The sequence below is a fragment of the Vigna angularis genome, chromosome 4, assembly GCF_016808095.1.
Source record: "Vigna angularis cultivar LongXiaoDou No.4 chromosome 4, ASM1680809v1, whole genome shotgun sequence".
In the NCBI taxonomy this organism is placed as follows: Eukaryota; Viridiplantae; Streptophyta; class Magnoliopsida; order Fabales; family Fabaceae; genus Vigna; species Vigna angularis.
Window position 1 is genome coordinate 11501190 of NC_068973.1, and position 122573 is coordinate 11623762.

The 122573-nt window shown below is 35.4% G+C and overlaps 3 protein-coding genes across 11 annotated transcripts; all 3 read right to left on the reverse strand.

Moving 5' to 3' along the window:
* Window positions 1-3622: 3622 nt before the first annotated feature.
* LOC108330840 (uncharacterized) lies at window positions 3623-5159 on the reverse strand. Its single transcript, XM_017565415.2, has one exon. The coding sequence runs from the start codon at window positions 4624-4626 to the stop codon at window positions 3742-3744; it is 885 nt and encodes a 294-aa protein (XP_017420904.1). The 5' UTR covers window positions 4627-5159; the 3' UTR covers window positions 3623-3741.
* Window positions 5160-11752: 6593 nt separating this feature from the next.
* LOC108331084 (probable inactive poly [ADP-ribose] polymerase SRO2) lies at window positions 11753-14216 on the reverse strand. The gene is made up of 5 exons (XM_017565703.2): window positions 13703-14216; window positions 13156-13394; window positions 12918-13054; window positions 12740-12835; window positions 11753-12061 (listed from the first exon to the last, which is right to left on the reverse strand). The coding sequence occupies exons 1-5, from the start codon at window positions 14128-14130 to the stop codon at window positions 12017-12019; spliced, it is 945 nt and encodes a 314-aa protein (XP_017421192.1). The 5' UTR covers window positions 14131-14216; the 3' UTR covers window positions 11753-12016.
* A 7978-nt stretch (window positions 14217-22194) lies between these two features.
* Window positions 22195-115241, reverse strand: LOC108331474 (serine/threonine-protein kinase ATM). Of its 9 annotated transcripts, none has more exons than XM_052875821.1 (78): window positions 114853-115241; window positions 114233-114341; window positions 113964-114107; window positions 113091-113252; window positions 112800-112992; window positions 112559-112715; window positions 112325-112464; window positions 112117-112204; window positions 110852-110955; window positions 103356-103454; window positions 102785-102841; window positions 102507-102591; window positions 101217-101291; window positions 92650-92691; window positions 92513-92583; window positions 90434-90482; window positions 86412-86483; window positions 86096-86251; window positions 85915-86004; window positions 85652-85839; window positions 73699-74296; window positions 73506-73577; window positions 73265-73426; window positions 71756-71878; window positions 71234-71361; window positions 70855-71011; window positions 70616-70662; window positions 70483-70546; window positions 68975-69049; window positions 66940-67059; window positions 66308-66493; window positions 65850-65971; window positions 65688-65757; window positions 65448-65575; window positions 65172-65313; window positions 64952-65089; window positions 64766-64864; window positions 64623-64669; window positions 63978-64170; window positions 63656-63877; window positions 63142-63213; window positions 57141-57210; window positions 56141-56258; window positions 55878-56001; window positions 55502-55639; window positions 45758-45868; window positions 45601-45648; window positions 45409-45513; window positions 45112-45198; window positions 43984-44414; window positions 42533-42599; window positions 42385-42459; window positions 41559-41681; window positions 41268-41393; window positions 40632-40730; window positions 39509-39660; window positions 39208-39409; window positions 37767-37814; window positions 37619-37702; window positions 34802-34885; window positions 30602-30682; window positions 30400-30489; window positions 30254-30316; window positions 29901-30041; window positions 29759-29815; window positions 29233-29292; window positions 27921-28015; window positions 27721-27829; window positions 25917-26006; window positions 25558-25637; window positions 25175-25253; window positions 24475-24521; window positions 24298-24397; window positions 23803-23934; window positions 23587-23721; window positions 23435-23500; window positions 22978-23121; window positions 22195-22630 (listed from the first exon to the last, which is right to left on the reverse strand). In XM_052875821.1, the coding sequence occupies exons 1-78, from the start codon at window positions 114925-114927 to the stop codon at window positions 22553-22555; spliced, it is 9060 nt and encodes a 3019-aa protein (XP_052731781.1). In that variant the 5' UTR covers window positions 114928-115241; the 3' UTR covers window positions 22195-22552. The 9 variants fall into 9 exon arrangements, with proteins under 9 accessions (XP_052731781.1, XP_017421663.1, XP_052731783.1 ...); XM_017566174.2 differs by having other exon boundaries at window positions 41268-41432; XM_052875823.1 differs by lacking the exon at window positions 113091-113252 and having other exon boundaries at window positions 41268-41432.
* Between the last annotated feature and the right edge of the window lie 7332 nt (window positions 115242-122573).

Here is a 122573-nt window from a genome sequence, read left to right on the forward strand (position 1 = left end):
CTTTCTGATTAAGCCTTAATGAAATAATAAAATAATAGGTTCATTAAAAAAATTGCATGTGTTAAAACTTGGGGAGAAAATTATAGCGTACACGGATCCAATAACCTATTTCTCTTACTATTCTTCGCGTCTTCGACTATTACTCTTAATTGGAGCACATTCTTCTAATCAGGGTTTAAAGCGCGTTAAACAACCCACAAAACTGCAAAAATTACAATATGGTCAACTTATGCCTTCACATATATAATTCCAATTTTCAAATAAAGGCACAAAACCAGTGGCATACGTTTCATCCCTTTTTATTTCAAATATTTATCCTCTTCCTACATTTTATTTACAATTCTTCTAATTAAAATAATCCTATTTCATTGCAAATATATATATATTTATTCAAATCTCGCAATTTGTTGCTTTTAATATTTTTCTAATTGCAACAGTAACAAATAAAGAGACTAATATTTTCATTTGTAATAAATTGAGCTCCCGCAAAAGATTGAACAACAGGTTTTTACTTGATACCTATATGAGAGGTGTAACAAGAACGAAATATTCTATTTAGTAATAAACATCTTAAACCCTAATTAATTATATATGTGTGATTCATCGTTTCGAATAATTGGTATGTCTTAATTACGATACATATTCTAATAATATCCACGGTTTGCTATTTTTTTTTAGTTTTTAAAGTTTTATTATTTTAATTAATTCATTACAAGAAAATGATTTTCAACATTAATTTCTAGTCATTCCTAAAATATTTGATAATTAGTTAATAATGTCAAATTTGTGTGGCAATGAGTCTTAAAACTATAAACATTAATTCATTAACTTTTCAATGTCAACTCTGTGTACTGTGAAGTTAGATGCTATCTTTTCTTTCATTAAAGAAGCTTCTCATCTTGTTATTATTTTTCATCAAATAATATGATAATGAAAATTTATCGCAATTTTATAAAATTAATTTATAAGATAAAATTTATATCTATTTATATATTATAAATTAATATTATTTTTAATTGATATAGAATTTAAATGTCTACTTTTAATTTTTATCATTCTCTTCTTATTAGTATGTTTTTCTAATAGAATACAAATAAAAAAAGAGAAGATATGGAAGAAATATGATACGTAGATTCTCATGTGTTATCGGAATCAACTTAGTGCTTTTTCTTTCTTCTCTCAAATTTGTAAATTAAATATATGTAGCTCAATCAAAAATGGAGATGAAGATGACACTAAATTATAATACATAAAATATAGTTTTATATCCGTTCAAATATGCATGTGCGAGATCAATGCCTCTACTTTAATATTACGACTTAAGTTCTTTATTTTAAGTTAGGAAAACGTGCAAATTATAAAATCAGTATTAATAAGTGAAGGTAAACTTACATTAAAAATTAAAAATTAAAAAATATGATAACATTATTTAGATCTATACTAATTTAAACAAAAAGTAAAAAAAAAAAGACAAATGCTATATTGATTTAACTAAATATAAATAATAAATTTAATATTGAAGTCAATTAAATTAACAATATTGTTACTATGAGCTTATATCGACCGATCGGATACGGTGACGAACTAGATGAAAAGAATTGAACGGTCGACATGCGAGAAAGCGTCACACAGCCGCTCGACAACAGTTGAGCGGAGTTAAAGCGCAATTAATGCTTCAAGGACTATTGTTCAATGGTTAAGGTTTGCATTGATGATCATTAAAAGGTAAATTAATTGGTCAGATTCTTATAAACCCACTTTGATTCATAATTGAATTACTATAAACCTATAGAGAAAAAGATTTTGACTTGAGCGTTGTGTATTCTGCAGGTCACCCCCATACACCGATAGATTACACAGGGTAAGGAACGGAACGGACGTTCAGCGGAGACAAGAACTTCATACAAGCATCATCCTCATCCCATTTCAGTAGAAACAAATACATTTAATAAATGTTAAAAATAAATTACATTAGTGTCATTTAAGTAAATAATTTTAAAATTAACTTTAAATTATAAATATGAAATTTAAGTAAAATTAGTGTAAACTTAATTAATATTAAATAAATTATATTAACTTTGATTTAGTTCATATTAACTTAAATAAATGTTAAAAATAAATTAAAATAACATCTAATTAATCTATAATGACTTATATAAATATAAATTTAAAATTAAATAAAATTAATGTTATTTTGAAACACATTAAATACTTATAAACATTAAAATTAAATAAAAGTAGTGTCAACCTAATTAACAATATTTTTATATTAAATAAATGATATTAACCTTGACTTAATTCATATTAACTTAAATAAATGTTAAAAATAATTTAAACTAACATCTAATTAATCTATAATAACTTATATTAATATAAATTTAAAATTAAATAAAGTTAGTGTTGTCTTGAAATACTCTATCTTATGTTCAATTTTATTATATTTAAGTTTGGTTTCAACCTAACAAAGTTGACTTAACCTGAATCTATTTTCTGTAGACTATATATAATTAATGTCATAATGTAGTATCTAATTGAGAATAATATTATTATAGTGATTCCTTCCGTTAAATGTATATGCTTTTGACGTAGTTAATGAAAAAAAGTAAGTTAAATGTTATATTAGCCACTAATAATTAATAGCATAACAAAATTTCATAATATCGAATATATATATTTATATATTATATCATTGATAAAGATTGTGTGTAAATGATTTCTTTTGTGGAAAATTAATGATAGTCACTAAAATCTATTATTGATGGTATATATGATTCCTGAGACAAGCATGAGAACGGTTCTAAAGAATTATGTAACACGTTATCTTACTCTTTTTGAAACAGTCATTACAACCTTCACCTTTACACACCAGTTCTACCTATAATCTTATTATTATGCTAAAGACCAACTTAATCAAATTTACTAGTATGGATAGGGTATAACCTTATAAAGATACTCCAATTTTTTATATAATAAGAAGTCTTCAAAAAACATAGCACCAATTTTTTTATTTTATTTTATCATATATAAAATATAAAATTGAGAACGACAAATTTAATTTTAACTTTATTATTTAAATAATAAAAAAAATATCCCTTTGACAAGATATCCTTTAACATTTAAAGTAACCAACCAAACCCTAAACTTAGTTAGTCTTTCTAAATCCTCCTTGGCAGAAAATGATATTTTCAGGTATACCAACATAATACTACCCACTCTCTTTCATTAGAAGAAGACCCATTTTTATATGCTCTTAAATAAATGAAACCGGGACAAAATAATACAAAAAGCAAAGACCATATAATATAATTTGATTAAACTTGCAAAGCAATTCACCCTTTATATTTATTTATATAGATTGTAGACTTAAAAAATTCATCTACTAATTAATTAGGAGTCCCAAAAGCAACCCAATCTATACAAATCCCACTACCACACCATTTCATACAGAAACCAGCTAGCCCCACCACAAACTCAAAACTCATTACCACTTCAAGAAAGCAAAACCGTGGAGAAAAAAACCTTATAATTTCCACAGAATATACATCATAAAAAGAATAAACACTACAACAATCTCGTCCTCTTTAATTACAAATCTACCCGCCCCAAAACTACCAGAACATCATGCAAACAAACCAAAGATGAAGAACATCAAGTACCAATAAAACAAGGAATATAATAATAATGAGGAAATATTAAATGGATTAATAATTAACAACTAATAATAATATTGCGCTGAAAAAATCAAAAGGGACGCAAATTCCGACCAAGCCCATTGACATTGGTGAAAAGTCCAACCAATTCTGGTCTGTAAGGCATGAAAGACTTCCTCTTGTTCTCTTCCGCATGATGCTCCGTAACGACTGTTCCGTTCTGAGGTTTCACTTTGTTCGTCGGAATCTGAAACACCATTTGCTTCTGTTGTTGTTTTTGTTGTTGTTTATCTTTCCCTTCACTGTGGCTCCTCAGAAGCAAATCCCGAAGCTTCCACCGTTTCGATGCGGACCCCGTCGAGTTGCTCTTTTTCCGTTCCCTTCCGACGGAGTTCGGAGTCCACACACAGTACGCGCCTTCCGCCACCCCCTCCAAGTCAACGCTCTCGTCCGTTGACGACGAGCACGACGCCGTTTCACCCTCCTCGAACATTAGCTTCCTCAGAGGGAGACGACGCCGTCTCACTGTCCCCTCTGCAGTTGTAGCGGTACTACCAGTAGTGTTCGGAACACTCAAAACGTCGTCGTGAGAGGGAACGCCGAAGATTGGGTACATGGGCTTGATCTGGCCGTTGTAGAAAATGTCGTCCGCTGAAACCGGAGAAGCCAAGTCGTGGGAAACAAAGGCGAACTCGAAACTGTTGTCATCGTCGTCGTTTTGAGCCGTGGACTCGTCGTTTTGTACGGAGAAGTCGTTGTTTTGCGCGGTGAAGTGGTTGTCGTCGTCGTTTTCCCACGCCGGAAAGAGCGCGTCGTCGTCGGAATGAGAGTCGCGGCGGAGCTCCTGAATTACCCTGGCGGCGATCTCCGCGAGTGTCTCCGAGGAGTAGCTGCTGAAACTGGGAGACGGGGATGCCTTTTCGTGATGAAAAGAAGCTTCTTCCACCTCCACCTGCGGCCACTGCTGATGCTGCATCGTTTTGAAATTTGGAAATGCGATTCCGTTCGCACCAATTGGGAAAAAAGAAAAAGACAAAGCGATATATGGAGAGAAAGAGAAAAGGGCTTGGTTTAGGTGAAATGAAGGAAAGTGTGGTGGGTGGTTCGGGTGTGGGATATATAGGACGCTATCGGTTGTGGTGGTGGTGCAGACAAGATTTTTCTTTTTCTTTTTCTGAATATAGCTTTTATTGATTTTGATTGATTATTCAATTCGTATTATCTACAAATTTCTTCTACCTTTATCTAGTCTACGATTTCGTGTATACGTTTATTATTTGTTTTACTTTCCAATAAATATAAATACAAATACGCGCATAAAGGAAAGGGAAAGGAGGAATTTGAGGACTTGGGCAAGGTAAAGTTTGGTACGTGTGAGCCCAATAAATCGGCTACTTGTATGAGTAAACTTGTTGTTTGAGTGACACGTAAGAGGTGTTGAGATGGTGACGCGTGTAGTGTGACACGTGTAGGCATGTGGGTAAGGTGCAGCGATGGAAACGGCGGTGGATGAAATAATGAGGTGGTTGATGAAGATTGATTAAGGATTGAGGATTGAGGAAGGAGATGATTGGGTTGATTTAGGATTTATGTAACGTAGCCACAGAGAAGGAAAGCAAAGGAAGCAAAAGGCATTGTCGTCACGGATTTTGAGCAGCAGAGGAAGGGAAGCTAGACGTGTGATGAAGAGGTTCGTTTTGAGTCACTGTTTTGGTGATGTGATGATATAAAGATGAACGTGTGTGGAAGGTAAAACACCACCACCAATCCTATATCCTCATCAGACAAATTGCAACTAAACCACCATCACATTCACAATCAATTTTTTCCTCTTCCAGGGAAAAAGACAACTCATATGCTCACCGTCACAACCTCCACCTTCACTTTTCTATACTCATTAATATACCTGAAAACGATCACATACATTATTTTTTTCCTATGCGACACCGTTAAACATTTTTGGACCTTTAATTTTAAAATGTCTAAAACTAAATTTGACATTTTAATTATGACGTTATTTTGGTGGCAGTTCTTGCATAGATTGACAATGGAACGTTCCTTGGTGAAAAAGGTTGTCTGAGAGGTTAATATTTTGGAGCTTGGGGAAGGCTAAAGTCAGAGTCTTTACACCGAAATCAGAAATTTTATATTTTTTGAACTAATAATACATGACATGTTTTTATTGGATAGACGTAGAAGAACATCAAAATCTTTTCTTTTGAAAGTAACGTCCTTTAATTATATGCAATTAGTTTGGTAGCTTGTTCCACAAACAAAACAAAGTCAACTAATAGAGACTGGAGTGAGATTTCCAAACAAAATAAAAAAAAGAAAAAAATAACACAACAGTGGACTATGTTTGTGAAAGAAATTTAGAAGTAATAATATATTTTGATTTTTTGCAGAATCAAGAGGAAGCAATGGAGGACGAAGTTGACAAATACAAGCGTTTTGTTCACATGTAATTTGATAGGAATCATTGAAAAGCATGATAGTTCTCTTGTTTAAGCGTCCAGTTAGCGTGTGAAGGACAAACCAAGGAAAGTGGCTACTTAGCCCAGAATCAAAAAGATTACCAAAAGATCATTACTTGTGTGATCGCGGTGGATGCCACAAACCAATGTTGTGTGATGTTCAACACCCACATGGCTAGATTCTCACTTGACGATGTGGCACGACTTCATTGGCTGACCATTTCCATCATTTTCTATGTGATGTCATTTCTACTGTCAGGGTGATATAAACCTTTTAAGCATTCCAACAGTATCTATACCTATGATATTTGATAGAAAAATCACATTTTACCCAGAGCATTCAAGATATAAATAAAGAAAATTCTCTCCTACTTACACTATTTCTTAATGTATATATTCAACATCTCTCTTTTGTCATAATCATATAGATATATATGATTCTCTAAATGAGATACTAAACATATCTAATATGTATATTCTAGTTTATCAACAATGACTATAAAGTTATGCTCTTAAATTGATCTAGTTCATATAATGATTGCATCCAAGCTCGGATGGTTATAACTCTAGAAGCAACATAACTTTTTTTTATTACTTGCACTAGCCGAGCTTATGCGGGTAGAATAGTCTCAAACTCTAACTATGTCAAAACTTCCCTTTTAAAGTAGAGTTTGTGTTTTATGATTTAGAAAACTGAAATTTTATATTATTATTTATGTATATAAGTTGTATATAAGTTGTTGGAAGTCTTAATTTTCAATATATAAATCAGTATAAATTTTATTTTATAATTCAGTTTTATAAAATTAATTTAAATTTAAAATTTACTTTTTAATTTAATATTAAAGTCATATATTAAAATTTATTTTAATAAAATTTGTTATTTATTAGATTTATTATTATATACTTAAATTCACTTCTTCTTGACATAACAAAAAAAAGGTGATAATAAAAAACAACTGTTATTAATATTATCTTAAAAGAACAACTCATTAATATCTATCTCATATTTAAAGTCTCTTTTTTAAAATAAGATAAATCATAATAATAAAAATTTATTAATATTATCTTAAAATCAGCAAAGAATGGACTCTAAGCATATAGAATAACAAAAAAAAATCTCCACACAAATTAGGTAACAAAAAACCTTCATTCCCAGAAGTACTCTTTATTAAATCCCACATCTAAAGCCATAGTTCACGAGTGTCAAGGTTTTAAAAGCTGAATGAGTTAGAAAGAGAAAGAGCAAAATGGTATTTAGAAAAATAAGGGGTGTAGGAACAAAATTGTGGAGGTGTAGAAAGGAAAAACTTATATTATTGAATTCGAAATAGAAGAAAAGGATTGATTTTAAGCTGATGGAGAAGGATGGTACCGAATGAACTATGATTGAAGCGATTAATAAATGTGGTTGAGAAAAGAACGGGGCAAAATATATGCTTGTTTATTTGAATGGGTAAGGGTTATGATCAATCAATCAGAAGATTTCGTAACAACTTGCGTAAAATAGATCCTTGATGTAATGAATAATAAAAACTCTTATTCATTCTTGATCATTTATTGCATTTTTTATTACTTTATTTATTATATGATGGCATGGCATGGATTAAACTTTGTGAGTAAGCAAAAGGGCACCGCGAGAATTAATGTCAAACAACAAATAGCGTGATCTGTTTTACTAGTTTCCTATCATTCCAAATAATTTTTACTATTTTCGTGTAATTTCATACCTCTTCATCATTTTGAGAATCATCTCATTTCAATTGATTTTTCGATAAAAGTTATTAATATAGATCGAACTCGGATGAAATTGCAGGAATCAAATATTTGAGATTTCAAAGTTTACGTTCAAGAGATCTTAATCGAAGTTCCGACGATTTGTTCTAAATCTTCTAAATCAAGAACAACTAATTATCCATTGAAGAGCTCAATCAAACTCTATTATGTTTGATGATCGAAAGTTTGAGTAGACTCTATTATAAACAGTCTAGTAGTGCCATAATTAATACATACTCTAGTCGACATTTATTAGATGTGTTTCTCTTAACATTTTTTTATTTTTTGTTATTTCTAAGATTTAAGTTCTATATAGTGAGACTCTTGTAGATTAAGATGGTGACAATAATTGGTGTAAGATTCTCTCTGTATATAATCTTCTAAAATCAATAAAGTTTTTTTTATTATTACTAAGAACTCCACAGTTGGTACTTTATGCGTGAGAACAAGAAAACATATTAAAAAAGTTGAATAAATGACCACTAAGTTTAATATTAATAAGTTTTTTGATGATAATAACTTTGGCCTTATATAACAAGATTGTAATGGGAAGATTGTAATGGGAATATAAGGGTGAGGCAAACATATCAACGAACGAGAAGACTAACATGATCAACACAGTTAAAAATGTCATAATTTTATATCTTGATGATTAGGCACTAAGAAAAGTCTGCACATCTCAAACATCTATAAAAACATCCCAAGCATCCACATAATCTATTAACATTTTGCATTTAATTTTAATATTCTTATTAATGTGGAACCAACATAGGAGGTTGGATGCGTCAAGAAAAAAAAATGCTAATTTCATTTACTAAGGTAAGACTTTTATCAATGACAATGATTTGAGAGGATATATCCGATCGTAAAAATAACCCTATAAGTTTTTGAAGGGCTCACATGAAGTTATTTTCTCGTTCACTTCCTAATAACACAAAGGTACCTGAGAAAGTCAATCCTGTGGATGTCACACCTACAGTTTCAAGCAAAGACAATATATATATATATATATATATATATATATATATATATATATATATATATATATATATATATATATATATATATATATATATATATATATTGTTGGTTTTGTAAGTGTTGTTTATCAAGAATACAATACTAAAAGCATATTGCAATTTTACTAAATTAGGGTGTGTCAAAAAAAGATTGGTCACAATGTATGGAGACTGATTAAACCTACTTTAATGAATATAATTATCATACAACAACAACATTAATTGTTGCCTTTCAGTTCTACATCCTATTTGTGATTTCTTGTGTGAATACCGAGCATTATATAATTGTTTGATCATTGGGACATTCTTCTCATTGTTCTCTTTTAACATAAGTAATATGTTAGCCAACTTCGTTAAACTTTTGGTCATGTCAATAAGCATGGAATGTTCATTTGATTTCAATATGCTAACATAGGAGTAACCAATTGATTTATTATCAAATTCATGATGATGACTACCACATAATACCTTCAAAACTCAACATTCTCTAAATTTACCCCTTAATTTAAAGGGACAGTCATACTATCTTGTGCTAATTACAGTGACGTCCAACCCTTGCTTGTATTTCATGTATTTACCGCCCCTTTCACAATCTATTGTTCATTTGTTATGTCAAACCTTAATATGACTATTACAAAATGAAGACTAAAGACCATCGACAAAAGGTTGTCCCCTCTAACGAATTCATCTTCATTTTCCAAATATCTAATTATATTGGATTCTTCCATCTTCAATTATTGATCTACCTCATTGGATATTTTACTTAAATATTCCATCTATCTAAAGTGATTGCAAAACAACATATAACTTTTAGTCTAACCACACATTCAAACATTCAAACAACAATATAACACTTCAAATTGTACAATTTGTAATACAATTTTATATTATAGATCATAGAATTCGAAATGAAATTTTACGTTCTACTTATACAATCTATAATTTAAATTGCATTACGAATTGTACAATCTATAATTTAAATATGCATTTCGGATTGCATAATCCAAATTGCAAGTATATATACTGCATTGTGTAAACTGAATTACAACTTACCTTCTAGATTATCTTCTAGATTTATATTCAAATTTATATAATCTAAAACGTAATTCTATGTCATACTATAAATTTATATTTCAAATTATATAATCTAAAATGTGTAAAATTGATATTTCGGATTGTGTAATCTAAAATATCTATGAATTGCACAATCTGAAACTATAGTTCAAACACAAAAGAAAACTTACACATAGGGAATCAGAATGAATTGAACAATCTCATCCTACCACCACCAACTATTACCACACCTACCAACCACCACCCACATGCACTCACCACCAAGTAGCACCACTAGCCACCAAAGAGACACAAAATGCAAACAAAACAACATACCTAAACCATCCGACACTCTCTCCTTTTCTATTAATTTAAGTACGTGTATGGCTGAAATTTTAAAAAATGTGGTGTAGGAAGAAATTTATAAGTTGGAGATGTAAGTGAATAACTAACCACACAATTAAATTTGGGCTTTTTTCAGCATATAATCTATGGTTTCGTCCTGCACCTCATTGTTTTCTTTCTGTACCCTAACTTTTATTACAATTCCTATTTTACTCCTACAAAATATATATAAATAAATAAATAAATAATTTGAGATTTAAACGAATGTTAAAATTTGGTGAACAACAAAAATTCCACACATAACTTAATTTTAAAATTTAATAAACAAAATAAATTTCACGTATAATCAGATTTCAAAATTTGATAAATAAAAAGATTTATATTTTCAAAATCTGTACAAAAAGATTTAAACATTTAACCAAATTTCAAAATCTAATAAAGAAAAACTCGTCTTTCATCTCCTTGGCCTTATTACAATGAAGGATAAGCAGCAGTCCAAAACCATGTGCTTATTGGGGAGGCTGAGCTCGAACGAGCATGGATTTGATACACAGTTTTCTTCACAATTTTATAACGTTTCATCTCTAAATCCTATCCAAACAAACCGACAACGGATAGAAATGGAACCAATCCAAAACATGTCACCATACATGTAAGTGATTGGTTAATATGAATTCATTATATAGTTTTAATTAATTGATGATTGATTATCTAATAATCATTAATTATATAGTTATAATTTTTCTTGGTTTTGCTCTATTTACCCTTTTTTTCTTTGGGGGCTAAAACAGAGGGAGAAAACCACCTTCTCTAAACACTAGACAAGAGTAACAGATCATAACAAGGAAACCATGGTCTGTAGAATCCACGGGAACGTTGACCTGACAAAATTTAATTTTTAGTCAAAAGAAAAAGAAAAAAAAAATTGTGAAAGAACATTGAGCACACAGACATCACAAGGAAAGAGTGAAAGATTTTTTTTTTTTTTTATGTTTTTGTTTTTTAAGAAAGAGGATAAGGGAACTTACACTTTACATTAGCAATATGAGAAGGATTTGAAAATTGAAACCTATAATGTGAAGTGAACCGTGGGACTTGTCATGTACCATTTAATCAAAAGCTAATAATTATGACAACCCGACATAATACAAGTAATTCACATTTGTTATTTTTCTTTTACAAGTATAAAAACTTGTTTGTAATAACTATATTATTAAAGGAATGTTTTTTATGTAAAAGGAAATCATTTTCAAAGAGATTCACAATCAAAAACCTAAAATAACTTTAAAATAATAAGTTTATAGATTCTTATTCCTTAAATTTCTTATTTTTACTTGCTGGAACTAAATTCATATTTATATTTCCAACAGTTATAAGGGTTAACATACCTTATAATAAATTATAATAATATCTTAAAAATTTGAAAAATTATATATGTGATAATGAAGAAATAATATATTCGAAGAGAAAAAAGAAGCAAAAGAAAATTAGTCTGTACAATATGAAGGACAGTGGGTCAATGAGACCATCATAACCTATTTGTATTCATGGATGACATCAGAGTAGAAAACTAGAAATTACAAAACAAGAGAAAACAGGGTCAGATATGCTTTCAAAGCAGTTTCGTGTGTCATCTGTGTAAGTTTGGTTATGAAGTTTAGGGTTGTGTCAACCCAGCATTAGAACTCATGTGTCGTTGCTAAGCCATTCTTTGACCTTGTTTGTGTAGAAACCTTTGTTTCTTCTGAAAGAAAGAACAACTTTACCCAGTTAGATTATTGTAATAGAATACAAAATAAAAGTACAAAATTGACACAACAAAACAAAAAAAATAAAATTCTAGTGTATAATATAATGGAAAAAAGTATTTTCACAATCGCCCACTTACTTTTAACAATACAATATTCAATCAAAGTATTTAATAAAAAAATAAGAAAAAATATTGTAATTTGGCTGTATAAAATGGAAGGGTTATGAACATCGGTTAGCACTTCTTAACGTTATTTCACAGAGTTATTATTACACACAAAGGAGAGACATCATAATCATGCGTACCAGGTCTAAACAGTCGAGGATGGTTGCTAAATTCTTAAATTGACGATGACACTAAAATTTTTTAATTGTTAAATTCAGTTGCCACTTTTCCCATAGGGTTGGAGCTACAGGTAAATTAATACTATTTTGGCATCTACTTCTTTGACAATAATGTTCCAACTACTTAAATTAATACTAATGACATCTCTGTTGCCCACAGAAACTAATTCCATTTTGGGAATTTCCAGAATAATTAATCCAGAAGGGGAAAAAACAATTATTAGCTGTAGACTATTCATCCGTTTTAGATCTGGATCAAACTTAGAAACATCTAGTAATTAGAATAGGGGAGAAAAAACTGATTGTGTTAAGAAGGGAATAATCCTACCTTTTCTCTGAAAGATTTGATGACTGCAAACAGCAACTTGTCACCTGCTATTTGTCTCACTCTTTTTATAAGTTCCTGTCGTGAAATCTTCTTCTCCTGCAAGATGAAGCAACCCATAATGAGAAAAACAAACAGGAAACACACTCAAACACAGATTCAAACAAGAAAAAGCACTTACTCTTTTATCTTTGTAGAACTTAGAGATTAGAGCAATATCACGAGCAGCCAAAACCTTTGAAAGCGCAGAAATCAGAGTTGGGAATGGCATCCAAGGGGAAGTAGGTCTCAAAAATTCTTCTTCACTCTTCTCAAAGCCTGCAATCCAAAATACACCCATCATCTTAAACATTACCAAACACCATAGGAAAATAAAAACGCACAAACATCAATGTTTTCTATTCAAAATGGAAACTCACCTTTGAAAGGAGGAACCCTGAAGCTTACAACATATGCAGGCAAGACATGAGTGTTCATGCGATTACTCCAAATCATGTACTTGCTGGGAGCTGAAAAACTATCCACCCCAGAATCATACTTCTCGGAACTTGGATAACATTGTTCTGTGCCATCGTCAACAAGCTCCAATCTCCCTAGAATAACGCGGCACAGTAGTGCGTGCCTCACACCGTCTTTCCCAACCACACACTCTCTAACACTGTCATAAACAAAAAGCCATGTTTTATTCAATTCAGAATTACATAACAAATTCTGCGTTTGAATCACGAAATTGTTTTTCAATCAGATTAACTATATAAAAAGCTAACTATGATGAGATCAAGGTTTAGATGCTTTAAAATTTACAATACAAGAGTTAAAATCTATTAATCATCTCAAATTGTCTCAACTCCTTATGCAATCCGAATCTACTTAATCAGAATCAATTCCTCAACCTCAAAAAATTTAGTCTGAATTATTTTAAGATGAATCTTGAAAATATGAACGTGAAAGAATTAAAAGACGAACCTTTGGAGAGGAGCGTCATCGGGGGAGAGAAGTAGTTGAGGACCGTGGGCGTGGGAAAACCCGTGAGAAACGATGTCGTTTACGTCGTCTTCGCCGCGAGTTCCGTACCAAGCGTACCTGACGTTGGCATTCCCTTCACGCAGCTCCGCCACGGCCCTAGCGAGAAGCAGAAACGAGTGGAGCCGCGCCTGGGAAACGACGCCGGAACAAGCGTTTCGGTGAACGGAAAGAACCTCCGTTTTGGGCCCGAGCAGGCCCAGCCCACGAATGAAGCGTGTCTTGATAAGGTCGTGAAGCACATGAGCTTCCGGAAGCCTAACGAAAGAAGAGTGTTCTGGCGGCACCATTCCCGAGCCGGAAACAGTGCTCTCGCAATCTGAAAAAAGAGAATCTTGGTGGTGACGTTGAGAGAGTGTAATTTGTTCCATAGATGAAAGTAGAAGAAAAAGAGTGAGTGATGAGGAAAAGTGAGTTTGGTATTTATACGTTGGTGGTTTTGTTGGGTTTGCGATGGGCGGTGCAAAGAGAGAGTGTTGGCGCTGCTTGTTTTGGAGAAAAGCCAATAGTATTTATGTTGTATCCACGTGTCTATTATTGACGTTGGTGCTCTAGTTTTAACCCACTTTCCCTTTCAGACATTCTATTTATTTACACTTACTTTCTCTAAAACTAATGCAATCGAACACACACTACATAAATAAATGCAACTTATCCAATAAACAAAGTTTTCGTCTCAGTGTTTACCATTTTTTAACGTCAGATGCAAAAAATTAAAATAAATTTTTTAACTTATCCAATATCAAATTTTATTATTTGTAATATATTTCATTTGTTTGGCAAATATAATTGATCAACTTTTAAGACTAAATTTGAAACTAAACATATATTACCATTACCGATTGTGGTTAGATTAATCTGAGATATAAGATGTTGTTATAGAACTGTTTTCACTGAAAATAAATTCGTAAATTTATTCTAACTTTAAAACAAAAACAATTATAGGGATTATGTTTAGATTTGTAATCTTAAAATGTTCAAATGAATGAATATGTATTTAGACAGTTGCAATAGAAAATAATACTTTCATGTTGATTTTAACAAATAACCGATTATTATCTTTTAATATGAAGATAAGTTTTATATACATTAGTCATTTTACTGATTTATTTTCAAATAATTACTTAAATACTTTTTTAACTTTCTGTCGATAACTAAAAGTTATGTTATATCAACTGTTTAACAAATAATATATTCAGTTGCTTATAAGCCTCAATTAAACCAATCCACTCATTCAAGTGTTTACTAGCACCTTACAAGAAAAACAAAAAAGTATAACTATGAAAATAAGAAAAAAAAAACATAAGAAATGATGGTTGAGTTGTGTTTTGAAGCACTTTTGCAAATACCGTTTGATAAGTGATATTCAGACTATAATTTTATATGACAAGTAATCAATTAATGAATTTTGCATATGATGAAATATAAATGGGAAAGGATACTTTAACAACAGGTTTTGACAACATTTTGACACGGGACAGGTGTCAAAATGTTACTGGTCCACGTGGATAATTAATTGAAAATGTTAAATGACGTGGAAATGGAGTGCAGAAGGGGTTTCAAGTTTGTCGGTTTCAATTTCACTTTTTAGAATTTGAAATTGGGAGATTCGTAGAGAGAGAAGAGAAGCTTGAGATAGAAAGTCGAACCCTAGATAGAGAGGTCCGATAGAGAGCCGCTGGAGTGCCGCCGGAGTTCCGACGTTCGGTAGGCTTACGGACAACGTTGAACACTGTCGTATTTCTTCCACCCAACCAGTTCCCATTGAAGGTCGCCGCAGCTCCGGCGTTCACAGACGAAACGAAGACGACATCGTCTTCCCTCCGACCCAGCCAACTAAGGGCGCGTTTTGAGTCTCGATTCCCCCCACTCGCTTCCTTCCCTGTGCCGGACCCTTGCGGTGGCCGCCGAAGCATCGCTAGAATGTCGCTGGAGTGTCGCCGGACCCTTTCAAGGTATGGTTTAGTGTGGGTTGAAGTTGTGTAGAAGATTTAGTGGTTGATGGCGTTTTTGGGTGGAAAGTATGAAGTTTTTTTCTAAATTTTTTGACCATTTACTGGTTTAGTTCTTTTGACACAATTATTATGCCATTTATATACAATTCCATGTCCAAGGAACCATTTTTTGTAAAACTCATGGTGAAGAAATTGCAGTGGTAGCAAAGACAAAATAAGTGAGGACTTCAGACAAATGTTTTGCACAACCAGGTCAACTACGTTGCAGGTACAACACTTGCACACTCCAATCCAACCAAACTTGTAAGGTTTTAATGCTTATTTCTGTAAATAAAAAATTTTATTGTTTCATTGATATGTTAAATAACATTATTTGTATTTTGGACTTTGTTTGTTGTCGGTATGATTGTGGAGTTATTGTTTTGAGATTTATGGAGTTGTGGGATGTCGCTGAGGAATACGAAAGCAACACAATGCCCACCTACAGAAATGTAAGGTATAAAAATTTTCATTTTTGGGAGCTTTGATAGAAGATGTTGCATTTTATTGATATATTGTGCATTTATCTCTTTGCATGAGGAACTGCAACAGGTTAGGGAGAAATATGTTTGTGATTGGATCTTGGATGTGGACAATGTGCGGAGGGATGAAGTGTTGCAAGATTTAGGCATTATGTAGATGTTGTTGAATAGGGATTTTTGCAATATGATTGATGTTTTGTTTACAATCTTTTGAATATGTATTGATGAGGTCTGAATGTACATATTTTTTGCTAGAAATGTTCAAAGAAATGTATTGGTTACATTTATTGATAATCAAATTTGAAGATGAGAATGATCATTGTGTACGATGTATGTACTGTAGTCCCCACGAAATTCGGATGTCATTATTTAGGAAATCTTGTATGTATAGGGTTCTATGTAGAATAAAAAATGAAAGGTGCAAAATATTTGGCTTAAGTCTCATTGAATGCGTCAACATGAATTGTATGTGCACTAAGTATGAACAAAAGAGTTGTGCACTTTAAAATGAATGTCATTTTCATAGTTAACCTGGATGTGCAAAACCTTTGTCTGAAATCCCCACTTATTTTGCCTTTGCTACCAAAGCAATTTCTGCACCATGAGTTTTACAAATATTGTTTCCTTGGACATGAAATTGTATATAAATGTCATAACAATTGTTTGGACATCACTTTTATGTTCAAATATTGTTAAGGAAAAAATTGAAACTTCAAAATGAATGTCATTTTAATAGTTGATCTGCCTGGGCAAAACTTTTTTCTGAAGTCCCCACTTATTTTGACTTTGCTACCAAAGTTGTTTCTGCATCAATATGATGAATTGTACAAAATATTTGGCTTAAGTATCAATGAATGCATCAATATAACTTGTATGTCCATTAAGTATGAACAAAAGAATTGTGCAAAGGAAACAATATTTGTAAAACTCATGGTGCAGAAACACTTTGGTAACAAAGGAAAAATAAGTGGGCACTTCAGATAAAGGTTTTGCACAGCGAGATCAACTATGACAATGACATTCATTTTGAAGTTTCAATTTCTTCCTTAGCAATATTTAAACATAAAAGTGTTGTTGAGACCATTATTATGACATTTATATACAATTCCATGTCCAAGGAAACAATATTTGTAAAACTCATGTGTAGAAACAACTTTGGTAGCAAAGGCAAAATAACTGGGGATTTCAGGCAAAGGTTTTACACAGCAAGGTTAACTATGAAAATGATATTCATTTTCAAGTTTCAATTTTTTTTTAACAATATTTGAACATAAAAGTGATGTTGAGACCTTTATTCTGACATTTATATACAATTTCATGTCCAAGAAAACAATATTTGTAAAACTCATGTGCAGAAACAACTTTGGTAGCAAAGGCAAAATAACTGGGGATTTCAGGCAAAGGTTTTACACAGCAAGGTTAACTATGAAAATGATATTCATTTTCAAGTTTCAATTTCTTTCTTAACAATATTTGAACATAAAAGTGATGTTGAGACCTTTATTCTGACATTTATATACAATTTCATGTCCAAGAAAACAATATTTGTAAAACTCATGGTGCAGAAACAACAATGGTAGCAAAGGAAAAATAAGTAGAGAGTTCAGGCAAAGGTTTTGCATAGTGAGGTCAGCTATGAAAATGACATTCATTTTGAAGTTTCAATTTCTTCATTAACAATATTTGAACATACAAGTGATGTCCAGACAATTTTTATGACATTTATATACAATTCCATATCCAAGGAAACAATATTTGTAAGACTTATGATGCAAAAACAACTTTGGTAGCAAAGGAAAAATAAGTAGAGACTTCAGGCAAAGGTTTTGCATAGTGAGGTCAACTATGAAAATGACATTCATTTTGAAGTTTCAATTTTTTCCTTAACAATATTTGAACATAAAAGTGATGTCCAAACAATTGTTATGACATTTATATACAATTTCATGTCCAAGGAAACAATATTTGTAAAAATCATGGTGCAGAAATTGCTTTGGTAGCAAAGGCAAAATAAGTGGGGATTTCAGACAAAGGTTTTGCACATCCAGGTTAACTATGAAAATGACATTCATTTTAAAGTGCACAACTCTTTTGTTCATACTTAGTGCACATACAATTCATGTTGACGCATTCAATGAGACTTAAGCCAAATATTTTGCACCTTTCATTTTTTATTCTACATAGAACCCTATACATACAAGATTTCCTAAATAATGACATCCGAATTTCGTGGGGACTACAGTACATACATCGTACACAATGATCATTCTCATCTTCAAATTTGATTATCAATAAATGTAACCAATACATTTCTTTGAACATTTCTAGCAAAAAATATGTACATTCAGACCTCATCAATACATATTCAAAAGATTGTAAACAAAACATCAATCATATTGCAAAAATCCCTATTCAACAACATCTACATAATGCCTAAATCTTGCAACACTTCATCCCTCCGCACATTGTCCACATCCAAGATCCAATCACAAACATATTTCTCCCTAACCTGTTGCAGTTCCTCATGCAAAGAGATAAATGCACAATATATCAATAAAATGCAACATCTTCTATCAAAGCTCCCAAAAATGAAAATTTTTATACCTTACATTTCTGTAGGTGGGCATTGTGTTGCTTTCGTATTCCTCAGCGACATCCCACAACTCCATAAATCTCAAAACAATAACTCCACAATCATACCGACAACAAACAAAGTCCAAAATACAAATAATGTTATTTAACATATCAATGAAACAATAAAATTTTTTATTTGCAGAAATAAGCATTAAAACCTTACAAGTTTGGTTGGCTTGGAGTGTGCAAGTGTTGTACCTGCAACGTAGTTGACCTGGTTGTGCAAAACATTTGTCTGAAGTCCTCACTTATTTTGTCTTTGCTACCACTGCAGTTTCTTCACCATGAGTTTTACAAAAAAAATGATTCCTTGGACATGGAATTGTATATAAATGGCATAATAATTGTGTCAAAAGAACTAAACCAGTAAATGGTCAAAAAAATTAGAAAAAAAACTTCATACTTTCCACCCAAAAACGCCATCAACCACTAAATCTTCTACACAACTTCAACCCACACTAAACCATACCTTGAAAGGGTTCGGCGACACTCCGGCGATGCTCCGGCGGCCACCGCAAGGGTCCGACACAGGGAAGGAAGCGGGTGGGAGGAATCGAGACTCAAAATGCGCCCTTAGTTGGCTGGGTTGGAGGGAAGACGATGCCGTCTTCGTTTCGTCTGCGAACGCCGGAGCTGCGGCGACCCTCAATCGAAACTGGCTGGCTGGGTGGAAGAAATACGACAGTGTTCAAAGTTGTCCGTAAGCCTACCGAACGTCGGAACTCCGGCGACACTCCATTGGCTCTCCGTTGGACCTCTCTATCTAGGGTTCGACTCTCTCTCTCAAGCTTCTCTTCTCTCTCTACGAATCTCCCAATTTCAAATTCTGAAAAGTGAAATTGAAACCGGCAAACTTGAAACCCCTTCTGCACTCCCTTTCCACGTAATTTAACATTTTCAATTAATTATCCACGTGGACCAGTAACATTTTGACACCTGTCCCGTGTCAAAATGTTGTCAAAACCTGTTGTTAAAGTACATTTCCCAATATAAATAGGTGCAACTTTAGAGTTTTACAAATTTACTTGTTTAAAAACATTTATAATTATACATATTCTTACATTAACTCTTTTTTTTTTAGAGCAGAGAATGATGACGTGAAATGTAAAAATAATAGAGAGAAAGAGAAAGAATAAACACTATAATTTTATACAAAATTCTAACCATATAGACTTATAATTCTTCTATGGTCTCTTCAGGTCTCCTCTACGATAGGAATTATAGACTCTTTTGGTAACCTCATTTTCCTTAGCTTCTTTTTTATAATTTTTAAAGGATTATATTGTCTTTTATGTCTAGGCCCTATATTGGATCTACATGAAAAATGTTTGATCTTGGAGGAAAGAGGATTTGTAGTTTTAGTGCTCTCAACAAAACTTTTAAAAAAATATTACCCCATGATGTAAATTCATCTTGTAAATTTTAAAATGCAATGTGTTTGTGTTTAAATGGATTAAGAAAGTCTAATGAAAATTTCCATTGAACATTAAGATAACTAAATTATCTAGATGTAAATGTTCACTTCAAAATACTCTAGAAGGAAGAAGACGAGATGGATTCAGATAATGGAAAAGTAACCTAAGAAAACAAGAACATAAAAAGTAAAGAACATAAGCTAAAAAATAAACCAATAAATAGAATAAAAGATGGAAAGACAATAAGGGGAAGGAGAATGGAAGCAAGGTGGTCAGGCCACTTGAGAAACAAAGCCACCTAAGATAAGTGGTGGTGCTGCCACTTAAATCTAGGTTCAAGATAACACAATGAAGCTTCAAGAACACTCTTTAGAGCACTCTTTCATTCACTCTTGAGCATAATAACTCTATTTCATTAAATGATCAACCTTTACAATTGGTGGAGAGACTTTCTTAATAAATACCAAAGAGGGAAAATGGTAACCTAGCAAAAGATAAGGTATTGTCTAATAAATACAAAAAATAATCTTCTAGAAATAGTAATGATGAGGTAGGGGTGTGTTAAGAACACTCCTTCGGCTAGATTCCTTCTTGGCCCTTCATTCTTTTATAAAGGTGACAACCTCAAAAGGAAAAGTGTCACTAGCAATCTTATAAAATACAAAACACAAACATGAATCCTAGATTTATTTAGAACTAAACTAAGTAAACTAAGTAAGGTGAATAAACTTCTAAATATGTTTATTTTCCCTAAGCACTTTTCTTCATCTTTGGTAGGGATTAGAGAATCATTACCCCACTTGATATTTTCCTTAAAGAAACTCAAACTTTTTTTTGATCTCATGGTATAATTTGATCCAAAATGTACATCTCATTATCAAATGAAGGTTTGTATTGGAAAAAAATTTTCATTTTCAAGAAGCATATAATTAAAATTTCTTTAAGACTTAAAAATATCCTTATATGTGGTGTAGCACTTTATATGAGATTCCTTTATGGGAGTATCACTTTCATCTTCATCATTGAATGATAAGGGATTAACAATCAAGGCAGACTTAGAGATGGACTTCAAATTTACATCTTTGTCTATGATAAACATTTGACAATGACTAATCTTCTCTTTGTCTGATTTAGAGTTGGAGCTTGAGTCAAGCTTTTCCTTTGTGATTTCTTTATATTTGCATTCTAAGGAGTCTCATATCTCCTTGGCTGATCTAATCAAGAAATTTTTGTTAAAATTTTGCTTGAGATCTTTTAATGTTTTTTGTCCTTTGACCAACGAATCTCTTTGAAAAATGAAAGAGATAGACATTCCATGCGGTACAAAATAGAAATTTATATTCTCTTTATGCAACCTAAGGTTAGCTTACTTATATGTGCTTTATAATTTGAAAGCCTTCATTCTTTATCTTATATATCTTTAGACTACATAATGTTTTATCATCTGTTAAACGAAACACTTATGTATTACTTGACATGTTCATTCCAAACATCGTCTTTTAAATAAAGCATGATGATGTTGTTACATTTAGTTAGTTTAAACACTTAAGCAAAATTATAAGGTATTGAATTTTTTCTTTAACAATAACACACCATAATATCTTGATTCCTACAAGATCTTTTACAACCTCTTGGGAAACCCTATCATTAAAAGCCCATTAACAACCCTAATAAAGAACAAAACAACTCAAAAGAAAAAGTTTATCATACAATACCACTTGTGATATGATCTTGGGGTAAATGCAATTTTGACTTTTATTTGTACTTTATATCTTTTTAATTAAATATAGAAAATTATGATCCATATAATAGGAATTAAAGACATCATTAATGAGTATTAAATATTACTTATTGAGAATTAATGTGAAAATAAAAGGATCTTGTTTAATATTACGGTAATTTAGGACAGGTTTGAGATAGCAACAATTTAATTGCGTAATATGCAAATGTAGTTTGAAGTTATATTTTAACGGGTTCTTACACAACCATATGATAAAAATTGTATTGAGAAACAACGCCAACTAATCTGTTCCATTTTCAACCAACAATTAACAAATTTCATCAGAAATAAAAACTAAGACACCACCACTTATTATACGAGATATTTTCTTGCAGTCATTTTACAACTCACCATCAAAATTTAACAACAAAAGAATAGGGACAGAAACTGGTCCCACTTTACAAATCGAGGAGAAATCCAACGAAGTAGATTAACGGCTCCTAAAGATCATTGAGTGTCAAGCTTGAATGAGTCAATGGCATTACCAATTACAACCAAGCTCCCCAACCAGGAAACATTTGACATAATCGCTCAGAGTCAATGGCATCTTGAATGAGTTGTTGCACCTGCAAGTAAAGGTACCAAGCATATTTTACTTTAAATAATGGGATATTAGAACATGTACATTACCGTACAAGTAGCCAGATGGTTTTTACAAATTGATGGAAATTGAAGAACTAAATTCTCCAGTTAGATGGATGAATGCCCAATGCACATAACAGGTTAAACTCTTAAAGCGTAACACCAGTTATTTTGACATGTTTATCTTCCAACTTCAAATTTTACCATTTGCATCAGTAAAAATTGAATATACATCAGTCCACTTTATCAGCTAATTTGGATGAAGAAAAAAAAGAAGGAAAAGGAAATAGTCCTTATATAGTCATTTGGCAGAGATATGCCAACAAAATACCTGCCCATGGATGCTACGCATTTCACCATCTTCATACCCATCTAGCTTTTGCTTGACACGTAGAAGGGCACGTGTAGCATCCTTATTTCCTTGGTAATCATTTTGTGGTTCCTCCAAACTTGTATCAAAATCATCATCCAAATCCTGTGGAGAAAAGGGAAAAGGTAATCATCCTTATTTCCATGGTAATCTTATTATGTAAATCAAGTAATACAAGTTGAACATATTTACAACCAAACCAAAATCGACAACCAGGAACATTATTGAGAACCCAAAAAAGGATATCTACTTCATTATGCTAAGTGCTAATTTACGTTAGCAGTCCTGTTATAGACTTATTTCGACAATTTATGATAAGTGCTAATTTATGCATGTCAACGAACACTCATGAGATGCTGAACATTTATTAAATAAAGAAAATAACATAAGAGAGTCTAAAAACCTGCAGACACCGTACCTTTTGACGCTGCAAAGCTTTCAGAGGGGATAAAGCCCACTTATAAAGAGGATCGTGTATAAAAACCTGCAGAGGACACTCATCTTTTAGGAAGAGATTATAGAAATGGAAGTTCGATTCACACAACAAAAAATTGACAGAAGTGTGATTACTTCCACAATCGTCAGCAGTGCTTCTTTGTTTGTCCGCATGACAGACAGTGTTTCCTCACAACATCTTCGGAAAACCCCCTCTACTCCAGTTACACCCATTCCATCAATTATGTCTCTTGTAAGCCTAAAGGGAACCTGCCAGCAGTTACAGGTGATAACAACAATCCAGATTTAGTATGGAATAAGTGCATAATTGAAGGACTATCAAGTACGCACCCGTTCCGGGGTTTTAAGCATCAAGCCTTGTTCAAAAGCAACACCAAGATCTATGTGAACAACCTCTGCAGTCGCCTGATCAATCAAAATATTCATCGAGTGTCGATCTCCAAGGCCCACAATATAGCCAACCTGAATATGAATCAACTACTAAATGTACCAAGGATTGTAATACATTGATGTAGATGAGAGTTTGCTGATCTTCCAGACAATAAAAAGAATATTAAAAGGCTATTTTAAAATAAAACTGAAATCATATATGATGGTGGATCATATCATATGAATGGGCAACATATGAAAGGCTAGTTCAGAAGTCAGTAGTATTCATTTCAAAATGGTTGCACTATCCCAGAACAGTAGATATATTCCTTCAAAATTGGGGAAAAAAGTATAAAACCTTCAACAGGCGCACTTGATACCTTTGGCCATATTCAGGTCTGACAGAATCCTTATATTGAAAAAATAAGCATGCATGGAAAAGTAGAATGCTATTACCATAGAACTAGCAGCAACACTTCGAGAATACGCAAGTCTCTTTTCAAACCACTCAGCTGGCTGTAAAAATCTCTCCAAGAAAAAGTAATGCATAACAGGCCTGCATGACAAAATGATTAAGCAATGAAGCGGATGACGTGACCTGAGTCCTCTAAAAGATAAGGACAGGAAAGACACCTGAAATTATTGCAAACTTCCTGGAATGCTTTGCGCTTGTCCCTCTCCTATCAAGCAAACATCAAACGTAGTATTAATCTATTTGACATCATAAAATAAAAGGTATAAAATAAATAGTTTTATTTTATATATTTATGCTATCAGTCTGTATTTTCAATATTTTTGGTTTGCATTCAATTTGTCAATGCATAGTTTAATAGTTGAATAAGTAAAACGATTGTGAAGAATTTGAAAATGAACTTCACTTGATAATGCATAAGCACTAGAAGATCCCGAACATTATTACCTATAGTACAGCTTCACCAATTTCAATACAAACTATAATTGTAGCCTAAGTCAAAGCTATTTTGATGATGATGACATGATATAAATATTTGATATTGTTTGAAGATTGCCTTAATTGCAATCACCCTTGGCTGGGCTGACTTAATGAAAACTTAAAGGGGGAGTGTGTTTAGTCCTACATTAACTATAGACATTGTTTAAATAGAAATTATGAAGTTCGGATATTCCAAACCATACAGCCCAGGTATGTAGGATTCAAATTTAGGTCCTAATCCAAACTCTAAGACATTTTATATTTTATAACGACCTAAATCTTTTTCAAATATAAATTAAGATTGTCATCACTTAGAAAACTATGAAACAAACAATATAAGATTACTAAGCTCACATAAGTGCTTAAATATTATTTTCTTACATTTGCCATGTGCTCTCGGCATTTAAGGAATGACCAATCTCCCATTCCATAGCGACCATGAGCACCTCCATTTCTCATGCTGAAAGTTGAAGAAAGACTGTTAGATATAAAGCCATTCATGGCATAGTAGTATTAGTCTATGACAATATGCTTGATATTGATCCATGTTTTCTAATAAATGTCATACTTTAGCCAAGGTAGGATAAATAGTCATTGTCCATCTTTCAAGCCCAAAGGGGTTTTGGTAGAAGGGGAAATATAAAACCATTCATATACTTCCATGAAATAGCTTTTGGGATAGTTGGTTCACAACATGAATCAGTTACTTCAAAGATGAAAAGAGCAAGAAATTGTTTAGCAAAACTTGTCTTTCTTTGACTGACCTCCCTATAAGGTATTCACCCAGAGGAAGAGTTCCATTAACCCACTCAAGAACACCAGCGCTTGGAGTAAAAGGAACAACCTGTTTCATAAAAAAGTGAAAACTCAACCATTTTATTTTTCAGGCCAAGAAAATTCCTACACACAGTTGGAAGCATATCATAAATTTTTAGAAAGTAGCTTTTCTAGCGCAAGAGAAAGAGTTATACGAAAAAATTGTCATGAGAACAAGATCATTCTGCAAAAGAATTTTATGTACAGTAAACATGCAATTCTAAGTCACGAGTAATGAAAAACTAATGAAATTCACCAGCCAATCACCAGCACCAAAGACCAAAAACTTTAAAACAGCAGAATATACCTTGTAGGTCCGTACTCCTAGCCTTCTTTTCCGTGTATCTTGATGGTTCCTGAGGAATGTGTTGACTAAACCAAAGAATTGCTCCATTACCTACAAGAAATCAACAGTGTAATGTAACCATCAATTAAGATTCCTTAGAAGGTGCAGATTCCCTTGTAGAAAAATGTAAATAAAGGAAGTGATAACATTTCTTAAGTTATGACTAATAATATATACCGAAATAGATAGACATCTAAAACTTTCATTTTATAGACAGACCAAAAGGGTTTGCCAGAGAGATAGACATCTAAAACTTTCATTCTATGAAAATTGCTACATGGTTAGTTGCCTATGGATGATCTACTTGGGAAATGTGGATGTGATATCATTTTCTCCTCATTGGTACAATGATTTTGAAACTACCAATCATTTATTTTTAACTTCTTTTGCAGTTAGATTATGGACCTGACTCCAAAGCATCTATTAACCACAGCAGCTGGACACATGAACAATTAAGACAGATATACATCCCAATTGGAATTAGAGTAAATTTGGTGGCAGCCTGTGATGCTATCCGCTTTTACTCATAGTAGCAGAAATTTGGAATAGCATAAACGATATTAAATTTGAGAGGTTTTAAATACATTATCAACGTGTTAGGAATATAATTTTCACTGCTTTAAATCTTTCTGGATCAGTAACAACAATTAACAAGAAATCTAACATGGTTTAGTTTAAAATTCTTATGGCTTTTGCCATTACTTTCTCGTCAAGTAAAGCATAAATATTGTTCAAGTGGACTCCATTCCTCCATATGTAGGTTGGATCAAATGTATGCAGATGGAGCTTACATTAGTCATGGCAACAAAACAACACGTGGGGCAAATTTGTAAGAAGTCAAGAGGTGAGAACATGGTGTGTTTTATGAGTGAAATTTATGTAAGCATATTTAGCTTTTGAAGCTAAACAGCTGGGTGTTACTTATGCTATTAATATCACTGTTAGACAGCTCTTTGGTTGAAGATGTATTCTTTGGTTACTATAAAATTTTTTTCTCAGTTCTTTAGATCCTTGGAAGTTAATGAATAGATGGAATAATGTTTTGGAGTATATGAAGGGTATGCAGTGTAGATTTTTACACATGTTTTTTTAGAAGGAATTAAGTCTGCGGATAGTTTAGCTGCTTATGATATTAGAACATTAATTTTTTACTGGCTGGAATAGAGTGTTTCCTTGTATTGTCCCCGAATTTTGTAGAGATTGATGTGATTACCCACATCTCAGATTCTCTTAATGGGTTTTCGTTTGTTTGCCCCACCTTAGTATTTCTTTTTTCTATTAAATGTATTAAGAAGGCTCCATATGATTGGTACATGTTGTAGTCCGTAGTCCTATCGTGATTAGGATTACAACCTGTAGAGTACCATTCTTTCTTTTTTATTAAAAAAATTGAATCAGTTTCTAAAATAGGATGTATGACTTTGGTATTGGTTTATCTATCTAAAATTTGTTGTAGACTTTATAATTTTTAAATTTTGGTTTTAATCAGTACTGGAAGCAATATGCCAAAACACTTCCCCTCCAAAGGCAAAATTAGGGCTGTTTGATATATATCACATGACTACACCAGAACAAAAAATGTATTTAAAGCTTTAATTTAACATTACAATTAACAAAAAGTAGTGTTTTGATACAAAAATTTGTCTAATAAACTTCAGATGTGAATTTTATTCTAAATATGGACAAAGAAATAATTTGGCACAACTTCAGTAATAGATGCAAGAAAGATTACAAATGATAAGGCCTAAGTTAAAAGAATTCATACAGCATCCTGTCTTAGGTCATCATTTCCAGATTTTGCTAGTTGTCGATATCTGCAGCCATCCGAACCAAAGCATTCAACCACTTTTGGAGCATTTATACCATTCATTATCCTGAACACAAACCAGCACAAAGTAGATTGATGCATCAAATTTTGCATACTAAAAAAATTCTGTCTATATGCTATAAATGTTTGATACTTACATAACTGAATCTGCTAGTCCTTTGAAGTAAGGAAAAGTGCCTTCATGATACTGACAACTATGATCAATTGATATTGTAGCTGTCACTACAGGTACCTAAACGTCCGAAGTACATGCAACTTTAAAAGTTTAGCTGTTGACAATGTATGCACAATTGCGCATGTAAATATATACAACTAAAATTTAACAGGAAGTGTATACACAGGCAGACACAAATTCTTCCAAAGACAAATATAAATAAAAATCTTCTGCACTATGACTTTTTAAGAGACCGTTCTGGTCTTCCTAATTTTAGATTTTTTTATTGGGTTTGGTTTGACCGCCAACTTTGTTTTGTTTCTTTATATATTTTTTTAAATAATATTTAGATATGCTGCATTGTTACATACCAGAGTGCCAACCTTGTTGGGCTTGTAGTTAGTATAGTGATGCCTGAGCATATCTGTTTTCATTTTAAAATATAGCTTCATATTTGAAGTTTCTAAATATTCTTTGAGTTTATGCCTTCGAATCTTTTTCATATGTCGGACACTTGCTGAAAGTCGTCCAGTAAATTGAAGATGTTTTCTGATATTTCTTTAAAGTTACTTAGGAATTACTTATTGTGTCAACTATCTCTGCAGATTCGTTGTATAAAAGGGTTCTTGTGTCACTAACTAGTATACAAGAAGTTTGTAATTCATAGTGTTTGTTGCAATTCTCTAAGTGAATCTTTCATATTTTTTTTCTGTTGACAGGCAATTCCGTAGTCATCCAGCAGACTCGTCCAGTATAAAGAGAAGGCTTTTCTCGAACTATTTTTCTGTTCTTTCTTTCATGTGTATTTTGTGTTTGTTTACTCCTGCGCACTTGATACCCCAATCAGCAACATTATCAAATATACCATAATACAAAATCTTAGAACAGTTCAGTTTTTCAATCAACACATGTTTGTGATTTACATTACAAAGCAATATGTAAATATATTCACCAGAATATTACACATGTTTCAAGCTTTATACTTATTTTTTTCACCACCTCTTATATCCAATTAATATTTTGGTTTGACAAAATATTTATAATTTGCTATGTAAAGTATATATGTTGTTTACCCTCCAATACACGTCACAGCATTTATGTTATTTTTCAATGTAATAGAATTTTAATTTTATGTAAAAGATAGAACTTCAGTATTTTTGGAAATATTTTTTTTAAAATCCCAAAAGTAACATAATGAGCAGCATGGTTCTGACAGTTGTCCCCAAAAAACCACCATTTAGTAATTTCATCAACCAAAAAGCTTCATTAGCACATAAATTTAGCAAGCTACTTACAAGTTCTAGCATCGGGAGACTACGCAAGTCCCTAGGTAGTGTCACCTTTTTATTGGTATCCTGCATAAATAATCCAATCAGAAGGCTGTAAAACTTAATATTTTCAGGTTACTAAGCAAGCCAATGATAGAAGTAGCTTCAAATGCATTCATGGTCATAAGAAAGACTGGATACGTGATCGACACAATTAGTATTACAGAAAAACTCCAAGACAACTTGTTAGTAAACTTTATTAGGAACAATGTTTCTACCAATGTAGTAGAATCTGGAAGAACACACTTGAGGGAGTTTCGAGAGGTCTTCACTCTCCATCAATATCCTATTTTCCTTAGAATACCCAACAGCCCCTTTTCCTCCCAACCCTTGACTATTTATAATAGTCAGTTACAGGAAAAGTAAAAAAGAAAACATCTACAGGAGGTTATATTTGTCATTTTTCAGTTATTATTTTTATCCTTCTCTTATACACAATGCCAAACCTGTCTTGACCCAACCTATCAATATAAAATATATAAAAATATCTCACCTCTCTCTTTGTTTCCATCTCAGCAAGTCTGATATAAATCTCCACCATTTGTTTCGTCTACATATGTAACAAATAATTTGAAGGTAATTGATTGCTAATTCGAACTATAAAGGAAAATATATAATACAAAAAGTGATGTTACTTGTAGAATGATAGCTCCATGATAAGATGCCAACTCATTTAGAAGATTTTCTGCTGCAAGCTTTTTGTCGATATCAACCACAAATGAACTTTTACTACGCTGTTTGTCCTTGATACGGTCACCGTTTGCCAGAGCCAAAAGCTAAATAGAGAATAGATATGAAAATATTTTTCATCAGACAGTAACTGTTACAAGCATGTAATGCTAGTAAAACACATTCAAAAATTGCCAGCAAAAGAATTTCATATGATTGTTAATGTTTTTAATCTAAAAATTTTTACTTTTGAAAATAATCAAAAAGTTCGTATCAGCATGTAAATCATTGCCTAATAACGGATAAAGGTACTACTTACTTGAAGTATCGTATGATATGGATGATCAATGGCCATTTTCTTCACAAGAGAAACCAATGCAAACTGTATATTCCATGTCCTTATTAATAAATAAGAAAATATACATGAGCAATAATTAATGCATATAGATTTGGAGAAGCCAGAACCTGGAAATTGAGATGTCCGTGACCATCCTTTGTGTTACCCATTCTAGAGGCAATTTGATATACTAAAGGTATAAATTTGAAAGATTGAACCTACGAATAGATTCAAATGGAATAAACGTAGAAAGCCAACAAAAATAATCTTAAGATTTGGGTAAATGCCATATAAATCAGTACGATTTATTGAAAAGGTTTTACTATATACCTCATCAATTGTGCTAATCATGCTATTTACAACTTCTTTTTGTGAGGAGAGACTGAACCACAAGGAAACAATGCGAAACACCTGAAAGCAAATAAAGACATTATTAAAGGAAATCATATTGGCAATGACAGATATTAGGAATGGCTTGAAAAATGAGAGGGAATAAAAGAAACATATTATTAAATAACAATCATGCTAATTACATATTCTACTCCTCTATTAGTAACAATCTTTTAGGAACCTAGATACAGTGATGAAAGGACAAGACAGAAAAATAAGTACAGATAAAGTCTTGCATTGTATTATTCACTTCCATAAAAACCAAAGCTTAACTAGAAAGAATTAATATAAAAGAAAGAATATTTTTATTCAATTGATTCGGTACATTACATCCACTTCTATATATAGAGAACTCAAACCCTAAAATAATAATTATAAGAGATCTCTAGAATCTTCTAACAACTTTCCGTACTATATTTAGTATCCAACTAACAACAACTTCCAAAGGACAATTTCTTTCCTTTCTCACAGAGTTCTCCCTGTCACAAACATCAACTCCAAAAAAGTGGCCCCCAACATCCCACAAGATAAGAATATATAGAATTTCCTTGAAAGTCTCCCCCTATAACAACTAATAATTTTATTTTTAAATTTCTTCCTGACCCTCTCATTACTTCTGATAGGACTCCTAATAAGAATCATAAGGTGGAAAGTGCACATGGGCCTGTTATTCAGCAAGGAAAAATTATAGAAGGAACAGATAGGCCCAAAATATAGAATGTTTATGTAAGAAGAAAGAAAGTGGGGTTAGGAAAAGAAATAGTGAGAAGTTAGTTAGGATGGGGAATAACGTGTCAAGAATCAAGGAATGGGGAAATTCTATTATAGGAGAGAGAAGGGAGAGTGTGGAGGGGGTACTGGAGTATGAGGTTGTGAGTTGGTTAGGAGGAGAGTAATCCTCTGGAGGAGTCTAGTACTCTGGGGTTTCCTTGTGGCTGTAGAGCTTTCAGCTCAATCATCTTTTTTACTGCATAATACTCTGAATAATACAACTTTGATATTCAGTAATTGTTTGGTTTCTATCAACTTCCATGCCTAAGATTACTCTCCCCTGTTGGAATAACCTTGTCCTCAAGGTTGAACTTTGCAACTTTAAGCTACTGGAGGTCTTCATTCGTTTCCATGAGATCTAGTGCCGCCGCTTCCACATATGTTTACTCTGATATAAAAACTGGCCAAAGGTGGTAGAACTTGTTCATGCAATCTCAAAAGGAGTGCTTCCACATGTTTCCTTATGAAATTAACCCGTGTTTTTTGTTGCTCTGCAGTAAAGCACCGTAAACATGTTTCCGTGTCCTATTTAGCACCTCAGTAACATCAGGAGTGCTGTGTCCTTGCTTCAATCTGTTCTGGTTTAGCTTCCTTCAATTCTTCTTCTTGGAGCTCACCAGCTGAACTACAAATTGTCTCTAGCTCAAGAACTCCACCAAAACCTATTAGACCTGTATTTAGTTGGTCTCTTTTTCTGTTATGTAATGTACTGATTATATTTTAAATTCTTAATTGTTTTTTAGGCAGTTTCTCCTTTTTGTTCAGAGTCTACTTAAAATAGACTCAAGTGTTTCTGTTTGTGTTGTATAATAATTATAAAAACATCAGATTCACATTTTCCTAAAGTGTTACTTTTTTTCTTGTTTCCTACAATTCTCAAATCGTAACATGGTGTCTAGGGCAGGTTACTGATCCTTTCTCCTTTTTGTTTAGAGTCTACTTTAAGTAGACTCAAGTGTTTCTGTTTGTGTTGTATAATAATTATAAAAACATCAGATTCACATTTTCCTACACTGTTACTTTTTTTCCTGTTTCCTACAATTCTCAAAACCTAATATGGTGTCTAGAGCAGGTTACTGATCCAGGTTACTCGCTTAAGATATCTAATTCTTCCCACCCATCCCCTAATCCCTTCTTTTCACACTTAGTTGTTGACAAACTTGATTACACCAATTATCTCCTTTGGAAGGAGGGTAAACCTGTCATTGAATATTATACTTGTACTTAATAGGTTTCTTTTTATGCAATGTAATGTAAAGACTAAGTTTATTTTCTGTTTTAGGTAGTTTCTGAGGTGCTTTGTAAGTTACGGCAGTTTCTTTGTTTAGGTAACTGTCCATAACTGCTGCGTTTCTCTTTCTGGTTCAGAGTTTATTTAATATAGACTCATGTGCTTCTGTTTTATGTTGAACAATTGTACTCAGCATTTTTCTGCAATACAGATCAATACTTTACTGTACTTCTATTTCTAATATGGTATCAAGAGTAGGTTCTTGATCTGGTTATGTGTTTATGATGTCTTCTTCCCATTCATCCCCTAACCCCTTTTTCTCACATTCAGTTGAGGAGTAACTTGATGACACCAATTATGTTCTTTGGAAGCAGCAGGTTGAACCTACCATTAAATCTCGCAAACTTCATAGGTTTGTGGTTAATCCTGTCATCCTCCCATGCTTTCTCTCTGAAGCAGATCGTGACAATGATGTTCTTAATCCTGCTTACGAAGAATGGGATGTTTAGGATCAACTTTTACTCATGTGGCTTCAATCTACTTTGTCCAAGAGAATTCTATCTCGAGTACTTGGTGCAGTTCATTCCTATCAAGTTTGGGATGAAATTCATGAACACTTTTACACTCAAATGAAATCTTGTGCATGGCAGTTGTCTACTGATCTTCGTGCCCAAACCCATGAAAACAAAACCATGAAAGAATACTTGGGTCATATTAAATCTATCGTTGATGACCTCACAGCCACCGTTTGCCTTATTAAACCTGATGAACATGTTGATGCTATCCTTGAAGGCCTTCCTCTTGATTATGCTGCTATCATCTTTGTCAATAAAAAGTTGACAAGATCAGGTATGACTAGATTTGTCACAGCTTATTTAACTCTTGCTTGTCTTCATGAATTGAAGGCATCATCGTTGACCATGTTTAGCATTGAGGAAAGGAAGACAAGTTTGGAACTTCACAAGAGGGGAGAAGAGTAGAACACATGGTATTAGATAGTCGGTTTTGGAAGAATGTCTTCACATGCCTGGAAGTTGGTGCCCCTCTTATAGTGGTCTTAAGATTGGTGAACTCAAATGTAATAAGAAGATTGTATATATGCATGACAAGATTGGTACTGGATTGGTGGAAAGAAGAAATAATAATTTGCAAATTGTTGAATTTCATTTTGCTAGAGGACTTTTTGGAATGTAAGATTCAAAGGAATGCAATAAGGCATTAAATCCTCGGGAATGGTGGGAGATGTTTGGGGATGAAACTCTGAAGTTGAAGAGGTTTGCTATTCGAATTCTAAGCTTGACTTGAGATCTTTGGAATGTGAGCCTAATTGGAGTTCATTTGAAATGGTAAATTTAAATTATTTCTAAGTTCTCATTTTCTTTATTAGGTTTATATCTTTACTAAAAATTTGATATTTCATTTTAGGTTCATACAAAAAGAAGAAATCGTTTGCATCGGAAAAAGACGAATGATTTAGTTTATGTGACGTATAACTTGAAGTTGAAAAGTATCCAAATTCAAAAAACTGTTGCTCTTCCATTTCATGACATTGAATCAGATGATGAATGGATAACTGAAGAGGTAGATGATGTTGTTGAGATTGAGCAAGCTGTAGGTGAAAATGATGGTGAAAATTATCACTTAGATGGAGCAACAATAGATCCCGCTCTAGATGCTCTTGGGGATGCACAACTTTCATCAACTTTCATCAGGGGAAGAGTTGGATGAAAGTGATGGTGCCATTAGAGGATTAGACATAGACATTTATTTATTTCTATGAACAATATTTCTATGAACTTATTTATTTGAGGTTTTATAATTTTGTGGACTGACTTTAATTAGGATGTTATTCATAATTTTTTTTCATGTAAAGTAAACTCTTTTGAATTTATTGGGCTCTCACGAGTTTATGTAAACTCTTGAGTTTAACAACTTTAGTCTAGTTATTACAGGTAATATGAAAAGGCAAGGAAACTAATTATTTAGAAATAATTTAAAATATGTTATCAGAAATAAAGATATCAACATATGTTACAATAAGGATAGATACAAATGTAAGATGACAAGTTCAATAAAAGCTTTTAAGGATACATTCAACAAATGCTTAGTAGTGAAGGAAACTAAGAGGAATTACATACCACTCTCACATCATACTTGTCACCAATGACTAAACACTGTTTGTATCCCTCCAATGCGAGGCTAAGAAAATTGTCCCGGTCATCCTGACATTGTGAAAGGTAAAAATAAAGATTTACATTTATAACATTGAAAATAAAGGGTTGACATAAGTATAAGGAAAAGTAGAATTATTTATCAAAAGGAAACTATTAATTCTATTAATTAAAACGAGGATTTAATATAACATTTCACAAGAGAAGTTTATTCAAGACATCATTTTAACTCTATTTATCGAATATTTTTATTAAGTTGCACACATAATCATATAGATGTTCGTTCCTAACACTTGAGAAGAGTCTAGATATGTGTGAACAAAGGATTCTTATCATATTAATTCAATTGTAAACAAGTAAAAGAGGGTTTACGTAGAGCTCTACAACCCTAGAATAATGATTAAAATATCTCTTTTAGTATCGTACCGTATACTTAAATGTAGTAATTACAAAGATCGATAATATCTCCTGAAAGCCCAAAAATATCTTTGTGAAAAAATGTGTAGCCGGTAAGAAATAATTGTGGAATTACTTTTCTTGATCTCGAAAGTAAAAACGAAATCTTAATAAAATGAAAAAATATCTTGAAATAAAACAATATAAATTTCCAAACATGAAGACTATAAATCTAGAGCAAATCTACCAAATAATCTCCAAATCCTAATCCCTTAATTTTAGGGATTCCTTACAAACAAATCTATATTTATTAGTCGACCACTTCAAGGGGAGAAAGCACATGAAGTGGATGAACTCTCCTTTTCATTACCATGTTTGTCGTTGCAGGATGCCCAAGATCTGAGCAATGAAGCTACCCATAGTCCACAATGAGGAAGAAGAGGAAGAAGACAAATTTTTGGCAAAAAATATGAAAGAAGAAAACAACCTACTTCGACTCTCGAGCAAGAAAAATTGTAAAATTTGGAGGTGAGGATCCCTGATGATAACAATGTGGAGGTAAGTATTACTGATGATTTACCTATTGCATTTTGAAAGAAAATATCCTATTTCTTAGTATGTTTGCACTAATAATCTCTATGATAAGCACTGAAGCTGTCTTGTTGCCACTGATGCCACAAAAATTCCTACCCCAATCTAAGAAGCCATGAAACTTGAACATTGGAATCAAGGCATGAAAGAAGAGATGAATGCATTAGAACGAAATTAAAATTGGGAGATTGTTGATAAGCCAAGAGACAAGAAGGCAATAGGGTGTAAATGGATATTCACAGTGAAACATAAGGCAGATGGGACAATTGAAAGATATAAAACTAGATTGGTGGCAAAAGCATATATCCAAACTTATGGGATTGACTACGAGGAGATGTTTGCCCTAGTGGCAAAGATGAATACAGTTCGAGTTGTTCCCACTTTGGCTGCTCATTTTGGATGAGACTTACACCAGTTGGATGGGAAGAATGTCTTTCTTCATGGAAATATAAAAGAGGAAGTACATGGAGATTCCTCAGGTCTTAACGTGAAAAATGAAAGAAACAAAGTATGACTTCTAAAAAAAGCATTTTATGGTCTTAAACAATCCCCTAAAGCATGGTTTGGAATATTTATAAAAGCAATGGTTTCCTTGGGATAGAGACAAAGCCAAGGAGATCATACTTTATTCATAAAGCACTCTTCTAAAACCTAGGAAAATTCCAATATTTTCTTGGAATAGAAGTTGCTTACTCTAAGAACAAAAAGTTGGGATGTAGAACCTCAATAGTTTGTATAAAACAAAATCACAAAATTGGATGTAAGGAAAGTGCTCTTGTAGAGAAGGCACAATATCAAATATTGGTAGGAAAATTGATTTATCTATCAAATACAAGACCAGACATTGCTCATGCAGTTAGTGTAGTGAGCCAATTTATACATGATCTAAGAGAGAGACACATTCAAACAGTTGTAAAAATTCCCCAATACTTGAAATCAAGTCTAGGAAAGGGCTATTATTCAAAAGAGAAGACACAATGACTATGAAAATATATACTCATGCTGACTATGCAAGTTATATTATTGATAGAAAATCTACTTCTGAGTACTGTGTTTCTTGGAGATAGTCTGGTAACATGAAGGAGCAAAAAGCAAGATAAAGTATCTCGTTCTAGTGTAGAAACTAAATTCCGAGTTCTTGCTCAAGGAATGTGTGAAGGACTCTGGATGAAAAAAGTTTTGGATGACTTTAAAGTCAAGGTGGACAACCCTGTGCAACACTGTGACAATAAGTCTGCCATGAGCATTGCCCATAATCTAGTACAATATGAAAGGACCAAACACATTGAGATTGACAGATATTTCATCAAAGATAATCTAGAGAGAGGCTTTTGGATTACAACTCATGTTCTTATAAGACTTCCAATAACAACTATTTTTACAAAAGAGCTCCCTCCAAGTAGATTTCAAGATATTGTAGGCAAGTTGGGAATGATTAATATTCATTTACCAACTTGAGGGCAAGTATTGTAATTAGAGGAAATTTCTATAGAATTTTCCTAATTAGAGAAAATATATGTAGGATCTTCTAGATTATTTTTATTTTCCTTTTTTAGAAGATTAGATTGTTATAAATAAAGGTAAGGACAATGTAATAGACATGAATGAAAACAATAAAAGTTATTCTCTTTTTCAAGATTATGTAAACCCCTACACTGGTAGAATAATGATTATAATATCTCTTCTAGTAACCTAAAGTATCTTAGAGGTATTAGTTACATAGATTGATCATATCTCTTTGTAACTCAACAATAATTTTTCATAACACAACAATTACTCGCCAAACCAAATAAATACCAGCAATTTCTGGGCTTCTTCCTTGTCCATTGCTACTTGCTTTTGCAATTCTTGGATTTTAATTGAGTAGTCAATTTTCTCCCCCTAAATTATATACTGAGTTAGAGCATCAGAGAATGAAGAAGTAAAAGAAAAATATTTTAATTACCTTTGTTGAACTCCTTAACCTTTTTATGAGTGCTTCCAACTCTATTGTCTGCAGAATCAAAGATACACATTTCGTGAGGAATTAGATTGCATGTTTTTAATTTGTATTTACTTCATTGCATACCTGAATCCCAATATTTCACCTTTCAGAGTTTATGATGAACTATTCACATTACAAATTACAAGTACTCCATTGCACATTTGAATCCCAATATTCCAGGGATTAGATGAATATATAGAAACTACTCACAATTCGTTTTCACGGATATAGACACACAACAGACCAGATCATAGTGTACAAATAAGAATCTTGCAGAAAAGAAACTACAGAACCCTCAACAAACAGTTCTCATAACTTCCATTATCTTGTTGTAGCCACATTATTAGACTTGCATTAAGTTTCCCTCATTTTACGTTATGTACTGTATTAGGCTTGAATTAGGTTTGTCTTAATGTACGTATGACTTGTACTAATTATGACAGTTTATTTACTGTTCTTAGGTAGTTACAGTTTTTGGCAAGTTATGGCAGTTCCTTTGTCTTGGTAACTATTAGGTTTCTATGTCTGAAACCTAACCAAACACACTCTCACACAACAGAATACAAAGATGAATGAAAGAATTCTCTTATTTCAGAACAAATAGGTACTGTACAAAGAATGAGTTGGGAGCATAACCTCCCTGGTTGAGAGCATAACCTCTTTCTACATGCTAAAGACCTGACTTTACACAAAATACACTTGATGCCCCATACAGAGTTTACATGAGTCTATTTATAGCTTTAACAACTCTGACCCACTCTTCCTTACAATAGAACCCTTCCCAAACTGAGACCAAACAGTTTTTTGTTAAACCCGTTCGGCATGCCCCTGTTACCGTTTGACTATTACTGTTCGGCTTCAAACCTAAACCCTGTTACCGTTCGGCTTCAAACCTAAACCCCATCTATCCTATCCTATGTCCTAACAGTAACAGTCAATAACTATTGCCTTCTCTTTCTTTTTCAGAGTCTATTTAAAAAGACTCCGAACACTCTGTATTGTATGACTAATTTATGTTTTGAATATAAAAAAAATTCATCAAATTTACACTGTTACATTGCCTTTTCTTTTCTTATTTTCCTTGAAATTTAATACACATATTAAAATCAATCAATTAGGTACTTTATGCTTTCTTAAACACATTTGAATCTGAATATTCCAGCATTAGTCGAATACACAACAACTACTCACAATTCCATTTCATATGGATATACATAAGCAGCGAATGTTATCACTGTACAAGGATATAAGAATCTAGAAAAATAGAAAATGCAGAAACCTCAGCAAACATTAATGAAAATTCCTAAAAAACAAAATACAAAATAAAGGAACCCCAACAAATGTCATCCATAATCCCTATTATCTCATGCTTGCCACATGTTCAAACCAATCAATTACGTACCTTATGCTTTCTTAAACGCATTGCTGCTTGCCATTCATTCGAGTTAAGTCTTTCTTCATGGCTTCTAAATAGAGCATCAGCATAGTGTGCAAGATGAAAATGAGTCTGACATTTCCTTTTCATGGCATTCTTAGCTGTAGCATTCACATTCTCAGCAATAGAGACTGCAGGTTTCAAATACTTCTCCAAAATTGTTCTTGAGCTGCAATTTCACAGCAAAACAGGGAAATAACAACAAAGTGAGCATAAAGAGAGAGCATATTATTAAAATATTGGAAAGAATTCAGTTTTCTTCTATAACTTGCTAGATCTGGTTTCTGCCAGCCACTTCCCAACCAACCGAAATGCATCAGAAGCCTCCTCATTAGAGCGATAATTCTGTGATATATACATTGCAAGGTTGATAGCTATCACATTTTGACCTTGAGCACGGAAAAGCTTTGCTTCTTCAAGCTGCAACCGAAATGGTAAATTACTCGGCTAGGTTGATGACAATAATACTACAACTTTGTGAGTGTTAGAATTCATGGTAATAAGAGGGCAAACAGTTATTATTAATGTGACACCTAACAGAATTCCTTACAATCTGAATAGACTGACTATCTAGAAACGTTTGGGCCAATGTGGGCCAACTCCAAAAAAAAGAGACAGGCCATCAACTAGATACCCTAATCACTACATATATATATATATATATATATATATATATATACACACACACACACACAAATATAGTGATTAGTGGTGAGAATCAGCAAAGCAAGAAGCAGAAGCAAACATGCATATGTTAATGCCAACCAATTCAATTGTGCCAAGCCAATCAAGTGTTATGAAGAACATAGCACAACAATAAGTATAAAAGAGAACTAGAGTAGAGAATGTAATACTTTAGTTGAATTGTATAGATGATTTGCAACCAAAACAGGGTATTTTGATAACAGTAAAATGGGTGAAATCCTCCCAACTCTTCCTTACGTGTGCCATCTCAGCAGCCCACTCTGCTGCACTAATCCCTCCTTTTCCAAATTCACAGTTCTCCCTGTCTTATTCTATTTTATCATACATGCAGACATGATGCACTATCGGCCAACTTGCCTCTTACATTAACTCCTATAATCACTAAAGTTCATCTTCGCATCTTGTTACAGCTAATGAGTACCAACATCATTTTGCTATAAAGAATTTGAATTTCTGCAATGGTATCCCTCTACATTTTAAATTCACCTGTATTTTATATACTACTGGATTAATGTATAATCATATTTTTAACTTGGTCTTCATTTCCTTATGGAAGGTGGTTCATTGAATTTGACCGTTAGTCTAGGGAAAACACTCAATTATTGCTTTGAAAATTGACATTGAGGAAAGCATCAGTACTGTCTATCTCCAGATATGGACACACAACATTGTAGCAGCCCCCTTACCCGTCCAAGCCAATATAAGGATGAGCTTTGCCCTTTGGCTTCAACAGAAAGGAGTTTAAACTCATGCAGAGCAGAAGCTGCTTGAGAGAACCTACATCCCTGAAATATAGAAATAACATATAATAAATTAAAAATAAATTAGGTCATGGTTTCTAGAAAATTATAAAGGACCAAGTTTCCTAAAAGTTTAGGTTGTTAGAATGAGATCCAATAATAATTTTACATCAACATATCCTCATACCCGAAAGGTCTGAACCTTGAGGTGTAAATAATTTCAGTTACGATGGTTGTGCCAAGGATTGAATCCCTTACCACTTTGTAAAGAGGTTCTATGTTTTTAATAACATGTCCAGTACCAAATCTCCTTAAAGCTTTAAGTGTTTGAAACATCCTAAGGAATAGATTTTATTTTTCTATCTCCAACTCATAGAGTTCATGGAAAGATGAGATAGCAGAATGGAAAGAGAGAATTGAAAACTATATTATTAACTTAATAACTATGAAATGTCTATCTAAATAAATACATAGAATACAAGAGATCACGAGCCCAAGGCACAGACCCTTGCACTTAAGAAAGGTTATTTACAAGAGAAGGGAAAATCTATATATCTATATCTAGTAACAGTAACGACATACCTTGCGAAGTGTGGTGGCAGACTGTAGAAGATGTTGCATTACACAGTCTCTAGAGCTTAAAATTTGAAGTAGAACTCGTCGAAATGCTATAAATGGTTCTAGCAAGTTCATATGCAATTGCGTCCTCTGCAAAATTGAACACCACTCCATATCCAGCCATGACAACTAGTAGACATTAAAAACAGTTCTAGGCTTCAATGCTGATAATAATCACTGTCTGAATTCATTATATATTTTGCATAGTGAAGAAAACAAAGGTTCTTCCATGAAGGACAGAGGTACACTATACACCTGCTCAATGGAAGGAATCACAGGCTCAGAAGAATTGTTTGGCTTCAGCAGGAAAAACTTTGTGGAATTATCTTCACAAGTTCTCCAGCGTAAAACCCAAGCCATGTCAAGATGATAAAGCATCTGTTGAAGATAAGAGGGAGGCTTCACAAATTTTATTCAGTTAAATAAATACTTATAATATGTATAATATATTCTTTGTCAAAAGCCTCATCAAGACGGAATTCTACAAATTGCCAGTACATACGTGCATATGTTCCATGGAACATTTTTAAAAAAAATTATATATAATTTATAACAGTATTACTTAATGTGGAGGATAAGATATCCTCACTGTTAGTGTATATACTATAGTCAACTATCGTGAACTTGTATTATTAGTCAAACATGTACGGCTGCAGGTTTCTTTCAATGTATATATTATTTTCTATGTACAGCTGTTAGTTTATAATAACTTCTCAAACATCTATGTCTATATATATATCTCTTGTACATAAGATTCAAGTGTGAGATCAGTTAATAAAAATATTCTATTCAATTTCAGATTTTCTTGCTCTTTTCTCTGTTCATGTTATTCAACACTCACTAGGAAAGGACTTGGGCCTAACTTAATTCAAAAGATACCTCAGGGCACCAAAGCATTACAAAAAATAGTTTGGTTACATTCATAACCAATGTGGGATAACAGATCCCTTATAAGGACTACTTTGGCCATACTCCATGACAATGTGATCTTAAGCAAATGGGTTTACATGCAGTAATAAGAAATATGATGTAGTGGCAATAGATATCATGTTAAGGATCTACAGATTAGACAAGTGGGTACCTGTAGCTTGATGATAGTCATGTAAATGTACTCAGTGCTCTCTTCACTTGCATGAGAAACAGATAACACAAGCTCCTAAAACACATAAAACATTTATACATGCATAAAGTCCTCAAGTGCATCAAGACAATTAGGAAAGAAATATTACCTGCTTTGAATCTCTTAGTTTTCTCTGGAAATCAGTTAGATCACCCTCCTCAAGTGCCCTTAAACAACTGAATACAAGAACAATTAAACTCACATTTCATGAAAAGTTTCATTTCTAGTAGCAAAGAGGAACTGCACATCATTGATCACGAAACACCAAGTACAAGAAAAAATATATGATGTGATAGAAGGATGGGATAGGATACAGATGTGATAGGATAAAAGCAATATGGATATTAATCTTATTCGATGTTTAGTACACGCCATGATAAGGACCAGAATATATATAAGTTGTGATGGTAGTGACAATATCGATAATAATTAGAGGCATAAAATTGGGTCTATCTTGATGGGTTAGCCCAAAAAGCACATAAAACTTAGTCGAGCCAAGAGAAATTGTGGGTTAAATTGAGCAGGAACACTTTTACCCTTTCCCAGTTAGCCCATAAGCAAATTGGCCTTTGCCTGGTAGATCTATAAATTTATGGACCAGCCCTCTTTTTAAAAGAATACTAATTTAAAAAACATATACATGCATTATAACCTATATATCAAGTAACTATACCAAAAAATGAAAATTAATTTCAATAATGTAACTTCAATTTCAAAAAATTAATATTGTACCTTTTAATACATTAGATTTAATTTTTTCTCATTTTTTAAAAAGAGTCAAAATGGTAGATTGGCAAGACAAATAGTTGGGTCTAAAACTAAAAATTAGTTGGGCACATGGGTTGGGTCAGCAGGTTGCTCTGAGCCATCCATTTTGACAACTCTAACAAATAATCAAATAGTAGTAGTGATGGTAATAATGACAATGGTGATAATGGTAATAGTGAGATAATGGTGGCGATGGCAATGGGTAGAAAGGTATCAATAATTGGGGAAGTTCTTGTGTTAATGATGACATTCAAAGTGGTGTTTTAGTAGTGGTGGTGATGATGTAGTGATAGTAGAGGAAACAGTGATGGTTGTGAATTTTATAGCAACTGTGGGTGGTGGTGGCCCTAATGATGATGGTTAAAGTTGCTACAATGGAAATGACAAAAATTGTGGAGACAATATATGTGGGGCTGGATACAATATATATAGAGAAGAGAAAAGAGCATATGGTAAACAACTATTAGAAAAACCAACTACACAAGATGTAATACAACACTCTTATGGTTAGTTAGTTAAAGTATTAATATCTGTATATAGTGTGCCATTTCCACCATAACCTGTTGTGACTTCCCATTTATTTTCCTAAAGGATTATTGGGTCTCGATATTTTCCAATATCAATAACAATGCTGCCAACCAGAAAAAAATTAGTTCATTCTCTCTCTAAAACTATTAATTTCAGAGCGCATACTGAATATATTTTAGCATACCTTTATGAGCAAAGAATATAACAATTGAACAAACGAGGTGTAAATTAAAATCAGCCCAACAATAAATAAAGACATATTACCTGTGCAAATTTCCATTGAAATGATCACATTTGATATTTGCAATTAAAGGAAAATTAGTTCCAACATATGGTAAAGAGAAATCCCACTTCCCAGTGCGCCAGGCAGATTCATATTGCAACTCAGCAAACTCCAAATCATGCTGATGCAGATCCTTGGTTGAAGTCAAGCCTCGGCAATACATGTCAAGCAGGTGTGCACAGGCAATCTGCTGCAAGGATCTAATCAACCCTTTGTAAGGTCTACTCTGCCTCATCCCATCTGTCTTGGATGCAAAGGATGAAGGATGTTCTGATCCTGTTTGTTTCAATGCCAGACCTCTAGAACTGCCATCGTTCTGTACTGAGGTATGTGACTGCACTTGCAAGTCATAATACTCTAGGGCCTTTCCCCAGTTTCCCTCATGCTCAAATGTGATTATTTGAGAAGTCAACTATCATTTTTATCAACCAATATAAAATAAAATGAAAAAAAGAAAATCAAAAGAAAAGAAAAAGAAGATGAAACGGGTGAAAATCAAAAGAAACATGAGTCCAAAACCACATAGCAATTATGCATGACCTATCTTACATGGATACAAACATGGTACCAGGAAAAGGCATACGGGTTTTTGATAGACCTAAGGGTAAACAGGGGTGGATTGTATATGAGAAGAGAAATAGGAGGGCGAGTTAGAGGGGTTAGTCAGTTAAGGGAGCTGAGGAGGTGTTAGTATAAATAGGAGTTGGTTAGTGGCAGAGGAGAGATTATGTTTTGACAGTTAGTTGGTTATCAGGTTAAGTCCTGTGGAGGAGGGTTAAGCCTCTTGTATCATTGATGCATATTCAATTCTTTGTGAATAAGATACAATACTATTCTTTTTCTCTTCTGCGTTTCTCTGTTGCTTGTGTGAGAAGAGTTCTTGATTAGGTTCCCAAATCAGGAACCTAACAGTTTTCAATATAAAACAAATGCAAATATAACTAATTTTCTGCTTCTGTATTGCTCTGCATTAGCCTCTGTTTAGGGCTCACAGTTTGTTGGTCCCATGTGTATCATTTAGTTAATGAGTAGTCTAGTAGTCTTGACAGAACTCACAATCGTTCAGTTCTGTGATAAAAGTATTAGAAAGAAAAATCAGGCTCACTAACCTCGGGAGACTGTAGAATTCCATATAAGCTATCTGGTTCATTGATTCCAGTGACTGCCGAAACAAGAATTTCAATATGATCTGGCAACTGATAGGAAGCCAACAAAACGATCAGTCATAAATAAGAAACCGACATGATTACGGAGCAAAACAATCTCAATAAATATTTTACAAATTATGCATAGCCAAGAAACAAGTTAATTGCACAAAAAATAATTTTAAACAGTGTAATATAGTATATAGTCCAACTAAAACAAAATAGCATGCATAAAATGTAAACATATTCAGTAGAACTTACCATTTCATTATGAGGGAAATCTGGACCTCCAATTGTTAACGTTTTAAATTGCTCTTCACACCAATATTCCACATACATAACTGAAGTAAAATATGACCCACAACTCTGTAATAAAAAAAAGAAGCACATGTAACAAAAATTTATATAAAAACACACGAACAAAAAGAGAAGTGCATAGAATCTGCCACTTACAGCTGCCAACTTGGCAACAAGAAGATAGTCAATGGAGAGCCAATAAACCTTGGAAGATTAAAGCAAAGAATAAGTTCCGTTAACTTTTGCATTCAATAAATTATTCTCTTTTAGAAAATAATTGATGTTTGAAGGTAAGAAGCCAGGAAGATAATACTTTCTCCCATGAGGATGGTGACTTTGCCAAGGAATTTGAAACAACTGCAGATTCTCTTGCCTTTGCAGAAGTGGACCGAGTTTTAGAACTATAACTTGAAGGCCTTGAATTCTGCAAATTAACAAAGTAAACTAGGGTTTCGTTAACATCAACCCTTGGAATTGATTTTAAGAAACATTTGAACTACACAACACTGTGCATTTTATATAAGTACAATATAGTGAAGATTCAGGGAACAGAAACATTTGAATTTAATATGACGGGTGTCTCAAATAGCAAATTATTGTGATAAAAACATTCAGAATATTTCTATAGAAATAAAAAAAAATATCTTCAAAATATTCCTATGCATTTCAACATATTTTTATTACCTTATTTTAAAGGATTTGATTATTACAAATAAAGATGATGAGAATGTAATTTGTGTGACTGTTATCTGTAAAATAATTCTTTATTTCAATACATAGTTCAGCTACCATGAAAAATTGATTTGGTTGTCCGCAGAATGTCTATGTATCAGTAGTATAGGGCATGAGTGTAGAATATTTTGCAATCAACCAATCAAGCTTTGCCAGGTATGTTTGCATATCCACCTTCTCCAAACTGAAACCTATGCTCATCAAAATGGAGTTATTGAACGTAACCATAGACACATTGTTAAATCATGCGTCCCTTCCCTTACAGATTTTGGATTCTGCTTTTGTCACTGCCATGTATCTTATTAATAGATTACCTACAACTTCCTTATACTTTGTTATTACATATTTTATTTTGTTTAATAAAGATTCGGATTTTCATTTTCACAACTTGTGGATGCTCTTGCTTTCTCCTTTTACGACCATTAAGTCTCAAACTTGATTTTAGGTCTAAAGAATGTCTTTTCTTAGGATATTCTCAGCTACACAAAGGTTATATATGCCTATCTTCCCGTGGTCGTATATTTATTTCAAAAGATGTCTTATTTGATGAACATAAGTTTCCTTATTCTGTGTTCTCAAAAATCACCAAATTCAATTAAAGATGTTGGTCAATCGTACTTCACCTTAAGTCCAAATTTGTCACCACCTCAACAAAAATACAGCGTCTAGTACTTCCATACAATCTTGACTATGATTCAACACCTGAAGCTTCTCCTTCTACTTCCAATCCTTCTTTCAACTTCTTTTATGTCACAATCTCCTCCTGCACCTCTTCTTAATACTCATCCCATCCAAACCAGGTCTAAATTTGGCATTATTCAACAGAGTTTATCCTTCTCTGTTATTATCTCATTCGAAATCTACTAGTCTCAAACAAACTTTTAAAGTTAAACATTGGCAGGATGAAATGTAGCAAGAATATGAGGCATCATTAAATCAAAAGACTAGGAATCTAGTTCCTAATGCTCTTAAAAGAAAAGATGTTGGTATTAAATGGGTTTTTAGAGTCAAGGAAACTACAGATGATTCAATCAATAAACATAAAGCTTGTCTTGTAGCAAAAGGTTTTCATCAGGTTCATGATTTTGATTTTCATGAAACCTTTTCTCTAGTGGTTAAACCTATTAGAGATCGACTTATTCTTACTGTTGCTCTCTTTTATGAATGGAAATTGTATCAGCTTGATGTTAATAATGCTTTCTTGAACGGTTTTATAGAAGAAACTGTGCATATAGAACAACCATGTGGTCTTGAGCTGTCTGATAAATCCCTTTTGTGCAAGTAAAGTATGATTCTTTATGGCTTGAAACAAAATAGTCTTCATCAGTTTGGGTTTGTTATTAGTAGTTGGGATACTTACCTGTTCATATACAAAAAAGGAATAAGAGATTATGTATTTCTTGGTTTCTGTTGATGATATCATCATAACTAGAAGCTCTATTAGTCTGATTCAGAATGTCACAGCCACACTTAATGCAACCATTTCCTTAAAACATCTTGGTCAATTGGATTGTTTTCCTGGACTTGAGATCAAACATTTACCTAATCAATATGTTCTTATGGCTCAGAAAATATGAGATTTTCATAAAACTCAAATTGCTGAAGTTCATTCCTTTCTTCTCCTATGATTTCAAATTGCAAATTATCTAAACATGGTGTTGATCTATTCTCAGATATCAGTAGTTGGTGCATTGCACTATGCTACTCCTACTAGGCCAGAAATTAGTTTTGCTATCAAAAATGTTTCTTGGTTTACATTTTCAGATAGGATTGCTACATAGTCCAGTTTCTTTGCAAGCTTTTAGGGATGTTGACTGGGCTTTTGATGTTGATGCTAGAAAATCTACTTCAGGTATATAGGAGTTTAGCACAAACTTCTGCTGAATTGTCCTGGATATCCAAATTACTTACAGAACTTCAAGTCTCTTCTAGCACTCCAACTCTTCTTTGTGACAATCAAAGTGTTGTTTCCATTACTCACAATCCTGTTTTTCATAATCACACAATTATGCATTTCTCACATTCCAGCTCTTGATTAATGGGTAGATGTTTTAACCAAGTCAATGTCTTTAGCTTGCTTTGTTTTTTGTCGTGGCAAAAATGTGAAGAGTTTTTCTTCTAAAAAATCTTCTCAATGAGTTTGTGGGGGCTGTTAGTATACATACTACAATTTACTATAGTTGACTTGTATAGTTTACAATGGCTTTGTACAAATGTAGGTTTACTTATAATTGTACAACTTCCTTTTCTCTTTGTAATTGTACAACTGTCAGTTTCTATAACAGTAGTAGTAGACTACATCTATAAATACACATGGTACCTATGACTCTAAGCAAGTCACAATAATAAAAACATTCAGTTCAATCTTGTTTTTCTCTCTCCTTTCTCTGTTAAGTATCTCTAAGAGTTTGTGTGTGACAGGATATAATGTGATGGGATATAATGGGTGCAGGAGAGAAGGAAACAAATTAGGAATTAGTTGTTAGTTGGTTAGTTGGTTGGGGGGCCTTTATAAGAAGGCAGGGAGGTCTGGTGTCAAGGGTAGCTTTTGATATTCATTGTATTGACAGGAGGTTGTTCCTGTGGAGGGAGAGTGTTCCCTTGAGAGTCCCTTGAGAGTTGGGTGTTGTACAGTGTATTCTTGATTACCAAAATAATATACTATTTTTGTCCAGTATTCTCTGTGTGTGTGTGCGCGCTGTTGAGTGATAGATAGATTTCTTAACCAAAGAAGTCTATCAAATTGATCTGACCTGCCGAGTTCTTGGCGTATACCACGTGTCTTTGCTTTTAATTCCTCCAACGTTGTCTCCAGCGAATCCATCCAATGATAGGACATAATGTGATAGGATATAATAGGTGTAGGAGAGAAGGAAACAGATTAGGAATTAGTTGTTAGTTGGTTAGTTGGTTGGGGGACCTTTATAAGAAGGCACGGAGGTTGTTAGGTATTCAAGATGAAATCCCTAACGAGCTCTCTAACTCTCACTCACTTTCACCAACACAGAACAAAATAGAATGAGAAAGAATAGAATTGCATTCACACCAACAAATCAAGAATACAATGTACCCAGGAGCTTAACCTCCTTCACCAGGTTCTAAGACCAGTCAACTACATACAAGTCACTAACTAACTTTCAGAAACAAATACAGGGTCCTTATATAGACCCTGTTCCCGCCCTCTTAACTGTTATTCTGTTAGATAACAGTTAGGTATTATTCCTCACCCTTTTCCTCTCATAAACCCTCCAAGGCCTAACATTACTCCCCCCTTGAAAATCAACCTTGTCCCCAAGGTTGAATTCTGGGAACTGTTCTTGCATCATCACACGATCTTCCCAAGTGGCGCTTTCCTCCCCACTGTTTTGCCATTCAATGAGTAATTGCTCTCCTTGGTCCCCTCCTTGCTGCCGGACCCGCCTATCTAACACTCTGCTAGGCAAACAGGTTGGGCCACTTTCCTGCAGATCTTTTGGCAGCTCCTTCTCTACCTGCTTCGTTCCAATAGCTAACTTCAACTGGGACGCATGGAAGACTGGATGAATCCTTGCGTTCTCAGGTAACTGCAACTTGAATGCTACTTCCCCTATCTGCTGAATCACCCTAAACGGTCCATAATACCTAGCTGTTAATTTCGGGTGCAACCTCACTGGCTTTGTAACTTGTCGGTGCGGTCTGATTTTGAGAAATACCCAGTCATCCACCTTAATCGTAACTGGCTTCCTCCCTCGGTTAGCTTGTTTGACCATCGCATCCTGAGCCCTTGCCAAATGGAAACGGAGTTGCTGCAGTGCCTCATCACGTGTCTGCAATTCCTGGGCTACAGCTTCTACCATCGTTTCTCCCGGTACAAACCTGGTCAAAGTAGGGGGTGATCTTCCATAGACAACTTCAAAAGGGGTACTCTTCGCTGCTCCCTGATAGCTGGTATTATACCAGTATTCGGCCCAAGGGAGAATCATGTTCCAGCCTTTAGGCTGTTCAGAGCAAAAACATCTGAGATAGCCTTCTAAAATTCTGTTGAGCACTTCCGTTTGTCCATCAGTCTCTGGATGGTAGGAGGTGCTCATCTGAAGCTGAGTACCCTGTAACTTGAATAATTCCCTCCAAAACAAACTGAGAAAGAGTGGGTCTCGGTCACTGACTATAGTTTTGGGTATCCCGTGCAACTTCACAATCTCCTTTACAAATGCTTCAGCCACTGTCTTTGCGGTATAAGGATGTTTGAGAGGAATGAAATGTGCGTACTTGCTCAGACGATCCACAACTACAAGTATCGCGTCGTACCCCTTGGATTTCGGCAACCTTACTATGAAATCCATGCTGATATCTTCCCACACAGCCTGGGGTATTGGTAGGGGTTGCAACAATCCTTGGGGAGAGGCTGCTAAATATTTATGTTGCTGACATACCAGGCACTGAGTTACGAATTCTGTTACAGCCTTCTTCATTCCGATCCAGTACAAGGACTGTGCAATCCGGCGGTAGGTGCGGTATACTCCCGAATGACCTCCCGTCGGTGTAGTATGATGCTCAACCAGCAGCTTCGGAATCCAACTTGACTTGGCCGAGAGAACCAGTCTCCCCTTGTAGTGCAACCTCCCATTCTCCATCGTGAACGCTGGATGTTTGTCAGGATCTTGGTTTATGGCGGTTATGATTTTTCTAAGCTCTTCATCCTCATCAACTTCTTTTACCACTTCCTGGAAGTCTTTCCAGTATGGTCTTACTACAATATTCAGCTCCTTCTCCATTCCTGGAATACCCTCCTCGGTTTCCTCCTCCGATTCATCTCTTTCCTTTCTAGATAAAGCGTCAGCCACCTTATTAGTTTGCCCAGTCTTGTAAACAATTTCGAAATCGTAGCCCAGTAGCTTGGCTATCCAGTGTTGTTGAGCTGGGGTGGTTATTCTCTGTTCCAGCAAAAACCGCAAGCTTTTCTGATCAGTGTGCACAACGAATTTCTGACCCATCAGATATGGCCACCAGTGCTGAACCGCCAACGCCACCGCCATGAGCTCCTTCTCGTAGATCGACTTCCCCAACGTCCCCTCCGACAACGCCTTACTAAAGTAAGCTATGGGTCTTTTTCTCTGTGTCAATACAGCCCCGATACCCACCCCCGAGGCGTCACACTCCACTTGAAACTGCTGTGTGAAATCTGGTAGCGCAAGCACTGGGGCCGTCGTCACCGCCTCCTTTAATCGACCCATTGCTCCTCTAGCAGCTTCAGTCCAGACAAAGCTCCCCCTTTTTAGCATCTCCGTTAATGGTCGCGCTATCTTGCCGTAATCTCGGACGAATCTCCGGTAATACCCGGTGAGTCCCAAAAATCCCCTCAGCGCTTTTATCGTTCTCGGTTCTTCCCAGGCTAGAACCGCCTCCACTTTCTCCTTGTCCATTTCGACACCTCTCCCTGTTATTACATGGCCCAAATACCTTATCGATGTTCTTCCAAACTCACTCTTCTTTCGGTTGACAACCCATTGTTGTTCCTGTAGTCGCCCCATCACGAGATTCACCTGCTGCATATGCTCCGTCCAAGTCGGACTGTACACGAGTATATCGTCAAAAAAGACGAGAACGAACTTCCGCAGGTAGGGTCGGAACAGCTCGTTCATGGCACTTTGGAAGGTGGCCGGAGCATTGGTGAGGCCGAAAGGCATCACTAGAAATTCGTAGTGGCCCAAGTGCGTTCTGAACGCCGTTTTTGGAACATCCTCTTCTTCCATCCTTATTTGATGGTACCCGGATTTGAGGTCCACTTTCGAAAAGTACGTCGCTCCCCCTAGTTCATCCAGAAGCTCTTCAATCACCGGGATGGGAAACTTGTTTGGAACAGTCACCCTGTTGAGAGCCCAGTAGTCGATGCAAAATCTCCAACTTCCGTCCTTCTTCTTAACGAGGATCACCGGACTGGAGAATGGACTTATACTGGGTTGGATAACCCCTGCATGTAACATCTCCGCCACCTGTCGCTCGATCTCCGATTTCATGACATGTGGGTAACGATAAGGATGCACATTTACAGGATCGGCCCCTTCTTTTAAAACAATTTGATGTTTCGCCATTTTATTAGGTGGCAGTCCTGGAAATTCCTGGAATACCCCCACGTACTGTTCCAAAAGTTTCTTCATATCCTCCTTTTGTTCTCTCGTCAACTCACTTTCTTCCTCCGTCTCCCAACTTGCCTCTTTACCCTCCAGACTCCAAACCAACGCACACGACTCTACCTCGCTGAGTTTCATCAGTTGTTCGGGTTCTATCACCCTCCTCTCCAACCTCGGGTCTCCGGTTATGGTGCGTTTCTTCTCCCCTTGCCAGAACGACATGGTGGATTTTCCCTAGTCTACCGTGATCTCACCCAACTTAGCCAACCACTCCACTCCGAGAATCATGTCTACGCCCCCCAGTTCGAACAAATAAAATTTCTCCGTGATCTCGACGTCCCCCATGCAAACCACCACTCTCGGACAACACCCCCGCGTCTTCTTCCGTTGACCATCCCCCAAACTGACGTGATATGGGGATGTGTCTTCCTGCTCGAGTTTCAGCTCCCTCACCAATTCTTGACTAACGAAGTTGTGGCTCGCGCCACTGTCCACTAGTATCAGCACCTTTCTCTCTCCCACTCTCCCCTGCAGCTTCAAGGTTTTTGGTTGAGTCAGCCCTCCGGCTGAGAAAGCCGACAACTCCATGCATGGCGGTTCTGTCTCCGCCCCTGTCTCTCCTTCATCTCCTTCTTCGTCCTCGGCCAACAACACCACCCTCAAGCTCTTCTCAGGACATTGGTGCCCGGGACTAAAGGGCCCCCCACAGCGAAAACATCTACCCTCCTCCCGGCGCTTCAAGTACTCAGGATACGGCAAATTTCTTGAGCTCCGGTTCCGACTGTCCCCGCCGCCGTAACCTCCGCTCCTCACGGGTTCACTCCCTGGCGCCGTGTCGCGCTTCACCGATCCCACACTCTCTATCGGTGTCGCTCGAACCATGCTTCCCTTTGGTTGCTCTGTCCTCGTCACCACCGCTCCTCCTCCTGACGGTCGTCCCCACGCGGGGGTAGTCTTCGCTGCCGTCCATCCCGTCAACCCTAGACCGCGAAGAGCTTCCTCTACGTCACGCGCAATCTTCATCGCCGTCATCAAATCGCGGGGATCATGTGGTCTCATCTGACACCGCAGCTCCTCGCGTAACCCCGCAATGAAATAACCTAACAATTGGTTATCGGAAAACTCCTTTGTCTGCCCCGCCAATGCTTCGAATTCTTTCACGTACTCCTCCACGGTAGTGGTCTGCCTAATCGCCGCCATTCTTTCGTAAATTCCCCCATGGTGGCGACTCTCGAATCGGATCAGCAATGCTTCCTTCAACCCCTCCCAGGTTCGATCAGTTGCCTTGTCTTTCCAGAACTTGAACCAGTAAGCAGCGCTTCCCTCCATGCTGATATGAGCCAATTCGACTTTCTCCGCTTCCGCTACCTTCTGAATCTCAAAGAACTTCTCCGCTCTGTTAATCCAATACAGAGGATCAGGTCCTTCGAATATGGGTAACTCCACCCGTCGTCTCCAATTAAAGCCGTTGTCTGATCGCTCGCCCTCTTTTCCCCCTCCTTCGTTCCCGCGCCGGTTCCCTCCATTATGGTTCACTGAATCCTGACTTTCATCCGAGCCTGATTCCCCTTGGCTGTTACGTTTTCCCATCAACCGTAACAATTCTTGAATGTCTTTGCGCATCGCGATCGATTCTTGGCGATTCGCCGCCGTCTCTGCCTTCAAACCGTCGACCAACACAGAACTCTAACTCTCACTCACTTTCACCAAGACAGAACAAAATAGAATGAGAAAGAATAGAATTGCATTCACACCAACAAATCAAGAATACAATGTACCCAGGAGCTTAACCTCCTTCACCAGGTTCTAAGACCAGTCAACTACATACAAGTCACTAACTAACTTTCAGAAACAAATACAGGGTCCTTATATAGACCCTGTTCCCGCCCTCTTAACTGTTATTCTGTTAGATAACAGTTAGGTATTATTCCTCACCCTTTTCCTCTCATAAACCCTCCAAGGCCTAACAGAGGTCTTGTGCAAGGGTAGCTTTTGATATTCATTGTATTGACAGGAGGTTGTTCTTGTGGAGAGAGAGTGCTCCCTTGAGAGTTGGGTGCTATACAGTGTATTCTTGATTACCAGAATAATATACTGTTTTTGCCCAGTATTATGTGTGTGTGTGCTGCTTTGCGTGTCAATGTTCTCCAACTTGATGTTCATAAAGCCGGTGAGTACAATATAGAAACAGTGAACACTTTATGAATAAAATTTCTTGGCCTTTGTCCATACATCATAGCAAGGTGTAAGGACCCAATATTGTGCCTGCATATTGGGGGATAGAGAGAGAATCAAAGCATACTAAATTTGCTTAGTGGAGGCAATAACAAAGGTTGGAGTTGTGAAATGACAAGGTCTGCCTTGCCCTTGAAACCATAACTAGATAGCAAAGTGTTCTAATTTGCTATCCCTATGAGTCTTTTGCATGGGATCATTGGTATGTTGGTGAAAGTCAGAGTAAATTGAGCAGAAGGTGTTTGTTGGAGATGGAGAAGAAAGGTGGGGATGTCACAAGAGGATGGGTGGCCAAAACACAGCATTGGATGCTAATATGAGGCTAGCACATGAGACAAACATGTCTTATATTTTAGAGGTATGGAGTTAGGTGGAAATTCTTACACGATGATGATCCGAGGGTGGCTTTTGCTCGTGAGAGAAAGGTGGTGGATTCAAATATGGTTAATAGAGGATTGTGGCAATGCATGAGCCAATTTATCCGAACAGTGGAGTGGCAAAAGAGGAGAGGAATGGAAGGGACAAAAGGAAAACCAAGCTCTATGACACCATAAAGTCCTTCTCTTTTATTTTCAATTGTGTTTATTAAAACATGTAAATTCTTTATTTATAATCATTCAACCCATAATATAGGGATACGTAATAATGGAGAATATCCATAACTATCAACTGCACACATTTCCATAATTACAAAGATCAAATCATATCTTTTACAATGTTTATCATCTTTATACCTCTAAAAGTAGATTTTAGGGCATTTTCCAGTAGATAACTTTTAGCTTCCTATCAGAAATATATTAAAAGATATATTTGAAACTTTGAATTATATTTTTCCTCTCATTCATGATTGTATTTATTCAATACATAACTCAAATTGAAGACTTTTTTTTATTCCTTTCATTAATAATATGTTGTAATATTCATTGCCTCAAGCATGTCAAAATGTATTATAAAAAATAGGACAGTTGAATTATATTCACCTTAGAAACTTCTCGCTTCAATGGCACAAATGAACATCTTTCCATGACATAACGAATACGAAGTTCATTAAGACTATTCAAAACCACTTGAATCGATTTCATCAACTTATTTGACTCTGTAAATACATGCTCTGTCAACTGCAAAATTCAACGACACTTCAACTTAACAAGCAAAAAAAAGTGTAATTGAACTTTATGTACAGAAGCCATACATTCACAGCATTTTAAATAACAATCTTATTAACTCTAAGCCAAACAGGCGGTAATACAATCAATGTCATATCATTATCATTATGAACGAAAAAATGAATGACTAAGTAAGCTCTCTGAAAAAAATAAGAAAGGGAAGAGGTGCCTTCCATTAGTAGAGTACAACCTGCATACTGATCAATTTGTGAAGATCGATCTCTAGATCCTTCCTTGCAGTGATATTGACAAAAATGCTTGGCAAAAGAAACTCAGCAATTTCCCCTTTAAACATTATAATATCTTGACAAAGTCTGAATTACAATAGGGTAGGAAAATGAGAGGGGCAAAACAAATAAAAAAGAGCCTGATAAAGGCCTGCAAGTTGATAATGCTAACAACTAATCACCATTTAATTGTCAACAATTAAGTAATTAGATATGTTCACAATACCTTAGTATCGCATCACTGCAGTAAGCAATAAGTGAATACACCAATGGGCAAATCCACATTTCAAAAGTTTTACCATCTGTCACCCACACAGTTGACTTCTCCAATGAAGTTGCTTCACCTGAAAAAATTAAACATTAACACAAAAAATAGTTAATATTTTAGTTACAAAGAAAGGGCTAATAACAATTAAAAAAAAAAACTCAGAAAGAAATAGAGGCCGGAATGAGAGAAAACTCACTGACTAAATGTTACTAATAAGCTTTAGTATGAATTCCCTTAAAGAAAGAACTTTCCCGTACCAGTGGAGGTGTCAACTATGATTTTGATTTCAAAGTACCAAATATGTAAAGCATCTTCTCAAATGTAATGTATCTAAATTGCTACTTAGACTACATTATTAGACTTATTTGACTCTTAAAAGCATGCCAATTTTTGTCAATATCACTGCACAAGTATAAGAGTGTTTCTCTTAATGTCTCAAACCATTCCAGGCCAAGTATAAGATCAACATGCATAAAACTACAAAAATGGGCATGTACTTGTAACTTAATTCCCCCAATCAGATCACCACCAATTACACTTGCCTGGGTAGAAAGAAAAGCATTCACTGCCACCCTAGAACGGACCCCAAACACCATTTGAAGTGATTGGTTAGCCCAGAAATTCACCTTGGAGACAGTTGTGCTTGCCCCACTAACAATAAGAAGCAATGTACCGCTTCTCAAGCTTTGTATGTTTTGGAAAAACTAAACCTTGAAAAAAACTAAACCTCAAAGACTCAACTTCATAAAGACAACAACTTATCAAAACATTTTCCACCATTTGTAGTCAATTGCAAGAATATAAAGACTGGAATAAAAATCGATGAATATAAAATCCAATGCTATCACAATGTCTAATTAAACTACTAGATTAATAGTGGCCAAGAACATTAACTCTGATCAGATCAATTTTGCCGGAATTCATGATAACATGGTTGTGCACACACCAACCGATATACCTTTTGACTTCCTATCTAGGTCCAAAAGGAGATTTTCCACAAGTTCAGCATTGACACCTTTGGAATGCACCTGCAGTAGAAGACAATAAATCCACAATAAGAAACACTCCTTCAAACAATAAACAGTGTCTCCCATGCTTACAATTCTGCTCAACTTACATGTTAAACCATAACATCAAACCAAAAAAATGTGTGGCACTTCAGTACCTAACCATGCATTTGAAAGGGTTATCGGTCATCACTATATCATCTAAGTTTCTTAGCCACCCAACCTTTTAGCACCCCATCACTTTTGCATTATTAGATGTCGTAAACAAAGTAGCATGATTACCACACAAAGCATAGAAATTGGGACAAAAATTTGGTCATTTAATTTTAATTTATTCTATTCATAATAATATATTTGAATATAATTTTTTATTTATGTTAAGAGATGGACTTTAAGTCCAACTCAACCTTAAAAAATTGATTTTAAGGTGAAATATGCATCCACTTATATATTGTAACCTAGCCTTATTTCCTAGTCGATATGAGATTTTCAACACACCCCCTCTCACTGAATCATGTACTTCTCAAGGGTAGGACTAGACATTAATGGATGGTCCAATAGTGGCTCGACAGTGGGTAACTCAACATACATCAAACTTCGCTAGGATTGGCTCTAACCCAATGTTCTAATAATAGGTTAAGAAAGGACTTTAAGCCTAACTCAACATCATAAAACCAGTTTTCAAGGTGAGGTATGCATCCACTTATATATTGTAACCTAACATTATTTCAGTATCAAACACAAAAACATTAACATCACATTGAAGAACACATTCATGTTTTATAAGTTTATTTTTATTTTTTACACATATCTAAACAAAAAAAATTATATTATTATAATTTTATAATCACTTTCAAATTTAGAAAGAATAATATATTTCTTCTATATTTAAATAATGAGGAGATTGGCTGTACAAAAACATGAGCCTGCTTTTTATTTTAGGAAATATAGAGCTAATTTTAAGGAAACAAATTGTAATTATGAGATTGTTTTAAAATACATAATCCCAATTTTAATAGCAAGATCCACCTGTAATAAAGATTTATATTACAGCAAGAACAAAATAAACAACTTCCTAAATGCACAATGACAAGCATGGTTTTATTTATTTTTAATCCATTTGACCAAAATTCTTAAAAATTAATGGATAAGATTAGCATACTAGTACCTTTGAAACATCATCTCAGTGAAAAGTTAAGATAGAGACCAAAGATAAAAACAGAATAACGAAAATGTCACAAATAGCAAACCAAACAAAGAGGAATATTGTGCCGTTGTGATGGAATGATAAAAAAAAAAACATACTTTCACATTCTTTTATAACTAACTAATTTTGTGAAGTGTACAGATTTATCCATATTATAAAAATAATCAAGTAAAGAAAGGGTTAAAATTTAGGAAACCTTTTAGATTAAACCATTTGAATCTTCTTAGCTCATTAAACTTTTGAATTTCTTCTCTTGTCACAAAGATATTGTGTCATTATAAAGGCAAGGATTCAAATTCTAAAGGAATTTCAAATTACAAGACATATAAAAGTTAACATTCAGTTATTCAACTGGATGTTAGTTAGTAATCTGCTTTTTATATTTCCTGTATTTCTGCAATGGTTAGTTTACTACTGTTCTAACCTCTTCTTGAGCCTATATATGCTCAACTTGCATATTCTTTCTCATTTGGTGAAATAATAATCCACTCTCTCTGTCATTCTTTTCTCTGTTTTCTTTCATACCTAAAATTTTGACATGGCATCGTGAGCCAAGGATTGTTCTGCAATGGCCAATTCAAATTCCCTCACTTCCGCATCCCAATATTTTTCCAGTTCTACAGCTCAAAAACTTGGTTTCAATTATCTTCACTGAAACAACTAGTTGAACCTATCATAAAGTCACGTAGACTCTATCAATTTGTTGTAAACCCAATGATTCCTCTGCACTTTCTTTTGAATGATGACTGAGTTTTTTGAAAAATAAACCTAGCCTATGAAGAATGGGAAGTGAAACACACACAAGATTTACTACAATCCTTCTCAGTTTCTATGGTTTCAAATATGGACGATTTCATTTCGGTCCCCCATGTTTTTTGTATCCCTTTTTCTTGGTTTTCATTGTGGATTTTCATGTAATTGTTAGAATAATTACTAAGTCTACTTGTTAGTGTAGTCAGTAGGACTAAAATAGGGGGTAGTGTGTTGGGTTATCTCTAATCATTGTACCTAGCAGTCTAGGATAGTGACTTGACCTTCTATCTCTCTATTGTATCAACTCTTTATCTATATAAATAACAGAACATGAGAGGTGTCTTTCAAGCCCTCAAGAACATATTTTTATCTCAAGTTGGTATCAGAGCAGGTTCGCTCTGGTTTCTGTCCTAAAGTGGTCCACCAGCATTGTCATTGCTGTTTGCATCTGTTCGGTGCCCATTGTCGTCGTCCGCGCGGTTGTCTTGCCACTGTCTGCAGCTGTCAACTGCAGTTTGAAGCTCTTCAACTTGGTTCTCTGCCATCTCGCATCTGTCCGCCACCGTCCACTTCCGTCTGCTGCCGTCACTGTTTCGTCTGGCGACCACTGGATCTGGTTCGCCTCTTCATGCGACGACCAACCCCACCGGTGCCGGCGTTTGATTCTTCCCCACGCTCCACCACGCGCCGCTTCTTTGTGCGCTGCGAACAGGCGCGTGCAGCTCACGTGCCACCCTCTGGCCGCCGAAAAGTCACCGAGACACCTCCATAGCCGTCGCCTGGACCTCCTCTCTCTGCTCTGCCCCTAAAAACCCTGCTTCAGTGAGGTCCACGGGTATCCTGTGTTGCAGCTCTTCCCCCTAAAGTGTTACATGACCGATTTGGCCATCCTCACTTGTCAAAGTTAAAAAAGATGTGTCCTGAACTTAGTGGTCTTCAGACTTTAGAATGTGAGTCTTGTCAACTAGGAAAACATGTTAGATTTGTCTTTCCTAAAAAGTCTCAATCAATGTGTAATTCTAGTTTTTCTATTATTCATTCTGATGTCTGGGGACCTAGTCGCGTCTCTTCTTTTGGTTTTAGGTACTTTGTTACCTTTATTGATGAGTATTCTAGATGTACTTGGGTTTAACTAATGAAATATCGCTCTGAATTATTACCCATCTTCACATCTTTTTTGAATGAAATCAAGAACCAATTTGGTCAAGTGATTAAAATCTTAAGAAGTGATAATACTAAAGAGTATTTCTCATCCAATTTTTCTGCAATCCTTAGCTCCCATGGTATTTTGCATCAGTCCACTTGTCCTCATACACCCCAGCAAAATGGTATAGCCGAAAGAAAAAATAGACACTTAGTTGAAACTGCTCGTACCCTTTTGCTTGGTGCCGATATACTTGTCCATCACTGGGGGATGCCATCTTAACCGCCAGTTTTCTTATTAATAAGATGCCCTCCTCCTCTCTCAATAATAAAGTCCCTTTCTCCATTCTGTTTCCCAATGATCCTCTCTTTCACACCCCTCCTCGAGTTTTTGGTTGTGTATGTTTTGTTCACGACATGTCTCTAGGGATAGACAAGCTCTCCGCTCGTGCGATCAAATGTGTCTTTTTGGGCTATTCTCGGCTTCAAAAAGGGTACCGGTGTTACTCTCCTGAAACCAAGAAGTACTACATGTCTGCCAATGTTACATTCTTTGAACAGACACCTTTCTTCTCTCCATCTGTTCAAGATGTCCATATCCTCTAACAGGTCCTTCCTCTTCCAGTAGTTGAGTCCAATATCTCTAATGTCACTGTCAATCCAAGTCATGCTCAAGGTCCTCCCGAACATTCCTCTCCACATATTGATATCTTCCGACACAGTATCCCGATGGGTAGTCCTCTTCTACAAAATGGTGGATCTCCTCCTTCAGATTCTTCTCCCTCATCGCCTCCTGCCACGCCTCCTGGTGAAGATGATTCGGGTTGGCCCATTGCTCTCAGAAAAGGTACTCGTTCCACTCGAAACCCTCATCCCATTTATAGTTTTCTTAGCTATCACAGATTGTCGCCCTCCTTTTATTCCCTTTTATCCTCAGTGTTCTCTATGGTTATACCCAAAAATGTGAAAGAAGCACTTGATCATCCTGGATGGCGACAAGCCATGATTGCTGAAATGCAGGCTCTTGACCACAGTAATACTTGGGAGCTTGTGCCACTTCCCCCGGGCAAAAAGGCTGTTGGTTGTCGATGGGTCTTTGCAATTAAAGTTGGCCCTAATGGTGACTTTGATCGGCTCAAAGCCCGGCTAGTTGCAAAAGGGTACACTCAGGTGTATGGCCTTGATTATTGTGACACATTTTCTCCCGTGGCCAAGATGACTACCATTCGTCTATTCTTTGCAATGGCAGCAATTCGTCATTGGCCACTTCATCAATTGGATATCAAGAATGCCTTTCTCCAAGGTGATCTTGAGGAGGAAGTTTATATGGAGCAACCTCCTAGGTTTGTTGCTCAAGGGGAGTCTGGTATGGTTTGCAAATTGCACCAATCTCTATATGGGCTCAGGCAATCACCACGTGCTTGGTTTGGAAAATTCAGCTCCATTGTTCAGAAATTTGGGCTAAAACACAGTGAAGCAGATCATTCAGTCTTTTATTATCACTCGTCTATCGAGAAATGTGTTTACTTAATTGTATATGTTGATGATATCGTTATTACAGGGAAAGATACTGCTGGAATATCTCAATTGAAGGAGTACTTGTGTAGACATTTCCAAACCAAGGATCTTGGAAGATTCAAATACTTCTTAGGCATTGAAATAGCTCAGTCAAAAGATGGAGTTGTAATCTCCCAAAGAAAGTATGCTCTGGATATTTTGCAAGAAATAGGCATGATTGATTGTAGACCGGTTGAGCGTCCCATGGACCCAAATCAAAAATTAACAACAGAAGAAGGTGAGTTATTCTCCGACCCGAAGAGATATAGGAGACTAGTTGGAAAACTAATCTATCTCGTTATTACAAGGGCAGATCTATCTTTTGCTGTTGGGGTGGTTAGTCAGTTCATGCAAGCTCCATGTGTTGGCTATTGGAATGCTATCATTCGCATTCTAAGGTATCTGAAAAAGGCTCCCGGGCAAGGGCTATTATATGAAGAAAAAGGAAGCCTTCAGGTATCAGGATATTGTGATGCCGATTGGGCAGGTTCTCCTATTGATAGACGATTTACTACTGGATATTGTGTTTTCCTTGGAGGAAACATTATCTCATGGAAAAGTAAGAAACAGAATGTAGTGGCTCGATCAACAGCGGAAGCTAAATATAGGGCAATGGCGTCACTAACATGTGAACTTATATGGGTGAAACAGTTCCTTCAAGAGCTTAGCTTCTGTGACATCCAGAGTATGAAGATGTATTGTGATAACCAAGCTGCTCTTCACATTGCATCAAATCCAGTGTTTCACGAGAGGACTAAGCATATAGAAATTGATTGTCATTTTGTTCGGGAAAAGTTATTGTCAAAAGAAATATGTACCGAGTTTGTTGGATCAAATGACCAACTCGTAGATGTGTTGACTAAGTCATTAAGGGGACCTCGGATTGAGTTTATTTGTTCCAAGCTTGGTACATACAATCTGTATGCTTCAGCTTGAGGGGGGAGTATTAGAATAATTACTATGTCTACTTGTTAGTGTAGTCAGTAGGACTAAAATAGGGGGTAGTGTGTTGGGTTATCTCTAATCATTGTACCTAGCAGTCTAGGAAGTGACTTGACCTTCTATCTCTCTATTGTATCAACTCTTTATCTATATAAATAGCAGAACATGAGAACTATCTTTCAAGCCCTCAAGAACATATTTTTATCTCAAGTGTAATAATGAATGATTGTTAAGCTTTTAACTGTAACGTGTTTTATCACTATTGTTTTGTCCTCGAAGTTCAATTAAAAAATTTTAAAATGAAATTTATAAAGAAAACTAATCTTTTGATGCCAAAATTTAGATATTACCTCAATCAGAGACTTCTGGTACGAATCGAATGACTGTAAAGCATGTTGACCTCTTTTAGTTGAAAGTATTCCCTGCAAATCCAAACCAAATGAAATTATTAAATTGTAATAGATTTTGAAAAACCAAAGAAAACAGTTGTGACTATGTAAAAGCAATGCTTATACTAGTTTGTATTCTCTGTTATCATCAAGTGATATAATATGCAAGTCCTATATAATAGTCATCTAGGATGTTTGGATGCACAAGTTGAAGCAGCGCTAAGGATTTGAACGCTCTAATACCATCTCAAATATTAGGATGGAATAAAATGATTTTATTGTTAAGTGTACATCATATATATATATATATATATATATATATATATATATATATATATATATATATATATATATATAAGTCCCTATGATTCGAGGATATTTCCATTATACCATATTAATTATAATATGCTAGATATAGAATAGTAAAATATGATTGCTGACTGATCACAAGACTATTTCTATTAGGAAGACTTACACGAAGGGTTTGTGATGCCATATCAACAATTTTCACAGAGTCATCCATCACATATTTCATTAGAATTTTCATAAGGACAACCAAATGTTCTTCAGATAAGCATGCATCCATGTCAGAACTGATTTCTATTGCACTGCTGGTATCAATAGATTTACCAAGACTAATATGACTAGTCTTGTCATGAAGATGGAATACAACAGAGTATGGGTCTCCAGTGCCAACCTGAAGAAGCACAACAACAATGAAGGAGCTAAATTTCTGTAAGTGAGAGAAAGTTTGACTGCAGTATGTCAGAAAAGTCTAAAACTAATAAAAATAATACCCTAGAAATGAAATCTGAAACTAATTCTCGAACTTCACTTGCATCACTAGAACGACACATGTGAACAAGTTTCCAAACTGCATGCACAATTTCTTCATCACCCTGCCAACATCCATCCCCAGAAAAACCCCCTGCTTTCCCTCTTCTTTGAAGTGTTTCTTCATTCAGTAACTTCTTGTGGAATGCCTGGAGACTGAGAAAAAACTAAATCAGGAATGAAGCATCACCAGAAACTATAATGCTGTCCATTTAATATTTTAATCAATATATTCATTGTGATATTTTAGGAAGTTTTAGGTTTTGTTCTATCAATATACTTTAGGATGCTTTAGATTTTATTCTGTTAAAGTATTTTAGGAAGTCTCAGATTTTATTCTTATTGGTTTTAATTTTGTAAATTGGTTGCATCTTAGTTTTATTACTAGCAGATCAATCCCCCAATCTCAGAGATTTGTTTCATTGAATAGGCTGTTCCTGTTTCCTAAACTATCCAATCAATGTATGTATATAACATATGTATGCAATGAGACTGAATAAGAGAGACTATTTTCTTCTAAACTCGAGAATGTTCAAATAAATAAGGCCATAATCATTGAAAACTAGGAATGTAATAGCATAGGAATGACTACTGGAAAAGGAAGCCACCTTGATAAAAGCAACCGTGGTGGAAGGTAGGAAGACTTCTCCACAAACTGAAAATAAAAATGTACCACATAACAAGATAAAATTATCTTGAAACTTGATATTGTACAGCCATAAAAACACAATGGAAAATTATATTTATTTACCTTTGTTAAGTGGTCACGTATAGAATAAGTGTGGCATAATTCCTTGTGGAACTTTCTTATCTCATCAAATATTTTTAGTTCAGGGAATGGCTCCAATTCCTGTAAGAAATTATTTTATTTTATCTCCAAGTTGTAATAGACCAGAACCTTAATACAACATATACCAGCTGAATATCAGATACTCACTTTAACATAATCATACATAGATGAATCAGAGTCCACGGTTAACATATGGAGCAGAGATAAAGCTTGTGATGCAGAGCTATCACACAATTCCTGGGTTTTAGAAGGAGTGCAACATGCCACCAACTTCGAAACAATAAACTGGATAGAACACGTTATACAAAACATAAGTTTAAATAGTCACCAAGTGTTGAAAAACATGCAAAAATGCAAAAGAATATACCTGGAGCTGTTCTCCAAGCATACTGGTCACATCTGTAGAAATATTCCTCTTGAGCTGTACCAACAATGCATTGAGTAATTGATAACATTGGTCTTGTAAAGGGCGACATTCAATTAATGACCCGGTCAAGTTGAGAAGGTAACTACATTTACACAACATGGAAGCCCATGATCAGTACTAGGGTCAGAAATCAAAGCCATAATCACTATAGATACAACAGATTTTGAGTACCAGTAACTTAAAAGCCGTAAATAAATTTCAGTCCATAGAACTTACTTGGAAGTGCTTAAAACAGCAGCTCTCTGACCGAGAATAGTCACAAGCACCTCAATTCCTGCCAATCGGTGGCACTTATGCCTGTAATGAGCTGCTGCTACAATTTTATAATGAACTTCTACCAAAAACTTCAATTACAAAATAATTTAATTTATTAGAAACCCTTGGAATGGAAAGGAAATGGTAAGCAAGTAAAAGGATAACAAAATGGTGTTGCAAAGATTTATGTCATGAAATTACCATGAAAACCCTATCTGGGCGAAAAATGTTGATCTTGTCCACAACAGAAGCACTTGCATGATTATCATCTCTACATCTCAAAATAATTATATATTTCATTATAAGAACAAACTCAAATTAAAAAAAAAAAAGATGAATACCAAGGAATAAAAGATAACTCACAAGTCCAAAAATCCATCAACAATTGTTCGAATTTCAAGGGACACTATATCCTTTGAAAAATATGGGACTATGGCATTCAATGAACAAGAGCACAAAGATAAGATACAGCTGACAATAGAGACCTAAAAGTACAAAGTTCAAGAATATAATATTACATAGTGAAGAAATGTATCTTTAAACAAATTCAGTTAATAATAATACAAAAGATATTACTATTAGTCATGCCAAAAGCTGGTATCTTAATTGCAACACTACACATATATGATGGCAGAGTGCATATGGTTGAACTGAAGGAAAGAACAAAATTAAGGGCACAAAACTTTTCATATAAAATAGCAGAAAAAAATGTTTAAAGAACTTTGAACTGAAAGAAGATTGAATTGTAGTCAACACATAACCAAGCACAAAGAAAGATTATCTTTTTTAAAACAAAAATCGTAGAATGCTTTCAAGAATACCATATGTCTCTTTATGAGCTTGTCACGATCTTTCTCAGATATCTGACCAAAATGCAAAATGGAACTCTGAAGTACCAGTGTTCCCTTCTCTGATCCCGGTTTCTTACTGCAATGCAAAGCCATGGAAATTGAAAATATTGAAGTGAAGTGATTTTTTATAAGGACTGTCAAAGGTTGACAAGCGACCTGCATAAAGGAAGTTTGTTAGATCCAGAATAAACAAAAATAATGTCAGTTTTTGGACAAATTTCTCCACAAGTACTTCTAGGAGAAAAAACTAAAGAAAAAAAAATTAATTTCTCCATAATCTAAAATTAACCCATATAGAAGCTAATTTGTAGAAGTTATTTCATATTAGGAGCTTCAGAAAAACATGGTTTTACTCATGCATAGGTTAGTTATAGCTAATGATACTGATTTCACTTTTCCTTATTTTTCTCTCTCCTTACGAAAAAGTTTCTTCCAGACAAACCCATAAACAAGTATTAGAATGCCAGTATCAAAACATGCAATATATAAGGCAGTGCAAATACTTGTATCACTTTTCATGGTAAAGCCATCTTACTTATTTTCTAACGATAGAAATTTCATTAATAGTACCAAAGATCTCATCACTAAGAAACTGATCATACCTTGGCAACCCAATTCAGATCAGAACTGTTTTCATTGATAAGAAGAGCAGGAAGTAGCCATGGGCAGCAATATTGGAGGAAATGACCAGGATCTACATCAGGTAAGAAAAGCTGTCTTGTCTGCAAAGCAGAAACTTTTTTATTTATGGCAAAGAAATATTTCATCACAGTACAGCAAAAGAATACCACTATCAAAGTAAAAACATAGAAATAGAATTTTAGATTTGCAAACTTTATCAAGAAGAAGCTTATCTCTATCCAGGGAACAAAATAAGGGGGTAGAAAAATTATGTTTGGAATGAAATAAATCAGATGAAGTGTACATGGAGATTCCTCTTCGGTTTGATACTCAGTGGAAGAAATAAACTATGCCTCCTAAACAACGAATCATACAATCTTAAACAACCTCCAAGAGTATGGTTTGGGAGATTTACAAAACCAATGGTTTCTATAGGATGTAAGAAAAGCCAAGTACATGATACTTTATTCATAAAGCACTCCTTTATGGGCAAACTTACACTATTGATGGTCAATGTGGATGTCATGTGATTGTTCCAAAAGATAATGAAACTAAGAAAGTGGCTTCCATTAAAAAAATTGGGAGCACAATTTGAGGGAAAACTTATGTATTTATTTTTAATATAGGCTGTTTATTCAAAAAAGGGTATAATCTTCTTCCAAAGAAAATATGTACTTGATCTCTATAGAGAAAGAGGTAACTTGAGATGTAGAACCTCAAAAATTTTAAATGCCCTCTTGTGTTAAAAACCCAACATCATAGATTGGTATCAAAACTAATATATTTATCACACACGAGGCCAAACATTACTTGTGCAAATAGTGTGATAAGTTAGTTTATAGGTAATTGAAGCAAGAGTTACAAAATTCTTCTATACTTGAAGTCAAGGCTAGAGAAGCAAAATGATGCAGGTTCTATTGCTGACAAAATTTGGTGAACTAGAGAAGCAAATGACAAGATAAAGTATCTCGTTCTAGTACAAAAGATGGATTTCAAGCCCTTGCTCAAAGTGTGTGAAGAAATCTAGACGGTCATTAAAATGAAACTATGAAAAGAAGAAACCTCCAATAGCTCCTACAACAAAAATTCACATCATCTCCCCTCTCTCCCCCCTCAACTTCATGAGACTAAATAAATTATTCTCTCACATCTAACAACCTCCCCGCTACGCTAGCTTCATTCTCTAACAACCTATCGACCTACCCATGGCACCTCAGCTTGAGGATTTCAACCCTACAATCCTATAAAACCAACTTGTAAGGTGAGGTTTGTACCCATTTATATACTGTAAACTCGCCTTATCTCTAGTCATTGTGGAATTTCCAACATATTGAAATTGACAAGCACTAGGCCTAATGATTACATCCTATTTTCCTATAGGATTTCAATTAGAAAGCATTTTCAGTGACAGGATTCCTCGGTAGATTCTAGGATCTTGTAGGAAAGTTGTGAATGATTGACATTCATGTAATAACTTAAGGGAAAGTATTAATTTCAGCATACTTCTATACAAAAAGAAATTATTAGGATAAAAAATATTCTCAATATCTCCATAATAATTAGGAAAAAATATCTTAAGAATCTTCTAATTCGTTTTAGCATACTTTCATTTCCCTTTTGAAAGGTTTTGATTATTGTAATAGAGATGATGAGAATGTAATCAGTGTAATTGTTATCAATTAAAATTACTCTTTATTTTCTTAAATAGTTGAAGTACTTCACCTGTTAGAAAATGAACTTTAAATTTAACTCAAACTTACAAATTGAATTCGAAGGATTACACTCTCTTACATATTATCATTTAACCATATCTCTAGTTAATATAAGATCTCTAACAAACTCTTTGAAGATTTAGTATAATTTTCTGTGGAGTAAACCTAAGAAGAATACATTACCTTGTTGATGTTAAATACATATACGTGACACAACTGGCCTTCCACTGACAGGCTGTGACAGTGTACATAAATTAAAAAAGTAAAAACAAGGTGTTACCTTGAACTTCACCTCATATATTACCTCAATAAGTGCAGCTAAACTTACACCACATTCTACCCAACAAAAGAGAATTGATCCCAAAAGCTCTTCTAAGTACTGCATCAAAGAAATTTGAATTCAAAGAAACAATTACTTATTCGTAAGGGTTTTAATCTTTGAATGCATAACTAAATAATTTATTGAAAAACCATTATCACAACTAGAATGTGGTGTCGCATCTATACTGTAAGGCTTTTTGCATACCCAGCATTCATAAGAAAGAGAAAAAAAAAGCTAAAATGTTGCTATAATGCAAGTCAACTAAAGGTTGAAGACCATATTGCAGTGATAGAAACCGAATCAGATTATAGAATCCATTTGGCAATTAGGATATGATACAATAGAATAGGATAACTATACCATGTTATTGTAATTTAAAATCTGTGGCACCCACATTATGTTATATAACATTACCTTATCACTTATATTACTGTGTCACAGTGATGTACCTCTTATCCTAAAGGGACATATAGATTAGGTTCGACATGATAGGTTAAAATTTCTTACTCTATGTGATCTAAATAACATTGACTCCTAAATTTAAATTATAATAGCAACTAAAATACTTTTCAAGAAAAAGGTGTGAATCATAATACTAATTTCCGAAAACTTATATAATTTGTTTACAATTTCAAGAAAAAGTAACTATATAAATAAAATATAATTTTGCTAACATTAATAGATATGAGAAATTAATTTATATAATACGTACCGTAATTTTTATTTAACATATCATCTTATATCAATTAACATTTATATTAATATAATATATTAAATAACTATTATTATAATATTAATTATAATTTTAATATCTTATATAGAGTTTTAAGATACAAAAAATAGTTATATAAATAAATATAATATTCTATAGTTTAGCTAAAACTATGTTTTTCACAATCTCCATAATGTTTAAAATATAAATTAAAAGTCAACCTTTAGAAAATGATATGTAATTGTAATGAAAATTTATCATTTTAACATAATTTATATCCTGGCATATTATGTAGTTTGTTATCCTTTGCCACTAGATAGGGTAAGATTAACTTATCCTGGTGTTATCCTATCATGTCAATAATTTATCATACGTTATTCTCTTATCCTATCATATCATGTTCAACAAATCAATCATTGAATATTTACTAAAGAAAAGCCTTTATTTACTCTAAATTCAAGAATGCCCACACACTTTATGTTCATTTATTGTCTCTCATTAGCGTTTAGCTCATGACAATGCTTCCATCCTTGATTATTTATTTGTACTTCTTTTCTCCTTTACCATTTTGGAGCACATACATTATGTGCTGTACTCATTTAAAATTTTTGTTCATGAAAAATACTATAACCAAAATTCTGTGTAACAATCAATTTTTTCTCTTGTACAAAAATGCCTTTGGATCTCAAGCACATTCAAAAAATACCAAGCTGTAGACATACAGGCAAAGGATATGTAACTAAAATCTCAACTAGAGAAATAGCATAGCATTAATTACCTTCCTTCTAGTCAGATACTGAAGCTCTCTAGACAGATTGTCGAGTACTGCATAGACTAATTCCCTAAAAGAAACTGCACAATATAAGAACCTACAGTGAAAGCTTTATAATGGAAAGGAAAAATACCTTTACCTATGAGAAGGATCAATGGCCGAAACCACACATATCATGAAAACAGCCTGCATAATGGTAACAAGGGTCACCAAATACTCACAGGGCTTTGTATAATTCATATGAATGTGTATACAAATATAGTAAAATAAAAGGAAATCCAGAACATGTATCATATACATCAGAATAACATTTCCCAGGGACAGGTGGTACAGAACAATACAAGAAGATAAAAACAAAATCCATAATCAATAGTTTACCTCTAACTCAATTTTCTCACTGTGTAAAGCAAGATGCATGAGAGTAATCACAACAGTTTCCATTATAGCTTGAGGCTGAGGACCAGCACCTAGCACCTCCTTTGCATGGATGACTTTTCCTTTGGAGTAGACAACCATCTGAACACCGAAATTCAAACTGGAAAAACAACAAAAAAAACATAAATTGAAGGTTTAATGACTAACAACAACCTATGCTCACATGAAAACACAAATAGCTTTTAACTACTATTTAATTAATAGCAGAAACTAATACCCAAAACCTCCCAAAAAACCCCTTGCAAAGGAAGGTATTATATTAAAAATGACTAAACTGTCCTAGATAAATAAACTACATGCAACCATTTAAAATGCAACCCACCAAATGTCCTGAAAGAGCTCTTCATGACCATCCCATGTCTGGAAAAGAATACTGATCCTCCTTGCCAAGAATAACCGAACTCGATAGTCCATATCCTTAAGCATAAGAAGTAAGCGTTCTATCATAGTCTGTCAAAACAGAAGTAATGGAATCACAAGCATTGAACTAAAAAGAAATAAAGCTAGTTCTAAAAGTTATTAGTAGAGAGAAATATAGAGGTAGAACGAAACAACATCTCACAAAATTCTCATCCATGAAGTGTACAAGATTAAAGAGTTAGCCGGGAAAGGGATCTTCCTTAAAGAAACGGAAAAGATGATCAACACTCTCTTGAGTTCAATTAACCAGCCTTTGGTTATCTTGAGCACGTCAATGCATGGCATTGCCAATATTATCTACTTCACATCAATCCAAGTTATCTATTTATTCGATATGTTTATTCTCTCTATCATGCCATTAAGACCACTGCACTAGGCCCAGTAGGACCATGGAAATTCTAGGCAAGAAAAATCTAAAAGTCACCTGACCAATTTGAGGATCGAGCAAAACAAGATTGCAAATGGAATCAATAAGCTTCACCCGTCCAAACCAATCAAGATCAACCTCGGAAAGTTTATGCACAACATTTCCTAGTGACAGAAAGCACTGCAAGAACAAATTAATTGATATGTCAGTTTGCGTAAGAGATTTAAAATTTCTTTCGTTACTTTTCTAACCAAAAGCCATGTTTACTTAGATATTAAGTCTGGAATGAAAAGAGAAGTAGGTTAGAGTAATAGACTAGACAGCTCCATTATGACAATGTAAAGACATTATATGTAGTAATGGAAAAATCCAGTTATCACACAATAAAACAACATTTGTTTTGTTTTGTACATGTCCCTTTACCGATGACTCTAGATATGACTACTTGATTTTTACTCTTCCCTCTACTAATTGTATCTGAGAACTATCATTGTTAATACAAATATGAGAACTTAAAGACAGGAGAATTAAGCTCTCTAAAATAATATTTTCTCTTTTTATCTATCTGAAGTGTATCTCTCTTGGAAGGGGAGGACTAGAAATAGACGAGGGTGTGGTGATCAAAGACATACTTAAAAGTCTAATTGTAAAAGAATGATTCATACTCAAGAAAATTGTTTCTCACCTAAACCTTCTGCATTTCACAATACACACATAGTCAAATATCATGGATAATGCAATCAGATCCTTGAGATCCTATTTCTCGTAATACCTCATCGCTATTTCTTCTCCTAAATTTCCTAACCCAAAACTTAGCCTATGGAACCAAAGTTGTTTACCTTGGAGTTAGTAAATCCCTTTCTCCTTCTTTAACCTTATCTCTTTAAGTCAATTAACTAAATCAATAAATTGTTTTGTAACCTTTGATGTCAAATCAATTGTAACATAGTGTTTCCTAAAAGGACAACACATAGAATTGAGTATCATTTTGTTAATGTATTTTTTTTGTCCAAGAAAATTTGCACCAACTTTAAAGACATTTTAACAACAACGTTTGAGACGACCTCAAATTCAATTTATACGCTCCAAGCTTGAAACATACAATTTGTATGCTCCATTTTGAGGAGAAATCTTAGAATTGTAGGGTTAAACTCTATTATATTTTTCTTTCTCTTTCCTTTAGCCTCTATTGTAAGCCATTGATCCTTATATATATACATATATATATATATATATGTGTGTGTGTGCGCGCGCGCGAGCGTGCGCATGTAAATGAATCTGAGTCAGCATAGAGACCCAAGTTAAGATCTCTCAAGTTCTTTCTCTCATTTGTACTCTTTCAAGTATACACTTGAGATCAAAATAGCAGACATCCTACTACCACTACCCCACTAAAGGGCCCCTCTACTATCTGCTGTTGACTACTACACTATTATAGAATCCTATGCCTAAAATTCTCTTTTTCAATTCATATTTATTTTGTATACACGATCAAAGAAAATGAATAGACTTGTGTCCCTAGAAGCCAATCGAGACCAAAATCCATAAACAAAAATTCATAGGTACCTGTTTAGTTTCCACTTCCGCTAAATACAGGCCACTTTTTTCCTTACCAATAGCATCCAGGGATGATAAGTTAATCAGTAAAGTATGAGCAGCAATCAATACAGAATCACAAGCAATCTTGAATCCAACTTGCTCAACAATTATATCATTCATTAGATTCACCTACAGAGAGCACAAGGAACCTAGATGTTATTTTTTTCAGTTTCATATAGTTTAAAGAAATTTATACTCATTTTCATACCAAATCAATAAATTGTCCAGAAGAAGACCAGAGAGGATGTTGACAGAGATGATACAATATTTTCCCACGCACCTGAATTTTGAAAAGAACCCAAATAAAATAAATTAAGAACTATTCAATCAGAAAGAAAATATTAATATTTTACTAGTAAATTCATGAACACACTGCGGTTATTACTGTGTGAAAATTCTACCTTAGGATCATTTTCTTTCTCCATTAACTTAAAGAGGACATCCCAGGTAAGAAGAGAAGCAGAAAAAAAACTGGAAATCACTGATATCATGCTCATTTTCCACTTCTCTGCAGAAGATGAAACATCGCTGCCTACTTTGTTCCCAACAGCTAAACAATCAACCTCTCTAGAATCATCATTAACATCCAATTCCATGTCCATAATCCTGCTCATACTTTTGTCACTCGGAAAAGAACTTTGAATACTATCAGTAGCAGCGATATCTTGTATGATTGTATCATTCTGAAGGTTCATCAGATGCTGAGAATAACTTTCATATAGATTAACAAAAGCTTTCAAGAGTCTCTCCACAGATTGGATTAACTGACCAAATGGGGCACAGCCCATCAAATTCTGATCCCTCAATTTGATACATACAGGGGATGAAAGAAAACAATGCACGGAAGAAACAAGAGGACTTAAATCATCACAAGTAGGATCACAACCTAAGCAACTAAAAGCCTGGAGGTCAATATCTTCTTGAATAATTCTTACAGCATTGTCAAGCATCAATTGCAAGTGTTGGCTTAATTTACAAGAAAATGAAACATTAATTTTCCTGAAACAGCACAATCATGTATGAAAGTGAAAAACAGGAATAGAGTAAATAATTATGAAAATCAGATGAAAGGAGTGTCATGAGTAAAAACAATTATAGTTTGGGTTCCTAACATTAGCATTTATTGGAATAATCCAGCAACAAAAGATGAGGGAAAAAACCCAAAACCATAAAGAAGCTATCATATTAAAAATCTACTTTTCAGGTGCTAGAAAAATGTGAATTCAAAACAGAAAATGTTCCAACAAATTTAGCCTACTATTTTTCATTATTATTGAAAATAAAAATTGTAACTAATTCCTCACATAGTATTTTCACTAAACCAAAATCAGAAAATCCATATGGGCCTCTATGGTTTTGAGAAAACATTATTATTTTCATTGTCTTGATTTCTTAAATTCAATTCACTAAACCAAATTCATATTGACATAAATTAGTAGCTTCTCCAGCAAATTCTAGTGGAAAGACAAGGATAGCCTTTTTTGTTGAACTGCACCAAGAAAGATTGCATGCATTTTGTGATCACTGTCAAACCATAGGACATGATCAAAGACATTACAGAAGATTAACAATCAAAATAACAGCAGGTTACAACTGGCAAGAAAAATCAAAATTCAGTTGGAAATTCAGGGATCAAAGAGACTGTTAATGAAAGAATTTATTCAGAATAATGATCAGCCCCTTTGTGATGACAAAGATCAAAATTCTTCATTACAATTGTTAATGAAGTTCAACCCAGGAGACAGGCTAAAAAGAGGACTTTCGGGGTTGTTTAGAAAATACTCTCAATGTGGTTCACATGTTAGATCTACATGTCTATCTAAACCAGAGAAATTTGTGCAACAGATGGAAACAATTTCCTTCCTAGTACAGCAAAATGACAGGATAGATCAAATGAAAGGTTAGGTCAACTCATGTCGAAGCAAGATCTCAGCCTGCTAACTCTTTGCTCAATTTTATGTAGCATCCCTTTCCAAGATATTGTAACCTATGAGTGACTGTAACTAAGGTAGCTTTCCAACACCACGTGACTATTTCCCTATTTTTTCCCTTTTTTGTACACCATCCAAACAGGATGTCCTCTATCTTTTTCTTTTTATCCTCTTTAACTAGTTACTAGTAGAAAATAGGATTGATTTTTATTATTCTAAATCATAAAAAATACAATTTCATATCTGTTAAATATAGTGAAGAAGATTAGGAGAAATCTCCCTTATGTGTTTAGCATACACATAGGGTAGTTTATTTATAATGTAAGATAAGGGTTAAACCCTAAATACAGAATGGGCTAAGCCCAATTAACAGAAACACACAACTTAACATCTAACACTCCCCCTCAAGCTGGAGCATATAAATCATATGTTCTAAGCTTGTTACAAAGATAGTCAATTCTAGGTCCTCGTAAGGACTTGGTGAATATGTCTGCCAACTGGTCGCTTGAGTTAACGAACTCAGTCTTGATATCTCCGGATATGATTTTTTCTCTAATAAAATGACAATCAACTTCAATGTGCTTGGTTCTCTCATGGAAGACAGGGTTAGAGCTAATATGAAGAGCAGCTTGATTATCACATATAAGTGTCATGTGAGTGGCATCTCCAAATTTCAATTCATTAAGTAATTGTTTAAGCCACACAAGCTCGCAAGTAGCAGATGCCATAGCTCTATATTCTGCTTCTGCGCTGGACCTTGCCACAACACTTTGCTTCTTACTTTTCCAAGATATCAGGTTGTCACCAATAGAGACACAATATCCAGAAGTAGACCTCCTATCAGAAGGGGAACCAGCCCAATCAGCATCTGAATAGCAAACGATTTTTGTATCGTTGTTAGGGCCATATAGCAAACCTTTTCCAGGTGATCTTTTAATATACTTCAGTATGCGAACAACTGCATCCCAATGGTCTTCACATGGGGAGTTTAGAAATTGACTCACCACACTAACTGCGAAGGAAATGTCAGGACGCGTAACAGTAAGATAGTTTAATTTACCAACTAATCTTCTGTACCGTTCAGGATCTGAGAAAGGCTCCCCCTGATTTGGTAAGAGTTTGATGTTAGGGTCCATAGGTGTCTCAACAGATTTACAGTTCATTAACCCTGTTTCCTCCAAGATGTCTAACGCATACTTCCTCTGAGATATGACAATACCATCATTGGATTGTGCTACTTAAATACCCAAAAAGTACCGGAGTTTACCAAGATCTTTGGTTTGAAAATGATGACAAAGGTGTTGTTTCATCTGAGAGATGCCGAGATAGTCACTTCCTGTGAGAACAATATCATCAACATACACTATTAAGTAAATACATCCAGCACTTGAGTGGCGATAGAACACTGAATGATCCGCTTCACTGCGAGACATACCAAATTGTTGAACAACACAGCTGAATTTACCAAACCAGGCCCGAGGAGATTGTTTTAGCCCATATAAGGATTTGCGAAGACGACATACCAATCCAGATGACTCCCCCTGAGCAACAAAGCCAGGCGGTTGCTCCATATAAATTTCTTCATGCAAATCACCATTTAGGAAAGCATTTTTGACATCAAGTTGGTAAAGAGGCCATTGTCGAAGAGCGGCCATGGCAATGAATAGGCGAACAGAGGTCATTTTTGCCACTGGAGAAAAAGTATCACCATAATCCAAACCAAAAATCTGTGTGTAGCCTTTGGCAACCAGTCGAGCTTTCAGACGATCAATTGTGCCATCAGGGCCAACCTTGATAGCATACACCCACCTGCAACCAACAACAGACTTTCAAGATGGTAATTGGACAAGCTCCCAAGTTTCACTTTTCTGTAAAGCACTTAATTCATCCAGCATAGCTTGACGCCAGCCAGGATGACTTAAGGCATCACCCACAGATTTAGGAATTGACGCAGAAGAAATGGATGAGAGACAAGTGTAAAAAGATGGAGATAATTTGTGGTAACTAAGAACAGTATAATGAGGGGAAGGGTTACGGGTAGAGCGTATACCTTTACGGAGGGCAATAGGCAAGTCAGACTCAGTTGCTGGAGCCGGAGGAGACACAAGAGGCGGCACTGGAAGTGAGTCATGAGGGAGACAATTGCGGCAACTATAAACCTGAAGGGGTGGTGGTGAAGGACGATCCTGTGGTGAATGAGAGTCTAAAGAAGGAGACAAAATGGGTGGAGCATCACCAGGAGGATCACAGATAAGAGGAATATCAACAGTAACAGGGAGAGGTACAGAACTAGAAGATAAATGTGTAAAGTAAAAAGAAGATTCATCAAAAGTGACATCAGCAGAGATAAAATGACAATTGAGGGAAGGGGAAAAACACTTATAGCCCTTTTGTGACCGTGGAAATCCTAAGAAGACACATTTGTGAGACCTAGGAGATAACTTATTGTCAACACTCAATTTCGTCCGGGTTGATTAATAAAACCAGGACTAAAATCATGAACAAAACATGTAGACCCAAAAACTCTAAGAGGTAATGGATGTAGAGGGTCTTGAGGAAATAATATAGAATGAGGGATTTTGTTTGTTAGGACGGAAGATGGCATGCGGTTGATAAGATAACATGCCGTGAGAACAGCATCACCCCAAAATCGTGAGGGTACTTGACCATGAATGAGAAGGGTACGAGTTGTTTCAATAAGGTGTCTATTCTTGCGCTCAGCCACCCCATTTTGTTGAGGGGTATAAGGACATGAGGTTTGGTGAAGAATGCCATGAGAAGCCATAAAATGTTTAAACTGTTGAGAAAGGTATTCACGGCCATTATCACTACGTAAAGTGCGAATAGAAACCCCAAACTGAGTTTTTATTTCATTGAAAAAAGTTTGAAAAATAGAAAACAACTCAGAACGATTCTTCATGAGAAACAACCAAGTACATCTGGAATAGTCATCAATAAAGGTAACAAAATACTGAAATCCTAAAGTTGACTTAACACGACTATGTCCCCAAATATCAGAATGAACCAATGAAAAGGGGGATGACGCTCGTTGTGAAACACTACGAGGAAAGGAACTACGAGTATGTTTACCTAACTGACAAGACTCACACGACAAACTTGATAATTTGGACAGACTCGGAACAAGTTGTTGCAGTTTGGCAAGACTGGGATGACCTAACTGAGCATGAAGAAGGGATGGTGACTCCATGATTACGCCAGCATGTGGAGAAGGGCTGAGATGATATAGGCCATGAGACTCACATCCTGTGCCAATCATGTGTTTCGAACTCCGGTCCTGCAACCAAACAGAATCTTTGGTAAATGAAATAACACAATTAAGGGAACGAGTTAGACGACTTACGGACAATAAGTTAAAAGGAGACCCAGGGACATAAAGTACATTATCAATGGATATGGACGGAAAAATATGAACAGTACCAATACCATGAGATGAGACTCGAGACCCATCAGCCATCGTTACCGAGGGTAAATTAACCGGACATGACAAGGAAGAAAACAAGGACTTGTTACCAGTGATATGATCGGTGGCACCTGAGTCAAGGTCCCAAGATCCGAGAGAGTGAGTCAGACCGACAAAAGGAGTACCTGTGCGTGTAACAGAAGCAGATGTAGTGGAACTAAAGTGCTGACGGTCCTCATACCATCTGAGAAATTCCTGAAAGAGTAAAGGGTTATTTATGGTATTTGATGAAGTAGGATGGTCTGCAGACAGTGATCGGGGAGGTGGATCAGAATTAGCCATTGCTATAGGTCGAAGAGGACGTCCATGAAGTGCATAACATCTATCAATTTTGTGGCCTAGCTTGCCACAGTGGTCACATTTTGGACGTCCTTTACCTAGCTGGCGAGACCGACTCCGATCATCACGTTGGGCAGTCATGGAGAGGGAGAAACCCTAAAAATCCAAAGTGCTCTGATTGGCGCAACGACAACAGATCTAGAAAGAGGACGAGGAGGCGATCACGACGGTCCTGGTCGGTAGCGGATCTCGACGGCGACGCGCCGGCACGCGCGGCTGGAAGCGGCGGATCTAGTGATAGTTGCGATGGCGCGTGGAGGCGCGTGGATAGTCCGTTCGCCGCGATCTTTGCACCACGGTGGTCGCCCGGCTGAGAAGATCCGGACGGTATAGTCGTCGGTCAATTCTGGAACTCCGGCAGCGGCGACTGCGACGGCGGCGGCGACGGCGACGACTGCGGTGGCGATGGGTACCGGAGACTGTGGAACTGGCTGGAACAAAACCTAAGCTCTAGATACCATATTAGAAGTGGATTTTAAGCCTTACTCAACCCCACAAAACCGACTTGTAAGGTGAGGTTTGCACCCACTTATAAACTATGAATTGGCCTTATCTCTAGTCGATATGGGACTTCCAACACACCCCCTTCCCACCGAGGTATAGACATCTCGTGCGTGATAGTAGAAATTGGGTGGTCCAATAACGGCCCGATAGCGGATAGAATAGAAGAATAGAATGCCCACTTAGAACTCGTTAGGATAGGCTCTAACCATGGCTCTAATACCATGTTAGAAATAGTAGAGAAGATTAGGAGAAATCTCCCTTATGTGTTTAGCATACACATAGGGTAGTTTATTTATAATGTAAGATAAGGGTTAAACCCTAAATACAGAATGGGCTGAGCCCAATTAACATAAACACACAACTTAACATCTAACACACAATACCCAGAAGTAGATTTTCTGTCAGTAATAGAACCTGCATAGTCAGCATCAGTATATATCTTCATAGTCAATGTGATGGCATACCCCTTACCAAGACCTAGCACATTCATGAAGAGTTGGAGGCATCTATGGAAGATGGGCCTACACTCTTTCTCTTGGGCCATCTTAAGTCATCAAAAAATTTAGTAGAGTAAGAATAATTTTGGGCCATGTATTTTGAGCCAAGTAGTCTAGATTTTATTTGGGCTTTGTATTTTGGACCAAGCAGTCTAGATTTTATTTGGATTTTGTATTATGGGCCTAGTGGTGTAGGACTCCAATTGGGCCTTGTATTTTAGGCCAAGTAGAATAGGATTTTGACTAAAAAAGTCAACAAAGGGTCAAGGCCCAAAGTTGACTATGCTTGGACCTCCAAAATGGGTGTGTTGTCCAAGGGGTCAACATTTTGGCTAAGCTTGGAGAATAAGGGAGAAGAATTTCGTCCTAGACATGTGGAAGCTTCCCATTGGAGAGTTTTCCTCCTAGTTAGTGGCCATATGTCACTCTAGGAATGGAGAGTTTTTCCATAGATAGTGGCACATGTCACTCTCTCATTTTAGAGGATTTTTGCCACTTGTCTCCCTCCTATTGGAGAGGATTTCTCCTTGCTCTCCAAGACAACCAAGGTGGCTCTTTTAGGTTAAATTTTCAGCCCATTTTGAGACACCTTAGCCTATAAATAGAGCTGCTCTCCATCATGTAATCACCTTTGATTTAGAGTAAAGTTATGCTGCCATTTTTGTGTCATACTACTCTTTTAAGGTCACCCTAGGCTAGAGCAACCCAAGTGGTCTCCTCTAGCCACCTTCCTCCAAGAGTTCGCCCAACCTCTCTTAGAGAACCCTTAAACACATCTTCCCTCACCATACAACTCACCAAAACCATGAGCTATCAACACCTTTCACCACCACCAAATTCCGCAAACTTCATCCATGAACTTACGCCTTGATTTGCTTCTAGATTTGGCTTGTCCTAGTTAGAGCATTGCCATCTTTTGGTATCAAGAGCTTTGGTTCTTCAAGAGCTAAGTCTTTTGGTCCTTATCTATCCTTTATTCTTCAATGTTATTGATGTTATTTCCCTACTTGTCTTGTTATGTGTTTTTTTTTCATCTATTATTTGTTCTGACAGCAAATTGTGACGATTTTCAAACTTAAATTGCATCTAGCTCAGTTGTCCAAAAAATACATAAAAATAATCAAATGAAAGCCCTTTGAGTCTAGTTTCCAACAAAAAAATAATCACTTCATTTGGAGTTCTGTGCAGAAAGTTAAAAGTAAAACCCTCCGCAAAGGTCAAAGCTGCCAGGACGTTGTCATTAGCGTTTTTTCAAGTTCGTTTTTGGTAGTTTTGGCTACTTTTTGTGCATTTTCTCTTTTGAGTCATTCCTTACTGTTTTGTTGGGTCTTTTATTGATTTATATTTGGTGCATTTCATTGATTGATTAATTTATCTTTTAATGCCAATTTTCCTATTTCATCATCTCCTACAATGATCATATTATCCACATAGACAAGCAATAAAGTGAGTTGACCTGTAGAAGAGTGTTTTATGAATAGAGTGTGATCTCCTTTGCTTTGTCTGTATCCCAAGGAAACCATTGCTTTTGTAAATCTTTCAAACCATGCTCTAGGGGATTGCTTAAGCTCATACAATGTTTTCTTCAGGAGGCGTACCTTGATTCTTTAATTTTTCACGTCAACGCCTAGGGAATCTCCATGTACACTTCCTGTTCCAGATTTCCATGAAGAAAGGAATTCTTTACATCCAGCTGGTGTATGTCCCATCCAAAATGAGCAGCCAATGCGAGAATAACTCGAACTGTATTCATCTTTGCCACTGGGACAAATGTGTCCGCATAGTCAATCCCATACGTTTGGGTATATCCTTTTGCCACCAATCTAGCTTTATATCTTTCTATTGTCCCATTTGCCTTATGTTTCACTGTGAATATCCATCTACACCCTACTGCCTTCTTGTCTCTTGGCTTATCAACAATCTCCCAAGTTGAATTTCTTTATAATGCATTCATCTCTTCTTTCATGGCTTGATTCCAATGTTCAAGTTTCATGGCCTCCTGGATTGAGGTAGGAATTTGTGTGCCATCAATGGCAGCAATAAAACTTCTGTGCTTATTAGAGAGATTGTTAGTGCAAACATACTAAGAAATAGGATATTCAGCACATGATCTTCTGTCCTTTCTCAATGCAATGGGTAAATCCTCAGTAATACTTACCTCCTCCTCATTGATATCTTCAGGGATCCTCACCTCAGGATTAGACAATTTTTCTTACTCGTGAGTCGAAGTGGGTTGTTCTCTTCTTTCATATTTTTTGCCAAAAAATCTGTCTTCCTCTTCTTCCTCACTGTGGACTATGGTAGCTTCATTGCTCAGGTCTTGGGCATCCTGCAAAGACAAACATGGTAATGACAAGAAGGAGACTTCATCCACTTCAAGTGCTTTCTCCCCCTGAAGTGGTGGACTGACATAAAAGGATTTTGTTTCATGAAAGGTGACATCCATGGTGATAAAGGTGCGATGACTCTAAGGATGATAACATTTGTACCCTTTTTTATTAGAAGGATACCCAATAAAGACACATTTAAGAGCTCTGGGATCTAATTTACCCCGGTTAGGATGATGAGAGTGAACAAAAACAACACATCCAGAGACTCGACTAGGTAGACTCATTATTAGGGAAGAAGAAGGAACAAAAGAATATAGAGACTCTATAGGACTAATGCCATTTAAGATACGAGTGGGTAACATGTTAATGAAATATGTGGCAGTTAACACAACTTCTCCCCAGTAATTTTTTGGAACAGACATTTGAAAAAGAAGAGCTCTAGTTACTTCAAGAAGATGACGATTCTTTCTTTCAGCAACCCCATTTTGTTGAGGGGTATTAACACAGGTTAGTTCATGAACAATACCATTATGAGACAAAAAATTGAGAAATTCATGATTCACATATTCAGTACCATTATCAGACCTAATTCTTTTGATATTTTTTCCAAATTGAGTTTGGACAAGGCGGAAAAAATTAACAAAAATTTGAAAAACTTCGGATTTATTTTTCATAAGGTATGTCCATGTAACACGGGTACAATCGCCAATAAAGGTAACGAACCATTTGGCTCCAGAAATAGAATCTATGACAGGACCCCAAACATCAGAGTGAATTAAATCAAATGGAGAAATACTCTTTTTATTACTAATAAGATGAGATGCACGATGGTGTTTTGACAATTGACAAATATCACAATTAAAAGACTCAACAGACTCCTTGGTAAACAAATGGGGAAACAAGGACTTGATAAGAATAAATGAAGGATGCCCAAGCCTTTGATGATGTAACCATATTTGAGATTTTGCCCACGTCTCAGATGTAGCTTGTTGACTCATGATTTGGGTGTTGCTTTGGTCATCAAACTCTAAAAAATACAACCCACTCTGCTCCTTAGCAGTTAAAATCATCTTTCCTGTGGCAAGGTGCTGAAAAACACAATAAGTTGGAAAAAATGTTACTGAACAATTTAAATCCTTTTGTGAGTTTTTGCACAGAGATAAGACTATTAGCTAATTAAGGAATATGTAAAACATCCTTCAATACAATAGATGAGTCCAAAATTATATTCCCAGAGCCGCATATATGTATACCTTGACCATTGGAAACTATAATAAGTTGTTCTTTATTTCTTTTACCATATGCGTTGAAGGACACACTAAAAGGTGTCATATGATCAGTTGCACTGGAATCAAGGATCCAAATACCTTGAGACACATGACCAACAGTATTGAGACAAATCTTACCTTTTATGGACAGAGTACATGATCCAGAGGGCTTACTCATTCATTCAACCATTGCTTTCAAATGCTCAAGTTCCTCCTTATAAGCTTTCATATCAAGATCAGTGGTGGTTTTAATGAAAAAGTACTCTGTAAATCATCCCATATTTCTTTTGCAGAAGAATGAAACATATAATTTCTACTTATCTGAGGAATCATGGATTGCTACATCCAAGTCATAATTAATGAATCTTCATTGTCCCAAATAGAAAAATGAGTGTCGTCTGGTCTTGGTCCTCCTCCATCTATGTGATCAAGTCTTGAACGACCCTTGAGAATCCTTCGAATAAATTGGCTCCATTGTAAGAAATAACGACCATCCAACCGACAGGTAGTCCATATATTTGGAAGGTCATTAGGACCCAAAGGAATAATTTTTACTTCAGACATTCCATAGAACACAACCAGGGGGCTCCGGTGACCTTTCCCGAAACGACAACGATGTGTGGGTCACACCGAAAAAAATGGAGCAGAACTTAAAACTCAGATCTACTCAAATATAGGCCAAACGGGTCGTCACCGACCCTAGGAAAAGACTCAGGAGGCTCCAGCAACTCTGTCTGTGGCGGCGACAGCAAGGGGTCTCGTCAGAGGTGGGTGCGTGGGCTACACGCATCGACGATGGAGGCGGCGCATGGCAGCTTCTCTCCCGGAGCGACTTCCCACTTGTGGTCACTGGTGTTGGGCGCACCTTTCTGTCCTATCAAGACCCCAACCAGCAATGGCAACAGCAACAGTAGTCGAACAGCAGCGGCACTGCGACTGTGCAACGGAATGGAGCTCCAAGATCGGGAGCTCTCATACCAAGTAGAAAATAGGACTGATTTTTATTATTCTAAATCATAAAAAATACATTCTCATATCCTCTATTTGTAACAAACTAATTCTCCTAAAAAGGAAAATAGGGAAACTAGAGAAACAAAATAAAATAGAAGATTATACATCTATTTTCTCTAATTAGGATGATTCTAAAGATATCTTCTCTAACTACAACATTACTACCAATATATCATTTGATCATAGAGGCCCTGAAACCATGTATGACCAACAATCCCAAAAGCTTGGTTTACTAGATAAAGAGACATGAATGGATTTATGTAACATCTCCAACAAGATGGGAGGACATTTGTTTCTCTGAGGGCTTTGGCATCTAGTTATTGTCTCACTGTAGAAGAACTTTGACTCTCTTCTAAATACAATAAAAATCTCTTTGAACCTGAATTGTACTGGGCTTCTTAGTTTTATGATTTTTTTCTCTGATTTTCAGGAAAGGAAATCTCTACTTCCATGAGCATTAGAAGATATTAGTGAAGCTAAAAGTATGGTATCATTTCTCCTCCTACAAGCTAGAAGTAAATTTAATATCAAATTTATAATAATAAACTAAAATAAGACTTCCAATTGCATTTCATTCAAGTATTATGTAGCAGCAAACCCAAACCTTCCCGCAGAAAGTTCACTCACATTCACACTAATTACCAACTTCAATACCTATTGAAAGTTCACTCACATTCATATTAATTACCAACTTCAATACCTATTAAAATATGGGTGTAAATATTGCACATTTACTGTACAATAAATATAGATTGATTTGATAATAGATATAGATTTGTTTATAAGAAATCCCTAAAAGTAAGGGATTGTGATTAGGAGTTTATTTGGCAGATTTGCTCCAAATTTACAGGCTTTATGTCTGGAGATTTATTTCCTTTATTTAAGGAGATATATTTTTACAGTTCTACTTGATCAAATTAGCAAGCACAAACACCAGTGCTTTGTTACCAAATGCAGACAAAATAGAAAAATAATGACCCAAATGTGACAAACCTTGTGAAAAAACAACCATAAAGTAGGTTAGACAGGAGAGAACATATCAATAAAGTATCAGGCAGATGCCTCTTGTTAATCTCCTCTTCCACCAAAGCTCCAAGAATAGAGGTCTCCATTTCATGCAATAGCTTATCACTTGTTTCCCGTGAAACCCGAAAAGGTGGACATATTTTCACTTGGGTGGCCTGAAATTGAAATTTTGTAAGCCAAAAATCACAAATTTTAACAGAGACAAGCTTCTTTATGTGAGGGCACCAAACCTCAACTTTGGACATCTTTTCAATTTCTGCGAGAACTTCCACAGAGCAATCCAAAAAATCAAGAACACATTGGTATTTAGGGTCTTCAAACTACAGTTAACATTATGATTAAGTTTTTAGTGACAGTTTAATCAAAACTAATAAATAAATATTAGTACAGGAAGATGTAGCTAGGGTATACCTTATGAGAATCATCTTGAGCATCAGTGACATCAAAATAATTGTGAGCCAAAGGAACTTCTTTAAAGCATTGTGTAAAAGGAACAAAACCTATACAAAGTGCATATATAGCACTAGGAATGAGAAAAGTCATCTGCTCATTCAACATAGAACAACCCTGCATAATAAGGAACAAATAAATGTAAGTAAAGCAATGGTGCATGATGCCTTCCTCCCACATGCAATGGGTTTGGCCATTAAACTTGTTTACACGTGTTTTCCTTAACACACAGTAAAGATTAAAATATTTTGCTCATAACAATTTTACGGAACCAAACCTTCCAATTAAGATGGCCCAAAGTTGCTCTTAAAAGGCTTTTCCTCATATGTAACATATCTTGGGGTTCAGACTGCACATTATGGGAACAGTAAATTAAGTGAAAAAGGCCTGAAGTTTACCCATACACATACATTTGCAAAACATCATCTTCAATAAGCAAAAACAAACAGTGTATTACCAAGGAATATAAGAATCAATACTGAAATGAATAATATACAAGCTTCAATCTTTCACTGTTCTCCTAGATCTAATTTTCCTTCCCCTGCCCACTTGTTCGTGTCCTCTTTTAGACTTCTTAATCATGGCCCTATCACTACTCCATTAATCAAATCAAAAACTTGGAAAAAGGGCTAGATGAGGTTTGACCTACACCAAACTATGATTGATTGATTTGATACCAGTCCTTTGATCTTAAATCCTGTAAACTTAATCAGCAGAAAAACATGCATTACCTTCTGGCTATACTTGTCAGACATCCATGGTTATTATGAATACCAATAAATGTTAGAAAACGTATCAGAGGAACTGTTACCAAGCCACAAAAGGTGTCTACATTATATATTAAGAGTATCCGAGATAAACAAGTTGAAAATAAGAATTATTTTATTATTCTCAATCATAAAAAATACATTCGCATACCCTCTATTTGTAATAATCTAGTTCTCCTAAAAAGGGAAATAGGAAAACTAAGAAAAATAAAATAAAATAAAAGATTATGTATCTATTTCCTCTAATTAGGAAGATTCTAAAGATATTATCTCAAATTACTACACTCCCCCTCAAGTTGGTAAATGAATATCAATCATTCCCAACTTGCCTACAAGATCTTGAAATCTACCCGGAGGAAGCCCTTTTGTAAAAATATCTGCTATTTGAAGCTCTGTAGGAACATGAATTGTAATCAGAAAGCCTATGTCAAGATTATCTTTGATGAAATGTCTGTCAATTTCAATGTGTTTGGTTCTGTCATGTTGTACTGGATTATGGGCTATGCTCATAGCAGACTTATTGTCATAGTGTAGTTGCATCAGGTGCTCCACTTTGACTTTAAGATCATCCAAAATGATTTTCATCCAGAGTCCCTCACACATTCCTTGAGCAAGGGCTCGAAATTCAACTTCTGCACTAGAACGGGATACTCTATCTTGCTTTTTGCTTCTCCATGTTACCAGACTATCTCCAAGAAATACACAATACCCAGAAGTAGATTTTCTGTCAGTAATAGAACCAGCATAGTCAGCATCAGTATATATCTTCATAGTAAATGTGTCTTCCCTTTTGAATAATAGCCCCTTTCCTGGACTTGACTTCAAGTATTGGAGAATTTTGTCAACTGCATGCATGTGTCTCTCTCTTGGATCATGCATAAATTGACTCACTACACTAACTGCATAAGCAATGCCTGGTCTTGTGTGTGATAGATAAATCAATTTTCCCACCAATCTCTGATATTGGGCCTTCTCTACAGGAGAACTTTCATCACTTCCAATTTTGTGATCCTGTTCTATCTGTTGAGGTTCTACATCCCAGCTTTCCTGTTTCTTTGAGGAGATCAAGTACATATTTCCTTTGGGAGATGAAAATTCCGTTCTTGGAGTAGGCAACCTCTACTGTATGGAGGGAGGCGCTAGCTACTGGTTCCGCTTTTGGCGGAAGAAGACTAGGCATCCGACTTGGAAGATGTTCAATGACGCTCTGACGCGGAGGTTTGGCGGACTGAATCGGGGCACCGTTTTTGAGAAACTGGCCGTCGTGTGACAAAAGGGGAGCGTTAAAGAGTACATCCAAGAGTTTGAAATCCTGGTGGCGCACGCATCGAGAGTGAACGAGGAGCAATTTATTGGGTCAGAAGTTTGTTGTTTATACTAATCAAAGAAACTTAAGGTATTTACTGGAATAGCACATTACTACCCAAAGCCAGCAAAATTGGCTAGCTAAGCTACTTGGGTATGAGTTTGAAATAAAATACGCGACAGGGGCATCAAATCGTGGGCTGATGGGCTATCCAGAAAAGGGGGAGAATAGGAGGAAGGAGACAAAGCACTACAGATGATATCCAAACCATATTGGTCTGAATTTCAGGAAATCGTGGAGGAGGTCGAGAAGGATGAGAGTTTAAAGAAAGTGTTGGAGGAAATAAGGGCAGATCCTAATTCCCATCCTACATATACCTTAGAACATGAGATGGGCGATTACATTATAAGGGAAGGCTCGTTCTATCGGCTCAGTCTGCCTAGATACCTAGATTATTGGCAGAGTTTCATAGTACTGTCACAGGAGGACATTCAGGGGTTTATAGGACCTATAGAAGGGCGGCACAGTCTTTGTATTGGGTGGGAATGAAGAAGGCAGTCACAGATTATGTGGCTGCATGCCTAGTATGTCAACAGCATAAATACTTGGCATCATCTCCCCAAGGTCTTTTGCAGTCATTATCTATCCTGAAAGCAATATGGGAGGAAATCAGTATGGACTTTGTGGTGAAATTACCCAAGTCTCGTGGATTTGACACTATATTAGTGGTGGTGGAGAAACTCAGCAAGTATGGGCATTTTATCCCAATTAAGCACCCTTATACCGCAAGATCCTCAACTGAAGTGTTTGTGAAGGAGGTGATTAGACTCCATGGGATACCGATGACCATCGTAAGGGACCGAGATTCCACTTTTTTGAGTGTATTTTGGCAGGAGATTTTTCGCTTGCAGGGAACACAGCTTAGGATGAGCACTGCCTATCATCCAGAGATGGATGGGCAGACTGAAGTTCTTAACAGGGTGCTATGGACATATTTGCGCTGTTTTAGTTAGGAACAACCCAAGTGTTGGAGTTTGGTGTTGCCTTGGGCTAAATACTGGTACAATACTAGTTACCAAGGAGCATCCAACTGCACACCCTTTGAAACAATTTATGGAAGACCCCCTCCCAAACTGACACGATTCATACCTGGAGAGACAATGGTGGAAGTTGCCCAAGACTTGCAAACCCAAGATGAGGCTTTGAAGCAACTGAGATATCATCTAGCCAAAGCTCAAGACCATATGACACATTATGCCAATAAGAAGAGGGTGGAGACCAAGATCAAGGAAGGAGATTGGGTATTCCTTAAAATGAGACCTCATAGACAAATGTCTATGCCTACAAGACTACATCCTAAGCTCTCAACAAGGTATTATAGACCATTCCTAGTGGAAAAACAAATAGGACTTGTAGCTTTTCGGTTGCAGCTACCAGAAACATCAAGAATACACCCTGAATTCCATGTTTCTTAGTTGAAGCTAGCTATAGGAGCACATCAAGTTGAAGGAGCCCTACCAACTGAATTGTAGGATGACAGACCCATGTATACAGCTGTGAAAGTGCTACAGTGAAGAAACCAGCAGCAGCAAGGGGAGGAGATACCCCAAGTCCTAATATAGTGGCAGGAGAGTGGTTTGGAGGATGCTACCTGGGAGGAGGAGCAATACATCAAACAGCAGTTCCCTGACTTCAACCTTGAGGACAAGGTTGATGTCGAGGAGGAGGGTAATGTTAGGAAGTTAAAGGTATACGTGAGAAGGAATAAAAGAGGAGGAAATTAAAGGCAGAAAAAGAGGTTAGTTTGTTAGTAGAGAGAGAGTATAAATAAAAACAGAATAGGCTGAGAAGAGGATTATCAGATATTTTCTTTTGGGTATAGACTGGACATATTTTCCAGTGGAGGAAGGGAGGCTTCCTTGGGGACACATACTTGTATTTTTCTTTCTATACATTACAGAATCAACAAAATACATACACATACATTTATCTTCTGTTGTTTTGAGTGTTGGGGTGAGAAGAAAGTGATCTGTTTTGGTTTCCTGAATAAAGGAACCTAACAGGATGCCATGTAAATGTTATTATTATATGTACTTACTCGCCCATAATATAGCTCTACTGATGTTAATACTAATTTTAATATAAGCAAAGCCTATAAGCTAATTAAGAATTTGACATTAAGTAAATTAAAGACGACAAAATGACTATACTTTCTTACCAACTTACATGGGAATTTTTTCGTGAAAAGTAGCATGAAAAGAAATACAAGATGGATCTGCATAAAATGAAAATGAGCTAAATAAGAATGCAGTAACTTAAAACAAAGAAAAATAGAAAAGGGAAACCAATAAATTCAGAATTATTAGTTGCTACGTCCTATTGGTAATCCAGCCTCCCAACTTCAATTAAAGCTTCACATTACCAACAGCATAAACAACACAATAAAATGGCAGTTAGCTACTGTTCTCTCTGACAGGATGTGAGACTGTTTACATAATAGACTTGATGTAGTCAATAGCAGATTGCAAAGTCTAATCCCTATGGCAGGCCTTATGGTATGAGTTAGCCAACTCACATTATATGTTGATGATGTTATCCTTTTCTGCACGGATACTAAATCTAACTTGCAGCAGATAATGCACCTTTTCTAATCTTATAAAGATGACGTCAGCCACTATTACTAACTCCAGGTTTTATACTTCTAGTTGAACACGCTTTTATATCTGGTTGTGGGCTTACTTTTAGAGATAATCATGCTTCCAATATGGGTTGTTTTCTCTTTATATCCCAGTTTTCATAATGGCTTATATGCTAAGGAGACAGGTATGGTTCCAGTTATGGAATTCGCTATCTCCAAAAGTTGGACTAATCTCCAAAGGCTGGACTAATATGTAGATTGAGTGTGACTCAGTTCAATACTTCTATTATTCCTTGGGATCTTCCTAGTGATGGCTGAATTGTTTTGTAATTGTAATTGTTGGGTCTTTTGTTGCAAAATTCACTACAAAAGTATGATACCAATGAGTCATGAGCCAACCCATATAAGAATAAGAGACTATGTTAGGCATCAAAGTAATGAGAGGGTTAGGAAGAAATCCTAAGATAATACTAGTAAAACTATTAGTTGTTACAGGGGGACTTCCTAGGAAAACTAATAAATTTTTATTTTACGATCCAGTTTTGTAAGTTTGAGTCAGACATCAACTCACTAAGATGATATTAAAGCCATTCAATGCACATTGTAGTCAAGTTCATTGAGATTGTTCTGCCACCTGCTATCCGGCTTTTGTTAGACCACAAACAAAAATGTATCTTACACTTGAAATGTTCATTTCTCAATATGACAAAGCTTGTTGAAGATCACATATCAAGATATGACCAAATCCTCTTACAAGCAGATTTGATGTTAAGGTAGGCATAAACCCACTTATTAAGAGTAATACTATGTGTATTCATTTTTCGCATACTTCTAGAGAGGGTAATAAATTTCATGTTGTGTCTAACACAAAATCCCAAGGTTATTACTTGGTGGGATAACAATCCCAACTTCATTTGTCTTGAGTTTTATAGGGATAGATTTGATTTTTCATTTATAAAGTTAGAAAATAATGGGTTAGGTTTAGTCCCCCACTATCATTTTTGTATTCTCCACTATTTTTCTATGATATGTTGAGGAGTTGAGATGATTGGTGTTGTTTGTGGAGCCACCATAACTGGAATGGCTAACAACAAAGTGATGCTTCAGCATACTAATATTTATTAAAATGAATTGGATGCATGGATCAAAGGACTCATTGGAGGGTTTATCCTTTCTTAGGTAATTAAACATTTAAAGTATATATGTTGTGATAACTATGAAAATTAAAAATTCAGCAAATAACTAATTGGAAATATATATGAAACTATGAGGTAACAAATTTATCTCAATCCCAAAATTCTAGAGGAATGGTGGTAGAGCAAGAAGGCAGGGGAAGATGTTAAGGGTATTTCAGTGCAAAACATATCTTTGAAAATTTTATCTTTAGCCAAGTCAAAAGGCATAGCTTGATTTATATTACTGACCTCACCTAGTAATATAAGGTTTGTGTGGCTGTTGTAACGGTAGTTACTCTTACCAGCCATCATTCTAGATAACGAGAGAAGTGTAAAGATTATATAAACATCCGTGGAAAAATTATCCAACTAACTGGATGAGTGAAATAATGTATGATTGATGTTATTCATTACTGTAAAACACACGATATAATTTAACTTATTCAGAAAACCTTAAAACCATATTTTGCTATCTAGGTAAGAGACACTTACATTGAATGTGGACGTTTGAAAATCTGAAGATCCCACACATCTTGAGGTATCACACTTGTATTCACAAAATCCTGGACAGAACCAAGTGTTGTAAGATTTATTAATAGTAATCTCAAGATGTAAAATAGATAACTCACATTTGATGTTATATTACTAAGCAGCAGCAAAGCAGCATCCACCTGCATCAGTGTGTCCTTTTCAATTTAAAATGGAAACTTACACAAAAAATAACCAAGAGAGAAACAATTTATAACTTTACACATAATGATAATGATAATGATAATAATAATAAATAAAATATCTATCACAAGAAAAGGTTAAGTACGCACTATCCATCCTTCACTTTATCAGTTTTTATTATAACAATGCTCACAACTAATAACACATAATTAAGCAGACTCAGCAGACTACAACATGCTTAACGAGACTATATATCATTTACCATGAGATCTCTCTTAACATCTCCCTATGTCCTTCGTCGTCTCCTTTACCCCCATTTCACATACAAAAAAATGCAATTTACTTTTCTAATTAGTGCATTAAATAACCTACACCCTAACTGATTGTTGTCATATTTTCCTCAACTTTGGCAGCCAAACTGGGCACCAAAACTGTTACTGTGTATGCTAATCAACTTACAGCTTTGTGGATAGAATTGGATCAATACAGGGTCATTAAGGCCAAGTGTTCAGAACATTCAGCAATTTTAAGAGAGTACATTAAAGAGAATCAGGTGTATGATTTCTTGGTAGGTCTAAACCGAGAGCATGATCAAGTCAGGGTTCCAACATTGGGAAAGGAGAAGGTTCCAAGACTCAATGAAGTCATGGAAATTAATCAGAGTGAAGAAAGTAGAGACTCCTATGACAGAAAACTTAACAATAATTGTTGAAGGAACACCAGCCATGGTTACATACCAAAGGAAAGGAGGCTCTCTTACAAAGATGGAAACGAAAAACAAAGGAGTATGGTGTACTTTTGCAACAAGCCACACCACACAAGAAATAAATGTTGGAAGTTGCACCGAAAACCCCAGAGCAAAGATTAGGGATACCAATGAGGTCCTCCAAAGAGAGGGGGTCAGGTAGCTCATTGTTGTTGTTGTTTCCCATGGTGTTGATGTTCCTGAAAATCAAGGAGGATCTGAACAGCTATACCAAGAGAATCCAAAAATAGTAAGGTCCTTTTTCAGGAAACATGAAAAAACCCGCAAGTGTTTGTTCATTGACATAGTCCGATATGTTACTATTTTCAGTTAGATATAATGTTACAAATATACACTTTACCCAATATTGGATTTTAGACTCTGGAGCCACAAACACATCACTCCCTCCCTAAATACTTTTCCACATATTTCTCATGTCCTAGAAACAAGAAAATTTCCACAACTGATGAAAACAGAATCATTACAGCTAGTCATGGAGATGTCCAAATAAACCCAACCATAATTCTAACAAATATTCTAGATGTGCCTATATTGTTCATAAACCTAATATTTAAACAAAATCATACCAAGGATCACTCATGTAATGTGATTTTTTATAGCAACTCTTGTATATTGTAAGACGAGAAATCATGAAGAATGATTGGATGTCCTAGAGAATGGAATCGCCTTTACTACATGGAAGATCTGAATTTGCCCACTAAGAATCAATCTTTGATGTCTGAATCCTCCAATAGCAACACAAAATGTTCAGTTGTTTCATTGTCATCTAGGACATCCTTCATTTCATGTAATAAAGCTATTGATTCCTTCCTCACCGCAAAGTCTTCATTGTGACATGTGTAAGTTGGCAAAACACACATGTTTCTATTCCACTAAGTAATAAAATAATCACTTCTCCTTTTTATGTTAATCATACAGATGTGTGGGGTCCATCTCTTTCTAATATTTCAGAGGCTAAATGGTTTATAACATTTATTGATGATTGTACAAGGGCAACACAGCTTTTTCACCTTAAACACAAACTTGAGGTTAGTTTTGTTGTCATGCAGTTTCTATCACTTATTAAAAATCAACACGGGGTCACTATCAAGAAACCTAGGTCTGATAATGTTAAAGATTATTTCTAAGGATAATCCATGAATCATCATGTGTGTACACACCCCAACAAATGGACACTTATTTGAACTAACTAGAGCAGTCCCTTTTCAAAAATTATGTTCCAAAAAGGTTTTGGGGGAAGCCATACTGCCACTTATTTAATTAAAACATATGTTCTAAATTTTTACATTAAAAAGTCCAATGGAAGTTCTCCATTCATTCTATCCACATATAACTCATAGACTTAACCTCCCACCTACAACATTTGCATTACATGTTCACAGCACAAAGGGGAAAACTAGACCCAAGGGCTGTGAAATTTGTTTTCTTAGGGTACTATGTTACACAAAAAGGTATAACTGTTTTCATCCTCCTTCCGAAAATTCCTATGAGAAGGGATGTCACCTTCTATGAGCAAGTTAGTTATCTTAACCCTCCTCATCTTTAGGGATGAGTTTAAGAGAGGTAGATGATGAGCCTTTTATATCGCAAATTTGTCATTTGGCTCAAAAAATGAAAAAACAAATGAAATTTCAAAAGAGTAATATGACTGAAACTGAAGCTGAGAGGGAGAGGGTAAAGGTAAATCAAAGGCTTGAGGTCAAAATCTTGACTCTGCTAGCCCAATTATTAGACCACATGATAATACAAAATTTGGAAAAAAGTTGGTATAAATTATTGGCCTGCTACAGGAAATAGGTAAAATAGATGCTGATCCAAATACAAAGTTGGAAGTACAGAGGATGATGTTGTGGATAAAGTAATGTACTAAAGATTTGTTAGGAGACTTATTTATCTATTTCACACTAGACCAGATTTTGCCTTTATTGTGAGTCTAGTCAGTCAATTTAAGCACCAACCAAAGGAAGCACAATTACAAGTTGCTCGCAGAATTGTGCAAAAGAAATAAGAATGTCAATTTTGAGGCATATATCGATGTTGATTATACAAATTTCAGTTATGGATAGGAGGTCAACTAATAGATATTGCACCTTCTTTGGTGGAAACCTAGTAACTTGGAAGGGTAAAAAATAAAGTGTAGTAGCTATATATAGTGTCAAAGCAAAGCTTCGAGTGATGCCTTAAGTAATATATTAGGATGAACCTGAGGTTATATTATGACAATCAATTTCTAATCAACATAGCTCACAACCTTGTACAACATGATAGAACTAAATACATTGCAGTGAAAAGACATTTTATCAAAGAAAAGTTTGATAGTTGCTTGATTTGCAACCATATGTGTCTACTCAAGGACAGCTTGAATAGATACTTACAAAGGGGCTGAATACTAGTAACTTTGAGAGAATTATATCCAAGTTGGGAATAGAGAAACACTTATTCAATAGATTGAAGGAGAGTATTGAGATATTTTAGGAAGTATTAGTTTTTATACTGTCAAGATATTTTCGAAAGTTTCAGATTTTATTACTATTGGTTTCATTTTATATATTGGTTGTATTTCGGTTTTGTTACTAGCATATCAATCCCACAAACTCAAGGATTTGTTTCCTAGAATAGGTTGTGATGGTTTCCTACATTAGCTAATCAATGTAAGTATATACATCATATGCATGTCATGAGACTAAATGAGAGAAATTTTATTTTCTCTAATTTTGAGAATATGTTGAATAACAGAATTTGCATCTGTTAGATGTTAAGATGTGTGTCTTTGTTATTTGGGCTTAGTCTATTCTGTATTAAGGGCATTGGCCCATATCTTACAATATAAATAAACTACCCTATGTGTAGTCTAAACACACAAGGGATATTTTTTCCCAATCTTCTTTATTTCTCACATGGTATCAGAGCACAGGAATAGTTCCAGTCAACTCCACAGTCTTCGGCATCCATCACTGCTGCTGTTGTCGCAGTTGCCGCCACTGCCATCGCCACCGCAACTGCCGTCGCCGCAGCCATCGCCGTCGCCGGAGTTCCAGAATCGACCGGCGACCACACCATCGGAAGCGTCTCGGCCGGGCGACCACCGTCGGACCTCTCACACGCCTCCACGCGTCGCCGCAAGAGTCGCCGCTACCGCCGCGCGTGCCGGCGCGTCGCCGGAGCTTTCCACCGCCGATCAGCACCGCCGTGATCGCCTCCTCGCCCTCTTTCTGGATCTGTGGTCGTTGCGTCAATCAGAGCACTTTGAATTTTTAGGGTTTCTCCCTCTCCATGGCTGCCCAACTTGATGATCGGAGTCAGTCTCGCCAATCAGGTAAAGGACGTCCAAAATGTGACCACTGTGGCAAGCTAGGCCACAAAATTGATAGATGTTATGCGCTTCATGGACATCCTCCTCGACCTATAGCAATGGCTAATTCTGATCCACCTCTCCCATCACCGTCTGTAGACCATCCTACATCAAATCCCATAAATAACCCTTTACTCTTTCAAGAATTTCTCAGATGGTATGAGGACCGTCAGCACTCTGGTTCCACTAGATCTGCATCTGTTGCACGTACAGGTACACCTTTTGTTGGTCTAACTCACTCCCTTGGACCTTGGGTCCTTGACTCAGGCGCCACCGATCATATCACTGGTAACAAGTCCTTGTTTTCTTCCTTGTCATGTCCGGCTAATTTACCCTCGGTAACAATGGCTGATGGATCTAGAGTCTCATCTCATGGTATTGGTACTGTTAATATTTTTCCATCCATATCCATTGATCATGTACTTTATGTCCCTGGGTCTCCCTTCAACTTATTGTCCATTAGTCGTTTAACTCGTACTCTTAATTGTGTTATTTCCTTTACTAAAGATTCTGTTTGGTTGCAGGACCGGAGTTCGAAACACATGATTGGCACAGGATGTGAGTCTCATGGCCTTTATCATCTCCGCCCTTCTCCACATGTTGGCGTAGTCATGGAGTCACCATCCCTTCTTCATGCTCAGTTCGGTCATCCTAGTCTTGCCAAACGACAACAACTTGTCCCGAGGTTGTCCACAATATCAAGTTTGTCGTGTGAGTCTTGCCAGTTAGGGAAGCATACTCGTAGTTCCTTTCCTCGTAGTGTCTCACAACGGGCGTCGTCCCCCTTTTCATTGGTTCATTCTGACATTTGGGGACCTAGTCGTGTTAAGTCCATTTTAGGTTTTCAGTATTTTGTTACGTTTATTGATGACTATTCCAGATGTACTTGGTTGTTTTTAATGAAGAATCGTTCTGAGTTGTTTTCTATTTTTCAATCTTTTTTCAATGAAATAAAAACACAGTTTGGGGTGTCTATTCGAAATTTACGTAGTGATAATGGCCGTGAATACCTTTCTCAACCGTTTAAACAGTTTATGGCTTCTCATGGCATTCTTCACCAAACCTCATGTGCTTATACCCCTCAACAAAATGGGGTGGCTGAGCGTAAGAATAGACACCTTATTGAAACAACTCGTACACTTCTTATTCATGGTCAAGTACCCTCACGTTTTTGGGGTGATGCAGTTCTCACAGCATGTTATCTTATCAACCGCATGCCATCTTCCGTCCTAGATAACAAAATCCCTCATTCTATCTTATTTCCTCAAGACCCTCTGCATCCATTACCTCTTCGAGTTTTTGGGTCTACATGTTTTGTTCATGATTTTAGTCCTGGTCTTGATAAGTTATCTCCTAGGTCTCACAAATGTGTCTTCTTAGGATTTCCACGGTCACAAAAGGGCTATAAGTGTTTTTCCCCTTCCCTCAATCGTCATTTTATCTCTGCTGATGTCACTTTTGATGAGTCTTCTTTTTACTTTTCACATCTATCTTCTAGTTCTGTACCTCTCCCTGTTACTGTTGATATTCCTCTTATCTCTGATCCTCCTGGTGATGCTCCACCCATTTTGTCTTCTCCTTCTTTAGACTCTCATTCACCACAGGATCATCCTTCACCTCCACCCCTTCAGGTTTATAGTCGCCGTAATTGTCTCCCTCATGACTCACTTCCGGTGCCGCCTCATGTGTCTCCTCCGGCTCCAGCAACTGAGTCTGACTTGCCTATTGCCCTCCGTAAAGGTATACGCTCTACCCGTAACCCTTCCCCCCATTATATTGTTCTTAATTACCACAGATTATCTCCATCTTTTTATACTTGTCTCTCATCCATTTCTTCTGTATCAATTCCCAAATCTGTGAGTGATGCCTTAACTCATCCTGGTTGGCGTCAAGCTATGATGGATGAATTAAGTGCTTTACAGGAAAGTGGAACTTGGGAGCTTGAACAATTACCATCTGGAAAGTCTGTTGTTGGTTGCAGGTGGGTGTATGCTATCAAGGTTGGTCCTGATGGCACAATTGATCGTCTGAAAGCTCGACTGGTTGCCAAAGGCTACACACAGATTTTTGGTTTGGATTATGGTGATACTTTTTCTCCAGTGGCAAAAATGACCTTTGTTCGCCTGTTCATTGCCATGGCCGCTCTTCGACAATGGCCTCTTTACCAACTTGATGTCAAAAATGCTTTTCTCAATAGTGATTTGCAGGAAGAAATTTATATGGAGCAACCGCCTGGCTTTGTTGCTCAGGGGGAGTCATCTGGATTGGTATGTTGTCTTCGAAAATCCTTAGATGGCCTAAAACAGTCTCCTCGGGCCTGGTTTGGTAAATTCAGTTGTGTTGTTCAACAATTTGGTATGTCTCGCAGTGAAGCGGATCATTCAGTGTTCTATCGCCACTCGAGTGCTGGATGTATCTATTTAATAGTGTATGTCGATGATATTGTTCTCACAGGAAGCGACTATCTTGGCATCTCTCAGATGAAACAACACCTTTGTCATCATTTTCAAACCAAAGATCTTGGCAAACTCCGATACTTTTTGGGTATTGAAGTAGCACAATCCAATGATGGTATTGTCATATCTCAGAGGAAGTATGCGTTAGACATCTTGGAGGAAACAGGGTTAATGAATTGTAAATCTGTTGAGACACCTATGGACCCTAACATCAAACTCCTACCAAATCAGGGGGAGCCTTTCTCAGATCCTGAACGGTACAGAAGACTAGTTGGTAAATTAAACTATCTTACTGTTACGCGTCCTGACATTTCCTTAGCAGTTAGTGTGGTGAGTCAATTTCTAAACTCCCCATGTGAAGACCATTGGGATGCAGTTGTTCGTATACTAAAGTATATTAAAAGATCACCTGGAAAAGGTTTGCTATATGGCCCTAACAACGATACAAAGATCGTTTGCTATTCAGATGCTGATTGGGCTGGTTCCCCTTCTGATAGGAGGTCTACTTCTGGATATTGTGTCTCTATTGGTAGCAACTTGATATCTTGGAAAAGTAAGAAGCAAAGTGTTGTGGCAAGGTCGAGTGCAGAAGCAGAATATAGAGCTATGGCATCAGCTACTTGCGAGCTTGTGTGGCTTAAACAATTGCTTAGTGAATTGAAATTTGGAGATGTCACTCACATGATACTTATATGTGATAATCAAGCTGCTCTCCATATTAGCTCTAACCCTGTCTTCCATGAGAGAACCAAACACATTGAAGTTGATTGTCATTTCATTCGAGAAAAAATCATATCCGGAGATATCAAGACTGAGTTTGTTAACTCAAGCAACCAGTTGGCAGACATATTCACTAAGTCCTTACGAGGACCTAGAATTGATTATCTTTGTAACAAGCTTGGAACATATGATTTATATGCTCCAGCTTGAGGGGGAGTGTTAGATGTTAAGATGTGTGTTTCTGTTATTTGGGCTTAGTCTATTCTGTATTAAGGGCATTGGCCCATATCTTACAATATAAATAAACTACCCTATGTGTAGTCTAAACACATAAGGGATATTTTCTCCCAATCTTCTTTATTTCTCATAAAAACAAATATCCAACACCCAACACTCATAGGAGCAAACCAATAACTACCAGCAACCAGTGACTTGAATCTCTTCTCAAAAAGTAATAGTCTGAAACAATAACATGATAATGTCAAACATGATGAACAATGGTGTATGAGAGAGAAGAAGCCCGATAGAGAGGAGAGAGGAGCCCTTCAACCAAAGTTGATACCAAAGAAACACATTGAAACAAGGATAAGGAGGTTCAGTTAGCCTTGTGGAGAAGACACAAAGTTGTTCCTGTGATGGTAAAGTGGCTTGTCACCTTCACGTTCCAAAGAATAGGGGACGTGACAAGGCGGGTTGGACATCACATGGCGAGACACACCAAATCTCATGGTCGTCACAAAAAAGAAATGTGGCAGATGGCCACAGTAGACGGTGGCAAACAATGACAAAAACATAGTGTGTTTATTGTATCTCAATAAGACAAACTAGACTAGGTGTTCATCGTAACAAAATGGTGACTAGGAATAGACGTCAGCAGTCACGGATGATGGTGGACAACAATGGACAACCGCAAAAGCTAGTAGAGTGGGAACAATACACTCTTATACCAACTTAAGACTAAACATATGATAAAAAGAGCTTAAGAGAATGAGTATCTCTAAGCTAATCTTTGTTATTTATAGAAGAAAATTACACTTGGAATGCCAAGAGGTGCAAGAAAAGACTATATTAATGCCATTAGCAAAAAAATTCTTAGGGCAAGCTACGTAACCTATCTAAACAAGTTAGTTATACAGTCAAGATAAATTATTCAAACAAGGACTAATTAGATACCCATAAAAAACTATAATTTAAATTAGGAGCATATAGTTTTGTCAAGAGAAAACTTACAAGAGCATTAATATTGCTAATAATCGGTAACCCATGCACAATTGTGCTCCACAGTAGTTGCCAACCATTAATGAACTGCAAAAGTTAATTTCTCACCAAATTAATGCATATTTTAGCACAAAAAGTAACATTCAGGAGGAGCAAAAGCAATAACAATTATCCAATGTAGCCCTACAACAAAACCAATTTATCAACAAAAACTGTTATTCGGTGACTACCTGACTAGTAAGGAATATATTTTTTTGAAACCAAACTATTAGAATTAATAGAGAGAGAGAGAGAGAGAGAGAGAGAAAGAGAGAAGAGAGCAGAGAGAGAAAATTGAAACTGAAAAGGTAACTTCTGGAAAATAGGACTGTAGAGAACAGCTCATAAAAAGAAAACAAATATAACAAAAACTACATTAAACTATGTTAAGAACTAGACTTTAAGCCTAAATTAATTTTACAAAACCAGCTTGTAAGATAAGATTTTCACCCACTTATATACTCTAAATTGACCTTATCTCTAGTCAATATGAGACTCTCAACAAACTGAATACAAACTAGATCCCAATGAGAGATTATTCAGTTAGCCTAAATCAGATTTGAAGGGTCAGCCCTTGAAATTGCTTGATTTATTGATTATTTGAAAAGAGTTTACGGGAATTGGGTGATTGCTACCAACATTCAATCTTTATTTAAACCAAAGAAAAACAAGAAATACATGAAGCAATGGCTGGTGACATAGGGTATGCTGGAGTCGTGCAACAATAGTTGAGGATGGGCATTGCTGAGAGATGGCCAGGAAAGCTGCAAAACATTTATAGAGGGACACATGGTACAGTCCACCCATGAAGAAAGGAAGAGAGAACTGAACCATGATCTTTCAATACCAAGTAAAAACAAACTACAGGAATTGTACGGTTGCTAGAATAGTTCAATCTTAAATTATGATGAAAGAAAATTAAGAAAAAACATAAAGGAAATCTAAAACACATCCAAATTACAAGTTTTCCTATCTACAAATACCCAACAAGATTTTTTCTCAAATACTATAATAAATGCACTAGAGTTAACCTAGATCATTAAATAGCCAACTAAACTGTAGACTTGTTTTCCTAGATAAAATTCAATACAAGCAAGAAAATAACTACGGATTAATAGAATAGGATATTATCAGCAGTAACCCAACATCTTTTTCAGAAGTTCATCTTCAACGATGAACACTTTCATATGTTTAGCATTAAAATTTGGAAGCATTTGTGAGACATTAAAGAACTGTGAAAATATGTATGGGAGAAAGAGAAACCTCATTAAAGGCAGAAGATGACACTGCAGATATCTCCATCCTTGAATTTGGCAGCAACAGAACTGAAGAAAGTTCCACCAAACTCCTTTACATGCAACGGAACATAGACAAGTTGAAATCCACAGTACCAACTCAAATAGACCAATATGCTGTGTAATACTATGGGAAAATGAATTAAAGTCCTATAACGAACATGAAATGCACAAGCACTGCTCTGTCTCATTCACAATATTAACAAGAGATTATAAAACCATACCAAGAAAACAGGGTGTAAATACCTCAGAGTCCACAGCAAACCATCATAGATACGATCAACATTCGAAGAATTCATGATTCTGCAATATTATCTCCACTTTGTTAATAATATTTATCATCAACATACCTTCTATTAATATTCTATTCGAATCATGAGAAGGTAAATTGGGATTTTTAAGAAAGTCCACAATCCAATCACAAAATCATCTAGCATTGCCTACCTCCAACTATCTAGAGAGAAAATGGGGTAACTTGACTATATCAAAAAACACACAGCAAGAGAGGGACAAAGAGAAAAAGTACATGAATAAAACAAAATTGTAAGCAAAAAACACAAATAAAAACGGACGAAGAAGCAAAGAGCACAAATAAAATGGAAATGGGATGACAAAAATTGAACTTTTAACACCATCAAAAGAAAGGAGAAGGCAAGAGAATTAGGAATTTTAATTTTCAGCTACATTCTTTTCTATCCAGTGTTTTATGCTAAAAACCAACAATAATTTTAAATAAGAAAGCTATGAATGGAGCTAACATTCACACAAATAATGACAGTAACTGTTCCTTTCTTAACCCCCACAAACTTGAAATTACCTTTCAAAGCTCATACATATGCCTTCAAACCAGTAGATAAACAGATCTTTGCAAATGCGAGTATGGAAGTTGCGAGTCAAGGAACAAAATACAGCATTCCTACACCATAGATCCTTCATCAGATTTTACCACAACAATGCTACTTTAAATCTCATCAAAAACTTATAATATTCTCTATTAATAAAATACATCACAACAAATTGATTTCTGCATAATAAGATCAAATATCACAAGAAAAAAGATAAAATAACAACAAAAGTCGAGAAAACCCAAAATGCTTCATAAGCTAAAAACTTAAACACTCAGAAAAGGGTAGTATGAAAATTAAGATCTCCGGACATTCTTTTGCATTTTCATTCCTATGTTAGTAATAGGGTGGGATAATCTGGTTCCTATATCATTGTCCAGTGCATTCAACGCCGCCCCTGCAATTGCTGTCTTCATGTCTCAACAAGCACCTGGTTCAGTTTATCTTATCGAGTGACATAGAACCCTGTACTCATTGTCATCATCCATTCTTGCCTACTACCACCACAGTATTTGAAACAAAGCACGAGCTCTATAGCATATCTCCTAGCTATGAATAGCCCAACCAATCTCAAAGGTCAACTCCTCCCCATGAGCATCCCTGTGCAGAATTTGTGTCTTGTCGACGCACTGCCTTCCAACTAGTAGACTGACTTTGTGTCACCTTTGTTATTGTCACCAGCCTCTTTAGTCTTTATTCCAACCCTTTTATCTTATTTCTTGATTGATTTGAGAACAACCCACCTTCAACACCTAGCAGGTTTCCTTTTTTACCACTATGTTCTCCTTTTATGCTCAAAAATAGTTCCTTCAAGACTTGCCACTCCTCTTTTGGGTCCTCCATAATTACTTTAGAGAAGCTTAATATCAAACTTACTTATCTCTGTCAGCATCAATTGTGCTTTGGTTTCTTGGAAATGGTTTCCATGATTAATATTTCCTTGTATAATTTAATTACATAATTAGGAGATTTAATTACATTTCAAAATTACAAGGATAAATAGGAGAATTAATAGGCTGGCAGTATATTTTATATTTATTGTACAAGATCACTGATACTGAATTGTTGGGATACAATATATCCACAAAAATTAGTATTTTCAGCTATTATATGACTTAAGATTGAAACTGTAAAATAATTCTAGAGGGCTTGATTGATCCCTCTCACAATCTTCTATTTATAAGAATAAATTGATACACAAATACATGATAAATAGGGTAACCCTAGACACAATATAATCATGATAAATAGGGTAATCCTAGACATAATATAATCATGATAAATAGGGTAACCCTTGACACACTATAATGATGATAAAATAGGATAAATATCCTAACACTCCCCCTCAAGCTGGAGCATACAAATTGTATGTACCAAGCTTGGAACAAATAAACTCAATCCGAGGACCCCTTAATGACTTGGTCAATACATCTGCGAGTTGATCGTTTGACCCAATAAACTCAGTACATATTTCTTTGGTCAACAACTTTTCACGAACAAAATGACAATCAATTTCTATATGTTTAGTCCTCTCGTGAAACACTGGATTTGATGCAATGTGGAGAGCAGCTTGATTGTCGCAATACATCTTCATAGTATGGATGTCACAAAATTTAACCTCTTGAAGGAATTGTTTCACCCATATAAGTTCACATGTTAGTGATGCCATTGCCCTATACTCGGCTTCCGCGGTTGATCGAGCTACTACATTCTGTTTCTTACTTTTCCATGAAATAATGTTTCCTCCCAGAAAAACACAATATCCTGTTGTAGACCGTCTATCAATAGGTGAACCTGCCCAATCTGCATCACAATACCCAGAGACATGAATGCTTCCTTTATCTTCATATAACAATCCTTGCCCGGGAGCCTTCTTTACATACCTTAGAATGCGAATGAGAGCATTCCAATGGTCAATACATGGAGCCTGCATGAACTGACTAACCACTCCAACTGCAAAGGATAGATCTGGCCTTGTAATAGTGAGATAAATCAGTTTGCCAACCAGCCTCCTATACCTCTCTGGATCGGAGAATAATTCACCTTCTTCTGTCCTTAATTTCTGGTTTGGGTCCATGGGACTGTCTACCGGTCTACAATCAATCATGCCTGTTTCTTGTAATATATCAAGAGCATACTTCCTTTGGGAGATTACAACTCCATCTTTTGATTGCGCTACTTCAATGCCTAAGAAATATTTGAGACTTCCAAGATCCTTGGTTTGAAAATGTCTACACAAGTACTCTTTTAGTTGAGATATTCCAACAGCATCATTTCCTGTAATGACAATATCATCAACATATACTATTAAGTAAACACATTTCCCGAGAGAAGAATGACAATAAAAAACTGAATGGTCTGCTTCACTGCGTTTTAGCCCAAATTTTTGAACAATGGAGCTAAACTTTCCAAACCAAGCACGTGGGGATTGCTTGAGGCCATATAGAGATCGATGCAATTTGCATACCATACCAGACTCCCCCTGAGCAACAAACCCTGGAGGTTGCTCCATATAAACTTCTTCCTCAAGATCACCATGTAGGAAGGCATTCTTGATATCCAATTGATGAAGTGGCCAGTGACGAATGGCTGCCATGGCAAAGAAGAGACGAATAGTAGTCATCTTGGCTACAGGAGAGAAAGTGTCACAATAATCAAGACCATAAACCTGAGTGTAACCTTTTGCAACAAGCCGAGCTTTGAGCCGATCAATTTCACCATCAGGGCCAACTTTAACTGCATACACCCATCGACAACCAACCGCCTTTTTTCCTGGGGGAAGGGGCACCAGCTCCCAAGTATTACTGTGGTCAAGAGCCTGCATTTCTGCAATCATAGCTTGTCGCCATCCAGGATGATCAAGTGCTTCTTTCACATTCTTGGGTATAACAACAGAGGACACTGAGGATAAAAGAGAAAAATAGGAGGGCGACAATCGATGATAGCTTAGAAAATTATAAATGGGATGAGGGTTCCGAGTGGAACGAGTACCTTTTCTGAGGGCAATAGGCCATGCTGAATCATTTGCACCAGGAGGCGTGGGAGGAGGTGACGAGGGAGAAGAATCTGAAGTAGGAGATTCACCATTGTCTTGGGGAGGTGGACTATCCATTGGGGCCCTGTGTGGGATGATCTCAGTATGTGGAGAAACAGGTGTAGAAGGATTGTGATCATGACTGGGAATGACAGAGACAGTGGAGCTATTTGACTCAACCATTGGAATAGGAAGGACCTGCTGGAGGATAGAAACATCCTGAACAGATGGAGAGAAGTAAGGAGTCTGTTCAAAGAATGTGACATTGGCAGACATGTAATACTTCTTAGTTTCAGGAGAGTAACACCGATATCCTTTTTGAAGTCGAGAATAGCCTAAGAAGACACATTTGAGAGCGCGAGCGGAGAGTTTGTCTAGACCTGGAGACATGTCATGAACAAAACATACACAGCCAAACACTCGGGGAGATGTATGAAAGAGAGGATCATTAGGAAACAAAATGGAGAAAGGGACTTTATTATCAAGAGAGGAGGAGGGCATCCTATTAATAAGATAACATGCAGTTAAGATGGCATCCCCCCAGTGATGGACAGGAATATGGGCACCAAGCAAAAGGGTACGAGCAGTTTCAACCAAGTGTCTATTTTTTCGTTCTGCTATACCATTTTGCTGTGGTGTATGAGGACAAGTAGACTGATGTAAGATACCATGGGAACTCAAGATGGCAGAAAAGGAGGATGAAAAATACTCTTTGGCATTATCACTTCTTAATATTTTGATTACTTGACCAAATTGATTCTTGATTTCATTCAAAAAGGATGTAAAGATAGCTAACAATTCAGAACGATTTTTCATAAGATAAACCCAAGTACATCTTGAATATTCATCAATAAAGGTAACAAAATATCTATAACCAAAGGAGGAGATACGACTAGGTCCCCATATATCAGAATGGATGATGGAAAAACTAGAATTACATATTGATTGAGACCTTTTAGGAAAGGAAGATCTAACATGTTTTCCTAATTGACATGACTCACATTCTAAGGTTTGGAGACCACTAAGTTCAGGACACATCTTTTTTAATTTGGACAAATGAGGATGGCCAAGTTGATCATGTAGCACTTTAGGATTAAGAGCAGCAACACAAGACACCCTTGGACGAGATCCAAAATGGTATAATCCGCCAGCTTCATATCCTTCTCCAATCTGTCTCCCCGAACCACGCTCCTGTATAACAAAAGATTTATGATCAAAGGTTATTGAACAATTTAACATTTTAGTCAACTGGCTTAAGGAAATTAAATTAAAAGGACAATTAGGGACAAAAAGGACTGAGTTGAGATTGAGGGAGGGAGACAAAGAAACATGACCGACTCCTTTGGAAGAAGTTTTAGATCCATTTGCAAGGGTTATGAAATGAGGTTTTTCTCGAAAGGAAATAGATGAGAACAAAGAGGTATTACCAGAAATGTGATCAGAAGCACCTGAGTCAATTACCCATGAATTTTGACATTCCATAGATTGAGAAACGCAGGCTGTTGATGTATTGGGAGATTGAGATGGTTGTGCCAAGCTGTTAGACTTTAACCTTAAATACTCTTGATATTCATCCTCAGAAAACATAGAAGTAGAGGTTTCAGTTTTCAAAGTGGAAGTTTCAGTCTTCGAAATATTGGCGGTTTTGGAAGGGAAACCATGTAAGGAGTAGCAATTCTCTTGAGTATGACCCATCCTTTTACAATATGTGCATTGAGTACGTCCCCGACCTCCTCGTCCTCCTCCTCTAGTGCCACGTCCTCCTCTTCCTCGTGTGGCAACCATGACAGATGGTTCCACTAGTTCATGCGCTTCTTGAGTTTGAGATACCGGGACACGCAGAAGGCGAGTGGTCAATGTTTCCATAGAGGGGACCTCATGACTAGTTAGAAGTTGATCTCTGAGATGATCAAAATCGGGATGTAGGGCACGAAGGATCAACACCATGTAGAATTTGTCTAGTTTCTTTTTTATATCCTCTAATGGATCTACTTCCAAAAACATCCTAAGTTCTTCGACAGCAGATTGGGCTTCAGTCATGAAGGACACCATATCATGGTCTGCCATTTTAAGAGATGCAAGTTTATTCGTAGTGTCATAGAGACGTTGAATATCATTGGCATAAATGCTTTGGGCTTTCTTCCAAAAGGAGTGACAAGTTTTGAAAGCCCTCAAAGATACAAAAAGTTTGGGTTCCACTGATTGCCATAACAGGGCACACAACTGGAAATCTGCTTGTTTCCACTGATCAGCTTTTTCAGTAGGCACATGGCTTCCATCTCGCTCAAGGTGGTCATAATGCCCTTGGCCAAGGAACCACATTTCAACGGCAGCAGACCATGATAGATAATTTTTTCCATTTAGCTTCTCGGAGGTAATTGATGGACTTCCAGAGAAGGAAAGAGTACTGCCAGACGCCATTTCTGAAGAAGACGAATAGTACTAACGAAGAACAAGAAAACCCTAAGGGTTTAGACGAAGGAAACTTTGACAGTGATGGACGACGGTGGCCGGCAATGGCGGGCGGTGGCCGGCGGTGACGGTGGCCGGACGGTGGCCAGACGGTGGCCGGAGACGGTGGCCGGAGACGGTGGCCGGACGGTGGCCGGCGACGGCCGACGGTGGCCGACGGTTGACGGTGGCCGGCGGCGGGCAGCGGCGGGCAGCGGCGGGCGACAAAGAACTGTGGCGCCGGACAAATATATATTACGAGACAGAAACCAGAGCGGGATCGACCCGCTCTGATACCAACTTAAGATTGAAACTGTAAAATAATTCTAGAGGGCTTGATTGATCCCTCTCACAATCTTCTATTTATAAGAATAAATTGATACACAAATACATGATAAATAGGGTAACCCTAGACACAATATAATCATGATAAATAGGGTAATCCTAGACATAATATAATCATGATAAATAGGGTAACCCTTGACACACTATAATGATGATAAAATAGGATAAATATCCTAACAATATGTAAGTATTCTATTTAAGAGAAATTTCTCCTTTATGATGAATGATATCAGAAAGTCTTTTTGACAATTGGTTTTCGTTTTGTTCTGTAGAAGTTGTTGTCCAAGGTTGCATGAAATTTGCAACTCCAACAATCACCTTGCATATATTTTGACTAAATACTTGAGAGGACCTCAAAAATCAATTTATAAGTTCCAAACATAGTACATACAATATGGATGCACTAGTTTGAGGGGCAATGTCAAATTTGCTTAAGTTTTGTGAAGGTGGTTAACTTGTTAGAAAAGGTTACCTCATCTTTGTATTACCTATTTGGCACTTATGTGCAGATTATCATACCCTTTCTGTATTGTACTGATGTAAGAACCCATACAAATGAATGAATTAGCTAAGAGAAAATTAGCTCTCTTATGCATTTTTTTCATATATACATTCTGAAGTCTTATAATTACTCCATTACACATTTCATAGCAAAACAGCCACAATTGCGATCATGACCAATCATTTTTCTCTCTACATTTCCTTTTCTATAAGTAGATAAAGGAATTGATAATAATCAAATGCATAATAATACAGACAATTAAACAACATCTCGATACATAAGAATTTATTTCATTGTTAAGAACTAAAAATATTATAAGTAAATGAGGGAAAATTTTCATGGAGCAGCAACTTATAAAGTTACTTTTTATCTAAACTAGAAGTTCTTGGCTAGTAAAACCATGGCAAATAAGACCCAGGTCTAAAATTGAATTTTCAATTCATTCCATTGCTATGCTCCATAATTTCAGAAAAACAAAACTAATTGAATCCTTTAACCTGTATCAAACCATAAAACCACAAATTAGGCAGCATGATATCACAAATTTGAAGTTTAAACTAATAAATTTGAGAGCCAAATCAGAACCCCAGGCTTCCAAACAATCTAAACATGGCATAGTATTAAACACAAGTCAGTGCATCAATTCATCCTCTGTTCAAAAGGCCTAAGCACAACCAAATTATCAATATTACGAATATAAGGGAAAAAATGCCATGGTTGCACAAAAAAGTACTAAACGTTCTTTGACATGGTATAAAACCAATAACGCACATGTATGATATTGTTTATTAGTTGTTCTACCATTATAAAACATGTCTGGTTAAGGAAAGCTAAATATTTTGAATAAGAAAACATACGAGTAGACAGAAGACAAAGATCAACAAATGGAGAAGACTCAAACCCAAAACAAAATTATACCCATATAAATACCAACTAAAAATATTAGTTTTTCAAAATGATTGACTTGTATAATAGAATGACAACTATTATAGGAAAAGGGGAAGAAAACAGTTGAAAAAGATAAGGAAGGCGGAAAAAGTACTTAACAGGGAGGAACAAAAAATTATAGTTTGTGCCATTATGGCATACTACAGAATATGCTGTGCAGTATAACCTCAAATTAGCTTATAAATTACCATAGCCATTTGCCTTTCATGAGTGCCTCCCTCAGGATCACAGCAGCAGGCTCCCTCTTAACCCGTTTTTCACTCAATGAGGATCTGGTTGTATTGAGGCATGCCTGAGGAATAAAAATTAGAGTAATACAGAAATTTTATAGGGGAGAAAAGAAATAAAAATTAGTACATACATTATACCCCAAATAAAATAGCCATTTTACCAACCAATAAACATTACTGGACATCACATAAACAAATAACTCTACACATGGCAGAATGGTGGTTTTCTGTTGAATGAAAATATTAATAGTAGCACAAGCAAGAAAGTCTGCCAAACTAAATGGACCACCCAAATAACAAAAGCAAATGACACTAAGTTAAATTAGGGAGTAGGAGAGAAAAAGGAAATCCCTTTTTGTTCTGTCACAGGTTTCTCCCAACCTACTGAACCAAAGATTAATCCCACTCGTATTGCTATAATTGTCACTGGCCCAACAAGTTTTCTAGCATAGGGAACTGAATACAGGTTCTACATTACATAGATTGTCCCTACAACGAATGAGCACAGAATACCTAACCACTACGTCAATCCATCAGATTGAGAAAAACCTAATACAAAAGATAAGTATGAATAATAACGAAAGTGAAGGGCTACATAAGAAGGCTGACCAGCTTATCTACATAGCTATTAAGATTTGACAACAGACTTGAGTAGACAAAATAAACTGTTTGACATGTGTCAGTTGTAGCTAACTGTTTGACAGTAATAACTGTCGCATAGAAACAAGGAGATTACAAGTGAATTGTGACAAACTAGAGAGAAATATCCCTAACAATATCACAGAAGGAAACTCTAATACAAGCCATAAGCAGAAAACCATAGATATCAACAAAGACAATACAACGACAAGGTAAATCTGAAGGCATTTGCTAGGAGAAAGCTCATACTAATGCAGGCATTCTGCTACAACTAATCACACCAATGGCAATGCAAAAAACCACACACATCCTTAAGATTTTGGCCGCCTTATTTTTATTGAAACCTCTCAAACAAAACATGAGAAAGTGCTCGGCAAGATATCAACAAAAGTAACATTCATCAAGCAAACCATGTAAAAACATAGAGGAAAAAGGAACAATAAGAAAGACCATGACTAGTCTTGCTATTACAGAATTAAATAACTGTCAGAATCAATCAACACAGTTGCAGAAAGAAGATAATTGAGATAAAAAAAACTTAAATAATAAATCAAGGGATTGACAGCTGAGTTTGTAGAACCTACCCTATAAAATACAACTGCTGCAAGTTCCACCAATCCACATTGTGAGCTACTTAGAACTCCTAATTTATCATCTTTATTTCCATCACCCCTGGGTAGAAAATTCAATAAGATCATCATGGATAACATCATTAAAAAGTTTATTTAGTTCACTGTAAAACACTAGAAGATCCAAACACTAAAAACACATCAACATGTTAGAAACACATACCGCAGCATGGAAGTACCAAACAAGCTACCTTGATCAAGATCCTTACAAATCACATCCAAAAGCTGCTCTACCAATAAACACCTATCAGCAGCACCTCTCATTAAACTCAACTGTAGCCTTGCATAAAAAATAAGTGAATCCTGCAGCAGAAACATCAATAGAATAGTTTGAAAAAATTTGAAAATAATCTATAACTTAAGCAGCTATTTCCTTTAAAAAGCAATTGCAAGAGACCTTAAGAACTCGATCATGTGTCGCCAGCCAACAGTGGAACACAAACTGCTGCAGGGCATTATGAATTTCGAGCAACTCTAAGCCTAAATTTGGACCATCATTCAATAAATATGTATTTATACACTCAACAAGTTTACGTGCCATCTTGCTCTCATCCCTGAAAAAGTAAAAAAGAAATGGTATTGCACTATAGCAGAAAAGAATAATAGAAAAATAAATCAATGAATCACAGTGGAAATACCTGATGAATGAACATATTCTAACAAAACCCTTAACAATGCTTTCTCTAACATTATCAGGGTAGTCTCCAGGGGGAAATTTTAGAAGAGAATGAAGTGTCAAGATATAACGGAAGACCTCCTCCTTGGAACTATTGCCAATATTTTTTCCACTCAAGCTTATTTCAACTTTCTCAATGAACAGAAACACCAGATCTGTCCAAAACAATTTGATTAAGAGGGTGAGGAGATTAAAATGGTATTGTTGATGAGATGTGGAGATAATGCAAGCCATAAGTTTACAAAACACTTACTGCAGTAAACACGCCTCCTCATCTGGAAACTATAATCCCTAACAGACAATAGATGCCGAAGAATAACGCCATATTCAGACTGAAAGCTTAGAACATTGCTCAGGACATCCCAAACATGATTAAAAAGCAGTTTAACTACAGATGACAACGGTAAAAATTTTCCTAAAAAGTAAAAAGAAAAACAAATAATTAAAAGAAGCAAAGTGTACTACTAAATATAAGATTAATTCCCATATTTTTCTTTGTAGAGTATTAAGAAGGTTATTACCAAAAATATATCAAAATAAAGCCTCAAGATGGTCAAACAATTATTAAGTGATGCATAACCATGTTATTTCCATACAAGTAATAAAAACTGAGTAAATACCCATATTGGTCCCTGAAATATTAGTGCGCTGGCTGATAGCTCCCTGATTAAAATTTTCATGTTAATGAATCCTTGAAAATTTTTATTTGTTCCCATAGAATTCATTCTGAATGAAATATAAGAAAAATATTGTATTTGTGTATCAATAGAACATTTGTAACAAGCTTAGTGCATAAGACATACATGTTGCAACTTGAGGGGGAGTGTTAGAATGTAATTAGTCATTAATTATTACAAATTTGTTAGCCATTAGCTGTTACAAATTCTAGGACACTAGGATCATTGATCCCTGATAATTAGGCAAGAATTTAATGTATTTGATTTTGTAAATTGGTATGGATACATACTTTGTGGTGCACATTAGACACACAACATTCGGATAACACTTCTTTATAGAAAAGTATTAGTTGGAGTTCCTGATTTGAATTTTCCTAACTATTATTTGTTTAAAATCAAGAGGGGAGAAAAGAACAAACATGTTCCAAACTAAACTGCCTCCAACCGACCTGAACACTTGGCATCCTCCGCACGTTGAACAGCAATTCTAAGAGTCTTTGCATATATCACTTTTGGATTTTTCCGCTTACTTGAGGATATTTCTGCTGATGCAGATTTAATAAGTAAAGAAACAAGAAAAGGCCATGTTTCAGCTGCGCCACAAAATTTCAAAATAAACAAATCAATCAAAAGTGTACACCATATATCATGGCTTCGGTACTATTAAAAATATTGCATCCACCAATGCTAGCAAAATTAACTTAAAAACGAATCTTACTGTGAGGAATTTCATCTGGTCTAAGCCTTGCAGTATTCAGTCCAATAAATTTACAGAAGTTATATGACCTTTCTCCTTCTAACCAAGTGTTTAACAACTTAATCCCTTCCTGTTGACATACAACAACAATGCCGCAAATTAGAATAACACAGTCCTTATACAAAAGAGAGAATATATACAATGAATAAATATCACCAGACACAATCACACAAAAAAAAATGTGTAATCAATATTAAATGTACTTGAAATACAGGCCAAATGTTACTCTGATTCAGCTATCAGAACTGAAACATCATTTCGGTGAACCTTAATTAAAATTGTAGCTTATAAACATTTTTCAATCCAGAATGTTGCAATTTTTGCAGAAATAGAACTGAAAGAGAAAAACTATAAATAATAACAAGTTGATTAGAAAATCCTTCTCTACTACTCTAGTTCAAATTAATGGAACAATCAGGCATTCCGTAGACAGATTTCTTGATGGAAAACTAGAATATCGACGACACTAAAGTCAATTTATCGCTACATGCATAACATTAACAGGAACAAGAAAGGTTCTGTTCCCATTCAAAATTATTAGCGAGAGAAGGAAAGTAGAGAGTTTGAGAAAGGAAAATGACTTCGCGAGCTTTGACTTTATCGGATGAGAGTTTTTCGACAATCTCTTGAATATCTCTGGAAGTGACTTTCGCCATGGTCACAATCGAGTCAGCTCAGCTCACTGGTCTATGGAAACTGGCCCCTCTGTCCCTTAGTTCCCCGTACCAACAAGCAATGCATGAGACTTGACTTTGGACCGCGAAAGAATTTGACTATGAAAGGGCGCGTTAGCAACAAGCAACGGGTGAGCTCGCTGGCGCGAAAGCCGTATAGCGTAAGTGCATTCGTTTTCTTGCTGCAGCCGTTTTCTTGTTGGGTTGGAAGGGTTTTAGGCGTTCAGCGAAAAGAATACCAAGGGTTTTAGTACGTAAAGTAAAGCGTTTCTGTGAATTGGTTGAAATTAGACTATTGCAATGGATTGATTGAGCTTTCAGTTTCAGTACCTCTTTTATTTGTAAAATTACCTTTATCTAAATTTTAACTTATAAATTTATTTTATTAGTAGAAATAAAACACAAGAATATTTATAACTCGTATCCTTGACTATAATTACACTTTATATCTGTATTATTACAATTATTAAGAATAAAATTTTAATTGAATTAATTAAATTCCTTAAACATTGGAAGATTTTAAATTCTCTAAATTTGTATGATTTAAATTACTAACCTAATAAAGGTGTATAGATGATAATAAAATTAGCAAAAACATTAATAAAATTGTAATCATATATTTATATTATTTAAATTATTCCATTAACATAATTAAAAGTTAAAAATTAAAAGTATACCATTATCATGCTTAAATGAAAAAATATTAAATTTTACTTTAACATTTTTAGTTTTATTCTTTAAAATAACCTACTAAATAATGTTCAATAAAAAAATTATAGAAAATATGTTTAGCTAGGTGTAAAATTTCTAGAGTAGTGCTTCCTGCACCCCATCAATTTTTTCTTGCACCCAATCTTTAATGTGAAGTTTCCGTAATAACCTTATGGCTTATTTACTTTAATCCTAACTTTTCACTGACCTTCTTTTACACTCTGCAGCGGTGGTGGTTCTTCCTTGTGTGTTTTGCATTCAACACATGGTGATGCACATTGTCCTCCTCCCTTGGGAATGCATTTGGAATATTGTCATTATCATGCTCAAATGAAAACAAAAAAAATATATATTAAATTTTACTTTAACGTTTATAATTTTATTCTGTAAACTAATCTCACTAATAATTTTCAGTAAAAAATATTTATAGAAAATATGTTCAACTCGGTGTAAAATTTCTAAAATATAAAAAACAGTCGAGGCATTCATATTAGGGTCTTCCTCCATGCACTCTCTCCTTTTTTTCTGCACTCCTTTTTACTTCCTGCAGTTCCATAAAAGTTGTAACACTCAAACTACTTCCTTTTAATATTTTTTGAATTGAGTATTTTTTTTATTCCAAATTGAGTTTTTTTAAAATGTATTTTCCGATTAAAAACACATTTCAGAACATTTAATCCAAAATATCAAAAAAAATCGAAACAGGTGTTCTGAAATATATTTCCAGATCTGGAAATAACTTCCGAAACATCAATTTTGGAAACTTTTTTTATATTTCGAAATGTATTTGCAAGTTCATAATATATTTTTGGATTTGATAATATCTTCTTAAACATTCATATTGAAATACAAAAACAAAATCCAGAATAGATGTTTCAAAAATCATTTTCAAATCTGGAAATACCTTTCGGATTAGGTGTTTGGGAATGTATCTCTCCAAAAAAATATAAATACATGAGTTGGCCTTTCTTCTTATTTTTGTTTTTCTCATCTATGACCTTTTTTTTTAACTTTTGTTTAGTTAAAATGTAAGTTAAATTCATTAAGGAGAGGAATTGTTTATATTATTTTTTTTCTTGAAAAGAAATTTACAAAATGTGGAAGAATAAGAGAGATGCGAGGATACATGCGCGATGATGGAAGAAAGAGAAGGAGAATTTCTTTAACTCAATTGTAATAAAGAAAGAGAAGGAGAATGATGATAGAATAAGGAGAATGAGAATTCTGATGGACGAATGAGAAGAAGATGGTGAAGGAGAAAACTAAAGGAAGATCTTCTTGAAGGGTGAGGGATAATAGTGAAGAGCTAACACAAAGGTGTGGTGTTGTGCTCAGAAAGAGAAACAATGGTGGAGAATAGGTAATTAAGGTTTTTAATATAATTTAATTAAAGGATAGAATGGGGATATAAAATTTTATGGGAGTCTAAGAAAAAATATGCACCCTCATATTATTTTAGTGCAAAAATAAAACAAAATTTCGTGAGTCCTTATTAGAAGATAAAATATCATAGTTTTTAAATAAATATTTAATATCCAAATACCATATGTTTTCATGTTCAATCTTTATGATTATTGATTAAAGCCTTGAAGTTTGTGTAAACTAAAGGAGAAAAGTTTGAATTCTTTGCTATGATCCCAATCTTATTATTGATTATAACACAATCAAAATTAAAATTTTATAAATAGGTTAAAGGTGATAAAAAAAACCAAGTCAATATAAAAGATGTTGTTGAAAATCCTATTTGATAATGTAACTTTGATATAATGTTTTAAAAGATCAATTGTTATTGTTTCAAAAACTTCAAACGATCATGTTTTTAAAGCTATAAAATGAAAAGGAATGTAAACAAGAAGAGTGAGGGAAACATAAAAGAAAAAGAAACAATTTTGGTACAAAAGAAAAACAAATTTGTTTGTTTACAAAAGTCTTAAAAACATAGCATATTTGGTTAAGATATCATCCAATCAACACAAACACTAGGAGTGAAAAATCTTTTGTAAATCCTTCACTTTGTGAAGTCATATTCTTGTGAATTCTATTTTTCTCTCTATTAATAATTATTCCTTGTCACTACAAAAATTCTTGAAATTATCGATTGAATTTTACCGATAGAAATAAATCCGTTGATAAATTTATATTATTGACAGATTTGAAAATTTTATTTACCAATTGATTTTATCGACAAATTTTTATGTCTGTAAATTTAACGGAAATGTATACGGATCTCACTGACGAATTTTTTCGTTGGTAATTTATACGGCTTTTTATTGACAGTTTAATTTGTTGGTAAAAAAAGAGTGGAAATTTTTCGCCCATTATTTCACATACCGACGAAAACATCTGTCAGTAAAATTTGTCAGTAAATAAAATATACATTATTAATGGAAATTTTGTCGGTAAATTCCGTCAATAATGCATAATTCCTCTATTTCCGTGAGATAGGGTTATTTATTCTCTCTCCCTTGTATGTTTCTTCATTTGCAAGAGAAAACTTTCTTCTTCTCTTTCAAACCAACAAATTTTAACAACCGCCAAAAAATTTCTCCATCCCCAAACTCACAACCGCGAGCATCATCGCATTCAGTCGTCATGACATTTCGCACTCAAGTGCAACCAGATTTGAACATCGGCATCTACCATCGCAGGTTGCTTCGAAGGAGTAGACTCTGCAATTCCCACCGCCACGAGGATGCTCTGAACCAACCTCTCTTCCTCCTTGCAAACCACCCAAAAACCTTGAAGGAGTGACACCTCTTCTCCTTGCATTGTCAGTCACAAAAGAGAAGAGAAAGGAAGAAGATTTTTGCACTTTGGAAAGAGAAAGAATGACCTTACACGAGCAGGAACCTAATTGTTGGGGTTTTTGGTTCGAGAAAAAAAATGGTGTAGACCTTGGATTAAAATAAAAGGAAGAAGAAGAAGGAGAGCGGGGAAAGAAAATAAACCAATTGCAATATTTTACTGAGAGATTTGTTTGTCGGTAATTACCAATGGATTTATCTTTAATATTCACTAATGCTTTTAATATTTACTAACCCTTTGGAACTCTTTTGTATTCATAATCTTTTATTTATCAAAGTATGCTTTTAATACATGTTTATGAATTAGTTTGTGCTTGTTGTTGGATGAACTAATCACTCGTCAATAGCTTTGGATTGAGTGGGAACTAGTTCCATGTTGTGGTTGAACTAATTCTCATCCCGCTTTTAGATACTAGGAATAGATATAAGGCTTTAGCTAGTTATAGAGTTATGATCTTAATGTAAGGATTCATTCAAGCAGTCATTGAATAATTATACTAAAGTTTGATGAGCTTAGGCTCTAGGTGTTAGGAATGAACCTCAAGTTACATTTAAATAAAACTCAAGGAACATGATTAATTATGTTTTTATAAATAATAACTGAATTTTTACAAGAAAACGACAAAGTGCTGAAATATAACTTCAACATGCCTTTACCATCCTGAAGTCAACTCTTTTTAATTCAAAATTGTTTCATAACATGTTACTTTGCAGAATTGGACTTATTTTCTTAAATCAAATATGTTTCCACACCTTTCATACTTTGTTTTGTTGTTTTATTCAAAGTCAATCTAGTTTAGAACGTTATAGATTTCACGTGTCCTTTACTAACATGTCTCTTTGGCAAATGGAAGTAATGGCCCTGCAATATATAATAAACATTAATATGTTTACTTCTGTGTGATCATCATTTGAGCATATATGTTATGTCAAACATAAAATGATATGAAACATTATCGTATATTTTGACAGACATAATACATATGTGTTACCTATCAATTATTGAGTTAAACTAATCATGATAATGCTTTATATTTGGTTATTTTTAGCACTTAATAAAAATCACATAGTGTTGGAATTTTTGTTTAACAAATTGATATTTTTTCTTCTATTACAATTTCTAAGACCTTGTAAAATTATGATAGTAAGAAAAAATAAATAAGGCTTAAATGCTTACTTTGTCCCCTTGTTAAGAGGTGAATTTATGTTTAGTACCCGGTTTTAAAAATGAAGACATTAGGTCCCTCTATGTTATGAAAAGTATATGAATAAGGTCCCCAAAGAAAGAACAAGTTCAACAAATCATCAAAGAAAAAGCTGAACAAGAGAAAGAAAAAGTTGAACAACAAAAGAGAGAAGAAAAAAAGTACGGCTACATCAGCATGGACTTAACGTCGTTGCTGTCAACTTAACGGACAAGACCTTGTTCATACACTTTTCATAACATAGGGACCCAATGTCTTCATTTTAAAAACCGCATACTAAACATAAATTCACCTCTTAACATGAGGACGAAGTAAGTATTTAAGCCAATAAATAAATAAGGTGATAATTAATTATTTTAAAAGAATTTATTTAAAAACTTGTTATAAGATATAATGATTTACTATTATTTTTATATAAAATATTTTCTTAGAGATAGAAACAGAAAGGTAGAAAAGGATATAATTGATATTTTCTGGTTATTAGAAAATCACATAAAATTTCTTAAGTGTATCTAGGTTTTTAAGAGTGAGGGTGAAATCCATAAATATACTTATTCAATGAGTGAGTCAGTGTTACACTTAGTGAGAAAGAACGTGACTTAGGGAGCAACTTTAAAGGTTTACATACTAAATCCAAGTAAGGGAAGCTAACATTTTGTTTTTGCTTGCTTGTATGAGTTTCAAAGTTAAGAACAATAATGTTTAAGGGTTTGATGGATACTTTTAATTCATTATTTAAAGCTAAAAGAATGAGATTTTATGAAATTGTATGATTATGTGGGTACATGGGTTCAAAAGATGGATTTGCTAAAGGTGAGCATGTTTTTTGTTATTTTGTGAATGTATGCTTATCTTGGTTCCACCATAGCTGAGAAGGTTGTCTTGTGAGAGCGATGTGTCCTAGTTTTAGCTGGAGAGGCCATCCTTTGAGAGTGTTTTGTTTTACCATAGTTGGGGAGGTTGCCTTGTAAGGACAATGCGTTCAACTTTTGGTTAGGGAGACTACTGTTTAAGGGCGTTTCGTTCTACCATAATCAGAGAGGTTGTCCTATGAGGGTGATGTTTTCCACTTTGGTCGAAGAGGCTGCCCTTTAAGGTCCACTCTTTCAATTGCTAGTCACTGCAACATTGAGTATAAAGACAAGTTAGTTAGAGGTTAAAAACAAACAAAGAAGGAAGAAAATGAGAGGGACCCAACATGAACTTGAATGTAGGTGCTTCCAAACTAAAATAAGGAAGAACGAGGAAGATTCTCTCTTCCATGGTTGGTCATTGCAACGAGTAAATTAAAGGCTAAAAACAATCACAAAAGACAAAAAACGAGAGGAACTAACATGAACCTGAATGTGGGTGCTTTCAAACCAAATAAAGAAGAACATGGGAACAAATAATTGATTCTTTTGTGATAGAGGAGAAAAAGAATGAGTTTTACAATTACAAGAGATAATAGTTGCTTTTGCGAATCAGTAAAAAATGAAGAAAATAATCTTATTCAGGAAGAGACAATAATTGACATAAAATTGTAACATATACTAATACAAGTTATAGTTCTTTGGAGTAACCATAACCTAAACTAACTAAGAATGTCTAACTTTAGGCTACAATTACTTCAAGAAACTATAACATATATTTGTATACGAAAAACATAGTTTATGCTAACACAATAACATTTTTTAAAATGCTATCAAAGATTATGCTATGGTTAAAATAAAAATGCTACCAATGCTTAGAATAATTGTAGCCTAAAATAAGACTGTGTAATTTTGTGTTACAATTTCTCTAAAGAATCAACTTTATTTCAAACGTAATTCATTTGACAATATATACTTTTGAAAATGTCACCACATTAACATAGACTATATTTTTCATTTAATTTAAATTATATATGTTATTAATACTTACGACTTAAAATTAACTTAGCAAATATTTTTATTTAAGTTTAAATTTTTAAATCGTTTTTGTTTCGGTTGAAAAGGTCTGAGGGTCGGTCGCCCTTCCTTGCTGCTCTGCTCCAGTCGTCCAATCCTTTTCAAGAACGCAATCCACACCAACCGGTTGTTGACCTGTAGAAGACACTCCGACGCTTAAGTCAGATATGTTTCATAAAGATGTCTCTATTTTATTAGGATAGAAAAAATGTGTCTTTACCTGGACATTAATAGTATATTTATAGGGCTTATAGCAATCAAGCACATTAATTAACAATTTGAATTTGAATGGTTAGAAAAATGTAGCTAATCAAATTAATATAAAAAAAGTTTAGGTTATGAAGCTAGATGGTCGGGCAACCGAGACCGCTCGGTCTTTGATTGAACGTTTGAAGACTACACTAGGGAATCCACATTAGGATGTGTCACATATGAGATGTAGGTGTTTTACTGCCTTGTGACCTGTAAAATAGATGAGGACGTTGACTATGATAATATAAATAGACACCACTCGAGATATGATGAACGAAGGTAGAGGTGCCCAGTTGATGCTCGCACGAGAGCCAAGCCATTGGAACCTGACAAGGTTGAGCGTAGGCGGTCCAAATGACCGAGCAGGAAGGGACTAAATCTTCCTGTGCAAGATATTTTCACTCACAAAAATATTTGTTAAGAAAAATAAAGTAAATGTTTCAATATTTTAGAATTTATTTTTATAATGAAAAGCCATTTTCATTTTTAATTAAAGTTTAAGAAGAAAGTGGAGGCATTTAATTTTTTACCTTGTAAACCTCTAATTGTTATCCATTGTGGTTATCTTTCCAAGGGTTTATGCAAAAACTGCTTATCTTTCCAAGGGTTTATGCAAAAACTAAGGACACCTCTGCGGGATATACATGTCTTGATGATGACATTTCACATGGAGATGGTGACCCATGTGTGATGTAGCTTTCGCTTTGCGAGCCAACATTAATAATATA

Bases quoted from the DNA above. Each gene is read 5' to 3' on its own strand.
- LOC108330840 (XM_017565415.2), bottom strand. From the start codon at position 4,626: ATGCAGCATCAGCAGTGGCCGCAGGTGGAGGTGGAAGAAGCTTCTTTT.
- LOC108331084 (XM_017565703.2), bottom strand. From the start codon at position 14,130: ATGGAACAAATTACACTCTCTCAACGTCACCACCAAGATTCTCTTTTT. The intron at 13,055-13,155 runs GTGAGTTTCCAT...TTTGGATTGCAG, and splicing joins CAGGGTTCCTCCTTTCAAAG to GCTTTGAGAAGAGTGAAGAA. The intron at 12,836-12,917 runs GTAAGTGCTTTT...TTCATCTTGCAG, and splicing joins AGTTCTACAAAGATAAAAGA to GAGAAGAAGATTTCACGACA.
- LOC108331474 (XM_017566174.2), bottom strand. From the start codon at position 114,927: ATGGCGAAAGTCACTTCCAGAGATATTCAAGAGATTGTCGAAAAACTC. The intron at 30,317-30,399 runs GTTCTGGCTTCT...TGGAATATACAG, and splicing joins ACGGACATCTCAATTTCCAG to TTTGCATTGGTTTCTCTTGT. The intron at 28,016-29,232 runs GTAAGTAGCTTG...TCGGACGTTTAG, and splicing joins GTCTCCCGATGCTAGAACTT to GTACCTGTAGTGACAGCTAC.